Source organism: Podarcis muralis, chromosome 5 (genome assembly GCF_964188315.1).
Source record: "Podarcis muralis chromosome 5, rPodMur119.hap1.1, whole genome shotgun sequence".
Classification (NCBI taxonomy): Eukaryota; Metazoa; Chordata; class Lepidosauria; order Squamata; family Lacertidae; genus Podarcis; species Podarcis muralis.
This window is the reverse complement of record NC_135659.1, coordinates 100287597-100429878: the sequence shown is the minus strand read 5'-3', so window position 1 is coordinate 100429878 and position 142282 is coordinate 100287597. Positions and strand designations below refer to the sequence as shown.

The 142282-nt window shown below is 49.3% G+C and overlaps 1 protein-coding gene and 1 non-coding gene across 3 annotated transcripts; both read left to right on the top strand.

Annotated features, from left to right (window-relative positions):
- The first annotated feature begins 52979 nt into the window (after positions 1-52979).
- Positions 52980-139409, top strand: CTNNBL1 (catenin beta like 1). Of its 2 annotated transcripts, none has more exons than XM_077929481.1 (16): positions 52980-53136; positions 73446-73631; positions 74302-74405; positions 79002-79143; positions 83849-83944; positions 87402-87495; positions 88950-89041; positions 91014-91086; positions 91396-91454; positions 92703-92851; positions 100883-101064; positions 122673-122770; positions 125023-125103; positions 131677-131814; positions 132966-133038; positions 139170-139409. In XM_077929481.1, the coding sequence occupies exons 1-16, from the start codon at positions 53107-53109 to the stop codon at positions 139256-139258; spliced, it is 1686 nt and encodes a 561-aa protein (XP_077785607.1). In that variant the 5' UTR covers positions 52980-53106; the 3' UTR covers positions 139259-139409. The 2 variants fall into 2 exon arrangements, with proteins under 2 accessions (XP_077785607.1, XP_077785606.1); XM_077929480.1 differs by having other exon boundaries at positions 74299-74405.
- TRNAI-GAU (transfer RNA isoleucine (anticodon GAU)) lies at positions 72089-72161 on the top strand. The gene has a single exon. It is a non-coding gene; the product is annotated as a tRNA-Ile (tRNA).
- Positions 139410-142282: the final 2873 nt, after the last annotated feature.

Here is a 142282-nt window from a genome sequence, read left to right as displayed (position 1 = left end):
TTATTATTATTGCCCCTGTTACACTAAGGTAACGGGTGCTCTGCCTGCCTGGAGGGGGGTAATGAACCTACCAGCCCCTTGCTCCTTTTGTGCATCTATATTTATCTGTGATAGTTGGGCTCCCAGACACCAAGGAATGGCCTCCAGCTGTGCCACCCGCATGAAATGTGAATCTGTAGCAAGGCCTCCCCCAGCAGGAAGCCCACCCACCCACCCCTAGTGCAAGCCAGGCCCCTCGCCACAACACATGCCCCCTTGGCAGACGGTGGCAGCTTCTTCCGTGGAGGCACCAGGTGGGCAGCGAAGGGGCTGGGCTAAGTCTGCACATATATGCCTCTCAGGTAATTTTGAGCAAGAGGAGGAAGCCATAGAATCATGGACTCGCAGAGTTGGAAGGGACCCAAAAGGTCGTGTAATCTCAGGAGCCAACTTCTAAGGCAGGGGTCAGCAAACTTCTTCAGCAGAGAGCTGGTCCACTGTCCCTCAGACCTTGGGGGGGGGGGCAGACTATATTTTGAAGGGGGGGGAATGAACGAATTCCTGTTGCCCCACAAATAACCCAGAGATGCATTTTACATAAAAGTGCACATTCTGCTCATGTAGGAACACCAGACAGACCCCACAAATGTAATAATAATAATAATAATAATAATAATAATAATAATAATAATAATAATAATAATAATATATTTCTACCCCACCCATCTAGCTGGGCTTCCCCAGCCACTCTGGGCGGCTCCCAACAGACTATTAAAAACACAATAAAACATCAAACATTAAAAGCTTCCCTAAACAGGGCTGCCTTCAGATGTCTTCTAAAAGTCTGGTAGTTGTTTTTCTCTTTGACATCTGGTGGGAGGGCGTTCCACAAGGCGGGTGCCACTACTGAGAAGGCCCTCTGCCTGGTTCCCTGTAACTTGGCTTCTCGCAGCGAGGGAACCGCCAGAAGGCCCTCGGAGCTGGACCTCAGTGTCTGGGCAGAACGATGGGGGTAGAGATGCATTTTAAATAAAAGGGCACATTCTACTCATGTAAAAACACGCTGATTCCCAGACTGTCCATGGGCCGGATTGAGAAGGTGATTGGGCCGGATCCAGCCCCCGGGCCTTAGTTTCCTACCCATGTTCTAGGGCAGGGGTCAGCAAGGTTTTACCTTGCCTGGTCCGGTTCACTCCCACAGCGATCGCTCCGTGGGCCGGATGGCATCTGTGCAGATGTGATTTCCAGCACCGCGGAAGCGAGTCCCTGCTCCGGGCTGCGCCGGTTTAGCGCAGCACGTGGGCACTCACCAACTGGCAGCTTGGTTCGGGGGCGGCTCATGGGCCATTTAAACGACCCCCATGGGCTGCTTGTGGCCCACGGGCTGCAGGTTGCCAACCCCTGCTCTGGGGGCTGAGGTCCCTTTGGTGCCGGGTGGCGCTGGCATAGTCTTCGCCACTGGGTGCCCCTGCTGTTTATTCCTAAAAACTATTCCCACAATTCCTAATATCCAATCTGGCCCTGGGCTAAAGACACCCACTCAATCACTGCAGTCTCATTGTTATTTTTTACCACTTTATTTTGGGTAATAAACAATTCATTTAAAACAACAACAAATAAAACATGTACTTTTGAGATTGATGGTTCATCCCCTCTTTCTCCTAGATCTTGTTATTAGTAAAAATGTTCGGTGAGTGATTAGTTGTGGGCTGTTGTTTGTAAATGAAACATGTTTAATGCTATCAATTAGCTGGCTGCCAGTCAGCTACTGGGCTAAGTTCAAGGTGCTGGTTTTGCGGCACAAACCCTATGCATCTTGGGATATAGCCCTCGGCTCCTCCTCGAATTTGTCCAATCCTCTTTGAAAGCTTTCCAGCTTGGTGGCCGTCACTGCCTCCTGTGGCAGGGAGTTCCATAGTTTAACGCTGCCCTGCATTAAGATTCTCTCTGGAATCTTCCAATGTTTGGCTTCACTGGGTGTCCTTTTGCAGGTAACACTTAATCTCTGCACCGCATTTCTAAGAACTCGGATCGTTTCGTGTGGCAGCACCGACGCTTTGGAACTCCCTGCCTCTTGATTATCAGGCCGGCATCTTCGTTGTATTCTTTTCAGCGCCTGCTGAAGACATTTAGACAAGCCCGCCCAGATGTTCAGAAAGTTTGCATGAGTTGTACTTTGCTGCTGGTCTATTCTTTTGTGGCTTTAACTTTTCGTATGTTCTTACCTGACAGTAAGAGCTGCTGACAGTGGAATTTGCTGCCAAGGAGTGTGGTGGAGTCTCCGTCTTTGGAGGTCTTTAAGCAGAGGCTTGACAACCATATGTCAGGAGTGCTCTGATGGTGTTTCCTGCTTGGCAGGGGGTTGGACTCGATGGCCCTTGTGGTCTCTTCCAACTCTATGATTCTATATGATACATTATTACCGATGATTTTATTATTTTACCTTTTTTTGTTTGAGGTTTTTTCCTACAATCAAGTGGTATATAAATTTCATTAAATAAATAAACCAATACTGTCTACAAGCTCCAATGTCCACCTGCACTGATCAGGCACATTTTCACGGTTCTCTCTTGGTTTGCATAATTTGTTTGGGTTTTCCTGGTCTTAAGATGTAATGATAATTATTATTTTATTATTTATACCCTGCCCATCTGGCTGGATTTCCCCAGAAGGGGCATAGCAACCAAAGACCCATTATTATTATTATTATTATTATTATTATTATTATTCACACAAACAAACTTTATTCAGCCATCCCTCTGGCTCCTAAGTTTTCCACAGTCCTTGCCCACACACTTCTAAGAATACATTTTCCTTCATGAGGACTGGAAGCCTGTTCTGCTCTTAAAGCTGAGCTTCTCCAGAATCTGGGCTCTCTCTGCCCAGAGTCACCTCCTGCGCCTTGCCAGCCCTTCTGCCACACCAGAGTGGGCACACGCAGCCCTGCCCGCGACTGCCCCCTCCCCTCCATACCACCCGAGGGCTCTTGGCCCTGCCCGGTTGCCGCTCTCCGCCCCTCCGACCAGGCAGGCAGGCAGGCAGCTGAAAATGGGCTTTTTATTACAGCCATACATCAAAGTGGCTGCCTGATGCGGGCAGACGGTGGCGATTTTTCTTCATGGTTTACAGACAAATGAGGGGAAGGAAAATGGATGCGAACTTTGCTCCATCGTGAGGTCAGCAAGCATGTGAAGAGGGGCCTCGTTATGGATTATCAGAGCATTAACGAGGCAAGGCTGGGGAGCCGGGGATGCAGCGGGGGGGGGGGGTTAAGCAGCACCAGGAAGAGGAGGTGGGCTTTGCGCGGGTGGATTTCATGAGCCCCTGCTGGAAACACAGAGCTGTAGAGGGGGAAGGGACCCCCAAAGGCCATCTAGCCCAACCACAGCTGCAGAATCCCTGGCCACCCAACCTCTGAAGGACAGACAACCGCCTTCCATGGGAAGAAGAAGAGTTTGGATTTGATATCCCGCTTTATCACTACCCTAAGGAGTCTCAAAGCGGCTAACATTCTCCTTTCCCTTCCTCCCCCCCAACAAACACTCTGTGAGGTGAGTGGGGCTGAGAGACTTCAGAGAAGTGGGACTGGCCCAAGGTCACCCAGCAGCTGCATGTGGAGGAGCGGGGAATCGAACCCGGTTCACCAGATTACGAGTCTACCGCTCTTAACCACTACACCACACTGGCTCTCTTCCATGGGACAATGGGCGCAGCCAGGATTTATGTTGGGATCGGGGGCAGGAAGGACACGCCCCTGTCGTCATCCTCTGTCTGGCTCTGCCCAGCTAGCAGCTTCGGAACGAAACGCTTCAACAACAGTTGTTTAAATCACTTTCCTTTGACCCCCAAGTGCTCAGAAAATTACCTGTCCTTTCAATTTCAATATTCTGATTATTTCTAATTTTAGTTGTTGTTGTTGTTGTTTAGTCATGTCCGACTCTTTGTGACCCCCTGGACCAGAGCACGCCAGGCCCTCCTGTCTTCCACTGCCTCCCGCAGTTTGGTCAGACTCATGCTGGTAGCTTCGAGAACACTGTCCCACCATCTCGTCCTCTGTCGTCCCCTTCTCCTTGTGCCCTCCATCTTTCCCAACATCAGGGTCTTTTCCAGGGAGTCTTCTCTTCTCCTGAGGTGGCCAAAGTCTTGGAGCCTCAGCTTCAGGATCTGTCCTTCCAGTGAGCACTCAGGGCTGATTTCCTTCAGAATGGAGAGGTTTGATCTTCTTGCAGTCCATGGGACTCTCAAGAGTCTCCTCCAGCACCAGAATTCTAAAGCATCCATTCTTTGGCGATCAGCCTTCCTGATGGTCCAGCTCTCACTTCCATACATCACTATTGGGAAATTATTCACTTGATTTGAGGAGGTTTATGGGCAGACCTGGGGGTTGACTTCGGGGGAACCTGGGGCGCTGCTTTGTGCCGAGTCTGACCCCTGAGCCCACCAGCCCCAGGACTCCTCCTCTGACCGGCAGGCTCTCCAAAAGAGGGTCCCTTCCAGCACCCGGGACCCCCGCTTCCACTTCGAGCCCTCCCACGCCTGGGGCCTGAAGTGCAGACGGCAGGCAGGTCACTAAGCGTGGGTGCAAGGGGGACCTTCTGGGTCCTCCCCAAAGCTTATGGGCCTGTCGGAGGGGTTGCGAAGACCACCCCTGCCGCCCGCTGGCGGGTGATCCGGCTAATTAATTCCCAAAGACGCCTGATGAGTCTGCCGTAAAACCCATTTGGCCAGCTGATCCCCCTGCGCTGGCTGCCGGTGGCTTTGTGCTGGAGTTATCAGGGTCCGCCCCCACCCCTCACCCTCGCGGAACAATTAAATTTGCCTCCCGTTACCCCGCGAACTCCTGGCCAAGGCGATAAGGCTTAATACCTCCCAATAGCGACTATCGGCATTCGCATAAGGCCCCATAAATATTAATAGCATTCTAATTAGCCCCTTCCAAATGCATCACCCAAATGAAGCGTCTCGGCAGACATCATTCAGCGCCTTTCATTGGCATCCTCTTTGGCGCCACCGGGGGGGGGGGATGTGCCTCTCCTGCAATCCCAGCGCCGCCCCCCCAGGCGCTCCCCTTTGCTCGCATCCTTCCTGGTCCACAGCAAACCAGTTGAGAGCATCTGCTTCTGCCAAAAAAGCTGATCAAATATTTAATTATTTTGTTGAAATTAATTGTATTGCCCTTCCCAGCCTCCAAGGAGCTCAAGGCAGCGCACATGGTTTTCTCCCTTCCTCGTTTAATCCCCACAACAATCTTGTGAGGTAGGCCAGGCGGAGAGGAAAGCGACTGCCCCAAGGTGACCCAGTGAGCTTCATGGCTGAGTGGGGATTTGAACCCAGGTCTCTAGTTCGACATTGTGACCACCAGGCAATGCGGTCGAGCCCCTCTGGAAAGCCCATCGGCTAAGTGGAAGAAGCTGGCCAGAATGGAGCCATAGTTCTGGCAGGATTAGGCCCTCTGCTCTTTTTCCTGGGCAATCTGTGTGTTTTCCTTAAGAAAGATATACAGTGGTACCTTGGGTTACAGACGCTTCAGGTTACATACGCTTCAGGTTACAGACTCCGCTAACCCAGAATTAGTGCTTCAGGTTAAGAACTTTGCTTCAGGATGAGAACAGAAAGGGAGGCCCCATTAGCTAAAGTGGTGCTTCAGGTTAAGAACAGTTTCAGGTTAAGAACGGACCTCCGGAACGAATTAAGTTCTTAACCTGAGGTACCATTGTACTGCTATTCTTGCTTTGTGCCATATTCTGCGTACAGTTCCTCAGGCATGCGAAGCAAAGTCCCCCCTTCATCCTTTGCCCGATGAGATGCTGACGCTGGTGCTGTGGCTGCTCTGACAAGGCCAAGCTGGGGACATCACCCCCACACCTGCCAGGGCAGGGCAGCCGTGGGCTTGGCGCAAGCAGCCCCTTCTCCCGCTGCCAGCCCTGCGGTCGGTCGATGTGGTGGAGACGGCCGGTGAGTGAGGCGAAGAGAGGTCAGGATGCCTCATTATGGGCACAATCACCATCAATGCAAATCTCCAGGTGTATCTGGGAAGAAGGAGGCATTAATAGCATTCTCCCTGATTGGGGTCACGGAGCTCTTCCTTCTCCTGTTCCTCCTCTGCTTATCCACCGTGCAGCTGGCCTCTCTCTCTGAGGAGGAGGCAAGCATCAGTTCCTTTTCTCTCTCCGGAACATTTTGGCAGGTGCCTCATCGAGGGCTCCTTCAATCACTGGAAGAAGGGCTGCCAGCAGGTATGATCTGCCTCACTTTAAGGGAGATAGAGAGATGGGGGGGGGAGGGAGAGAGAGACAGAGAGCTGACCCCCAGCTGGGTGCTCTCTACACGCAGACAGATTTCAGGCTGATTCACACATGGTTTTCTTTATTTGTTTGTTTATGAAAACATATTTGTACACCAGTACTCATAAACATATACAGTATATTATATCAGGGTGGTTTGCAACAGCTGCGAAAGCAATAGAATAATAAAAAGCACATCGTCAAACTCAGAAACCAGCTAACTATTTTTGGAAGGGTGTCTTCTGAATTGCCTGTCTGGGCCTGAAGGAATAGAAGAGTTTTCAGCAGGCATTTGAAAGTGGGCGCAGAAGGCTCTGGCTGAATCTCTAGTGGCAGAGGGTTCCACAGGACTGGGCTGATGCACTGGGAATGCAGGGAACGACCGGAGGTGCTCATGCAGATGATCCCAGTGACTGAGCTGGGACAGAAGGGTTCAGGCGCAGCCTTTCTCAACCTGTGGGTCCCCAGATGTTGTTGAACTACAACTCCCATCATCCCTAGCTAGCAAGGCCAGAGCTCAGGGATGATGGGAGTTGTAGTCCAACAGCATCTGGGAACCCAAAGGTTGAGAACCGCTGGTTCAGGGGTCCCTGAGGTACCCTGGCTCAGCAGTAAGTGGACAGCCAGGACAGCTGTTTCAACAAGGGTACCACATATTCTCCGCCAGATGCCCCCATCAGCAATGGGGCAGCCTCCTTCTGCGTCAGCTGGCACTGCTGAACCAGGCCCAAAGGCAACCCTTAAAGATGCAGACCTTGCCACTCAGAAACGGGCATGCAAACTCCTCCAGCTCACAGACCCCATTTCTTGTTTTGGGTGGCCAGAGCTGGGCCCAGGGCAAGCAAGTGGCCCTGTCCCTTGATGGAGGAGAGGAGGTGGTGGGGTTTTGCCTAGTGCTGCTTGCACATAAGGACAGATGTTTCCCCAGGGGGGTGCCCAGCACCAGCATCTCAGGACTGCAGGGAAGAACCAGGTGAGGAGCAGGATGAGTGCCAGGCAGTGAGGAGATGTCAGCATGACTGGATGAGCAGGGAAGTGCAGGAGGCGCAGACTGCAATCAGCGCTGACCTCAATTAGCCCGTGGCAGGCAAAGACCAATTACAGTGTCAATCAAGGAGAAGACGGAGAAGAGCAAAGAAGGAAGCAGAACCTTCTTATTTTTGCTCCTCAGCTTCTGTGTGCACTGAAAGGCAGCCTGGCATTAAGTTCTGTGGCTTTCATATATTCTTAGGATTGTCGCACTGGAAAGGGAGCCAAGGGTCATCTAGTCCAACCCCCTGCAATTCAGGTATCTCAGCTAAAGCATCCATGACAGGTGGCCATTCAGCCTCTGCTTAAAAGCTTCCAATGAAGGAGAGTCCACCACTCTGCCCAGAGAGACTTTTCCACGGCTGAACAGCTCTTACAATCAAAAAGTTCTTCCTGATGTTTAGTCCAAATCTCCTTTATTGTAACTTGAAGCCATGGGTTCAGGTCCTCCCCTCCAGAGCAGGAGACAACAAGCTTGCTCCATCTTCCATGGGACAGCCCTTGAGATATTTGAAGGCGGCCATCCCATCAGCTCTTTGCCACTGCTGCTCCCCAAGCTTGCATCTCGCACCCGCTGGGCAAATGGAGTAGACAGCCCTGGCGAAAGCTTGTGGCTCTGCCTGGTGATGGAGGGAGAGGTATTCTGCATCCTGACGCCCTAGTAAATTCCAGCTCTCCAGATAAAGTTCAAGAGCTCACCTGGGCTGGTTGCCTGGCAACAGGAGACGGTGAAGGATATTGCTCCTCAGAAACATGAGCTGCTAACCCACTCAAAGTTGAGAGATAATGGAGGCGAAGACGAGCCATGGGGAGGCTGCCCCATTGGCACTCACAGCCACTGCCCTGCTCTCAGCAAGGAAGGAACAGCTCCAGCACAAGAATTGCAGGGGGGGTTGGGGCCTCACTTTCAGGCACAGCACCCCAACACTCTTCACTTGCATTTGTCTCCCCAACTCCACCACCTAAGGGTGGGGGGGTGGGATATCTGAGTCTCCCATTCCTGCAGAGGAGCCCCTGTTGTTGTTGCTGCTGCTGTTTCTCCTCCTCCTTTGGGGACATAGAATCAAAGAACTGCATTTTGGAAGGGACCATGAGGGTCATCTAGTCCAAACCCCTGTGATGCAGCGATGACAGCTAAAGAATCCCTGAGAGATGGCCGCCCAACTTCTGTTTAAAAACTTCCAATGAATGGGATTCCACCACCTTCCACTCTTGAATGGCTCTTGCCTACAGAAATTCCTTTTTAGGTTTAGTTGAAATCTCCTTCCTTGCCTTTGCTTTGGGTCCCACCCTCTGGACCAGCAGAAAACAAGCTGGGTCCATCTTCCAAGTGTCAGCCCTTGAAATATTTGAAGATGGCTATCGTGTCTCCTCTCAGTCTCCTCTTTTCCAGGCTAAACATTCCCAGCTCCTCCAACTGTTCCTCATAAGGCTTAGTTTCCAGACCCTTTGATCATCTTGGTCACCCTCCTCTGCACACCTTCCAGCTTGCCAGTTGCCTTCTTTGTCAGCCTCCATCACTTCCCATTCCACATCCAGGTCTGTGTCAGGAGCTCAGCCTAGTAGGGCCCTGGTAGAGACACATGCCCAACTGGCATGTTCTTTCCCTCCTGGTCAATCGTTCGGGAGCTTCAAAAGCTTTCTTCAGCCCGAACATCACAGCGACTGATGCCAACCGACACCGGCACACTTAGGGATCTGCAGAGTCTTCACAACTTGTACATGACAGACCTCAGCAACTCAGCATTTTGGCTAATCTACTTTAGTTACATCTGAACACACATGGAGCACTGCAACATGGCTCCCTCTCTCTCTAGCATCAGACAGCAAAGAGAAAAGGAACAAAGGACAATAGTCCCACTTCACGGAACACAGGAACACAAACATCCTGTTTCCGTCACATCCCACTCTGTGGAGTCAAAACATATACCGTCATGTGAAAGACAAAAATCCCATGACTGCAGTCATGGAGCAGGAATTCTGACAGTCTGACCAGCCCCCTCCAAGACATTTCAGTGGGACTCATGATGGAAGGATCTAAGATCTCAAGGAATGACAGATCCCGGACTGCTGACCCAAGAGATCCTTTTAGCTGGAAAAGCCAGGGCTTGAACCTGGACTGGGTATCTTGTATGTACAAGCAACATGCTCAGCTGTGCCTTGTTGAAAACCACATGAGCACACCATCACTTTGAAAGGCACATGCTCCAGCCCCCCTTGGTCAGGGAAGTGTCCACCCAGAGACAATGACCATAGCTAGCATGCCAGAGTTTCACCCACTGCAGTGCCCTGAGCATGGCTTTCATCTGTGGCCTCTCCAGTGAAGGGATCTCAGAGTAGTAAAGCAGGGAAATGGCCACAGGCTGGGCAGAGTGGACCATCCTCCGAAATAACTCCTCGGACACAAGCCCTGCGTAGACAACCCTTTCCCCAAAATGGTGCTGAGCGATCCTCAGTCCCCAACGCTGGATGATGGGGAGGTGAAAATAGACACTCTCCCTTCCCTGTCTCTAGGAGTATGGAAATAAGTCCCTTTTGCTTGAAGAGAAATTAATACGGTGTAAAATCGGGAGCAGATGATTTAAGAAAACTTAATTTTAAATCCCAGTGCAAATAAGCTTTTGATAAGGTCAAATGGAAGATTAAACATCTCAAACCAGCGAACCATTTGCTGATTGAAGCATCGTTTTCAACCATCGATTTCTCTGGAAGGTATGTGACCACTGTCCAGATGCCTCTGCCGGCTCCCCTTCTCTCCACCCCTCACCTAGAGATGTCTGGGTGCTCTGTAGGGTGAGGGGCTTGAAGCATGACCCTTCTGAAAGGGAGCCCCATTCCACCACATCCCTGAGTTGTGAGGATCTTGGAAATTCTTCACAAGGCAGCTCCATCCAGTGAGAGGGGCAGCTGTGGGAGAAAATTCCCTTTGGGAGTTCAGTACGGAGACTCAAACCGAATTCCCAATTAGTCAGACTTCATTCAATAATGCATTACTGCCCCAAGAGCATTGCTATTAGCATGCCTGCCATATAGGCAGAATATGTCATCTTGGCTGTTTCATTATCTAGCCACCCCTCTTCTGACACCTTCTGACACCCCAGCACCTCACCATCTCATCGTCCAGCCACAGTCCTTGAAAAGACCTCAAGGCCTTTCTTCTGAGCGTTAGAATTGGCGCCTGGTTTGCCAGCCCCTCCTGACCCACTCGACAGACGACCACCACTTGACAGACGATAGAACATTCCCTAACCCCTTAAATATATTTCAGGTAAAAAGTGTTGGTGCAAGGAGAGAGACAGTATCAAAGCATGATTCTTAGATGCCAAGATCCAGGTTTGGGGAAATAGCGGGGTAGGAGTGCAGAAAATAATGCCCATGGATTTCACATCTGGCAACCAATGCACCCCTTTGGTCTCAGGTTCTACATGGGGAGACGAGTCAAAAAAAAAGCCTGGGACACAAATTTCCATAGCCCTCTAGTGGCTCTGGAAGTAATGTATTTAGCGTTAACTCTAGAAGTGGCAGGTGGTGCTGTGGGTTAAACCACAGAGCCTAGGACTTGCCAATCAGAAGGTCGGCGGTTTGAATCCCTGTGATGGGGTGAGTTTCCATTGCTCGGTCCCTGCTCCTGCCAACCTAGCAGTTCAAAAGCACCTCAAAGTGCAAGTAGATAAATAGGTACCGCTCCAGCGGGAAGGTAAACAGCATTTCCGTGCACTGCTCTGGTTCGCCAGAAGCGGCTTAGTCCTGCTGGCCACATGACCCGGAAGCTGTACGCTGGCTCCCTCGGCCAATAAAGCGAGATGAGCGCCGCAACCCCAGAGTCAGCCATGGCTGGACCTAATGGTCAGGGGTCCCTTTACCTTTACCTTTACCTAGAAGTGTAGACTCCATTCTGACCTATGTATATTTTGCTCTAGGCGGCTTAGTTTGGTCAGCCGTGCGTTGGTGGCCAGATGCAAAATTTGTTGTTGTTCAGTCATTTAGTCATGTCCGCCTCTTCGTGACCCCCTGGACCAGAGCACGCCAGGCACTCCTGTCTTCCACTGCCTCCCGCAGTTTGGTCAAACTCATGTTCATAGCTTCAAGAACACTGTCCAACCATCTCATCCTCTGTTGTGGCGAAGGGGCTTGAATAACTCAGAGAAGCTATGAGCTCTGCCGTGCAGGGCCACCCAAGACGGACAGGTCATAGTGGAAAGTTTTGACTAAACGTGATCCACCTGGAGCAGGAGCCGGCAAGCCACTCTAGCATCCCTGACAAGAAAACTCCATGGACAAAGACAACGGGTCTCCTACACTTCCAGGTCTCCTACCCTGCCATGGGTATTAGAGGACAGGAGCATTGTGGCCAGACAGGGGTTGTCCCTCCGAATGTGTCCCTCCAGACCTCTCTCTGTCTGGCTCTCGGGGTTCTTCCCAGACCACAACCCTGATTGCATCCTGCACTGTTCCTGCCCCACAAGTCAGGTGTTCTTTTTTTTAAAAAAAAAATAATATTTATTATTTTTCCAACAATTTAAACACCACAAAAAAGAAGGGGGAAAAACAAAAAAACAATACAATATAATACCAGAACACTACATAACACTAAACACATTAAATTAACAAAACAAAGCGAAAAACACATCGAACAACATCAAATCAACATCAAACAATTTCAATATCTTATCTTTCATTCACTTATTTCAATGACCTCCTCACACCTCCCTTTTTGTATTCCACTTCTGTTAATTGTTTCAGCAATTCCTTTCCACCTTCCTCTGTTTTCTATCCTATAATTATCTTAACACATTCTAACCTTATTTTTCCCTTTAATACTCTATTAATTTTAGGAAATTTTTGCTTTAGCAACTTGTTTAGGTAAACTGAAAATTAAGACAAGAAAAAAGAGGTGGTAATATGAATCAACTTTATTATGTTAATTTTAAATGAACAAAGTTGGGATACGAGATTGTGAATTTGGGAACATAATAACTGAAAGATGCAGTAAGTTAAGAAACAAGGTAACAATTTGCTGAAACTTTTATTGCAAAGAACGCAGAGTCTGGAGGATGTGGGGAAGTCCATTTGGAATATTGAAAAAATTATTGAAAGTTGGATTGAAATAACCTTTTTTTTTTATTACTTTTCTTTGTATTTGTTTCTTGTACTTTCTTATGTCTATCTTGTGTATATGAACCTAAGAAAAGAAACTCAATAAAAATATTTTTTTTAAAAAAAAATACTCTATTAATTTTATCCCTAGTTCCTTATAACATTTCTACTAAAGCCATATAACTTCATTCCAACATTTTTCTAACATTCCTTAATTTTACAATATTTGCAGGTCAGGTGTTCTGGTCTGCTTAGAATGGGTCCTTGAATGCTGACCATGACGCTTGCTTGCCTGGATGGAAAATAATGAGTTGCATTTCTTTGTGTGTTGGAAGCAACCTGCTGCAGCAAGGTAAAAAACTGCATTCATTTCTCCTCTTTCTTTTGCTTCCAGCCCCGCCCACCATTGAAATGCAGCGAGTTTGCTTAGAAAAGGAATGTGGCTCCGAAAAAGCCCTCCCCTGGCCTAGATCCAAACCCCACCAACCAAAGCCTCACAAGTAAAAGTGCAAAGAAACACGTGTGTGTGTGTGTGTGTGTGTGTGTGTGTGTGTGTGTGTGTGTGTGTTGCTGATCCTTCCTAAAAGTTTGGATTTTCTGTGTTGGGAGGGATCAAAAACAGGGAGAAGAGGCTCAGGAGAATTGCAAAAGGTTGATATCTTGTGGTTGCCCTGTTCTTAATATTGTGATTTTTTAAAAGACATCTGTAGGCAGCCCTGTTCAAGGAAGCTGAGTAGTGTATGATGTTGTATTGTGCTTTGACTATTTTTTGTTGGGAGCCGCCCAGAGTGGCTGGGGAAATCCAGTCAGATGTGTTGCATATAGGGTAAATACATTATTGTTGTAAAGGTAAAGTTAAAGGGACCCCTGACCATTAGGTCCAGTCATGTCCGACTCTGGGGTTGTGGCGCTCATCTCGCTTTATTGACCGAGGGAGCCAGCGTACAGCTTCTGGGTCATGTGGCCAGCAGGACTAAGCCGCTTCTGGCAAACCAGAGCAGCACACGGAAACGCCGTTTACCTTCCCGCCGGAGCGGTACCTATTTATCTACTTGCACTTTGACGTGCTTTCATAGAATCATAGAATCATAGAATCATAGAGTTGGAAGAGACCACAAGGGCCATCGAGTCCAACCCCCTGCCAAGCAGGAAACACCATCAGAGCACTCCTGACATATGGTTGTCAAGCCTCTGCTTAAAGACCTCCAAAGAAGGAGACTCCACCACACTCCTTGGCAGCAAATTCCACTGTCGAACAGCTCTTACTGTCAGGAAGTTCTTCCTAATGTTTAGGTGGAATCTTCTTTCTTGTAGTTTGGATCCATTGCTCCGTGTCCGCTTCTCTGGAGCAGCAGAAAACAACCTTTCTCCCTCCTCTATGTGACATCCTTTTATATATTTGAACATGGCTATCATATCACCCCTTAACCTCCTCTTCTCCAGGCTAAACATGCCCAGCTCCCTTAGCCGTTCCTCATAAGGCATCATTTCCAGGCCTTTGACCATTTTGGTTGCCCTCCTCTGGACACGTTCCAGTTTGTCAGTGTCCTTCTTGAACTGTGGTGCCCAGAACTGGACACAGTACTCCAGGTGAGGTCTGACCAGAGCAGAATACAGTGGCACTATTACTTCCCTTGATCTAGATGCTATACTCCTATTGATGAGGCCCAGAATTGCATTGGCTTTTTTAGCTGCCGCGTCACACTGTTGGCTCATGTCAAGTTTGTGGTCAACCAAGACTCCTAGATCCTTTTCACATGTACTGCTCTCAAGCCAGGTGTCACCCATCTTGTATTTGTGCCTCTCATTTTTTTTGCCCAAGTGCAATACTTTACATTTCTCCCTGTTAAAATTCATCTTGTTTGTTTTGGCCCAGTTCTCTAATCTGTCAAGGTCGTTTTGAAGTGTGATCCTGTCCTCTGGGGTGTTAGCCACCCCTCCCAGTTTGGTGTCATCTGCAAATTTGATCAGGATGCCCTTGAGTCCATCATCCAAGTCGTTGATAAAGATGTTGAATAAGACCGGGCCCAAGACAGAACCCTGTGGCACCCCACTAGTCACTCTTCTCCAGGATGAAGAGGAACCATTGATGAGCACCCTTTGGGTTCGGTCAGTCAGCCAGTTACAAATCCACTGTGTGGTAGCATAGTCAAGACCGCATTTTACCAGCTTCTTTACAAGAATATCATGGGGCACCTTGTCAAATGCCTTGCTGAAATCAAGGTAGACTACATCCACTGCGTTCCCTTCATCTACCAGGCTTGTAATTCTGTCAAAAAACGAGATCAGGTTAGTCTGACATGACTTATTTTTCAGAAATCCATGCTGACTATTGGTGATCACAGCATTCCTTTCTAGGTGCTCACAGACTGTTTGCTTAATGATCTGCTCCAGAATCTTCCCTGGTATTGATGTCAGACTGACTGGGCGGTAATTATTTGGGTCCTCTCTTTTCCCCTTTTTGAAAATAGGGACAACATTTGCCCTCCTCCAGTCTGCCGGGACTTCGCCTGTTCTCCAGGAATTCTCAAAGATGACTGCCAGTGGTTCTGAAATCACATCTGCCAGTTCTTTTAATACTCTTGGATGCAGTTCATCTGGCCCTGGAGACTTGAATACATCTAGACTAGCCAAGTAATCTTGTACTATCTCCTTAGTTATTCTGGGCTGTGTTTCCTCTGCTGAATCATTTGCTCCAAATTCTTCAGGTCGGGCATTGTTTTCTTTATCGGAGAAGACTGAGGCAAAGAAGGCATTGAGGAGTTCAGCCCTTTCTGTGTCCCCTGTTTGCATTTCACCATCTTCTCCTCTGAGTGACCCCACGGTTTCTTTGTTCTTCCTTTTGCTACGAACATACCCATAAAAGCCTTTTTTGTTGCTTTTAACCTCTCTAGCAAGCCTGAGTTCATTTTGTGCTTTAGCTTTTCTGACTTTGTGTCTACACGTGCTGGCTATTTGTTTGAATTCCTCTTTGGTGGTTTCCCCCCTTTTCCATTTTTTGTACACATCCTTTTTTAATCTTAACTCAGTTAAAAGTTCTTTAGATAGCCACCCTGGCTTCTTTAGGCACCTTCCATGTTTCCGTCTCATTGGTATTGCCTGAAGTTGTGCTTTTACTATCTCCCTCTTAACAAACTCCCAGCCATCTTGAACTCCCTTTCCTTTTAGTATTACTGTCCATGGGATCTCACCCAGCACTTCCCTAAGCTTTATGAAGTCGGCTTTCTTAAAGTCGAGAAATTGAGTCCTAGTATGCTTGGCTGCTCCTTTCCGCTGTATAGTAAACTTCAGAAGAGCATGATCACTCGCGCCTAATGATCCTTCCACTTCTACCCCACTAACCAGGTCATCAACATTGGTTAGGACCAGATCTAAAATGGCTGTTCCTCTTGTTGCTTCTCCCACTTTCTGGACAATGAAGTTGTCTGCAAGGGCAGTGAGGAATCTGTTTGACCTTATGCTCTTGGCTGAGTTTGACATCCAACAAATATCCGGGTAATTGAAGTCCCCCATTACTACTATCTCCCTTCCTTTTGCATGCTTGGCCATCTGTTCCAGGAAGGCATCATCTATGTCCTCCGTTTGGCTTGGGGATCTATAGTAAACTCCCACAATGAGGTCACTGTTATTCTTCTCTCCCTTAATTTTGACCCAAATGCTCTCACTTTGGCTTTGAGGTTCTAAATCTTGGATCTCTTCACAGGTATACACATCCCTGACATATAACGCCACTCCTCCTCCTTTCTTGTCTGGTCTGTTTCTTTGAAATAGATTGTATCCCTCCATTATTACATTCCAATCGTGGGATTTATCCCACCAGGTTTCAGTGATTCCTATTATGTCATATTTAGTTTGCTGTACCAGGAGCTCAAGCTCATCTTGTTTATTTCCCATGCTTTGCGCATTAGTGTACAGACATTGAAGTCCATTAATCATTCCCCCGTGTCTCTTATTTAAGGATTTTCTCCTCCCACCACTAGGTCTGCATGCTCTTTGCTCCATTCGGTCTATGACATTTGGATGATCATCTTCATCAATTGATAGACTCCTACCTTCAGGAGCACTGTCTCCCTCCCCCACATTAGTCAGTTTAAAGCCCTCCTGATGAGGTTTCTGAGATTTTTTGCAAAAACATTCCTCCCAACCGTTGTGAGGTGCAGCCCATCACTTGCCAGAAGTCCATCTTCAAGAAACTGCATTCCGTGATCTAAGAATCCAAACCGTTCCTGTTTGCACCATTTGCGAAGCCAGTTGTTCACTTCCACTATTTTTCCCTCTCTCCCTGGGCCACGTCGTTCAACTGGGAGGACAGATGAGATGACAATTTGTGCATTTAATTGCTTCAATTTCCTGCCCAGAGCCTCGTAATCTCTTTTGATCTTCTGGAGGCTATTGCTTGCAGTGTCATTGGTTCCCACATGAACCAAGAGGAAGGGGTATTTGTCAGTGGGTTTTATGATTCCTTGCAGTCGTTCAGTTACATCTTGGATCTTAGCCCCGGGGAGACAGCACACTTCCCGAGACATCTTGTCAGGCCCACAGATCACTGCTTCTGTTCCCCTCAGTAGGGAATCCCCTATCACCACTACACGCCTCCTCTTAGGTCTGGTCGGGGTTCTTCTGTGAGCTGTCGGTTCCAAGGTCGCCTGGACATTCCCAGAGGACTGCCTTTGCTCCTCGTCTTCATATACCTGATCGACTGTAATGAGGGAGAGATCCTCAAATGGAGTCTGCTCTTCGTCTTCCATGCTAGGGGAAAGGACCTCAAAGCGATTGCGTATTTCTAAACAATCAGAGCGAACCCTGGGCCTCCTACTTCTTTGAGTCACGTTTCTCCATATATCTGGCTCCTGTGTTGGTGAACTAGCCACCTTCTCAGGGGAGTCCCCTGTCTCTTCCTTGGTGGAGACGGTGTGCTCTGTTGCTTCCAAGAAGAGTTTCGAACCGCTAGGTTGGCAGGAGCTGGGACCAAGCAACGGGACCTCACCCCATCGCAGGGATTCGAATCGCCGACCTTCTGATCTGCAAGCCAAGAGGCCCTGTGGTTTAACCCACAGCGCCACCTGCATAGTTACTGTTATTTTGAGCATAAGGATATGTGGGGGAAATGGTCTAAATGGTTTGTCTGGAAGCTCCCTGCACCTCCAGTTCTGGGGCTTTAAATGTTGCAGCATTCTTGTTCTCCTGTAAATATGTCAGTGTTGCAACTTCACCCATAAGGCATTGGTGGTGGGGCCACTGGGAGCTCACATTGATTCCTCACCAGACCCTTATTTGTGGCGCAGCCAGTTAACCCACTCAGAGCCCATAGTGTGTCTTGGTCCAGAGTGCTGCGAAGGGAAACCTGCTTCCCTGGACACCTAAGGAGCCCCTCGGAGCTGCACCCTTGGCCAGTCCCTTGCTCTCTGGGTGACAGCTGCCCACCTGAGGGTCCCAGGAGCTGGCAGTGACGGATAAGGGACGGAGGCGGGCAGCAGAGCATTCTGGTGACAGATGGGGGCTGCCAGCGGCCGACACAAACCCATTTGGTGCAGGGAAATGATAGATGCTAACACTAATTTTAAACACGGGCAAGTGAATTCCTCCAGACAAGTGCCATGCTCAGAATTTAGGGCACAGCTGCTGGGTTCAGATAAGGTGCGAAATCTGTCCCTGTGTACAGAATGTTTCTTAATAATGAAAATTTGGTGATGGATGCGGCTGTCGCCGGGATATAACCTCCACAGTTGGAGCCTTTCAGCTCCACAGCCATCTATTCCGGTCTCTGGGTGGCTGAGGAGGAGGAGGAGGAAAGAGATGAAGGAGGTAAGGGGCTTGTTTTGTTCTTTCTGGCTGTTGGTGGGACAGGCAGCAGAATTTTACAGAAATAGCCTTCTCTCTCTCTCTCTCTCTCTCTCTCTCTCTCTCATATCTTGCTTATGGAAGAAGATGAAAGGAGATAGTGCTGAAACTCTGGCCATCCAGGGCTCAGCACTGGCAAATCATTGAATGGTAGGGTTGGCAGGGACCCCCAAGGGTCATCCAGTCTGACCCCTTGCGATGCAGGAATCAAGGCTAGAGAATCCCTGAGAGAGGGCCATCCATTCTCCAACAAAGGAGAGCCACTGCCTTCCGAGGGAGTCCATTCTACTGCCAACTGGCTCTTACCACCAGAAAGTTCTTCTCAATGTTCACTCAGAATCTCCTTTCTTGGAATTTGAATCCAACAGTTTGGATCTTCCATTCCAGAGTGGCAGTAAACAAGCTTGCTCCTTCTTCTATGTGGTGGTCCTTCTGATAGCTGGAGATCCCTCAGAAGGAGAGAGGCATCAGAGCCCGGAGAAAATAAGGGGAGCGCCCTGTTTAAGGGGTGTTTGTAATAGATAGACGTAGCTGTCAATTTGGCTCCTTAGAGGTCCAAGGACTCTCTCTGTAGGTCCAATGTAGAGGAGAGGCAGACTGTCTGGCAAAAGTCTCTCATGGTTCCTTCATTGATGTCCTACTTATATATTTGGAAAAAAGGGTATGGAAGTGAGATCTGGACCATCAAGAAGGCTGATCACTGAAGAATTGGTGCTTTTGAATTCTGGTGCTGGAGGAGACTCATGAGAGTCCCATGGACTGCAAGAAGATCAAACTGATCCATTCCAAAGGAAATCAGCCCTGAGTGCTCACTGGAAGGACAGATCCTGAAGCTGAGGCTCCACCTCATGAGAAGAGAAGACTCCCTGGAAAAGACCCTGATGTTGGGAAAGATGGAGGGCACAAGGAGAAGGGGACGACAGAGGACGAGATGGTTGGACAGCGTTCTCAAAGCTACCAGCATGAGTTTGACCAAACTGCGGGAGGCAGTGGAAGACAGGAGTGCCTGGTATGCTCGGGTCCAGGGGGGCACAAAGAGGCGGACACGACTAAACAACTACAAATTTTGCATCTGGCAACCAACACACTGTTGACCAAACTAAGTTGCCTAGAGCAAAATATACATAGGTCAGAATGGAGTCTACACTTCTAGAGTTATCGCTAAATACATTACTTCCAGTACATGAGCCACCAGAGCCACTAGAGGGCCATGGATGAGATGGTGGGACAGTGTTCTCAAAGCTACCAACATGAGTTTGACCAAACTGCGGGAGGCAGTGGAAGACAGGAGGGCCTGGCGTGCTCTGGTCCAGGGGGTCACGAAGAGTCGGACACAACTAAATGACTAAACAACAACAACAAATACAGAAACACCTGATTCCCCTCACAACCTCTCCTCCGCAGGAGCCCAAAGGTGACCAACACTATATCCGTAACTGTTCACCACTGGTAGGGAAGTGGGGAAAGCACAATGCCATGAATGAACGACCTTCAGAGCCCCTCAAGCTTAGGATTGCCCTGGTTCTTCACTGCGCACCTATGTGGTGATGGCTGGGGCCATGAAATTCAGGAGATGAGGTCTGCAGGGTGGCTGCCTGGGAAAGGGTGGGCTCAAGTGAAGACAAGGAAGAGTGAGCTGGCCTGAATTCTGTGCCCAAGAAGAGGCAGGCCGTTCCTGGTGCATAGGCAATCACAGAATCACAGAATGGTAGAGGTGGAAGGGACCCCTAGGGGCCATCTATTCCAACCCCCTCCAATGCAGGAATCGCAGTTAAAGAATCCCAGGCAGATGGCCACCCAACTTCTGTTGAAAAACCTCCAAGGAAGGAGAGTCCACCATGATTTGAGGGAGCCTGTTCCACTGTCAAACAGTGGTCTTGGCATCACACGCAGTAGAGAACCTCATCCCCACCTGAACCCCCCCTGCCTGTTGAGCCCTGAACTCACTCTACGTGGGGCTGCCCTTGAGACTGACCCAGAAACTCCAGCGGGTGCAGAATGCCGTGGCAAAACTCCTTACGGGGTCCTTGCCACAGGATCACATTCACCCGGTGCTATATCAGTTGCACTGGCTCCCGGTGGAGTACAGGATCAGGTTTAAGGTGCTGGTTTTAACCTTTAAAGCCCTATATGGCTTAGGACCCTTGTACCTACGGGACCTCCTCTCCTGGTATGTCCCACGGAGGACCTTACAGTCTTCAAACAAAAACATCTTTGGGATCCTGGGCCACAGGGAGGTTAGGCTGGCCTCAACCAGAGCCAGGGCCTTTTCGGCTGTGGCCCTGATCTGGTGGAACGTTCTGTCACCAGGGCCCTGCGGGACTTGCCATCTTTCCGCAGGGCCTGCAAGACGGAGCTGTTCCACCAGGCCTTTGGCCAAGGCACAGCCTGACCCCCTCCTTTGGTAATCCTCACAGAACTCTAGCCCAATGGTTGCCATGAATTTGATTTGAATTGACTTTAGAATGAATTGATTTTAGAATGCATTTCAATTAATTGATTGTGATTTTATGTAAACTGTGTTACTTTTATTGTTGTTAGCCACTCTGAGCCTGGCTTCGGCTGGGGAGGGCAGGATATAAATAATTTTATTTATTTATTATTATTATTGTTATTCCCAAGATGGGAAGGTGTTTGTGTGTCCGCATGTGCAGCTGAGCCTCCTTCACGGTGACATTGGCACACTGTCAGACGGGTGTCTTGCTCCGCAGCCGCTCCTGCGTGGCACCCAGAAGGGATGGCTGTAAATAACCTCCCATTACAGGGCTGGAGACGCTTCGCTGAGCGACTTGTTTGGCCGGTCACATTATGGGCTCCATAAACAGACTCATTTGTTTCCCGTCCCTTCCTGCAGCTGCCTGCGGGCATGCAAACCAAGAGCTTCCCATCAAGGCTGCGCAAGACATGGATGCTTCGCTATGCGGTGGCAGGGAGGGTCAGGCTGCATCAGGAAGGATCTACCAGAGGATGGAGAAGGGTCCTAGTTTTGGCCTCTGTGTCTGGACTCCTTGTAGCGGAGATGGGAAGATGTGGCTCAGTGGTAGAAGCATAGAACCGTAGAGTTGGAAAGGAACCCAGGGGTCATCTAGTCCAACCCCCTTGCAAGGCAGGAATCTCAACCAAAGCACCCATGACAAATGACCACCAAATCTCTGCTTAAAAACCTCCAAGGAAGGAGGTCCACCACCTCTTGCGGAAGTGAGGTCCCTTCCAACTCTGCAATTCTAGGATTCTGTGAGTCTGTTCCACTGCTGAATAGCTTTTACTGCCAGAAAGTTCTTCCTAATGTTCAGTCAGAATCTTCTTTCTTATAAATTGAATCCGTTGGTTCTGTTGGGATGCGTCCAAGGGAACGGGGGCAATTTGCAGGCCCCCAGCTGGCTCCAGCCCACCGGTCGGCAGCTGGGCGATCTCCAGTTCTTCGCACAGCATCAAAATGCGACTCACAGCTTCAGAAGCCTTCAGAAGCTTGAGCACGCTCTAATCAGCAGAGTGAATAATACGCAACAGAAGTGGCAGATAGAGGCTGTGTAAAGCATATAGCCTCTATCTGCGGGTGGCGCTGTGGGTAAAACCTCAGCGCCTAGGACTTGCCAATCGTATGGTTGGTGGTTCGAATCCCCGCGGTGGGGTGCGCTCCCGCTGCTCAGTCCCAGCGCCTGCCAACCTAGCAGTTCGAAAGCACCCCCGGGTGCAAGTAGATAAATAGGGACCGCTTACCAGCGGGAAGGTAAACGGCGTTTCTGTGTGCGGCTCTGGCTTGCCAGAGTAGCTTCGTCACGCTGGCCACATGACCCGGAAGTGTCTGCGGATAGCGCTGGCTCCCGGCCTCTAGAGTGAGATGAGCGCACAACCCTAGAGTCTGTCAAGACTGGCCCGTACGGGCAGGGGTACCTTTACCTTTACCTTAAAGCATATTTACAGGCATTTTATTCAGCATCAGGACAAAGGGAAAAACATGTCTTCTCCCCTTCGTTTCCAAGCAAACAGAAAACAAGTAAGCAAAAGCTATACACAAACCAAAGTTCCCAGCAAGCTGTGCTGGAGAGTAAACAGACATGTGACATACAACAATCATGTCTGTTCCTTTTAAGGTGGAACGGAACATCAATATCCTAACAGGTTCAAGACTATTCTCCCACCACCACCACCAAAAGTTCCAGCATACTGAATTTTGAGATTCAGCAGAATTAGATGTTTAAAAACCCCACCTGTTTGGCATCATAGAATCATAAAACTATAGAGTTGGAAGGGACCCCAAAGGTCTTCTATTCCCACAGCTTGCAATGCAGGAATCGCAGCTAAATAACCCCTGGCAAACGGCCATCCAACCTCTGGGCAAAAACTTCAAGGTCACCCCACCACCTTCTGAAGTTGTCCGTCCCATTGTCAAACAACCCTTACCTTTAGATAGTTCTCCCTACTGGATCAGGCCAGTAGCCCATCTGCCCCCCCCCCAGATACCTATGGGAAGCCCCCAAGCAAGGCCTGCCTGCAAAAGCCCCCTCCCCTCCTGCGGTTTCCAGCAACCCGTATTCTGAAGCTTGGAGGCAGAGCAGCGCAATCACCCTTGCTAGAGTAGCCAGGTTGCAGGTTCAAGCCTTGGCACCTCCAGGTCGGACTGAAGATGCCCCCAACTGAAATCTCCCCAGTCAGTCGAGACAATCCTGAAGCAGATGGACCAATGGTTTGACTTAGGATAAAGATGAGAGCTTCTTAAGAAATAAGCAGGTGTAGTGAGTGCCTCTTCTGCACCGGAAACCCTTCTCCCCTCTTCCAAATAGGAAGAAGAGTAGAAGAGGAGTTTGGATTTGATATCCTGCTTTATCACTACCCTAGATCATGGTCACTGGGCCCATCACCTCCTGGCAAATAGAAGGGGAAGAAATGGAGGCAGTGAGAGATTTTACTTTCTTGGGCTCCATGATCACTGCAGATGGTGACAGTAGTCAGGAAATTAAAAGACGCCTGCTTCTTGGGAGGAAAGCAATGACAAACCTAGACAGCATCTTAAAAAGCAGAGACATCACCTTACCAACAAAGATCCATATAGTTAAAGCTTTGGTTTTCCCAGTAGTGATGTATGGAAGTGAGAGCTGGACCATCAAGAAGGCTGATCGCCGAAGAATGGACGCTTTTGAATTCTGGTGCTGGAGGAGACTCTTGAGAGTCCCATGGACTGCAAGAAGATCAAACCGATCCATTCTGAAGGAAATCAGCCCTGAGTGCTCACTGGAAGGACAGATCCTAGAGCTGAGGCTCCAAGACTTTGGCCACCTCATGAGAAGAGAAGACTCCCTGGAAAAGACCCTGATGTTGGGAAAGATTGTGTGATGGTTGGACAGTGTTCTCAAAGCTACCAGCATGAGTTTGACTAAACTGTGGGAGGCAGTGGAAGACAGGAGTGCCTGGCGTGCTCTGGTCCATGGAGTCAATAAGAGTCGGACACAACTAAACGGCTAAACAACAACAACAAGGAGTTTCAAAGCGGCTAACAATTTCCTTTCCCTTCCTCCCCCACAACAAACACTCTGTGAGGTGAGTGAGGCTGAGAGATTTCAGAGAAGTGTGACTGGCCCAAGGTCACCCAGCAGCTGCATGTGGAAGAGAAGGGAAGTGAACCTGGTTCACCAGATTACAAGTCCACCACTCTTAACCACTACACCACACTGGCTCTCTTCACACTAGGAGGCTTGTGAAGGGGGCGCATTCAGAGCACGCACTGAGACCATCTCCTGCCTGCACAGGTTCTTCATCTAGAGAAAGAACACCTCAGAGGAAAGTGCCTATATTTTCCACACACACCCATCCCCAGATCTCATGCAGTGGGAGGCAAACACATCACTGAACCTGATCCTGAAAGCAACAGATGGCAGTTGACATCCAGACTAAAGCTCTGGGACACAGCTTGTGCTTGTGCTTCAGTTTAGAGGAATGCACCTGAAAGGGGCTGCATCTGTTGCTATTTGCCGATTCGTTTCTTCTTTTGGAGATGAGAAGCAATAATTTTTTTTAGTACGGTGCTCCCTACACCTGCCCCCTCCCTCCCCTTCCGCCAAGCCCTTGAGAACCATTTCCATGGTGACTGCAATGTGAGGAAGTTGAGTGCCTGCCGGGGAGGGGGGGGCTCCAGTTTCTGAGGGAGCTGTTGCTGCACCAGAAATAACAGTTTGATCGATTCAAGTTGTGCACTCTGCAGAGACTGGAGACAGACACTCATTTTTAAAGAGGGTGTCAGGAGTGGTTTGGCAGGCAGTGGATTTGTTTCCCAGGGAGATGTGCACACAGATTCTTCTATGCCTCTTTGGGCTTGTCCACATTGGAATGCAATTTCACTGTGAATCCACATTTGAGCACTGCTTAGCTCTTAATCCATTTCTGCCTCCCCGTTCGAATCAGACTGGAATAGTCCAGGCCTGTGCGTATTAGAATTTGCATATGAGGAATCTGCAACTTTAGTCTTCTCCATCAATACCAATAGGAGTTGCCTTTTGTGTTCCTCCCTGCCTTCTAATTTGTTGGTTCTGTTATGCCAAATAAGCACTGGCAGTTTCTTTTAAAAAAGGGGAAAAAACACCTGTCCAAGAAGTGTGCAAAAGCACAGTCGGGTGACTAGAAATTTGCTCGTGCAGATTCCTGGTTTTGTGCAAATTTGAGAGATCAAATCAAATACTGTATGTATGTATGTATGCATGTATGTATGTATGTATGTATGTATGTATGTATTCACTGCCTGAAAAGGAGCAAAAGAGCTCAGGAAGAAGCAGTGAGCATTGAAAGTGAATTAGCCATTGATCCACCCATTCAAAAATAGCCAAACAAATTGCATGTGACCCTGAGTGGAGGGGTTGAGAGCTTATCAGATTATTCCCACATCAGGCGAACCTAAATTCCTAGGGGGTAAATGTGGAGATTTGTGTCATTTCCCTCATTGCAAGAAGTGAAGTTACAAGGAACCAGGCAGAGGGCCTTCTCAGTAGTGGAGCACCTTCTTGTCAGATGTCTCTAAGAGATAAATAACTATAGGACTTTCTGTAGACACCTGAAGGCAGCCCTGTATCAGCGTTCTTTTAATCTGTTCTGTTGTCGTTGTGTTTTTCTATACCTTGTGAGAAGCTGCTCAGAATAGCTGTGGCAGCCCAGTCAGATGGGTGGGGTACAAAATATTATTATTAATATATATAATAATTGTAATAATATCATATGGAAATTAAATGGGAACTCTAATTAAATGGGAACCCAAACAGATGCAAGCACACAACAAGCTCCAGTGTGGACAAGCCCTTTGGTCACCTCTAGGAATATGGGATACGGGAGACTTCCAATACAGCGAAGGCCAGTTTGATGACCAAAGGCAAGGGTGGGATTGCATGCAAACTGCAAGCCATGGTCCTTCTTACAAACTTCACTCTGCCTTTTCGGTGGCAGAAATGACTACCTCTTTCCAGCCAAAGCAGATGCAGGAATCTCTGAAGAAAGAAACGGAATCCTTCCTGGTTGTCACGTTGCTCTCTTGACAGCACCCACCTGAGGGGGTACCTGTCGTCTAAGGTGTGTTTGAAGGAGAGTCCACCGCCTTATGAGCTCATCCATCCCACTGTCACAAGCTCTTACCCTCAGGAAGTTATTCCTAATGTTTAGTTGGAATCTCCCTTCTTGTCATTTCAATCCATTATTTTGGGTCCTGCCCTCTGGAGCAGCAGAAAACAAGCCCTCTCCATCTTCTGTGTGACAGCCTTTTAGATATTTCATAGTGGCTCTCATATCACCTCACCATCTTCTCTTCTCCAGGCTAAACATACTCAGCTCCCTCAACCATTCCTCACAAGGCATTGCTTCCAGATACTTGATCGTCTTGGTCACCCTCCTCTGCACGCCTTCCAGCTTCTCAAGATCATTCCTGAACTGTGGTGCCCAGAACTGGACACAGGACTCCAGGTGAGGTCTGACCAACTTTTGATGGTAACAGGAGAACTGACTCCCTCAGAAGGTGGTGGCCTCTCCTTCCTTGGAGGTTTTTAAGCAGAGCTTGGACGGCCACTCGTAAGGGATTCTTTAGCTGTGATTCCTGCATTGGACCAGATGAGCCTACAATTCTATGCTTCTGTGAAATTAGAACAGCTTAAAGGCTTCAACCAATCTTAATCTGGCCTGGTTATTGCATTCTTTACAACCTTAAGTTCCAGTAAAAAGAAGACAGCAAACATCCTCCTACTTTCCAATGTTTTGCGCTGGGAATAAGAACGCCTAACCAAAGAAAATGTAAAGCTCACACTTAGTAATGAGTTTCATTGGGGATTTTGTGGACCTTCTAAGACCATGGTAGAACTCTCTCAGGGACGCGGGTGGCACTGTGGGTTAACCCACAGCTCCAGCCAACCTAGCAGTTTGAAAGCACGTCAAAGTGCAAGTAGATAAATACTTCCGGCGGGAAGGTAAACGGCATTTCCGTGCGCTGCTCTGGGTCGCCAGAAGCGGCTTAGTCATGCTGGCCACATGACCTGGAAGCTGTACGCCGGCTCCCTCGGCCAATAAAGTGAGATGAGCGCCGCAACCCCAGAGTCAGCCGCGACTGGACCTAATGGTCAGGGGTCCCTTGACCTTTTTAGAACTCTCTCCCAACTTCTACACTCTGTACTTTAACATAGGACTGGACAAATTCACAGCAGATGTGGCTATCAGTGGCCACCAGCCACAGTGACTGTTCTCTGCCCTCCACTTTTGGGGACAGCAGTGCTTATGAATGCCAGTCCTGGAGACCACAGGAGGGCGAGAGGGCTCTTGTGCTCAGATCCTCCTTGAGGGATCTTGTCAGCCACTGTGAGAACAGAATGCTGGACTAGATGGGCCATTGACCTGATCCCTTAGGCCCCTCTGATGTTCCTAGGAACGAAAAGAAGGGAAAATGAACCCAGCTGGGAATCGAAATGGTCCACACTGTGAGAGGACTGCACTGGCTGCGTGAAGCGCAGCTCGGAGAGAGCTTGCTTTCTGGAAGAGCCAGGCTGTCTGTTTTCCTGGAGCGAGAACTGAACCTCCCGGGCGCCTTGAGCCGCTTGGAAGTGGCAAGTTTATTTTGCCAGCCTGAGAGGTTGCTCTCCAGTGGAGCCGTGAGCCCAGGGTGGCTGCCTCCTTCCCCTTTGCCCGCTTCTGGTTCAGCGTTGCCATCCGGGAAACAGCAAATGTGATAAAAACTCATGCATTTTAACAGGCTCTCGCCCTGCTCCCCGCTCTGTGGAATAAAAGCTGACAGGTGCAGTTGAGTTAATCAGGGCGGATAATAGAGGGAAAGAAAGAAATCTCAGGCCAAATTGATGGAGGCAAAGAAAGAGAGAGAAAATCATGCGACTGAAGATCAGAAAGATCCAGCTAAATTGTGACGGAACTTAAAGGGACAGGCCTCTCCTGCCAGGGGGAAAGAAATCAGCCGGGGCTGTGTGCTTCGCGAAGGAAAAGGAAGCCTGTCCCTGAAGCTTGGATCCTCTGAGAATATTGTCAGAGGGTCGTTGCAGCTGTGTATGTGTGACCTTAGCCGCAGTTCTGTAGCTTCTTGAAAAATACTCCTGTTTGATGCATTTCCCGTCAAACCACCTTCTGTCAGATTTGGAGAGGGAAGCCGTGGTCAAGCTGAACTGTGCACAGTTCAGAAAGCCATTGCACATGTGCAGATTGCAGCTTCCCTGAGGAGGCGTTTAGGGGACTGGGGGTGTAGCAGGCGCTGGGAAACAAATCCAGTAATGTGCCTGGGGTGAAGACACCCCCTCCCCATCTCTGGGGTGCACAGCACTGCGCAAATGCAACGGAAATGTTTGTGCAGGGCTGGACAGGTGACCTTGCTGCTTTTCAAGCTGCTAATGTGTACATGGCCTCTGTCTCACTCCTGCTATCAGCTGCTCCTATCAACCAGACCCCTCCACTGAATGAAATGCCTCACAGAAGACCAGGACATCAGATATGCTAAAAAAAATAAATTAAATAAAAAAATGTGCATTTAATGCAGTCAAGGTCCATTACAGCGGCCGGTGGAAAAATCTGCCGGCATTATTGCGGTTTTATCACGGATAAATCGAGTCAGTTAGCATTCAGGTCTCTCCACGCCGACAGATTCATAACTCCAGCCTTCTATCTAATTGCACCCTGAAGTGTGGAAATTACTGAAGAGTAAAATGCAAATCAGTGGTAACCTTTGCGGAGTTCACTACTGGAACTGCCGTCTGGGAGGGGGGAGAAGGGGGCTCATCCACAGGCCGGCACTGGGAGTTTTCGTCTCCCCCCCCCCACCCTCATTATTTTAATTGCTAATAGAGCTGAGAAGTGATCCCTTTCCAAGGTCTTCATTACAGGAGAGTTAAAAAGTGCCTCTGTTATTGCAGATTAACACTATTATATAGAAAAAGAGGGGGAAGGGAGGGGAAAGAGGAAGAAACACAGCGGCATTTTTATTGGGCAAACTGGTGGTGAAAATATTGGAAAAGAGCTGTAGAACTGTAGCAAAAAAAAAGGAAAAGAAAACTTTGGGTTTAGCAGGTCCGTCTGAAGGACACCCTGAGTTGCTTCCAATTATTGGGCTCCTGTGCCTGGGGAGGGTTAGAATCAAAGAAAAGAGGTCACCGAACAAGTCAGGCAAATTTAAGTGACGTGACCCTGCAGACTCATCTGTGAGCCTTTCTTCCACCCCACGGCCTAATCCCCCCTCTGCTAGGTAGGAGAACCATGACCTGGGTAGATGTGTGGGCTGAGCTGGGAGCTGGAGATACAGGGAGCTGCTTGCTCTGTGCCCAATCCAAAGCTTGGACTAAATGGAGAAGCAAGATCGGTTGGGGTGTTAGAGATGTGTAAATGAAACCTAAGGACACCACGGACTCCGTTGACCTTCATTCCAAGGAAACCAAACTTGGGGAGACGTGTAACAGTTGGAAGAAGAAGGATTGTCTTCCAGGCAGACGGAAATTGGCGGACCTGGTTATGGACAACAGGTTGAAGTTAATTCAGTAGAACTGAGGGTTCTTAAAACAACGGGCTGGGAGAATTTCAAGAGAGGGCTCTGCTGATGGGATTGCAGTAAAATAGCCTGGCTTTTTGTGGAGTGTGGCATGCAAGTCCCCAGAGAAAAAGAAAGGGCAAGAGTCTGGTGGCATTTTCATTATATTGGGGAGATGTTTTGTTTCTGGTTTAGTTGCTCTCAAGAGTCTATATATGTCTGGTAAAAGCTCCATAAAACAATGGGGTCTGTTGTTATAATTATTTACCCTCCACCTTTTTCCCTGATGGGACTCGAGGCAGCATACAGATAAAAAGAAGAATCACGAAAAACAGAGGGGAGAAACAATCATTTTTAACAAAATGATTGTTAACAATGTGTTTAAACATTGATAAAATTTAAACTAAATAAAGGTATACGATCTGCTTAAAATATACAAATAATTACGATGAAAAGAAGCATAGCACCAGCAGTTTCATTAAAAGCAGTCGGTTTCCAAAAGCCAGTTGGAGAAAATAGGTCTCTGTTTGCCAGTGGAGGGACAAGGAAGGAGCCAAGTCAAAATTTCAGATTCCTCAGAATTAGTGATGGCTTTTTTTACTGAATATAATCCGTGTATGGTTATTGTGCTTATGGTTATGCGCTGGTTGCACATATGTTTATGATAAACGAACATCAACAACAATAATAACAGAAATAGCAATGGTTCCCACCTCCCCCTAATATCCCCAGTGGAATGCGCTGCCAAAAGAGATCCTGCAGCCGCCTTCTGTTTTCAATCTTTAAATGCCTGCTGAAAACTTTTCTCTTCTGCCAAGCCTGCGCAGGGAATGAAGAACACGTTTCTCCACAATAGTGACCTGGTTTCTGATTTTAACTCTTTGAATGTTCCATGGCTTCCTGCACCGCTCTGCCCTCGCCCTCACGAATTAGTGGCCTTGAAATATTTCTATAAATGAAATAAGTGCTTTAAAAGTCAACGGTTGCTTCTCTATGAACTCCGCAGTGCCAGGCCCCGGCAAAGGTCTCTGCGCCCATCCTGAGCCTGCGCCCATCCGTGGAGCGAGACCTGTGGCTTTCTGCTGCTGCAGCAGCTGCGCACCTCGGCGGCTGCCGTTCTGTTTTTCTGCTTCCTGAGCTGGCGGTTTTTATTTATGGCTCCGCTCCCTTTGATTTAAAACTCCGCAAAGTGTGACAATCAAAATTAAAGATTTCTCCAGAAAGCCAGCCTGGGGGGAAATCATCGCCGAAGCCACGGGAGATTTCCCAGCGGTGGCTTTCAAATTAAACGGGAAAAAGAATTTCTTTAATTTGGTGGCGACGCCGTTGCGATGCAGCTCAGTGGGCACGTCATTACCAGCTCAGCAAAGGCGCCCGCCATCCGCTGCCTTTCGGAAATTACCATTTTAACTGCCGGCCGTCGCCCCTCTGGCCGGCGGCATGGCGTGGGATTTCTGGTGGGGAGGCCCTGGGAGTGGGGAGACCGTCTCTCAGCAGCCCTGCTCTCGTAGGCTGCCCTCGCCATGCCAAAACCCTTTAGCTCTTTAGCCTTTGCCAACCTGGTGCTCTCGAAAACTTTGGGACCACAACGCCCGTGAGCTCCAGGTAACTGATTCTGCAAAGCTGGGTTATATTCTATTGTATTCTTTTTTAACGTGTATTTATTGGTCATCATAGAATAACACAATTGTAGGGTTGGAAGGGACCCCAGGGATCATGTAGTCCAGCCCCCTCCAGTGTAGAATCACAGATGAAGAATCCCTGACAGTTGGCCACCAAATCTCTGCTTGAAAAACTTCTACAAAGGAGAGTCCACCACCTTCTGAGGGAGTCGTTTCCACTGTCAAAGAGCTCTTACTGTCAGAAAGTTCCTCCTCCCCCCTTTTTATTTTATTAAATAATACAAGAATGTAAAAAAACACAAATTTCAGTCATAAGAATATATACATAATTATTTACATATTTCAAGCAATGTGTAGAAAAGAAGAAAAAAAAGAAAGAAAAAAGAAAGATTAGACAATAGAAAAATATTTACCATAAACAATAGTTTTATATCTGTACTTGCACACAAATATATATTTCCATGTTACAAAGTACGAATCTTGATTAAAATATTTTAAAAGACTTTTAAAAGTCTTTTCAGGAAGTTCCTCCTAATCTTCAGTCAGAATCTCCCTTCTTGTAACTTGAATCCATTATTTCAGGTCCTCCTCTCTGGAGCAGTAGAAATCAAGCTTGCTCCATCTTCCATGTGGCAGCCCTCCAGATATTTGAAGAAAACTATAATATCGCCTCTCATTCTCTCTTCTCCAGCTCCTTCAACCGTTCCTCACAAGGCTTGGTCTCCAGACCATTGATCATCTTGGTTGCCCTCCTCTGCACACCTTCCAGCTTGCCAATATCCTCTTTAAACTGTGGTGCCCTGAACTGGACACAGGACTCCAGATGGGGTCCAAACAAGGCAGAATAGAATGATATTATTACTCTCCTTGATCTGGACACTAGACTTCTGCTGATGTGGCCACATCCGATATAGCCTACAGTACCTATGGGACCGCCTCTCCTGGTATGTCCCATGGAGGACCTTACAGTCTTCAAATAATAACATCTTGCAGGTCCCAGGCCACAGGGAGGTTAGGCTGGCCTCAACCAGAGCCAGGGCTTTTTCGGCCGTGGCCCCGATCTGGTGGAACGCTCTGTCACAAGAGACTAGGGCCCTGGGGGACTTGACATCTTTCTGCAGGGCCTGCAAGACGGAGCTGTTCCACCAGGCCTTTGGCTAAGGCACAGTCTGACCCCCTCCTTTGGTAATCCTCACACCCCAGTGGTTGCCATGAATTTGACTCTGAACTGATTTTAGAATGAAATGATTTTAGGATGCTCTGTTACTTTTATTGTTGTTAGCCGCTCTGAGCCCGGCTTCGGCTGGGGAGGGCGGCATATAAATAAAAAAATTATTTTTATTTTTATTATTAGCCAAGCCTCTTACCCCAGAAGAGCCTCTTACCCATAGCTAGGGGTGGGACAGAGCTGGATGACAGACTTCTTGAGCATGAAGGATCTGAGCCAGGGCAGCTGCAACACACAAACATTCTCCAGATCTTAGGTCTATGATCAAGGGGCAAAGGGGAACCCTGATTCTATTCTGCCCCCTTCCTCTTCTTCCTCCTTCTGCCAAATTCTGGGCCTCGTGCTGCTGCATGGCTATTCTCAAGATCTCCCTGGCCTCCCTTCAGCTGCCACCTGCCCCAAAGCACCGCCTGTCCCCGCAGGCCTTTTGCCTCCTCCTCCTGGGCATGGCAGGATGAGGCCGCTGGGCTGTGGGACGCTGCTGCTTGGCTGTGGTCTCTGCTTCTTCTCTGAGTGAGCCCAGAGCTGACACATGTCTCCCCCTTCACCTGCCCCCATCTATTCCCCCCCCCCCACCTTCCTTTTAAGATGAAGCAATGAAATTATTTTTCTACTTGAGCAGTTTTCAATTTAGATTAAGAAAAATCTGTGCTCCGTTAGCGGCGCTGCAGTAAATCACGGGCAAGCGACACTCGGCGCCTGACAGGCCGATCGCTTATCGGATGCAAACCTTTTTTCAAGTTGACAGACTCCGAGTGTGACATTGAGCGAGGGCAAAGGCAGGCAGCAGGCGGGGAGGGAGGGCAGGGGCATTTGGGGGAGATCAAGCGGGGGCCATGCAGGCTTCCTGCACGAAACCCGGGGAAATGTGGTGCGGATGAAGAACGCCAGAAGAGCGCAAGACTCGCTGGCTGAGGCCAAAGGAGGCTCAACGTGGCCTCTGGCCATTAACTAATCTATGGCGATTTGTAATTATCATTTCATCATTATGCTATCTATTATTATGCTATCTATTACTATTTTATTATGTTTATATTATTTGTTGTTGTTTAGTCATTTAGTCGTGTCCGCCTCTTCGTGACCCCCTGGACCAGAGCACGCCAGGCACTCCTGTCTTCTACTGCCTCCCGCAGTTTGGTCAAACTCAGGCTGGTAGCTTCAAGAACACTGTCCCACCATCTCGTCCTCTGTCGTCCCCTTCTCCTTGTGCCCTCCATCTTTCCCAACAACAGGGTCATTTCCAGGGAGTCTTCTCTTCTCATGAGGTGGCCAAAGTCTTGGAGCCTCAGCTTCAGGATCTGTCCTTCCAGTGAGCACTCAGGGCTGATTTCCTTCAGAATGGAGAGGTTGGATCTTCTTGCAGTCCATGGGACTCTCAAGAGTCTCCTCCAGCACCAGAATTCAAAAGCATCAATTCTTCAGCGATCAGCCTTCTTTATATTATTATGCTCAGTAAAATATGTTCCTCCACCCTGGGATCTTTTGATAAAGGGCAGTATATAAATCATCATCATCATCATCATCATCATCATCATCATCATCATCATCATAACTTCAGAAGAGACCTGCTGGTTTAGGCCAATGTGTTAGGATTCTTGCTCCATGTTTGCAGTCATGGGATTGTTGTCTATCACATGACAGTGTATGTTTTCATTCCACAGTGTGGAAAGTGACTTAGACGGGATGTTTTGTGTTACTGTGTTCCGTGATGTGGGATTATTGTCTTTTGTTTCTTTCTCTTTCCTGTCGGATGAGAAAGAGGAAGGAGCTAAAACAGAATGCTCCGAGCGTATTATATGTAAATAAAGTAGATTAGCCAAGACGCTGAGCTATTGAGTCTGTTACGTGAACTGCCAATACGCCGCAGGATCTAAATGTGCTGATGCTTCTTGGCATCAGTCGCTGTGATGTTCAGGGTGAAGAAAGCTTCCCAAATGACCGACCAGGAGGTAAAGAACAAGCCAGTCGGGCATGTGTCTCTATCAAGGTCCTACACGAGAGTAGGGTGATCCTAACACAATGGCCCACCTAGTCCAGTATCCTGCTCTGACAGTGACGGACCATTTGCCCCCATGGGAATCTCATAAGCAGACTGGATTACTGCAATGCTCTCTAGGTTGGGCTTCCCTTGCACTTGATTTGGAAACTGCAGTTAATGCAGAATGCTGCAGCACGATTGCTGACAGCAGGGAGACCTTGTCATCCTTCAACACCTGTGCTCAGAACTCTGCCCTGGTTGCTGATTTGCCACTGGGCCAAGTTCAAGGTGTTGCTATTAAAGCCCTTAACAACTTGGGACCAGTTGACCTGCGAGGCTGCCTTGATGCCATGTGTGCCCACTCAACCGACTGGTAGAATTTTACAAGTGCCACATAATACCTGCTCCACATTTGTAAGAACTTGGCGCCTAAACTTTGGAGCTCCATGCCAACTGAGATGAAGCAGGTGCCTTTACTGTACTCTGTTCAGTGCCTGCTGAAAACAAGGCAAGCCCAATCAGATGCTTAGGAAGTTGAGGCAATTTTTAGTATTTCAACTTTTTGTATGTTTTTAAGTACGGTCGTGAATCCCTCCCCCCTCCCCCCCAGTTTTATTGTTTGATCTTCTTGCAAACCGCTTTGAGGCTGTTTACAATCAAGCGGCGTATAATTTTTGCAAAATAAGTAAATAAAATAAATAGTGGCACCCAAACACAAGAGCACCCTCCCCTCTTGTGCTTCCCAGAAAATACTCCCCCCCCCCCCCCGCTTAAATCGTTGGTGCAATTAACCTTCTGCATTTGGATGGGTTAGGCCAAGGGGGATAGTGCCAAGGAAATGAATGGATTTGCCTGCTATCAAAAGCTACCAGATGGTGGGAGCAATGAACCTCATCTCCCCCCCCCCTCACCCTCCTCTCTCCCCGTCTCTCGCACACGGATCTCCTCCCTTCTTGACCCCCTTGCAATCTCATCCACACCAATTAAGCAATGAACCCTAACAGGCTGTACCTTTTGGCAAGTTGAAGGCAGAAATGTTGCAGAAACAGAGACACCTCCCAGAGCATAGCTGTCAACGTTTCCCTTTTTTTTAAGGGAAATTCCCTTATTCCGAATAGGATTCCTCGCAAGAAAAGGGAAAAGTTGACAGCTATGCACCTCCCTCCACCATGTGGGGGGGGGGGCGGGGGGGGCATAGCAGGGATCCCAACAGAACAGCCAGAACCTAAGTAAACACTGCAGGCCTAATACTGTATGTGTAAAAGGATTTCACAGCGTTAAATCTGGAATGCTTGTTCCCTTATAGGTCCGCAAGCAAAATGGCGAGAGGCTGGTTTTTAATTTTATTTGTCTTAAGAACAAAAGGTGTCAATCCAGGGAACTGATGCAGCCCTGGGGGAATCTGGCATGCAAAAAAAGAGAGCCTACCGGTACTTCAAACTCAGAGTTTGCCAACACTACTGAGCAGGCAAGTGTAGGAACAGCCTTCCAGCAGCTATTAGAGGCAACGTTGCAGGTAGCAGAGCAGAAGAGGGACTGCTGCCTGCGATGCAAAGCGCTCTTTTCTTCATTTCCCCATCCAAACGCAATTCAAAGTGCTGGTTATTGTGGCTTTGTTTTCAGCTATTTCAGCTGCAAACCGCCTTGAGTCCTCGTCAGAGAAAAGAATAGATTCTGTGTGTTTGCCCAAAGGTCTGAAATGTGTCTCTTCTGGAGCTCGGTCCAAACAGATGGATATTGGGAGAGTGGCAGCTGGAATACAGAATCGTAGGATTGTATAGTTGGAAGGGACCATGGGGGTCATCTAGTCCAACCCCCTGCAATGCAGGAATTTTTTTTGCGCGACGTGGGGCTCGAACCCACGACCGAGATTAAGAGTCTCATGCTCTGCTTAAGCAGGCCAGCACTGACGGGTTGGGAGGCAAGAGCATGGAAAAACCATGAATGTGGTTGCTTGAATACCAGCTGCGGGGAAGCACAGAAAGGGAGATTGCTGCTCTTTCTTGTTCTGCTTGGCGGTTTCCGAACGAGTCATCTGATCGGTCACTGTGAGAACAAGATGCTGGAATAGATGGGCCTTTGGCCTCATCCAGCAGGCTCTCCTTATGTTCTTATGTTCTCCTGAGAACCGTGTTGTAAACAAAAATTGCCCTTTTTCCCTTATGGGGTATCCAAGAGCCCATATAGAGTCCTTACATAGGTTCCCTATCGGTAGGAGAAAATAACAGAGGCCAACCAGAGAATATTGAGAAGCAAAGCAGCTAGTAAGCTTGATCTTTATTGATCTGTTGCAACAGGGTCCTCACTCACCACATGAAGGAGGGAGAAGGAACCCAGAACAATGGCACACAAGGCCTTATATACACATTTTAAATTCCCTGCCCTGGAGCTCTAGACCACCCCCAGAAACATCATACATACATCACAGAAGGGGTGTAACCTAAGACCACCCCTCAGATACATCACACCTACATCACAGAAAAGGCGGTCTAAAACAGAAATTTGAATGTTGTTTTTCTCCTGTCCTTGTTTATCTCCTATCTGGCAGGTTACTTGATTGGATTGCCTGGGGAGCCTGGCCAGTCTTTTGTAATGATAAATACTTATTTCCTGGACCAGGTCACAGCTCACACCCTATTCATATCTTAAATGTGCCCTTAAGACAGGATTTGTGAGGAAAGAGACAATGGGGAGGTTTCTCACTTTGACCTTGCAGAGAAAACATTTGCTCAGTTTAGGAATCAAAATGGTTTCAGGTCGGTCTTCCTGTGCTGATCTATGTATGCGCTTGGTTGGTACACTTATGAACATTTAACATATAACTAAGACCTCAAAATTCCTATCACAACCTCTGTACAAAAGACTTGCATCCTTGCAGGACGGAGAGGCTACCAAGGAGAAGCCAAATTTGTTTTCTTTTGCTTTTGAAAGCCAAATGCCTGTGTCCAATGCTGCGCACTGCTGATTCCTGGCCAGCGCTGAGCGCCTCTCTAAAGAGGCCAAGCCCTAGGCTCTCTACACATAGGCACATGGACTCTTCGCCCCAAAGGCGATTTGCTGAGATCCTCCTTTGTGCGGCCCTTATCTGCTGCAAACCAGACTGGGTCATCAGCGCCATGTGCTTAGATGCAGAGCAAACTCAGTGGCTGGCCTGCCTTGCTGCCTGGCGCTTGCCCTCATTAATCCTGCCGGGGCTTAGAGAGATCCCATTACTGCCACGGCTGAGGCTCGCAGGCTCTGGAGAGATGTCCCCGAGAAGCCTTCCCTTGCCCAAGGCTTGCCAGGGATGAGGGCCCTCTGGGACAAAAGGAGGCTTATGCTGGGGGGGGGGCGCTTCTTAGCTTAGAAGAACGAGGGGCTGCCTGATAGCAAGGCTTGTGAAACTTAGAGTGGCGCGGAGAGAGGAAATTGGACCAAGTGATGCTCTTGCTTGCTTTCCTTCCACCCGCCTCCCCCTCCCCGGATTTCTGGGAAGCTCTTGGACTCTTGGCATTGCTGCTGAATGATCAGGCGATGGCCAAAGTTTCCCTTTCCCTTTCTTAGGCTGGTGGACCATCAGCTCCATCTTTTTTCTGGATAAGCCTGGTCTAGTCATGATGGTTATTATTTATTAAATTTCATCCGAATATCATTGGGTGGTTTACTCAGCTTCGTGCCTGTGTAGCTTTGAAACTGACTACTGTAATATGCTTTAGGTGGGGCTGCCTCTGGAAATTCCTGCAGAGCTGTAGCAGTAATAATAATAATAATAATAATAATAACGATATTTTATTTATACCCCGCCCTCCCCAGCCAAGGCTGAGCTCAGGGCAGCTAACAAACAATAATAAAAATGAGTTGAATGAATACAACTTAAAAACAAGATTAAAATACAACAATTAAAATGCAGCCTCATCACAGGAGGAGAAAGGATAAAGAAAGAGGGGGAGGGAATCAAATTGACTCCAAGCCAAAGGCCAGGCGGAACAACTCTGTCTTACAGGCCCTGCGGAAAGAAATCAGATCCTGTAGGTAGTAGAAGGAGAACTCTTGGCTACAAGGGGTTGAAGTTCAACAGGTGAAGTACTGACAGGCATACGGATGTAAGACTGCGGAAAGATACGGCTATTGTGTTTATGACTCTCAGGCACAGATGAAAAGCTGTCAGTCTTGACTAACCTCCCTGGGCCTGCTCTATCATCTATCAATCTATATCTTAAAATAAGAGGAGCCTTCTGAATGAGGCCACTGGCCCACCCAGTCCAGCATCCTCTTCTCACAGTGGCCAGCCTGATGCCTATTGTTGGAAACCAGCAAGCAGGATTTGAACACAAGAGCAGCCCTCTCCCCTCCTGCGGTTTCCAGCTATTTGTATTCAGAAGCATCACTTCCTCCAAATGTGGAGGCAAAGCATAGCCAACCTGGCTTGTAGCTATAGACGCACCTCTCCTTCTCCATGAATTAGTCCAATCCATTTTTAAAGTCTTCCACCTTGGTGGCCCTCTCTGCCTCCTGTGGGAGGGAGTTCCGCAGTTCTACTACGTACTTCGTTAAGAAGTGCTTTATCTATCCTGAATCTTCCAGCATTCTACTTCTTTTTTTTTTTTTTTTTAAATTATTTTCAACGCAAAATCACAACAAAAATTACAAACATTGAATCCAAAATAAAACAGTACAAATAAGAAAAAAAACAGAACACAAAACAAAAAACAAAAACACACATCTACAAATAAAACCATATCATCATTCTAATCTAGTCATTACATACATATACACATACTGACTTCCTTCCTTTGTTCTAAGACCTCAAAAATTTTACTCTTTCTAAGTTGTTGTGTCTAATGTAGATTACTTCTATCTTTATACTTTTAACACCGTTTTTCTCTTTCTTTAACCCTGCAAAGCATCATTCATCCAGCATTTAGCTTCATGGATGGCCAACCAACCAACCAACCAACTTGGCTGTCTGTCTGTCCTGAAGATTCCTGCCCTGCCCTTCAACTAAACTCTCAGGGCAGCCATATTCATTTGCTCCAAGGGGTCTGGCTGCGAATCCTGCCTCTGGAGCCACCAGCCTTTCTGCCTTGGAAGTGCCACCTCTGCCTTCGGCCGACCAAACCGCGGTGGCAGCGCGAGGCGGGTGGGTGGGACCACGCAGCCCCGGCAACCTGGCAAAGCACAGCAGGTGGGAAGCGCCGGCGATGAAGGACCATTCCCCCTCCTCCCTCTTTCAGGCCTCCTTCGCTCATTTATTGTCGCAGCTCGGAAGCGGAGCTGTCACCGCCTAAACCTCACTCATCCATTTAACCTTGGAGGAAGAAACACATTTGTGCCGGATAACGCGCATCAGATGGTGGCAAAGGGAGAGGTGCACAGAGCCACCCCCGTGCCTAATGGATGGGTTACAGGGGCCTCGGCTGACCTGAGCTTGTACGTTGTTATCTGCGTTCTCCCAGGAAGCTTTTCATCATGCCCAAAGGGAGAGGCAGCGCAGCTGCCAGAAGCAGCTTTGTGGGGCTGCGGCTGCGAACTCAAGGTGTGTGTGCCCGTGTGCATGTACGCACATGCGCTGGGCAGGGCAGCATTAGCCAGAAAGAGCCAGGGAGACCAAGAGTGTGAATAGGAGGAAAAGTCCTCTGTAGGACTATTCATAGACTCCATTTTGCCCTGGAAGCTAAGTCCTGATAAAAAGGTCTGGAAACCAAGCCTAACCAAGTGCAGGATAGTGCGCACCCCGGAAACGATCTTTTTCAGCTTCTGCCTTCTGGAAGAAGGTACAGGGTTATAAAGGCTAGGTCTAGCCGCCTGAGAAACAGTTTCTATCCAAATGCAATTTTGGTTTTAAACGCAGAGTAAGGTAGTCTCTATGGGAGTTGTTGTTGTTTAGTCCTTTGGTCGTGTCCGACTCTTTGTGACCCCCTGGACCAGAGCATGCCAGGCACTCCTGTCTTCCACTGCCTCCTGCAGTTTGGTTAAACTCATGCTGGTAGCTTCGAGAACACTGTCCAACCATCTCTTCTTCCATCGTCCCCTTCTCCTGGTGCCCTCCATCTTTCCCAACATCAGGGTCTTTTCCAGGGAGTCTTCTCTTCTCATGAGGTGACCAAAGTATTGGAGCCTCAGCTTCAGGATCTGTCCTTCCAGTGAGCACTCAGGGCTGATTTCCTTCAGAATGGAGAGGTTTGATCTTCTTGCAGTCCATGGGACTCTCAAGAGTCTCCTCCAGCACCAGAATTCAAAAGCATCTATGGGAGTATATTGTATTTAATTATGGGGTATCAGAGTTTTTAGGGGTCTAACCAGGCTGGGATAGCTGGGATAGCAGGCTTGTTGGTTTTTGAATGTCTGATGTAGATTTTTTGAATTTCGTTGTTCTGTATGAGACAATGACAATAAAGATTATCGTATCGTAATGAGGAACAATTGGGGGAGCTGGGTCTGTTTAGCCTGGAGAGGAGGAGGCTAAACATTGGGAAGAACTTTCTGAAGGTTGAGACCTGCTGGACTGCTGAACGGACTACCTTGGAAAATGGTGGGCTCTCCTTCACTGGAAGTTTTAAAGCAGAGATTGGATGGCCATCTGTCAGGGGTTCTTTGATGTGACTTCTGCATTGCAGGGGGTTGGACTAGATGACATTTTGGTGTACCTCCTAACTCTACAGTTCTATGATTCTATATTCATAACAGATGCACTCCCTCGGACTGCTGTGTTCTCCTCTGACCAGCTGAAGGAAAATCAGTGTTGAATGTTGACTAGTCTTTTTCATGGCTGTCTGCTGTGGCCTCATTGAGACAGTACGGAAGGTCCTGTTTAGAGCAGAATGGGACTATTCTGGTCCTCCTGTAGCACAAAGTGCCCTTTTCCAGAGTTGGCCTTCTTCATGCTCCCTTTCTCAAAATAGTTGCTCAGAGTGCTCTTTTCCAAAGTTAGCATTCTCCGTACTCCTTTACTCAGAATATCTGGCCTGGGTGCTTTTTTCCAATTATAATGTTATGAGTTTGTGGGGTACCTGGACTCCTCTTCCAATGCCTGGGTGCCAGACACTAGATTTAGCATGTTCAAATCAAGCCTGCCTGGCTTAGCTTGCTTAGGAGAATGCCTGGGGTGGATCATTCAGAAGAACCTTGCAAGGGGTTGGACTTGATGACCCTCAAGGCCCCTTCCAACTCTACAATTATTATGATTTTAACAAAAGGAAAGTGATGAGCCATTAGGAATCTCATCAGAGAGGAGGGGAGGCTCCTTCAGCTCAGGGGTAGTGAGAAGACAAAAGGCCAAAGTTTCAGAGAGAGTTAAGGATTGAGTTTTTGCAGAAAGGTTGCAGTCTGTGAAAGTCAGCAAGCTGGAGAGAAGGTCAGAGCCACATTTGATTTCCGTTTGAATCTTAGGCTGTGTCTATGGGGAAAGTGAGACCCTTGTGGGGTGTCAATGCTGTGAGCCCCTCTACTGGAGGCTCAGATTGCATATATGTGTAAATAAACAATATGAAGTGGTACCTTGGTTCTCAAACTTAATCCGTTCTGGAAGTCCGTTCCAAAACCAAAGCGTTCCAAAACCAAAGCACACTTTCCCATAGAAAGTAATGCAAAACAGATTAATCCGTTCCAGACTTTTAAAAACAACCCCTAAAACAGCAATTTAAGATGAATTTTACTATCTAACGAGACCATTGATCCATCAAATGAAAGCAATAATCAATGTACTGTACTATGAAATAAGTAAGATAGTATTGTAGATGATAAAAATTAAAATTAAAAAAAATTCTTACCTGCACTGATTATAGTCATTGTTTGGATGGGGGGCTTTTATCCATTTCCACAGTCACACAATCAATCAATCAATCAATCAATCAGTCAATCAAAAAACAAGCCACAGACACAAAAATGAAAAAGCCACACAAACAAAAATGCAAAAAATAGCAAAAACAAAAGCACCAAATATCACCTCAGAACACTGCAATCAGAAACGGAAGGCTTTAATTACCATGGGGAGGACTTAAATTTGCTGCTTCAGGGTTAAACGGGAGGGGGAAAGCCTTAATTACTATGTGGGGGACTCAAATTAACTGCACAACAGTGAAAACGGAAGCTCAGGAGCACGTTCGGCTTCCGGGGCAAAGTTCGAAAACCGACTTCCAGGTTTGCAGCGTTTGGGTTCCAAGTTGTTTGGGAACTAAGCTGTTCAAAAACCGAGGTACCACTGTTTCATAAAGATACACAGTCTCTGCTGTGCCTCACTTCTTAAAGGAAACACAGACCCTGAGTAAGTGCCTGGAACCCCAGGGATTTCACACCACTCAGAAATCAGGACTGCATGTAACAATGGTTTCCTTTCTTCCAGTGCAAGAAAACAGGAGGCAGTTGTGGTTATTTTCCTCTTCCTGTCGTGTGGCTGAAACAAAGAAGCTTTGCAGTCATCCAGTCCAGCTACTACTCAGAGCGGTGGCCCACAGACCTGTGCCAGTCCACCAAGGACTGACTGCTGGCCCACAAGAACCCCACCACAACCCAGGTTGGGTGGGATGTTTCAAAGACCAAATATGGTACCAGTTGCTGGCGAAAATAATTTTTGGTTCTTCACATCAGATAGTACAATGAGAAACAATGATCTAGTCTACCTTGAGGGAGGGGATGCACTGATAGGGGGCGAAACCTCCACATGCGGTGGGCCTGCAAATCTGTACATAAATTCCTGGAGAGGAGTTTTATAGGGAATGTCTATGTCTGAGATTGAAGGCAGAGCAATGAATATCCATGCCAGGCTATGTTTGTCATCAACATTCAAAGATGATGATGATGATGATGATGATAAATTTTATTTATACCCCATCCTCCCCAGCCAAGACCGGGCTCAGGGGGGCTAACACCTGATATAAAAACAATTGATTGAAATACAACTTAAAAGCAAGATTGAAATACAACATTAAAACATTAAAATACAGCCTCATTTCAGTGGAAACTCAAATCAAAAACTTTTTGGGGATGAAAACGACAAATCTTCACCAAGGCCAACTATCCAGACTGGTCCTACGTGGGCCAGAAAAAAGCCAGGGAAGTCCCCAAATAGGAGTTCCATCATTTTATAGAACATTTCGATTACTTAATAAAGTTCAAAAGAGAGAGGACAGCTCACGGAGGGATCTGTGCAAACAGCGATCGAGTGGGGGTTGTTCCAGCCGGCGAGCAAAGCGCTGCCACGATTTGCTAAGGCGCCTGCCTGCCTCTCCGCTCCGCCGCGCGTCTTTGCGCATAGGAGGAAATCCCTGCCGAGGGACTTTTCCCTCGAAGCGCAAAACCCGCCCGGCTTGCGCGCGCCCGGCCGGCGATGTCCAAGCGCAAGGCGCGCCCGTGGCCTCTCCAAACATCGCTTCTGCTGCTGCTGCTTGCTGCTGTTGCAGATTTTCTGCCTTTGCTCATGCTAATTTCACTCTTCAATTATAAGCGGCTCGCATTTTCTCGTTTTAATAAAAACGAAAGCATCCGGAAACGCCGCGGTGCCCGGGAAAACGGCAGATCTGACATAATTAAAAAGTGGCTTCGATCAGGCTGTTTTCCTAATGGTTTGTCATATCAAGCTGCAGCTCCCAGAGAGAGAGAGAGCGCCCCCCCCGCCCCACTCCGACTCCCAGCCCCCTGAGGCATCATTTACATTTCTTAATAACCCCTCATTAATATTCATGACGTGGGGAGGGCCACGACGGCTGAGTGCACACCACTAATTCAATTTCGCCGAGCCTCCGTGTGTTTAGTTAATCACCGGGGGACCTGGGTGACTCAGTACAATTATTTATTCGGAATGAGATCTGGAGGCATCGGCATTGCGAAAGGACCCGAGGAATAGAATGCAGGAAAAAGGGGGATTCTCCACCTCATCCCTGCAGGCACCTCGTCTGGTCCCCAGGAAGGGCTGGGGAGAAAAGCCCCCGTTTCACTGCCGGCAGTCTTGTGGTAAGAAGTGGGGAGTCATCTCCGTCCCTACAGCCCTTTGGACGCAACGTGCAGCTGCAAGCAAACGTCCAGGTAACCAGCAACTATAGGGGGTGGCTAGGTGGCTTAGGTGCAGAGTCCTCCCCTTGAGGTTGGGAACAGGAAAAGAAAAGGAGAGCCTTCTTGGGTCAGGCCGATGGCTCGTCCAGTCCAGCATCCTGTTCTCACAGTGGCCAACAATGTTTAGGCAACACGATGACCATGTTGTTGTTGTTTAGTTGTTTAGTGGTGTCCGACTCTTCGTGACCCCATGGACCAGAGCACGCCAGGCACTCCTGTCTTCCACTGCCTCCCACAGTTTGGTCAAACTCATGCTGGTAGCTTCAAGAACACTGTCCAACCATCTCGTCCTCCGTCGTCCCCTTCTCCTTGTGCCCTCCATCTTTCCCAACATCAGGGTCTTTCCCAGGGAGTCTTCTCTTCTCATGAGGTGGCCAAAGTCTTGGAGCCTCAGCTTCAGGATCTGTCCTTCCAGTGAGCACTCAGGGCTGATTTCCTTAAGAATGGAGAGGTTTGATCTTCTTGCAGTCCATGGGACTCTCAAGAGTCTCCTCCAGCACCAGAATTCAAAAGCATCAATTCTTCGGCGATCAGCCTTCTTTATGGTCCAGCTCTCACTTCCATACATCACTACTGGGAAAACCATAGCTTTAACTATACGGACCTTGGTCGCCAAGGTGATGTCTCTGCTTTTTAAGATGCTGTCTAGGTTTGTCATTGCTTTTCTCCCAAGAAGCAGGCGTCTTTTAATTTTGTGACTGCTGTCACCATCTGCAGTAATCATGGAGCCCAAGAAAGTAAAATCTCTCACTGCAAACATAACAAGTTCAAAATGAAATCTTAGTCTCAAAGTCTCTGAAAATCTTTAAATGAAGTGAGGTACCAAACTTTGAATTATGAAAGATAAGCTGTAGAGCTTTGTGTATTCAGCAAATATAATGTCCAACACTGAACAGAGATTCCGGATATTGACTGCTGTTTCGTAGATCTTCATCAGCATGGTGGGAAAATATAGAATTGTTTCATGAACCCATCATATTTTGAATGAATATATGTGAATGGAAATATCAAATGCTGTGGAGCAGGGCTCATGTAATAAGATTGTCTATTACGTATGTATATGGTCATCGTGTTGCCTAAACATTGTCGACGTTCTCTTTTGCAATACAGGGGTTTCTTTGGATACTCACAGTGGCCAGACTGACGCCTGTGGGAAACCAGCAAGCACAAGAGCAACTCTCTCTCCCCCTGTGGTTTCCAGCAACCAGAGATGTCTGCAAACATGACATGAAGGCCTTGCAACATCAACTTTGCCCTGTGGGAATGCCTTGCAAAGGACCACAGTGCCTGGAGACAGGTCCTGCTTCCATTGCAGTGACCAGAGGAGGAATGACCGCTGGGAGGAGTGCAAAGAGAAGAAGTGCCCTGGTGCATCTACAGCAGCAACTAAACATGTCTCTCCCATATCAGTCTCTACAGCCACAGCAGGCGATGCAGCCTTTCACCAATGTGACTTCTCCCTTGAAGGAGCACTCCTCCGTTGTCTCCCGGGACAGATGGATGCCAACTGTTCAAGTCATAATCATCATTTTATTTGTATGCTGCCTTTCCATAGTGAAAACAATGCTCAAGGCGGCTTACAGCATGACAAGATTTACATAATTACCAACGTAACAAAAGTCATCAGCAATAAGTAAAACACATCAAAAAGCACACAACCAAATGGAAAACAATTTCCACATAAATCATGAAATCTAAAACTAAGAATACAGTGGATGCTCGGGTTGCGAACATGATCTGTGCGGGAAGCACGTTCGCAACCCGCAGCATTCGCAACCCGCAGCGCCACATCTGCACATGCACAGGTTGTGATTCGATGCTTCTGCGCATGCGCAAGCAGCAAAACCCGGAAGTAACCCGTTCTGGTACTTCTGGGTTCGGCGCAGTGCGCAACCTGAAATCACTCAACCTGAAGCGTCTGTAACCCAAGGTATGACTGTACAGCATTAATATCAATCAAAATTTAAAATGACATAGATAAAAAATAAAAGCAATTTGAAAACAAGGAGAAAACAAAAACTCAGTCCTCTCTGCCCAGCAGCAGCAGCAGCAGCAGCAGCACTCCTTTATGGAGCCTGTCAGGCCTTGCCTCAAGCCAGGGGGAGAGAAGCAGGGCAGGGCCCTTCAGGCTGTGGGGGCAGAGCAGAGCTATCCTGGCCAGTTGCCATCGATAGCCATCTCCTCCTCCATGAATTCGTCCAATTCTCTTTGAAAGCCTTCCAAGTTGGTGGTCATCACTGCCTCTTGTGGGAGGGAGTTCCATAGTTTAACTGCGTGAAGGAGGACTTCCTCTGATCTGTTCTGGATCTCCCAGGCCCTAGTCCAGCACTCTAACCACTGCACCACACTGCCTCCCTCTCAAGCTCCAGAATATGGGTGATCCCAGAATATAGAAGCAGGATAAGCACCCCAGAAAATCGGGGTGGGGGAGTGAAGACTGCTATAGGGAGGGAAAATGCCTTTTGAGTTGCAAGGGCAGCTTTTGAATGATGTTCTGCTTCCAGGCCAGCTAATTTTGGGCTTCATTGGAAGCTGTTTCCAGGCAGCCGTGTCTGGGCCTCTCTTTCCTGGCATGCATTACATGGGGGGAGCCTCTCAGTACCGAGCCCCCCCCCCCGCTAATTCCAGCACCATGGCTGCCCCCGCACTGCTTCCAGTCGCTCACTGGGGATTGTCAGAGGCCCTGACAAACAGCTCGGCGGCTGCTTCATAATGCCGCCAATGATGGAGTTGTGGAGGCAACGGCAGGGAGAGGAGCTAGGGGTTGGGGGCTCTTGTCATAACTTTATTTGTGGGAGACGAGCGCTTTGTCGGGGGTTTGATGGATGGGCCAGAAGCAGCCTGTGAGGCGCATCCCCTGCGTGGCTCGTCATCGGCACAGCGGAGCAACCTTGCAGCTGAAAAATGAGCTGGGGGGGGGGGTGAGAGAGAAAGAGAAGACAATGGCTGCAGTTGCTGTTGCAGTTGCTGGTTTGTTTGCACAAAGGAAAGCAGTGTTCATAGGATATGCGATAACATGATCCTATCTATATCTATCATCTGTATCTATATCTATATCTATATCTATATCTATATCTATATCTATATCTATATCTATATCTATATCTAAAAAGCAAATATCTATATCTAATCTATATCTATAGATATAAATATCTATAGCAAATATCTATATCTAATCTATCTATCATCTAAGGTAAAGGTAAAGGGACCCCTGACCATTAGGTCCAGTCATGGCCGACTCTGGGGTTGCGGCGCTCATCTCACTTCATTGGCCGAGGGAGCCGGCGTACAGCTTCCGGGTCATGTGGCCAGCATGACTAAGCCGCTTCTGGCAAACCAGAGCAGCCCACGGAAACGCCGTTTACCTTCCCACCAGAGCGGTACCTCTTTATCTACTTGCACTTTGACGTGCTTTCAAACTGCTAGGTGGGCAGGAGCAGGGACCGAGCAACGGGAGCTCACCCCGTCACAGGGATTCGAACCTCCAACCTTCCGATCGGCAAGCCCTAGGCTCTGTGGTTTAACCCACAGCGCTACCCATGTCCCATTCATCTATCATCTATCTATACCAGTGGTTACCAAACTTTTTCAGGTCAATGCCCTCTCAGTTGCATAGACTCCCCCTTAGTGAGTCTCACCCCACCCTATAAAACGAATAGTTAGCAACCCACTGAGGAATAAAATTCAAAATAGCAACAATTGCACATTTATTTGAAATCCAATCAAAATCAGCAGTCTGATTGGTCCTAGAACAATAGGATTCAGAATGCAGCAGTCTGATTGGTCCACAGAAACCACCCAATCTAGCTCCAGGTGGAAGTGAATCCACAACCTGATTGGCCTACAGGTGAATCCCGAAATTAGCCAATCACGTGGGGCCCATTGTGTAAATAATGTATATAAAGCAGACATTCTGGGGGAACTTCCATTCCTCCTCACCACTATGAGCTGAATAAAGAGCAGGAAATCCACTCTCGACTCTTGAGTATATTTCAGCCTTAGAAAGAGATTTGTCTGACCAGTTCAGCAAAGTCCTCCATTAGAATCCCACCCCCACTGGGTACAGAACCCTAAGAAATGGAAGGAGCTCAGGGCACCATTCAGACTGACCCCTCCCAAACCCCAAGCACCTGGAAAACTTGTGCAAGATAATTTAATTTGTGTTTTCTTCTTACATGTACACTTCCCTCTGTGCTGTATCAGGCTCTATGTGTTTAAAAAATGATTTAATGAGAGCGGACATGTGGTTGCTTGGTGCCCTCCCTCCCATCGCTTCCTTTTTACCTGAGGCTACAGTTCCACCCTAGCAGTCAGTCAGCCTGCAACCTGCTCCCAGCTGCCCCTCCTGTTTTCTCCAGCTTCTCCTCGTCTTCGTTTGCTTTCTGTATTTGCCTTTAATTCAATATTTTGTCCCCATGCTCCATCTCCCTTTATTGGATAACACTGCTCTGTTATTGAATCCTCCCTCGCAATCGTGGGGGAGAAAATTTAGTTTCCCAGGCAGCAATAAAGCCGGATTGGAGTCTTCGGAGGCCAGGAACGGCGCCACGGTTCGGAGGTGTGCGAGAGAGGAGCCCCAGGGGCTTCTGGGAAAGCCAGACCTCTGCAAGGTCTTGTCTGTTTTTCTCAAGTTAGCAAATTGAGAAAGCAGCAAAGAGCCATCGGAGACAGCCTTCTCCAACCTCAGTGATAACTTATTTGAGAATTCCAACCCACACCCAATTTATTCATTGTAAGTAAAGGTAAAGGTACCCCTGCCCGTACGGGCCAGTCTTGACAGACTCTAGGGTTGTGCGCCCATCTCACTCAAGAGGCCGGGGGCCAGTGCTGTCCGGAGACACTTCCGGGTCACGTGGCCAGCGTGACAAAGCTGCATCTGGCGAGCCAGCGCAGCACACGGAAACGCCGTTTACCTTCCCGCCAGTAAGCGGTCCCTATTTATCTACTTGCACCCGGGGGTGCTTTCGAACTGCTAGGTTGGCAGGCGCTGGGACCGAACAACGGGAGCGCACCCCGCCACGGGGATTCGAACCGCCGACCTTTCGATCGACAAGCCCTAGGCGCTGAGGCTTTTACCCACAGCGCCACCCGCGTCCCCTTATTCATTGTAGCCATCATCAAAAAATATTTATATACCGCTTAATATGCAAAATCCCTAAGCGGTTTGCATAAAACACAGCAAGATGATTTTTTAAAAGAAAATTACATAAGCAACAATTAAAACCGAAAAGGCTAAGAAACGCATCAGTAAAGACAGAGATGCTGTCAATAAAAAAAAATCATTTAAATATCAATAAATAAAGCAGAACAATGCGGTGATCAGTGTATATCCAGGAGGTGTGGCGCTGTGGGTTAAACCACAGAGCCTAGGACTTGCCAATCAGAAGTGCAGCGGTTCAAATCCCCGCAACGGGGTGAGGTCCCGTTGCTCGGTCCCTGCTCCTGCCAACCTAGCAGTTCAAAAGCACGTCAAAGTGCAAGTAGATAAATAGGTACCGCTCCGGCGGGAAGGTAAACGGTGTTTCCGTGCGCTGCTCTGGTTCGCCAGAAGCGGCTTAGTCCTGCTGGCTGCATGACCCGGAAGCTGTACGCTGCCTCCCTCGGCCAGTAAAGCGAGATGAGCGCCGCAACCCCAGAGTCAGCCACGACTGGACCTAATGGTCAGGGGTCCCTTTACCTTTACCTTAGGAGGTGTCAGAGTTCCTCTCATTCCTTCCATGTGCTCATCACACACAAATACACCCCCCTCTCTGTGTCTGAAGACATCTGCAAATGCCTCTCAGAAGCCTGGCTCGTGCAAAGCCTCCACCCAAAGGTCCCACTACAAATCCACCCCCAGGCTGTGCACAAATTTCAACTTGGCAGCTGCAGGAGAAACCTGAATTGTTTTTCCAAAGAGGAATGCCAGCCAGCAGACCTGCAAGGGCCCAGGTGGGTTCCTGGTGATGAGTTGCTGGGCAATGCTGGTCCAGGCGGCAGATTCGAGGCTAGATTCTGTGGACGACACAGGAGGCTGCTATCTGGCGCTGCCAATGGTTGCATACAAATTTAACAGATATAATACTAGAGTGATAATAACGATAAAGGACTTCAGCCTTGATGGATCCATAGTGATGGTCTCCCTCGGGAGGTGGTGCACTCTCCTTCCTTGGAGGTTTTCAAGCAGAGGTTGGATGGCCATCTGTCATGGATGCTTTTGCTGAGATTCCTGCATTGCAGGGGGTTGGACTAGATGACCCTCGGGTCCCTTCCAGCTCTAAGTTTCTATGAACTAGAGGAGCTATTGCAGAAACATCCACTCAGATGGGTCAATAGATTCTTTTGCTTGTGGTGTTACATCTGCTGGGCTTTCAGTTCTGTTTTGCAGTACAGACCTTGGTTCTCAAACACCTTGGTACTCAAACAACTTGGAACCCAAGCAGTGCAAACCCAGAACTAAGTGTTCTGGTTTGAGAACTTTTTTCGGAAGCTGAACGTGCTCCGTTTTGAGTGCCACACTTCTGTTTCGAGTGTTAAGCTGATGTCTGTCTCTTTTTGCTATTTATTTTGTGTTTTTCGTGGCTCTTTTTTGTTTTGTTTTTGTGACTGTGTGGAACCCAGTTCAGTTCAGCTAGTGATGACCGTAATTGATTGTGTGAGTGCAGTACATTGCTTATTGCTTTCATTTTATGGAGCAAGGGCCTTGTTAGATAGGGAAAAAATCATGTTAAAATGCTGTTTTAGGGGTTGTTTTTAAAAGTCTGGAACGGATTAATCCGTTTTGCATTACTTTCTATGGGAAAGCGCGCTTTGGTTTTGGAATGGACTTCCGGAAAGGATTAGGTTTGAGAACCAAGGTACCACCGTAACTCTTTTGCTTTTTACTTTTGTGCAATGCCTCTTTTACATTTCTTAGACGGCCATTCTAAGAAAACAAGAAGATAAGAAGAGTCTGCTGGATCCGGGCCAATGGCCCCTCAAGTCCAGCATTCTGTTCTCAAAAGTGGACAACCAGATAGAGCCCATTGTGGGAAACCCGCCGGCAGGATCCGGGCGCAAGAGCCCTCTTCCTTCCCGTGGTTTCAGCAACTGGGACTTGGAAGCCATAGCAGGGTCCACTTACCTTAACTGAACAGGACATGGGTCTGAGCACATCATGCGTAGGCATGTGCTGTCAAGTGTTTATTCTCTATTTATTTATGCACAAATTATTGTACCTTCTTGCTCAGGGCGAGTCATCAAGCTTCCCAGTGACTCTTCAACATTCCCAAGGATACACTGATTTCCGCAGCGTAACTGCACTCGTGTCCCTTGGTCACAGCTGGCTCTATCTGGATGCTCAATAAAAAGGATGATGCAATAATTATGTGCCATTTATCTCTTCCTTAGAGCAGAGATTTGTGGAGTTAATTTCATCCTGACTGGTTCGTCGTCAGCTACACTGAAACGACTGGGGCGCTGGCTGAAGGCGTCTGTCAAAAAATTATATATGTTTTTAATTTCAGGCCTATCTTTCAAGAAAACTCCCACAGAGATAACTGTGCGTACTCTGCTGTTAATGATACAGGAGTTTGTTTGTTTGCTCGTTTTCCTAAAGGGGGTGGGAGAAAAAGACATACTACACAATGTTTTGCAGGATTCTGTGCAATTAGCTTTCCTTTCCAATTTGCCCTGGCAGTTTTTGCTTTTCACTACTTCAGATCTCCTGCAAATGAAACACATGGATCATGTCTTTGGTTTAACCGAGGAGTTTTTCTCCACTTTCCTTGAGCAATGAGGGGGCTCTCAGGGTAGTGGTTTGCAGAATCATTTTCCAGCAGAGAACACATAGCACACTTTTGCAAGAAATAGTAGTGGGGTTTATTTGCAAATCTGGAAAAGGTGGACAGGAAAAAGTTTTTCTCCCTCTGTCATAACATTAGAACTTGTGGACATTCAGTGAAGCTGAATGTGGGAAGAGTCAGGTTGGATAAAACGACTTTCTTCACGCAGCGTGTAGTTAAAACGGTGGAAATCACTACGACGACACCTTTCTTTTTGAAAATTCAGGTAGGTAGCCATGTTGGAGCAATGTCAAACGTAGACAGCTTCTTAAAAAGCAGAGACATCACCTTGCCCACAAAGGTCCGTATAGTTAAAGTTCTGGTTTTCCCAGTAGTGATGTATGGAAGTGAGAGCTGGACCAAAGTGTGCTCTGATACGAATCTAGACACAACATCTGCATATACAGAAGCTCCCCCACCTATCAAGGGAGGTATCGCCCCCACCCTATCTTTGCAGAATTTTAATGTGTTTCTTTATTATTTATAAAGCGGGTGTGTGGTTTTTATTTTTTCATAAGTGTTATGAAATATTAATGCATCATATGACCCCCCCCTCTTTCCCCTTTATCTCCTTCTGTTTTTGTTTCTCCCCTTTGGGTGACAAGCAGCCAACAAATATAATACATGCACACATCATTTATTTGGATGCTGCCCTTCCATAGTTTAAAACCACGCTGGAGGCAGCTTACAACATGAATAAACGCGCATAATTACGCACATAACAGAAGTAGCCATAAACAATAAATAAAACACCAACAGGCACACAACAGATTTCCATATACATCATAAGAAGATCTAAAACAATGATAGAAAAGATTAAAATCAACGGCGGCAGCCTCCTGCCACCCAACAAAACCACCTAAACAAGACGCAGGATAAGAAAATAATCATAATTATTAAGATGGGGACGAAAAAAAAGCTTGGGAGCCGCCGCTCTAACCGCTGGGCCACACTGCCTCCCCTGAAAGGAGGGCGGGGGGAAGGAATGCCGCGAGCAAGCGCGCCTGTTCACAGCCCGGCCGCCAGGGGCGCCAGACGCAATAGCCGCCGCAGCTCCTCTTTCGGCCGAGCGGCGCCTCCACGTGCGGCGCGCGCGCTTTACGGCGGGGGCGGCCCCTCTTCTCCCTCCCCCGCCCCTTCCGCGCGCTTTGCGGCAGCTTCGCGGCCTTTTGCGACAGTCCGGAAGAAGAAGGCGGCGAGAGAAGCGCCGGTTCGCGGCGGGGAAGGGGCGCCGCCGGCATGGACGTCGGGGAGCTGCTCAGCTACCAGGTCAGCGGGGGCGGAGAGGGGGGCGAGCCGGGGAGGGATCCCCATCACCTTCCCCCCCCCCCCACCGGGGCGAGGAGGCGCCTGAGGTGTCGCCATGGTTACTGGGGGGGCTGCATCATGTGTTGTTGTCTCGGGGTGGGGGAGGGGCCCGGGGGAGCCCTGCCCCTCCCCCCCCCCTTGTTAAATGTGTGCATGTAAGACCGCCTTTCGCCCGAAGATCGCACAGGGCGGCTCACGACATGGAAGTCACCACCACCACCATCATCATCACTTTTAATTTGTGTACCTTCCAGTAGCGCCTTAGAGACCAGCTCAGTTTGTTCTTGGTATGAGCTTTCGTGTGCACACACACTTCTTCAGATGTTGTTGTTGTTGTCGTTTAGTCGTGTCCGCCTCTTCGTGACCCCCTGGACCAGAGCACGCCAGGCACCTCTGTCCTCCACTGCCTCCTGCAGTTTGGTCAAACTCATGCTGGTAGCTTCAAGAACACTGTCCCACCATCTCGTCCTCTGTCGTCCCCTTCTCCTTGTGCCCTCCATCTTTCCCAGGATCAGGGTCTTTTCCAGGGAGTCTTCTCTTCTCATCAGTTGGCCAAAGTCTTGGAGCCTCAGCTTCAGGATCTGTCCTTCCAGTGAGCACTCAGGGCTGATTTCCTTCAGAATGGAGAGGTTGGATCTTCTTGCAGTCCATGGGACTCTCAAGAGTCTCCTCCAGCACCAGAATTCAAAAGCATCCATTCTTCGGCGATCAGCCTTCCTGATGGTCCAGCTCTCACTTCCATACATCACTATTGGGAAAACCATGGCTTTAACTATACGGACCTTTGTTGGCAAGGTGATGTCTCTACTTCTCAAGATGCTGTCTAGGCCTGTCATTGCCCTTCTCCCAAGAAGCAGGCGTCTTTTAATTTCGTGGCTGCTGTCACCATCTGCAGTGATCATGGAGCCCAAGAAAGTAAAATCTCTCACTGCCTCCATTTCTTCCCCTTCTATTTGCCAGGAGGTGATGGGACCAGTGGCCATGATCTTCGTTTTTTGATGTTGAGCTTCAGACCATATTTTGCGCTCTCCTCTTTCACCCTTATTAAAAGGTTCTTTAATTCCTCCTCACTTTCTGCCATCAAGGTTGTGTCATCTGCATATCTGAGGTTGTTGATATTTCTTCTTCAGATACAGTGAGACAAAAGTCACCAGACCTTTATATATAGTGGGGGGGTGGGGGTGGGTTAGGATTAGAATAGAGACATTGGATTCTTATCTCATTATACAGGATAAAGCTATTTTTAGCCATCCCACGCCTTGCTTTTTCCTGTAAGACCAATTGCAGTCGTCAACAGGTTTACCATACCCATCGAGTCAATCACCCATTCCCACCCCCCTTCTGAGTAATACCCCTCCCCACCCTCTCACTATATACAGTGGTACCTCGGGTTACAGACGCTTCAGGATACAGACGCTTCAGGTTACAGACTCCGCTGACCCAGAAATAGTACCTCAGGTTAAGAACTTTGCTTCAGGATGAGAACAGAAATTGTGGCAGCGGGAGGCCCCATTAGCTAAAGTGGTGCTTCAGGTTAAGAACAGTTTCAGGTTAAGAACGGACCTCCGTAACGAATTAAGTACTTAACCCAAGGTACCACTGCATAAAGTTCTGGTGACTTCTGCTTCAGTGTACAGTGGTACCTCGCAAGACGAATGCCTCGCAAGACAAAAAACTCGCTAGACGAAAGGGTTTTTTGTTTTTTGAGCTGCTTCGCAAGACGATTTTCCCTATGGGCTTGCTTCGCAAAACGGAAACGTCTTGCAAGTTTGTTTCCTTTTTCTTAACACCGTTAATACAGTTGCGACTTGACTTCGAGGAGCAACTCATAGAACGCGGTGTGGTAGCCTTTTTTGAGGTTTTTGAAGACTTTGGTGATTTTTGAAGCTTTTCCAAAACTTTTCCGAAACCGTGCTACGCAAGATGAAAAAATCGCAAGACAAAAAACTCGTGGAATGAATTAATTTCGTCTTGCGAGGCACCACTGTATCTGAAGAAGTGTGCATGCACACGAAAGCTCATACCAATAACAAACTTAGTTGGAAGGAATTTTTTTATTTTGTTTTGACTATGGCAGACCAACACGGCTTCCTACCTGTAATTTGTATACCGTCTTTCTATCTTACAATACCCAAGCTGAAGAAACAAAGAATGCACACCTTATAACAACCTAGGTAAAGAGACCCCAGACCGTTAGGTCCAGTAGTGGCCGACTCTGGGGTTGCGGCGCTCATCTTGCTTTACTGGCCGAGGGAGCCGACGTTTGTCCGCAGTTTTTCCTGGTCATGTGGCCAGCATGACTTAAGCCGCTTCTGGCGAACCAGAGCAGCGCACGGAAATGCCGTTTACCTTCCCGCCAGAGTGGTACCTATTTTTCTGCTTGCACTTTGATGTGCTTTTGAACTGCTAGGTTGGCAGGAGCAGGGACCGAGCAATGGGAGCTCACCCCGTCACGGGGATTCGAACTGCCTACCTTCTGATCGGCAAGCCCCAGGCTCAGTGGTTTAGACCACAGCGCCACCAAAAAAACCTAATGCAATACAAAAATGTGATAATAAAGCATAACTTTAAAATAAGCAACCTACATCAAATAAAGTTACATTCATCAATCACTAGAATACTATAGAATAATAATATTTTGATATTAAATATATAAAACGTTTTTATTCCCATAAGCATTTACTGGCCATTGGTGTTTATTTCATAAAATTTATACACTGCTTGATTGTAAAAAAACAAACAAACTCAAAGTGGTTTTAAAATGTTGACCATAAGTCGCACCTAGTTTTTAGAGGGGGAATTCAAGAAAAAAAATTAATTAAAGGAAGTGCTGAGCAGAACCTGTATGCATCCCAGGCTCTGCTCAGCGCTCCCTTTCACGAGCTGCACGGAATGTGTGTGCGGCGCTTGCAGGCTTTTCCCTGAGGAGGGAGAAGGGCAGCCCGTCTCCCTCCTCGGGAAAAAGCCCCCAAGAGCCACACACACACTCCGTGCGGCTCTTTAAAGGGAGCGCTGCTCTTGGGGGCCACCTCCTGCAAAAGCCAGGGATAGCCGCGCGAAGCCTTCGCAGGGCAGCAGGATGAAGGTTCCCCGCTGCCCTGTGAAGGCTTTGCGCCGCTAAGGCAGAAGCTAAAACAGCTAGAGGGAGCGCTGCACAGCACTCTCTCTAGCTGTTCTGGCTTCTGGGGTAGCCCGCGAAACCTCTGCAGGGCAGCGGGGAGCCTTCATCCTGCTGCCCTGCGGAGGCTTCGCGGGCTACCCCAGAGCTGCTCAGGAGCGTGGGGCATCTGCGCGCAGCCTGCCCGCTGCTCCCAGGGCTGACGGGGGAAGCCCGGGTTCCGCCCCCCCCCCCAGCCCCAGGGACCACACATTCGCTCCATAAGACGCACAGACATTTCCCCTTAGTTTTTAAGAGGAAAAAAGTGTGTCTTATGGAGCGAAAAATACAGTAACTCTGGAGAAAGGGATCCATGGGTGGCTGAAGATGGCTGGAGAAACAAAGTCTCTCTTGGGGAGCAGCCAGGTGTGTCTCTCGCACCTGGATTGTACATGTGCTGATTGCAGGTACTTGGCTCTGCCCCCTTTCCAGAGAGTGGCTTCACCATCACACAGGTGTGCTCTCGAATTCATATCTTGCACCAAGCTAAGCTACCTTCAGAATTGATTTCTCTATTTTCTGAAAATTCTATTTTTGAGTTTGTTGTTTGATTTTTAATAGTTACAGTATTAATATTTTTATCACTTGGGGGGCGGGGGGAGGAAGCCGTTAGGGCTGCTGTAGCTAAGAATGATGATGCCTCTTGCTAACGTTTTTGGATTCTTTCTTGCACTTTGTCACTTTTGTGTTCTTAAAATGCGGTTGGTGGAAGGTGTGGCCTTTGTCTCGTGGTAGGCACGTAGCCTTTGGCATTCATTCTAATGCCCACCTCATAAATATCAATCACTTAAGGTGCCATGGAGCAGTGATGGGAGACCTGTGCTGCTGTGTGGTTCCCAGCATTCCTCACCAGGCTGGCTGGGGCTGGTGGGAGTTGGGGGTCCAGCACCCATCTGGAAGGCCTCAGGTTCCCCTGTTGAAGCTCAGTGCTCAAATGAAGCAGAACATGCAAAAGAGAGAAGGTTGTAGCAATAGCAGGAAAACTGTAGGAGGCAGACCTGGGAGGTGCATTTGAAATAAATAGCTCCGCGACAGTTTCTAGTCATGCTTGGAGATGCAATTCTATCCATGGAAAGCTAAGAGGAGATGCAGCTTTGCTTCTATTTAACAGTTGAATAATTTCTCAAGACTGAAGGTATTTGAAATGGGTTAAATTAAAGTTGCACCTCATTTGCTTTTCCAGTTTCCATGTAACAAAAATAGGTGATTTTGAGAACCAATTTGATGCTCCGTCTCGCCCCTTTCCATTTTTTTTAATGTTGTTCTCCCCCCACACCCTGGCCCCTTCCTTTCCAGGCTTCTGGGTCCCTGCTAGGTGAGTTTTAGGGACTCTCCCTTCCTCTTCTCACAAGGACCACCTGCAGATCCCCTGCTGTGAAGCAGGTACACCTGAAGGGCCAGAGGTTCCCTATCCTTGTTTTTGTGCTGCTGCAAGGCAATAATATTTGGGAATACAATGACGACGACAACAACAACAATAATTTATTTATACACCGCCCATCTGGCTGGGTTTCCCCAGCCACTCTGGGCGGCTTCCAACAAAATATTAAAATACAGTGGTCTGTTAAACATTAAAAGCTTCCCTAAACAGGGCTGCCTTCAGATGTCTTCTAAAAGTCTGGTAGTTGTTTTTCTCTTTGAGATCTGGTGGGAGGGTGTTCCACAGGGTGGGTGCCACTAACCTCAATCTGTTAGCCGCCATCCATCCTCCAACCGCTTTCAGACACTCGCAGGACTTTCCAACTGCCTTCACTGGTTCTGATTTGAAAGAGAGGTAGAGCTGGGTATCATACTGATGAACACCCAGCCCAAACCCCCTGATGATCTCTCCCAGTGGCTGCATGTAGATGTTGAAAAGCATGGGGGAGAGGACAGAACCCTGAAGCACCCCACAAGTGAGGGCCCAGGGGTCTGAACACTCATCCCCCACCACCACTTTCTGAACACGAGCCACTGTATAACAGTGCCTCATCTCCCAGCTCCTATAGACGGTGCAGAAGGATGTTATGGTCGATGGTGTCAAAAGCCGCTGAGAGATCCAGCAGAACTAGGAAACAGCTCTCACCTTTGTCCCTAGCCCGCCGGAGATCATTGACCCATCATTCAGTCCCATGATGAGGCCTGAATCCCAACTGGAAGGGATCCAAATGGTCCTGCTTCTTCCTGGCGTGCCTGAAGTTGTTCAGCAACCACTCGCTCAATCACCTTGCCCAAGAGTGGAAGATTTGAGACTGGGCGATAGTTGGCCAAGTTGGCTGGGTTTAGAGATATCTTTTTTTATGAAGCGGTTTAATGACCGCCTCTTTCAGCAGGTCTGGGAAGGCTCCCTCACAGAGAGAAGCATTCACCACCCCGCAAAGCCCATCGCCCAGCCCTTCTCGGCTAGCTTTTATAAGCCAGGATGGGCAAGGATCAAGGAGACTGGTGGTTGGTTTCACTCATCCAAGCAGCCTGTCCACATCCTCGGAGGTAACAGATTGGAGTTGAACAGCTGAGCCTGCAGCATTTTGTCTTTCTTGGGATCCAAGGAGTGCAGCACTATCCAGAACAGGTTGGCTCCCATCCACCCACTAACAGTGCCTCAGCCTGGCTTGGATTGAGCTCCAGTTTATTGGCTCTTGCCAGACCTGCAGAGGTACAAAGCAGAAATAGTTCTGCATGTCATCAGCATATTGATGACATTGCAAAACAAATATTCAGGTGACCCCACTTAGCCGTTTCGTATAGATGTTAAGCGGCATGGGGAGTATGATCAGCTGCTGTAGAATTCCATATTGGAACATCCCCCACAAGCACCACTTTCATCCAAAAGTAATTAGAACCACTACAAAGTGGCCCCCCCACCCACAACCAAGGCAGCTGAGTTGATTCAGGAGTCCCAAGGCAACTTATATAAAAGAATGAAATCCATCTAATCTCTTCTAACAGAGCAATTAAATCCAGAGCAGCTGTCTGCCCTCTTTATTGTACTGGGCCCAACACTTTTCAGGCTGTGGGGAGCAGCTGCTTGTGCTGGGAAAGAGGAAGGTTTGTTACTGAATCTTAAGTTGCCTCCAGCCCCCCCTTCTAAAAAATCTCTTTGCTACAGTGCCCAGGGGACCTGTCATTTCTGCTCTGCTGGCTGGAGCAGCCCCTTGAGGAAAAGCTCTTTTGGAGGTGCCCAGAAAGCGACGTCTGATCCCAGTCGTTGCACCTTTGGATTCCTTGCAGTTCTGCAGAGGGTGCTGAGGAATAGCTCTTGGGGCGCCTGTAGTTGCAAGGGACTCTATCTTGCGACTCTTAGAGCACATGCTGTTTTGCTGAAAAGTTGCTGACCCCCCTATTGTGCAGCCTCGAGCAATCCGATCATCTCAGTGTCCAGTCTGAAATGGGAATAGCACTTATGAGGTCAAACAAGTTAGGTTCATAGAATTCTTCCCTTCCTTCCCCAGTTCTAAAAATGCCGCACTGCTATACAGTGGTACCTCGGGTTACAGACGCTTCAGGTTACAGACTCCGCTAACCCAGAAAAAGTACCTCAGGTGAAGAACTTTGCTTTAGGATGAGAGCAGAAATCAGGTGGTGGCAGCAGGAGGCCCCATTAGCTAAAGTGGTACCTCGGGTTAAGAACAGTTTCAGGTTAAGAACGGACCTCCAGAACGAATTAAGTTCTTAACCCGAGGTACCACTGTGTCTGGGATGGGGAACCTGGAGCCCTCTAGATGTTTTTGGCTTCCAAGTCCCAGCATGGCCAGCAGTCCAGGATGTTGGGAGTCCTAGTTCAGCGGCATCTGGACATCTCCCCCCCCCCCCCCGCAAGTGTCCCACACCCCTTTTCATTATAGCCATGCCTTTATAATGATATCCTCCGTGCGTCACTTCACTACCACCCGTGACATGGCATTTGTGAAACTGAAATCTGTATCTTAAGCACATTCCACTGAGCTCTCTTCATGTGGCAAATGGAATTTATTTCCAAGCCGCCTGCATGGGTGTTTGAAATGTGAAAACAGTTATCAGAAAGGTTGGCTGTGCATGTGATATCCCCTAGAAATGTGGCAGTGGGTTGGTGCTTTCTGTTCCCGTTAATCGATAGGGTCTTCATGACGCCCTTTCTTCTGTGGCAATCCGTACTCTGCCTTCTGCAGTAGCGTTTTCAACTCTGGAGCTGATGGCATTAAGAGTGTGCAAATAGAAGCAGTGCTTATCATTCTAATACCCACAAAAATGTGAAAAGCATTTTTAAGAGCCTTTTGGGGAAATGGCTCCATTGACGGGCAGCAGGCCAACAACTGCCCCATGGTGTGATTTTTTTTTTTTTTTGCTGGCTGGCTGGCATCCTTGGCAACCTGTTCGAGTGCTCAGGGATAGTTTTCCAGGAATCTGTGGCCAACTGTTGATTTTCCCTCCCCTTGCCAGAATAACCCTGCAAGGGCAGCCGAATGCAGACTCGCTAAATTTGACTGATGTTTTTATAACAGTGTTCTGATCCATTTATTTGCGCAGGGCCCGGAGTTTCATGCTCCAACAAGCTTATTCTTCATCTGACAATTCAGTGGGAAGCCAAAAAGCAGTTAAAGCATTAGCCGGAGTCATTACAGAGGGACATTCTCATTTAAGGGAGGTTCAGCTAGATTGATTTCCTCAGAGTCTAGCAGTTGGAGATGTCTTGGGAGCAGCTTCTGTTGGTAACCTTGCTGTTCCTTCGGCTGCAATCACACTCGTGAAGATGCTTTATCTTCTTCACAGCAGTGGCAGCGGCTGGGAGTAGATGGGTGCGAGTCTGCTGCTTTTAGAGTATAATGGGAAGCGCTCACCCTGTGTGGTTCCTTTTGCATAGGCTTGTTGGGGCGATATCTTCTTTGCGTCAGAATCATAGAGTTGTACAGTTGGAGGAGACCCCAAAGGATTGTCTAGTCCAGGGGTCTGCAATGCAGGAATCACAGCTAAAGATTCCCTGACAGATGGCCACCCAACCTCTCTTTAAAAACCTTCAATGAAGGAGAGTCCACCACCTCCCAAGGGAGTCCATTCCACTGTCTAACACAGTGTTTCTCAACCTTGGGTCCCCAGATGTTTTTGGACTATGACTCCCATCATCCCTGAGCTCTGCTCTTGCTAGCTAGGGATGATGGGAGTTGTAGGCCAAAAACATCTGGGGACCCAAAGTTGAGAAAGGCTGGTCTAACAGCTCTTAACTATCATTAAATTCTTCCTAATGTTTAGTCCAGTTTCCTTTCTTGTACAGCTTGAATCCCATGGTTTGAGCCCTACCCTCCAAAGCAGGAGAAAACAAACTTACTCTATCTTTCATGCGACAGCCCTTGAGATATTTGAAGATGGATATATCATGCCACCTCTCAGTCTTCTCCTCTCCAGGCTAAACATGCCCAACTACCTCAGCCGAAAAACCCTTGCACCTTCCTTTTTTAAAAAAAAAATATATATATATTTATTAAAGTTTAACAATTACAAAAAAGAGAAAAACAAACAAAAAAAGTTACAATATTTCAAAAATAAAAAATACAATAAAAAAACAAAAAACCCAACAATACAACAATACAACAATTCAATGAAAAAGAAAAAAACAAGAACATTAAACAACAGAAACATTTAAAAAGAGGGGGGGGGGAATCCAGTATTTTCATATCTTTATCTTCCCTTTACTTATTTCATTGACTTCCTCACACCTCCCTTTTTTGTATTCTAGTTCAATTAGTTGTTTCAGCAAGTCCTTTCCCTCTTTCTCAAATTTAGTTCCATAATTTATCTTAACGCAATTTACCCTTAGATTTTACACCTTGACCCATTATCAATCTATTCTTACTTAATTCTTTATACCGTTTCTACTAAAGTCATATAATTTCTTAACAGCATCCTTCTAACATTCATTAATTTTACAATATTTCTGTAGATATACTTTAAATTTTTTCCAATCTTCTTCCACCGACTCTTCTCCCTGGTCTCGGACTCTGCCAGTCATTTCCGCCAACTCCATGTAGTCCATCAGCTTCATCTGCCACTCTTCCCGGGTGGGTAGATCTTGTGTCTTCCAGTACTTTGCAATAAGTATTCTTGCTGCTGTTGTGGCATACATAAAGAAAGTTCTGTCCTTCTTTGGCACCAATTGGCCGACCATGCCCAGGAGAAAGGCCTCTGGTTTCTTCAGGAAGGTATATTTAAATACCTTTTTCATTTCATTATAGAACATCTCCCAGAATACCTTAGTCCTTGGGCATGTCCACCAAAGGTGAAAGAAAGTACCTTCAGTCTCCTTACATTTCCAACATTTATTATCAGGCAAGTGGTAGATTTTTGCAAGCTTGACTGGTGTTATGTACCACCTATAGATCATTTTCATTAAATTCTCCTTTAAGGCATTACATGCCGTGAATTTCATACCAGTGGTCCATAACTGTTCCCAGTCAGCCATCATAATATTATGTCCAACATCCTGTGCCCATTTAATCATAGCGGATTTCACCGTTTCATCTTGAGTATTCCATTTCAACAGCAAGTTATACATTCTTGACAGATTCTTAACTTTGGAGTCTAACAATTCTATTTCCAATTTTGATTTTTCCACTTGGAAGCCTATTTTTTTGTCCAAATTATATGCCTCCATTATTTGATAATAATGGAGCCAGTCTCGCACACTATTTTTTAGTTTTTCAACTAAAGCAATTTTAGTCTGTCTCCCTCTTGTTCCAAAAATTTCACAATACTTTGGCCATTTGGCCTCCATATTGAGTTTTTTCTGAGCCTTTGCTTCCATTGGTGACAACCATCTTGGGGTTTTGTTTTCTAACAAATCCTTATATCTTACCCATACATTAAACAGTGCTTTTCTAAAAATATGGTTTTTGAACGCTTTATGTGCTTTAACCTTATCATACCACAAATATGCATGCCAACCAAATACATTATTGAAACCTTCCAAATCCAACACATCCGTGTTTTCAAGAAGCATCCATTCTTGAAACCCTTGCACCTTCCTGATGTTCTGGACTGCAGCTCCCACCAGCTGCAGCATGATGTGGCCACACTGGCTGGGACTGATGGGAGTGTTAGTTCAAAACATCTGGGTGGCGCCAGGTAGGCAAAGGATGCTTTAGGGCAGGGGTCAGCATACTTTTTCAGCAGGGGGCCGGTCCACTGTCCCTCAGACCTTGTGGGGGGCCAGACTATATTTTGAAGGGGGGGGGGGAATGAATGAATTCCTATGCCCCACAAATAACCCGGAGATGCATTTTAAATAAAAGCACACATTCCACTCATGTAAAAACACCAGGCAGGCCCCACAAATAACACAGAGGTGCATTTTAAATAAAATCACACATTCTACTCATGTAAAAACACGCTGATTCCCAGACCATCCACGGGCCGGATTTAGAAGGCTATTGGGCTGGATTCGGCCCCTGGGCCTTAGTTTGCCTACCCATGCTTTAGAGTTTCCCTCTAGGAACTGCAAGGACACTTCTCAATTCCCGACAGCTTCACCTCTGAGTATACTTTGGATTTCCTGGAAACATTTCTGAATTGCCTTTCTCTGGCTGATCTTTGCCACAATCCCTTTTCCCTCTGTGCAGTGCTTGGATCTTCACAGGTTCCTGATATAATTCCCTCTCCCCACCGTCTCCGCGCCCCCAACCTGACTCCTGTACATTCCACACATTGTACAAATTCTTCATCTTGCTTCTAATCCCAAGTGAAAACATTCATTTTTCTCCTGTCGTTGTCTCTCCAGTTTTCATGGGTTTCGTTATTATTTATTACCCTCTTATTTAATTCTAAGTATTTTTGATGCAATTTGCATGTGGCACAGAAGACATTAGAAAATGTAATGCTGCGCTGTATTTCATCGAGCTCCGCTTGTTTCAACAGCTCGTCTGGAAAAGAAGATTGATTTTGCTCATATTTTTTCTTCCCGGTTTTAGAAATGAAAGGCTCCCGCAGTGAAAGGAAAGGGGGGCCTGCATCTATTCAGGCATATTTCAAATCCCTGCAACATTCCCCCCCCTTCTTCTTTCCCCCCACCCAAGCTCCACATTTCCCAGTGAGATGAGGCTTCTGCAAGCAGGGTTGGGGAAAATAAACATTCATTTCCTTATTTGTTTGCCTGTTTTCAAAGCATAGTCTGGGTATTACTTAGGAGTCAGCCTCTGTCCATTTTTCCTCTCCCTTCCGCTTCTCAGACCCCCCTCAGGCGTTGGCCTGCGCTGCGCTTGGGTGACCAGCCTGCCGCTTTCAATGAAATGGCCCCATCACATCAGAACACTGTCATTCATTCATCCCCGGGGAGTTGTGTGAGGCTTGGTTTACTTGCCTGTTGTCTGGTGATATCCCTTCTGGGGATGCATCCTGTTCACTCCCACTTGGTGCTGGTGCCACGCATGACCTGTGGGGATTACGGAGGCTGAGTCTGTGAGCAGGGAGGCTTGCGGCCACCTTCTTCCTACCAGACTCGCAATATATTTGATGATTATAGAGAGATGTGAAAACATCCCTGAAGGAAGATGGTCTAAGGCAGAGGTGGTTCTCAAAAGGGTGTGGCATCAGAGGATGGTAAGGGTGGCAGGAAGATTCAAGGACAATCAAATAAACATTTACACAGCTCTGTGTAGTATAGTGCAGTATAGTATTAAAATATCATTGTTATTATTTTGTAGAGTATAGATAGGTGCCTTTTCAAAATGAGAGCAAGAGCATCAGGTGATACCAAGCACAATCCTAGTTGTGTTTTCCAATGCATTTCTTACCAATAAAAAATTCGGTGTGGCGCGAGCAAATTTATGTTCTGAAAGTGTGGCCCAGAGGAAAAAAGTTTGAGGACGACTGGTCTAAGGTTTGGATTCTCCCCCTTCTTGTAAGATCCGCACTTATTTACTTATTTAGAGGAACAAATGTTTTTGAAGTGGGGTGCAATAGAAAACAGGGTTTTTATGTGCGCATGCCCTTCGGATGCTGCTGCCACCGCTTGTCTTGCATTTGGATGGCAAGGCCCCCTGGAGGGCTGAGTCACATGGATCAGCTTGCGCCCAGGCCTCCACGTGGGGAAGCTTCAGCACCGCCTCCATGGACTTCCTTCGGCCTTGCATTCATTCCTCCTCCGATGCCATTGAAAGAGTTATTTGAAAACAAAGACTCTGGGCTATCTGTGTTGAGGCAATTGTTGAACACATTATCTTAAAGCGGCAGTTAATGGCGTGCATGCCCTTGTTTCCTCTGTTTTTCCGCGCTTGAGGCAATGTTGGGCTGCGTTGAGTGTGCTTATGATCTTTATTCCACGGAGTCAAGGGAAAAGATGGTGATTTGTTTGCACCCTCCGGACCGGAGGACAGAATGCTGTGTCTGCAGCGCTGTCAGCAGCTGGCGGTGAGCTATTTGTTGGCACCAGGTGTGGGTCAGGGGAGGAGCCATGCGTGGTTTTGCTGACATTGCCAGCAGCCCGATTAAAGGGAAGCCAGCTTTGTATTGTTGTGTTCCCAGTCTGAGGCCAGTTAATTCTGTTGCAGAGGCTTGGAGAGTTTGCTTCCAGGTGTAATGTGTTTGCTCCAGGCAAGGCTTTTGGTCCCGACATGGAAATGGATTGGTGGTTGTGCAGAAGTGCCATTTGGACGGCTCCCTTGGCCCTTCGTGATTGGGTTGCCGAGGTCCTTAGGAACACGGCTCCCCCCTTTTCTGAGCCAGCTTGACTAATTGCTTTCCCATTTTGATTGTCCTGGATTTCTCTTCTCTAAACATTTAATCTATGCTGTGCTCCATCAAATAGCGGCTCTGCCTTCGTGCCAGGTTTGGCTTGGGCGACGCTGGGCACCGTGCCTCTTAATTCGGCACCAAACATTTGGTCAGGGGAGGGAGGGAAGGAGGGCCCCGCCTGCAACAATTGCACTGAGTACAGCACCTGTCAGTTTGCAAAGAGCTCAGGAACCCATAAACTTTTACACAGCGCAGCAAAACAGTTGCAGATGGCCTAAACTGATGATTAAATATTGCTGCTGTTTTGCCCAGAAAGGCTGTGCCCATACCCCATGTGTCTGGTTTCTGATTACTTCGGGTAATTAAGGGGTCGCAGCCAAGTCCGGCTATTTCCAAGTGTTCCTCTTCCAATCCATCTCGGGAGAGCAGAGGGGAAAGCAATTGTCACGATTGCCAAAAGCTGATTTGTGCTGCTGCAGTCAGTCAATTCCCAGTTGCCACTTTTGGGCCTCGGAACAGAATGCCTGCGTGATGCTTGAGGACAGCTGAGAGAGGCAAGACAAGGATGGATCGTGGGCTCTGCCTGCTGCCGGCGGCGGTGCAAAAGCGATTGAGATTGCTCTGGTAGGCAACAGGCTATAAATCTGCCTGTAGCGAGCCCACCAGATGCCAGGGGCAGCCAGTTTGACAAGACGCAGCCTTCTTGCAAGCCCCTTCCCGTGTTCCCCACAGCCTTCCTGTGTTCCCCACAGTTGAGAGGCCATTTTCTAGTGGGATTCCGTGGGAGAGTCTTGCCCTGGCTCACTCCTCAAAGAGCCACCCAGGAGATGAGGAGAGGGGCCTGGGCAGTGGAAAGCTCAGCCACTTGCTTTGCCTGAACTTGCAAAGTTCTAAAACATGCCAGAACTGATTTTTTAAATTCAGTTTTCATTCCCTCGAATAGCAGACTCTTTGTTCATGTGTTGATGGACTTGGAGGCCCAGTGGAACCACAAGAAAAAAATAGGGAGATTTCAGAATGGTAGGGTGAACCCCAGGGGATGCAGAGATATAAAAAGGGCACCCCCACAAAGAACAAAATGTTGACCTATAAATCCTTAACGGACTGCAGTAACTCAAGGACCCCCCCCCCACTTACCCCAACTCTTTGATCCTCATCTGGGGCCCTTCCTTGTGTTCTTCCTCCATGAGAGGTCTGGACGACGGTGACATGAGGATGGGCCTTGTCTGTAGTGGCTCCCCACTGGTGGGATGCTCTCCCCAGGGAGGCTTACCTGGAGCCTTCACTGCATATTGTTAGGTGCCTGGAAAAAACGTTCCTCTTCTAGACCTTTGACCAATGAAATAATCTCTAGCCTTTTAAATGTATCCGTGGGAGGCGGGTTGTTGTTACGTTATGCATTTTATGTTTTGTACTGTAAACTGGCCACCTTGCGATCTTTGGATGATGAAAGGGGTGTGTGTGTGTAACTGTATACATTTAATTAATAGGAATCATAAATAAAAAATCCCATGGAGGGCTGAGCATGCTCAGTGGCCTCCAGAAGCCACAGAACATTGAGTGCTGGCTAGGAGATAAAAATGGACGACTAGGGACAGGTGTGAACTAACCAGCTTGAGACCCTGACAGAGTTACAGCCGGGAGTGTCCTGCAGGATTATTAGCCGCAATATTTTGTTGCGGTTCCTGCTTTAGTATGCCAGGAATCCATAGATCTGCTCTGTATTTTAATTTCCTATTGTCTGTGTTCATCCTGGCAGCAGTGGTCTAGATCTTTTCCTGAACACCAATGTTTTTTTTAAAAACATTTCCATCAGCTGTGGGCTTTCATGAACGGTTCTAGTCTGTGGGTTATATAGCGACTCTGAGAAACGTTCAGCTTAGTTGAGGCTCACCCTCCTAACCTGTAAAAGGGCCAACTTGCAATTGTGTGTTTTTCCCCACTGGAAATGAGCGGTGCTGGAATAGGATCCGGTGGCTCTTGCAGCCGAAGGCATTTCTTGAGAGGGCTGCTGTCAAAAGCTCTCTTTTTGCTGTCTTGGCAAATAAAACAAGAATGGCGCACACATACTCTCACACACCCCTTCAGCAAAATGCCACGCAGGGAAATCTTGAGAGTCGCCTGGTTCTTTAATCTGTTTCACATTCCGCAAAGTGGATGCTTGTCTGCTTTCTCATGTCTCCGGAGGCAACAGGAAAAGCGGTCTTGACAGGCTTTGATGTGGAGCGTCTGATCTGTAGGAATTCTGGTGCTGCTCCTCTCCAACTCTGCCAGTCTGCTTATTGCCTCCATTATGGCCCAGATGGCCAAAGCAGAACTTCCAAGCAGTGCTGGGTGTACCAAAAGCGGCTGCTCCTGCATCTCCGTGGCTTGGGGGGGGCAGTTTGCTCCTTCTGCATCGGCACTTGCTCCCTTGTTATGCCTCCTTGCGTTGCTTTCCAAAATGGAACAAATGGGAAGATGGTGTAAGGAGGGACCACTTTTTTCAGCTGACAGTCTCACCTTCTCCTGTAGCTCCAAGGTTTGTCGGAAAGTTTGGGGTTGCTGTGCTTGCCAGAAGACAATGGAACAGTTACGCGGTAAACGCAGTATGCCAAAGTGGAGAACCCTCATTGCGAAATGCCCTGGCCAGCATCCTGGCGGAGGGGCTCCTAGCTGCTTATACCATCTCAGCATCTAAGGTTAATCCTGGATCCAGGAGTAGCCTCGAGCCCTTCCAAATAGTTTGTGTCTCTTTACCAGATTAGTAGAATTTGCAACCGGCAGCATCCATCTGGTTTGGTCAGGATTATGCAATTTATACTCATATTACACTGCCTACCAGCAAAGCAATAATAAAAAAAAATAAAGTCAATAAAACCCTTGTTGGCAATTACAAAATACCTCCTGAGATGTGTGCAAACCTGGCGGCCACCTACAAGAAACGTCCGACCTCTGTAATCGCCGACAAGGGTTTTGCCACCAAGTACTAAGTCATCTTTTGCAAAGGGATCAAATACTTATTTCACTCATTATAATGCACATCGATCTCTGACTTTTGTCTTCTGGGTTTCCGGGGTTTTTCCTGTTGTTATTCTGTCTCTCGCAGCTACAATAAACCTACCATTAAAATTATGGACTGGTCATTTCTTTGTCAGAGGGCAAACAAGCAAATTTAGCAGGGAATCAAATACTCCCCCCCCCTCACTGTATTATCTTGAATTGTGCTTATGGGGCAGTGGGGAGCCATTGCAGGCCCCAGGGCACCTTGAGGCTTTTGGCCCACTCTTTTTGCGCCAGCCTGCCCTCATTATGGAGAATGGGCAGGTTCATCCCTTTGGAGTTTATGGCGGTGAGAATCCTAGTCTCTCCACGCAGAGCTGTATGCATGCAGTTTCTTTTCTCTGTGCTCACTTGTTAGCTAGTATGAAATGTACCCTTTAGAAATGCCCATGAATTTTCCTCTGCAAGGCAGCTTAATTTCCTAAAACGAAAGGGGGGGGGGGAGTGTTTAGCTCTTGCTCTGCCTGACACTGCTTATTGCTTTTGAGATGCACTAGAGAAAAGCAGGATTGAAAGCAGGCTGGCTTAACACAGGTGTTAGAAAAAAGATTAAGAGGTTGGAAAGATATCGCTGGAGATTTGAGGCTCGCTTCCTGAAGTCTCTCTAAATTGACAGCTAATAGGTAGTTCTTCTTGATGGCTCTTTCCAGCTATATTCAACCGGCGGAGATCCACGCACAAAGGGAGCCCTTTCACTTCCAAAGATTCATTTCACATTTCTTTTAACAAATGATTTCTGAGCTCCACGGTAACAAGGTTATTTTGCTTTTGCACCATGCAAAGCAGGCACTTTGCTTTTATTAAGCAGGCTTTATTAATTCATTTCCAGATTCTTCTCCCCCTCCCCTTCTCTCTCCCCCCCCCCCCCCCCCGGCTTCCTATTCTCCATTTCCAATCACACCAAGTTGCTGATGAAGGCCTGCCAGTCGCTAGAGCTTAGCTCCTCAATTCACTCTTCTACTGGAAGGAGCTAGGGAAGGAGGCCTTCTCCGGAAAGAACTGACTCGGGAAGCCAGTGCTGCTGTCAACAGGCCCTTGTCTGGTCACCTGCGCCAAGTTGCAGCTGCAGCAGATCAGCCAGAGAAGCATTTGCGAGGCTTCCAAAAAGCTTGCTTTTTTTCAAAAAGCCATTGAAATGCCACAATATGTATGGATATGTTCTGTGTGGATGCTGTGGCTAGGAGAGCACAACCCTTTCCTGGACATCCGCTCCCAACTAAAAAATTGGGTGGATGTCCCAGGCCCTCACAAAATTGCCCGTCACTAATAGCATGCGGGGTGCTTTAAAAGTTTTATTAATTAGAAATGTATGGAACTTCTTGCGGGGGGCGAGGAACAATCTGTGAAATGGGTTTCCAGAAGAACCTCAGCCTGATGGTCAGGATGAAAGCGCTCTTCCTTCTCTTTTTGAGGCTATGAAAAGGAGGATCCCAAAGTCTGCCCCCCCCCCAATGATCTCTCATAGCAACCAGCTGGGTGCTTTTGGGAGGCCAGACAGAGAAATAGCATCTTTCCCCTCTTGTTCCTCCCCAACGTTCCCTGGCATTCAGAGGTGTATTGCCCTTGAATATGGAAGGTTTGTTCTTTGAGACAGTTTTGGTGACCTGATCACTCATCTCCCTGTTGCAGTATTGATGGCTGTTTTACTTTGACATGGTTTGGCTTCCTGTTGGTGATCATTTGATACTTCCTTGACCTGGTCCCATCCAGAAGTTTCAGATTGCAACTTCCATCACTGCCGCCCACATCACTCCCAACCGGCACGGCTGTATGTTGCTGAGTCTGATGGTAGTTGTAGGTCAAAACATCTGGAGGGCACTAGGTTGGGGAAGGTTGTCGTAGAGAGACTCCTCCCATGCGCCTTGGGATCTGCGCATCATAGTTTTTGTCTAGGGATCCAGTGACGTTCGGGAGCCAGAGGGTTGGCAGCATTAATAATTACACTCGAGGCACTTTCATAATTTATCCTAATGACTCCGTTACTGCATATTAGAGGAGATTTCTCCCCCCGCCTTCCCCAATTGAGGTCGAAGCAGATCATAACTGCCGATAACGACATCGATTGCAGGCTCGGAGGAAATGGAGTTGGCTTTGTAGTGGAGTTTTAATTTAGCAATTGTTCTGGTGATGTAGCCCTCTTCTATGGTACATTACTTTGCGTCCAACCAAACGGTGTGCTCCCCTAGCCCCTCATTACGGCTGCAGTCTCATTGCTTTTTAATTAAAAAAAAATGGAGGGAGAAAAACAAGAACCGGCAGCCTTAGATTGCACGCTGCCTTGATGGGCAGAGTCGAAAGCAGACGCTTGTAGCCATTTCAGAACTTTCAACTTGCAATTTCAAGCTGGGTGCGAGAGCGGTTCCTTCTCAAGGAAACGGAGCTTAGCGGGGCATCTTTCCTGCCAGAATGCTTTTTCGCCCCTTAAGTGGAGCTGAGTGAGGGCGGAATTACATGTTGCTTCCATTAAGTGCTTATTTCCAGACTTCTGTTTGCCCAAGTAAAGTGCATGCAGGGAAAGAGGGGCATTTAACTGGCAGCAGGAGGTGCTTGCTTGACCTTTCCTACACCTTCCTATTTTTGCTGCTAAGCCCCTCCTCCCGCCCACAAAGACCTTTTGCTCTCCAGCTGGACCCTTCCCCTCTTTTCTCATTCCAAGGCAAATGCCAGGTTTGCTTTGTAACGCTAGACTAATGTGCACCTCCAGTCTTGGCACACCTCCTTTTTGGGCACCGTAAGCTGAACCGCGTCTGTTTTCCTTGTGGGCCGATAGCGTCTCTAATCACGAAGGCAGTGCTGGGTTGCAAACAGTGCTTCTCCACAGCACTTCCAAACAGCTGTGGTTTCTGGGACTGAATGTGGGGTGTTTCCCCCCCTTCAGCTGCAGTGTAATGTGCCTTGATCAGCTCTGCTTCATGCCAATCCCTGCCACTGAAAGGGTCTGGTGCAGGGGTCAGCAAATTTTTTCAACACGGGGCCCGGTCCGCTGTTCCTCAGACCTTGACTATATTTTGAAGGAAGAAAATATATTTATTTCCTGCATAGCTCAGTTGGTTAGAGCCTGGTGCTGATAACGCCAAGGTTGCAGGTTCGATCCCTGCATGGGGCAGCTGCATATTCCTGCATTGCAGGGGGTTGGACTAGATGATCCCCAGGGTCCCTTCCAACTCTACAGCTCTATGATTCTATCAGAATTCCTATGCCCCACAAATAACCCAGAGATGCATTTTAAATAAAAGCACACATTCTACTCATGTAAAAACACGCTGATTCCCGGACCATCCATGGGCCGGATTTAGAAGGTGATTGGGCCAGATCCATGGTCTAGTGCAAGGGCAGCTCATGTGAGAGTGGAGGAGAGAGTGGGATCAGCATTTCATCATCATCATCATCATCCTTGTTTGTTTGTGCACTGCCTTTCCATACAAAATTAAAAAATTCCTTCCAGTAGCACTTTAGAGACCAACTAAGTTTGCTATTGGTATTAACATTCGTGTGCATGCACGCGAAAGCTCATACCAATAACAAACTTAGTTGCTCTCCAAGGTGCTACTGGAAGGAATTTTTAAATTTTGTTTAGACTACGGCAGACCAACAGGGCTACCTACCTGTAACTGCCTTTCCATAGTTAAACCACACTCGATGTGAAAAAATACATAATTACAAAAATTTAACGAAAGTAATCATAAGCAGTAAATAAAATGTCTCAATAAGCGCTCAGTAAAAAGTCACATTCTCCATATGTCATGTTAAGGCCTAACAATAGAGATGCAAGAAATCAGTACCAATAGCAGCAAAAGGTGAGCACCTCCAAAATTAATTCTTGACTCCAGCCAAAAACCCCTGAATGAAACCCCACCCCAAGAGTCTCTGGGCACCGTGAGCCAGGAGGTCCTGTGAGACGCACAGCAAAGATGGTCTCTGGCCTGTTCAGCAGCTTCATCCTTTGTAGCTGGATTGCCCAGGCAACTCGACTTGCCCTACATCCCGATGGAAGATTCTGAACAAGTGGGGGGAGAGCTTTGTGTCTCAGTTCCACTTGATTCCCCATCCCAGCAATTCCCACCTCTACCTGTATGGTAGCATTGGAGCTGCAGCTGGTGCTTTTGTCGGTTACTTTTTAAATGACTGCTACAAATGTTCCCATACATTTGATTGTAATGACATTGCAGCAATATATAAATACATTTAAACGTGAAGTAAACATTAAGAAATCTGGGTGCCTGCTTACTAGAGGGAGGATCTCTTGTATGTATCTGGACTTTATAAAGCGTGCCAATGTGTCACGAGCAACCCTTAAAAGAAATAACCATTTGTTTTTATTATTTTTGCCTGTGTGAGGGAAAGGGATGGAAGTGGGTTCTCTTAGATTATTATTTTTTCCCCCTGTCCGCAGCCGAACAGAGGGACAAAACGGCCTCGTGAAGATGAGGAAGATGATCTCAAAGTGCGGCACAAGCAGGGCGGTGCACGGGAGCGTGGCCGTCACCGGGAAGAGGAGGCACCTGTGACGGAGGAGACGGAGGACGAGAGGAAGAAGGTCCTTCATATCATTGAGAAGGGCGAGGAGGAAGAGGAAGAGGTATTTTTCTCATGAGGAGGCTGTGCTGCCCCTCTGCCCCTCTTTCTCTGGAAAGCAAAGGCATGTGAATTCAGTGTACAATGGTTTGTGGTCTGCAGCAGCATGGGATGAATTTCCATGAAAGCTGGACGGGATCATTTTGTAGAATCAGAGAACTGTAGAGTTGCAAGGAACCCCAATGCAGGAATTTGTGCCCTTCAGTTTTCAGCTTAGTAAATACCCACTTTTTCCGCAGATGTTGAATTTCCTCTTTGGTTGAACAGCGTTTTGTGCATATGTGGAGGAGATAAGATTTGAGTTGCACCCCTTCCTTCTGGACCCACAAGTGTACTTCTTCCTCTCCTCTTCTCCCCCCCACCACCCCCGCAGCAGGAGCAAGATATTCCATGGGGCTTGGGAGCTGATCCCACTCTATTTGTGTAGCAGTTAATAGGCTTGGGTGATCCAAACACTCATGGAGGCCTGCCCTTTCTGTTGAAGGTTTGGCAGGGGACAGAATGAGGCTTGGGGGTTGAGGAGAGACATTTAGCAAGCTTGCTTCTGTGTAAGGGTTGTAAAGGGAGGTGGGGAGACTGCACAACTTAGAACCAATTCACAGCTGTTGGATTGTGAGAGCTGAGGAAATCATGCAGTCTCGTACGATGAGTTAATTTGTGTGTTTGGCCAGGAGGAACCTCTGGACGAAAGCTCCGTGAAGAAGATGATCCTCACTTTTGAGAAGAGGTCTTACAAGAACCAGGAACTTCGGATCAAGTTCCCTGATAACCCAGAGAAGTAAGTCTTGTAATGATTTGGCTTTTTTCCCCTTTTCTTTTTTTTGCTTCGTCCAACATACTCAGGTTACTAACTCGAGTTCCCTGTTAACAAAAGGTCTGGCCAAGAGAGACTTCAGCTGGTGGATAAATCTTTGTTGCTTTTTAATGCAGAGAAACCTATTTTGCAGAATGAGAGCTGGGCACTCACAGGCTTTTAACTGAGACCTCTTTATAGTTTGGAAATAAGCCTTCAAAGTCAGGCGGCTCCTTGGTTCAGAAACAAAGCTCTCAGCAATTTCTCGCGGATCCAGTGGCTTGTGAATTCGATAGGTCAGCTTCTGTTCTTGCACATGATCTGGCAAGCTGTTATTCAGTGCAAATCTGTACAGCGAGGCTCTGCCCTGCTGTCGCTTGGTGTCAAGAAAACAGACCTGACCAGAGGGATGTGCTTTGCTTTACATTCTCATCATGCCAGATATAGCTCAGAAACAGCATTTGAAAGTAGCAGGAGGGGCTTCACTGAAGCTCAAGTAGCAGTTAAGAAAGCTATATAAGGCAGAAAGTGGCATGAGCTAGTACAGAAACCGGCTGAGCATTGGGGCAAAACACTATGGCTTCATTTTGAAGTATTGGTAGTTAGACAGATGGCTATACAACCTCTGCTTAAAAACCTCCAAGGAAGGAGAGCCCACCACCTTCCCAGGGAGTCCGTTCCACTGTTGGAACAGCTCTTACCATCAGGAATTTCTTCCTAAGGTTTAGTCAGAATCTCCTTTCCTGTATGTAATTTGAATCCAGTGGATTGGGTACCGAAAACCAGCTTGCTCCTTCTTCCTCCTTGAACGCTTTTGAGCTCATGCTTGCTTACAGCTCAGTTTTCTCTCTGTCCACCTCCTCTCAGTCAATTATTCTTTTATTTCCCCTTTAAAGAATTCATGTAGTGTTTCTGAGCTTTCAAAGATCTCTGCCTACTCAATATCTTCTTGTAATCCTAAAACAACCTTAAATGGCAAGTCAGTTATTATCACCCCCATATTACAGATGGGGAAACTGAGGCTGCAAGAGCTGTTTCCCCAAGGCCACCTACCTAGTGACATAGCAGAGGTGAGATTTGAATCTGGGATTTCCTGATTTGCAGCCCAGTCTCTTGCCCCTTAGACGCCCCAACATCTCCTGGGCTCCAGGGTCCATGTCTTTTTGCATCCCGCATCTCCACTCTAGCCTCTGACAAGCCTGCTACACTCCTCGTAAGCTCAGCCTGGGGTGACTTTTGTTGCCTGCCAGGTGCTGGCCTGCCTGCTCACCTGTACCAGGTTCCCATCATTTTTTTAGAATGTACTCAGGACTTGCCAGGTTGCCGGAATGGCACTTCCAGCTGCAGCTGACTGTTGGTTCATGAAAGCCATTGGACGCTGCACTCAGGGAGGAAGGGAGGAGGAGCTCTCCATTCAGTGGCAGGAATCACACTTCAAAACGACCTTGACAGATTAGAGAACTGGGCCAAAACAAACAAGATGAACTTTAACAGGGAGAAATGTAAAGTATTGCACTTGGGCAAAAAAAATGAGAGGCACAAATACAAGATGGGTGACACCTGGCTTGAGAGCAGTACATGTGAAAAGGATCTAGGAGTCTTGGTTGACCACAAACTTGACATGAGCCAACAGTGTGACGCGGCAGCTAAAAAAGCCAATGCAATTCTGGGCTGCATCAATAGGAGTATAGCATCTAGATCAAGGGAAGTAATAGTGCCACTGTATTCTGCTCTGGTCAGACCTCACCTGGGGGTTGGACTCGATGGCCCTTGTGGTCTATTCCAACTCTATGATTCTATGATTCTAATGGGTTTTGCCACTCTGCTGCAGACCTTTTTGAGTGGCAGTTTCTTACGGACCAGGAACCGTTTCCCCTTCTTTGGGGCTCTTGCATTGATAGCTCTTCCTTCCCGCAGCTGCTGTCACCGTTCATCAGCCCTGCCGTCTGCTACCCTGCTTAGCCTCTGCTGGCACTTGCTCTTTCTCAGTTCAAGAGCCCAGTGAAAATCCAGATCTCTCGCGGCCCATCAGGCCGTGTTTGTGTCCCCTGAGAGCATCAGGCGGGTGTGCTGAGGCTGAGCTGCAGCTCCCTGCTTCGGCTGTTCCTCCCAGCTGGTGAATTGCAAGCAGTCGATCCATGCCGGATCCCCCAGGGCACCCTGAGCCTTTCTGGAGGGCAGAGTTTCCTTCAAGTGTGGAGAAAAAGCTGCTTAGCAGAACGCCTTGGACGGAATTGATAGGGTCCCAGTGGGCGAGTTAAAGGCAGTGTGGAAAAACAAAACGAAACCCCCCTTTGCTCCGTGGGCAGAATCACAATATTGTATCTGGTTCAAATTTAGTCTCTGCCAGCGGTGTGTTTGCAAGCCTTACTTTCTGAATTTCAAACAGGACTTTTTGTTTGGCAAGTATAATGGCACCAAAGCACACGGGGAAGATGGATGGTGTTTTTTTAAAAAAATGTTGTTAAAATACTGCATGGAAAAATAATCACATTTTAACTGGACGCTCTCCAAGTCAGTCAGTGTCCCCAAAATAGCAGGCTTGGACTTCGCAGTCCTGTTTGTGGTAGAAGGCAGTTCTGAAAACATGCAGTGAGAGGAGGGTCCTTCCTTTTGTTTGTGCACAAACATCTCCTGTGGATCAATATCATAATAGCCCAAAGCGTTGGACCTGCCGGCATCCACACAAAAGAGCTGGGCTGAGCTGTTCGGATTTCCAGTTCGCAACCCCATGGTATAAACTGGATGCATTTGGAATTTGTATGATTAATTTACATCTGAAGCCACTCTCTTAGGAATGCCCAGGATGAGCTGAATATGTGCCATCATTTTCGGTGGGTGTTTTTACAGCTCTAAGTATGCAGTCTTGTGAAAGAACAACATAACGTTTTTTCTGGGTCCTGGCAAAATGAAAACCCAGCAAAATCTTCCTCCAAACTCTGCTTTGCTTTTTGCAATATTGAAATGGCCTTTGAGAAGTTCTGCGCCCTGTCTCCTTTACTTTCCAATTGAAGTTAATAGAACATGCACTGCATGTAACTTACTGATCAGTCGTCGTCAGCAGCAGCAGCAGCAGCAGCAGCAGCAGCAGTGTTCTCTATTCAGCGCCTTGGCACTTGGTGCCCTGATATGGGCAGTTATGCTGATGTGCGCAGTTTTGGCTGATCAGGTTTTCGCCACAGTCCTGTAGCTTTCAATTTCACAAAATGCCTGGATCCTTCTTGCATGCTTTCTCTTCTAAATGACAGAGTTAGAAATTAATTTTTGGGGATTGCTGGAACACAGAAGAGCCCGCAAGGTAGTCTGGTGGCTGTGTGGGTGGATGGGGGTGGAGTGGGGGGAGGTTTCCAGGGTCTGCATAAACAGGATGAAGAAGAGAAGAAGAAGAGTTTGGATTTGATATCCCGCCTTTCACTCCCCTTCAGGAGTCTCAAAGCGGCCAACAATCTCCTTTCCCTTCCTCCCCCACAACAAACACTCTGTGAGGTGAGTGGGGCTGAGAGACTTCAAAGAAGTGTGACTGGCCCAAGGTCACCCAGCAGCTGCATGTGGAGGAGCGGAGACGCGAACCTGGTTCACCAGATTACGAGACTACCGCTCTTAACCACTACACCACACTGGCTCTCTGGGATCTGCTGGGTTTGGGATTTGGGGAGTGTCTTTGGCCTTGATAGGAAGGGAAGTCCTGCAGGCGAGATGGTGGCAGTGTGGGCACCTGACATACATCTGGCTCCACTTGTCACTGCTTACAGTCTAGAATGTAAGTCTGAGCAGGGTTAGGTCTAGAGAAATGAGGGAAGGCAAGGGTCAGGAAAATGGGTGAAAGAAAGCAAAGAAGCCTCGGAAGGGGAAAGATGGAACATGGATGGAACATGGAAGAGAAAAGCACCAGCAAAACCCATTATCAGTGAGGCCCAGTTCTAATGTGCAAGAGTATGGTCTGACCACAAAACCAGTAAGAGCCAGTTAAGGAGTAACCCAACAGCTAAATGCTAGAGTGAAAAAACAATTCCAAATAAGGGTTCTGATATGTACAGTAAGGGGAAAAAGGGTTGAGTAAGTGTTTCTAAGGATTGTGGTTGGACAAGCGATGGGCCTGGCAGAAGGTGTTTGAGAAGAAGATGAAACAGCCAAGGGGACACACATCTTGCCTCTATAGTTTGCATTCTAATGGAGACTAGCCATGGAGAGCTCTCTTTGGATTCTGCCCCGTAATGCATTCCTGAAGAAAGTCTGAGCAGTTGAGAACTTGGTGTGCATCTCTGTACATGAGCCCCCAAAGGGAATTCGCACCACGTTGGCTAGTCCAGGGCTGCAGAATGCTGCCTATTTATTAAGCATGGATAAAGCCTTAGGGGAAGAGGTGCATCGAAGGAAGCTCTCATCCCCTGTGAGAACATGGTGCTATATGCACAACAGGCTGGCCTTCCCTCAGCCCCTTCCTGCTTCCTTCTTTGCTTCGGGGTTTCCTATGGCCAGTGAGATGGCAGCAGCCATATCTGCCCCAGGGGGCACTTAGCTGGCCAGTGGGCCATGGACCTTTGCTGGCCCTGCTGAACTTTGCCCTGCTTCCTCCTGCAGGTTCATGGAGTCCGAGCTGGATCTCAACGACATCATCCAGGAGATGCACGTCATCGCGACCATGCCGGACCTGTACCACCTGCTGGTGGAGCTCAACGCTGTGCACTCCCTCCTCGGGCTGCTTGGCCACGACAACACCGATATCCTTTCTGGGGTGGAGGAGCCAGGCTCTGCTGTCAGTGCCCCCCCCCCCCGCAGTTCTGGTTTCCTGCTGCTGCCCTTCTCTGCGTATTACCACTCACAGCGCAATTGGGATTCTCGTGAGAGTCTGAAGCCAGGCATGCATGCTCAGAGCAGCATGCTGTGGCATTGTCACTCGGCCTCAAAGCCAGCGGGGGGACCTTGGGCTAGAGGGGGCGTGAGCTGTGCTGATAGGATTGATGTTGCAGAGGTCAGTCTTGGCAGGGGAGGAACCCAGTCTGGGAAAAGCAGCAGAAGAAAAAGTAGACCACGTCTTGGGAGCAGGTGAGACTGGGAATAGTAATTCAAGGCTGCAGAGAGCACAGTGTTTCTCAGAAGGTGAAGACACATGCTGACAGCTGCTGGGAGCCACAGGTGAGAGTTGTGTGCAGGATGGGGACCAAAGGTGGACCAGGACCCCAGAAGGAGCACGGCATGTCCCTCCCCAGAAGTATTATCCCCTTTCCCCCCCCACATCCCACACCAAATGAAACTATACCTGTCTTAGAGCTTGGTCTGCTAGGCACAGAAGTGCCATGGCAAAAGGACTGCAAATGAGCAGGCAGGCTAAACACACACACACACACACACACACACACACACACACACACACACAACTTGTTTATAAGGATTTTCCAAAGTCCTGAGTCATTTAAGGATGACCCTTTTGCAGTGGGAATGTTTAATCACAAGTAGGGCAGTGTGTGTCCAAAAGGTGAAAAGTCCTCCATGAAAATGTACATGGCTTTTGTGGAAAGCATTTTCCGTGAGCTGCAGCTCTCCAACCTGTGACTGTTTCTCACCTGGCATTCAGAGCAAGACAAACTCTTTGCTCCTGGGTTTAGTGGGATTCTGTATTAGGCTTTTTGCTGCTTGCTCGCCTCTGCAGAGAACAACGTTCTGCAGATCAAACCCCACTGCTCATCATCTCCCTGGTCGGAGTGGAAAAATTGCGAAGTCAATTGTCTTTGGTCCCGCTGGCTGGAGTGTAGAGTAGGCCAGTCACAGGAGACAGGGCATTCTTGGTGGTGGTGCCTGTGCTCACAGAACTCTCCCCCTCCCCCAGTTGCTTAACAATAACATCAAATAACCCTGCAGGAGAAACCTGTAGATAAAGGCTAAATACATCTGTATTTGTCCAGATATACGGTTTGGAGAAAAATGCTTTTTCAGTGGTGCTGGAGATGATTGTGTCAGTTGCACTCTGTTAAGACTTGTGGGTTTGTGGTTTTAATTGTGTCTTACTGTTCTGCTGCTTCACTTGATTCAATTTACGTTAGCCCCCCTGTGCTCCAGTTGCAGGAAGAGCAGGTTACCAGAACAATGAACGAGTATTAAAGCCCAGTGAGTGCAGCAAAGCAGGAAGCGCCCGCTGTGCCTCGCCATCTCTGTCACCTTAGTTCGTGGCAGTGCAAAGCTTTGGCCGGAGGCGAGGTTTGCAGGCAGCTTGAGCGTGGCATTTTGTACCCAAAGGTCAGCATGGATTTGTCATTCTCGGGGGAAAACACAAACAGTGGGGGGTTTGGCTGGGACTTGGTGGTCTTGCTTGCGGTGACCTTTAAGAGGAAGGAATGCAGAGTGTTGTGTCTCTCCAGCCCTGAGAAGCTAATGCCTGGGAGTGACGGCCACTGCTGACGACTTGTCAGAATATCCATCGCTCAGCCCTGCATTGAGCAAAGCGGGGTCATCCTGTATCTGTCATTTAGATTGGGGGCAGAGGCTCGGCTGGTGACCTGCAGGCCCCCTGGGGAGGGCGCGGTTGCCAAGAGCTGCTGGAACTCCTCTGAAATGTTGGAAGGCAAAGCAGTAGACTTGAAACGCTGCGTTTTAGCAGAAGTGAGAATGCAAGGATCATTTGAAGTGAAGTACCTGGGCAAATGCGGCTTTGTGGAAAGGGAGACCAGAGAGATGTTTTGAAGGCTCGCCCCCCCGAAAGGAGTGCTAAACTGAGCTGGCTCTTCACACTTGATTTAAGGTTGGTGCTTTGGCAGGAGGAGGACGGAGAGGCGAGGTGGATAAAATCCCCAGCGATAAAATTAATTTGTGGACAAGGCAGCTCCTCTGCTGAACCAGAGCCAAGGATGTGAGGAAGCGGTAATGCTCAGGTGGTGGCTTAAATTAGCAAAGGCTGAAAGCCTCCTGGGAAGAGAAGCTGCTTCCTTCTCCAGACCTCTTCAGCCCAGCTGGCAACATCTGCAGCAAGTTGATTCTGAAAAAAGCTGCCTCTTAATGGAGAGGGATTGCAGACTTGAAACAGGCCTTGTGTGAGCTTGAAATTTTATTTTGCAGCGATGGCAACTGGAACGCAGAAGAGAGCGCGCTCTCTCTCTCTCTCTCTCTCTGTGTGTGTGTGTGTGTGTGTAGCCAAGCTGAGGCTTGAGGGCATGGCTGACAGAGACAAATCCTGCTTTCCTTATCCCCTCCTTTTCTCCCCCTTTGGCCTTTCCAAGATGAATTAATGGCACAGGGACTTCAGCATCTTCTTGATTCCCTACCTGCAGAGCTGTGCACAAAGATATTTATCCTGCTGCATCCCTCAAGGGCCGCAGTTTACAATGATAAGTTAAGCCCCCACCCTGATAAATCTTGACACTAAGCCGCACTCTCTGATCCACCCAGATAAAGACTGCAAGCTAAATATCCCTTCTCCCATTGTACTTGCCCCCATTCACTAGAAAGCCAGTTTTCAGATGCTTGTCTTAACAAAAGTGAGGGAAGAGTGGAAGAGAGTTCGTTACATGATGGAGCAAGTTTCAGGATACACATGAGCCCATGACTTGCCTGTTTGGTATGCTGTTTATTTCATCGATAGAACCCTCCTGGTGATCCCAGTGGGACCTTTGAGTGGGCTGGGAGGCTGCTGGCGGAGCCATCACTCCAGCATATAATATATTTTATTTGTTTATTGCATTTCTATCACACCTTTTGTCTTGGAGTTTCTACCTCCCCCTGCCCCAGAAAGCACAGCCAGGGTGTTCTCTGTGGCAGCCTCTAAACTGTGGAGCCCTCTCCTCACAGATTTGCTTCTGACACCTAATTGATTTAACTGATTTACACTGTACTTTTAAATAGTTGTAGTCCTCTCTGGGGGACCCCATTGTAGAGGGCCAACAACAACATATCTAATGAATAACAGCTACAACTCCTCTTTCCTGGTGGGCCAGAGAAAGTTTACAAGATTTATGAAGTAGGCTTTGTGGGCTCGACATTCAGCAGGGCCTTTTCTTTCTGCTGCAAGCAGCTTCAATCTTCTGTGGAGAAGCAACCATTCTGATGCTGCGCTATGTTGGGGAGCCTGGCCTTGGAGTCCAACTATGCATTCCAGAGGGAGGGAAAGGAGGAGCATGAGATGAAGGCAGTGAGCTTTCTCTGCTGCCCTAGGAAGTTACTTCAGGAGGCCTCTATGTAGGACACCTCGAAATGTGGGTTGCTTTTTGTGATGTGCAGAGAATAGGTCAGGATTGATCATCGCGTATTGGAGAATAGTCAAGTAGGCCTAACGAGCGGGAATGTTTCTGACGGAACTGCACTGCGGTTTAAAGGATCTATCTGTTACATAAGCCCCGAGGTTTGGGAACAAGAAACCAGAAGTTTGGAAACCAGAAGTTTTTGTGGGCAGCAGCAGCATCCTGGCCCAGTTGAGCATGGCAGCCTCATTAGGAGTCTGTTTGCTTTCAGGTTCGCAATGGCAGCATGACATCCACAGATTGGATTTTTGCAGTCTTTGAAATTATTCCCAAGTCAGATAGCGAAAAACAGGGAAACAGGAATGGGTTGACCCCAGAAGCCTTGAATTTTGCAGGATGCCTTGGCTGTCAGATCACCTCCCTTCCTTGTCAATAAAATTAGGGCTGCTGTCCATACTAAATTCTATGATTCTCCTCTGCCTGTGTGACATGCCCTGCAGCCATACCCAAATGGTCTAGCTTGCTGTCAGCTAATTCAAACATGGGTCCTGGTACCTCAGTCCCCTGCTGCTCCTTGGACTGGTGTTGAAGATAAATGGGGCTATCAAGTCTAGGGCAGGTCGTAGCCCCAGGAGCAGCCGAGTGGTGTTGGGTAGAGCCATAGATGTCATGGTCCTTGCAAAGACTCTGGGCTGTCTCCTGAGAAAAGGGGGAGTCAAAGAAATTAGAGGGCCAGGTGGGATTGCAGATAAACTCTAGCCACAAACAAAATATTCAGCCACTGCTCCAAGCCACAACAAAAAAGATTAATCTAAATTGGCTAACGATCACTTTCAGATGCAATTACTGCAGGCAGCACCTGGCACTCCCAGGCTCCCCAGCACCACTTCCTAGCCGGGTGTCACCCTTGACATTACTTCTTTCATTATCTCCAGAACCTTTGATTTGTATGCCGCTTTTCCATCATTGAAACTCTGTTTGAGGCAGCTTACAACATGAAGAGATTTGCCTAATTACAAAAATATAACAAAAGCAATCACAGGCAATGAAGAAAAAGCATGTCAAAACATATACCACCAAATAAAGCAATTGCCATGTTGGTTACTGACTAACTTAAGTACTGGAATCTCGTTTTGCAAGGGATCCTGTTGTTGTGGTTGCAGTGTCTGTGTGTGCACAGCGGAAAAGGGGTGTCTTCATTGCTGCTGCAAGCAGCCTTGCCTACTTGGAAAACCTGGCGTTCCTTAACGTTCTGTACATGTGTCTATAGCTGTGGTGGATCTTCTGCAGGAGCTTACAGACATCGACACCCTTCATGAAAGTGAGGAAGGAGCTGAGGTCCTCATAGATGCGCTGGTGAGTAGCCCCTTCTGGCCAGACCACCTGGCTTGCATTTCCTTGTAACACCAAGCCGGGATTTTCTTCCCACGGCCATACACAGCCATCTGTTTGGTTGCGACTATTGAGAGATGAACAGTGCTTTCAAAGGCAAGCACTCAGCTTGAAAGAAGAGGGTCAGGGCCATTTGCTGTTCTCGTGAGAGCATGCAAAAAGCATCACAGGGTGAGGCCAAGAACCCACCTAGTCCAGCATCCTGGTCTCTCAGCCAACAGCTGGACCTGGTGGGCCCTGAGTGCAACACTCCTCTCCTCCCTCGTGATCCCAAGCAACCTGGAAGGGAGCACAGCGTCTGAATATGCTCCGAACAACAGGTGGAGAAGCTCAACCATTGTGTCTAGCAGCCACGGATACGCTTCCCCTTTTGAAAAATGGTTTCTCCACGGGAAATCTGGGGACAGAAAGGACTAAATGGGAATAAGAACAAGAGGAGAGAATATCCTTGGCCATTCTTCTGAATACCACTTACTGGAAACCACAGAAAGGGAGAGGGCTGCTCTTGTGCTCAATTCCTGCTTGTGGGTTTCCCTTTGGGGCATCAGGCTGGCTAGGTGGCCCATTGGCCTCATCCAGAAGGCGCTTCTGACGTTCCCTTCTTCCTCCTAAACTTCCGTTTCTTCCCTGCTGAGCTCCCCTTCCACCTCTCTCTTACAGCCCCTCTCGTTTCGCAGCAAGCGAAGGTAGGCAAAGCGGCTGACAGAGTTGAAGGGCGCTCCTCCTCCTTCACTGTGGGAAATGCATCCATGCCCTAATCAGAAGCTCGCTTTTCCTGGGGAGAATTCTTGAGTTTTAGCTGGCCAGAACTGCCGAGCTGAGTGGGCTCTATGGGGCTGTGCTGGAAGGGAGGCCAGGCCAGCTGTCAGCGCTAGTGCGGACATCTCAATGTGAGCCTTTCCACCCTCCGTTTCGAGGGGAAGGGGTTGCTGCGCTCATGAAACACCTGGGCTGCTCTGCGGCCTTTTGGCTGCTCTGCGGGGGTGGAGAGGGCAGGGAGCTGTCAGTTTGGAGGAGCAGAGCAGCGGCTGCAACCTTCTCCCCGACAATCTCTCCTGCCTCTCCATTTGTGATGTTACCTTCCAGAGGTTAATTACCGTTGCCCCAAATGAGTTCTTCTGGCTGGCCTCTGAGCTTTTTTAATTACCGGCTCTTCGTTACAAGAGCCGGCTGAATGAATGAGATGGCGAGGCTGGGTGGGGAGGGGGGGTGGGAGAACAGAAGTAGGTGCCGAGGCTGTGTTCTGAATCTGTTGCGCAGAGAAGCAATAAACCCTGGACAAAAGCTCCTTTTGTGCCTGCTCCTTTCTTCCAAGCCTGCTGACAATAGCCAGGTTTCGAGAGTGCTTTATTGTCTACCTTGAGCGAAATGGGTCATGGTTGACTTCTGAATGACTCCCCTTTATTTTACGGGAATAATTACTTTCTGGACATTTGAGCCAAGGTCACTGGATTGCCCGCTAACATGATTTCACACCCCACGAGTGTTGTGGTGTTCAGACATCAAATTGTGAGGGTGCTCTGGTCCGTGGAACTGGATAGGGTATCTTAACGGACCATCTAGTCAGATCTGCTGGAAGGGCAGGAGTTGGTCATGCTCAGCTCTGTCCACATGGTTAGTTTCCAGGGGATGCTTTCTTGAACGATTCTTGTGCCAGCAAATCTTCAGGATGGAGCACCAGGGAAACTTATGACTTACTGTATTTATTTATTACATTTATACCCCACCTGTTCCTCTAAGGAGCTCAAGGGGGTGTACATGGTTCTCCTACCCTTCATTTAATCCCCACAACAACCCTGTGAGGTAGGTTAGACTGAGAGGCAGCGACTGGGCCAAGGTCACACCCAGGGAGCTTCATGGCTGAGTGGGGATTTGAACCCTGGTCTCTGTCAGGAGTGCGTGCAGGAGCCAGGCCCTGGGACCAGTAGGGCTTTGCAGGACTGGGGCCTTCCTAAGTTTGTTTTGGAGAGGCAAGGCGCAGCCACACAGGGGAGCCCGCTTGGTAACTCACAGCACCTGGTGGCAAGAGCCGGGAAGGGATATAAGGTCAGCATTTCCCTTCGGCTCTTTGCCACAGCAACTCGTTTCCTGCCTTGCTGCGTTTGGCTTCTTGATCCTCAGACCTCGGCTTCTTGACTCCTTGCTTCTCAACCCTCAGACCCTTGACTTTGTGACTCCCTGCTTTCTGACCCCTGGCTTCTGGACTCTTGTTCCTGCTCCCACCCCACCATCTTGTCCCTGGTCCCGACATCCTCAGCTGGGACTTTGATTGCCCGTAGACCGGACCGTGACAGTCTCCCAGGTCTTAGTCCGCCACGAACCCCCACATCATTACTGACTCTCCTTGCTTCAGGTCCATCCTGTGGACTCCTACCCACCCAAGAACTCAGGGTCCTATGGATCGTCCTTGCGGAGCCTAAAGACATTGTGTTTAGGTTTTCCCACCCTAATGTTTGCCCGCAGGGCTGTCAGTGGCTCCTAGCCACAGTTGGAGGCAGCAGAGCTTCTCAGTACCAATTGTTGGAACTGCATGAGGGGAGAGGGCTCTTGTTATTGAATCCCACTTGTGGGCTTCCCACTGGGGCATCTGGTTGGCCCCTGTGAGAACAGGATGCTGGGTAGATGGGCCCCCTTTGGTCTACCCCAGCCGGCTCTTCTTACATTCTTAAATCCAGTAAATAATAGAAATAAACAATGAGAACCAGCTCAGTGAAATCGGTTGCAGCATAATAGCAGATGTCTTGGCTTGCTAAATTGTGCTCAGAGTGAATGTTGTTCGTGTCCAAAGATAATTTTAATCAGATAAAGTTGCCGTCAGCTGCATTCGTTGTGTAGGCTACATCATAAAAGGCAGGGAGTGATTGCTTGGTGTGTGTTCCCCCTCCCTCCCCCTTTTGAAAAGGCGGCATTTCTTCCCTGAGGCTTTCATTATGCGTAATTGCTGGCCCTCGGATTCTGTCCTTAGCAGGCGAGCAGGACTGGAATCCTGCTCCATCCGCAACTGGCAATTGCTTTCAAGGCTGACAGGCAGCTGATGCCCAGTTGGGTTGTTCCGCTTGGCACTTTGGAATTCGGGGAGATTATAAGTCAATCAAGGCGTGATTTAGGGAATAGCAGACATGTGACAAGGTTCACATTCTTCAGGTGTTTTTCTGTTGTGTCTGACGTAGGAAAGTTGTCCAATTAATTACGGGGGAAACACTGCAGTGGAGTTTAAGGGGGGGGGGAGCTTTGAGAGCCAGCTTGTTCCCTTATCAGAGCGCATCTCACTGCAGTGTTGGTTGTAGTTATAATTATTATTATTATTATGTTTTGACTTCTGACTTTCCGCCAACTCCTCTGCTTTCCACTGATTTCTGCCACCCCCACTCCCCTAGGAACCCCTCTCCTAACCTTTATGTCTCCCTCTTTTGTGGCTCAGGTTGATGGGCAGGTGGTCGCCTTGCTGGTCCAGAATCTGGAGCGCTTGGATGAAAGTGTCAAGGAGGAGGCAGACGGTGTCCATAACACTCTGGGTAAGGAGGACTTGAAAGACAACCTCTCATCGTGGACCCAGTCGGCAAGGACGCAGATGTGTGTCACTGTTTTATAATGTTCATAGAGCTCCACGTGGTGGATCTCATTTGAGAGCAGGTGTACCTGCTGGTGTCGGGGTCTGGGAGCACGTTTTAGAGTGTAGCCAGGCCTTTAAAATGTCAGCTGTGCTATCTCTTAGCAGTATATTTGAAGGCAATCAGCTGAATAATAACTCCATCGCTCACCTTGTTCCATAGCGAGGGCTTCCACGTAACATTAGGAATGTAGGGACATACCTTCAGCCATCCATTATTGAATGGAAATAATGAGTTGAGGTGTATCTGCGACTACCCTGCTTTCATTCACACTGATGTTTCCCTCGCAGCCGGGTGCTGGAATCAGATGACAATCCACTTAACCGTCCTGTTTCCTTGGAGCAATCTCTTAAATCGGCTCCACCACAATATAATGGCCAGCAGCCCCTCTGAATCTGTCATCTTCCGCTCAGTTTTAAAAAAAAGGTTGATATTTTGCTGACTAGATATACCCGTAGAGGAGATAAGAGGGAAGGAAAATGTCTGAAGACTTGGTGCTGGAGTCTGGGAATCTGAAATTCCTTCTGGGTGCAATAGCTATTGAGGTGTAGATGTGGATAGATGAAAATGGAGTTTTGCAGCTGGGAGAGTGGCAGGGGATGCAGGAACTTGAGGTTCTCTCTCTGTGTGTGTATGGAGAGTTCTTCACTTTATTTGATTGCTGGAAAAGGAAGTTGCTTCTCCCCATAAACAGAGCAAGCAGCAGCCAAGAAATGCCTTTTCCAGACACAGAATTGCGCTTTCTGGGTGACATTGCAAAGAATGACCCCAAAGTAATGGCATTTGTGTCAGAGCTGATTGGTTTGTCAACAGAGAAAAAAACGCCACAGAAACAATAGACCCTCTGCTATGTAAGGCTTTTTACCAATTCAAGAAGAGCAGCTGGTGGTTTTTGGGGTAGGGTGTGTGCGTTCATAATTATGAATTCTGGTTTAAGCCTGGATATTTATTTTCTTTTTAATTTTTGTTGATTTATTAACTACCCCAAAAGTGCAATCTTAATGAGATGAAACCCCTCCCCACACCGAGAATCAAAAGTTTAAACCATAATGTGTCCCAGCTCCGGAGGCAAATAGTTCAAACATAAAGAGCAACTCCAAAGAGGGATGGTAAAGTATTAGTTCATACAAAGATTTCCTTTACAAATAATAAAGATTTATAAAATATGAAAGTGTTCTTCATCTGTAAGTTCCATCCTAATCGAGAATAAAGTTTCTATATGGTATTAATTGAGCCAGAAATTTGCATGTACTGTGACAGCACTGAGTCACCATGTGCCTTAATATCTGTAAAAGAAATAAAACCGTGCCGTAACTTTCTTTTTCTTGCCTGTCCCTTCCCCGCCCTTCCTTCCAAAGCTATCATTGAGAACATGGCAGAGTTCCGGCCAGAGATGTGCTCAGACGCTGCCCAGCAGGGCCTCATGCAGTGGCTCCTCAAGAGGTTGAAGGCAAGTCACCCAGGCCTCTCCTGGTTCATGCGCCAGACACTGATTTTAGCACCTCTTGTCCTCCCTTTTTATTCCTCTCCCTGGTTAGCTCTCAGCCTGTGGTGCAAGGAGGGAGCTGCAGCCCAAGACAGGTGTTTCCTTGCCAGCTCTTCTCCCACCTCCTTTAAATGACTTCGGATCTCCAGGGCCTGATGAGCTGCACCCAAGGGTACTAAAGGAGCTTGCAGATTTATTCTCACAGTCGATAATCTTTGAGAATTCTTGGAGAACAGGCGGAGTCCCTGCAGAACTGGAGGCAGGCAAATGTTGTCCCCGTCTTTAAAAAGGGGGGAAGACTTAGGTACTACCGACTTACCGGTCAACTTCATATCGATACCAGGAGAGGTCCTAGAACTTAGATGTGTTCTAAAGCAGTGCTGCCTCCAGCTGTGGAGAGCAGAGCAGAGCCATCTTGGCTAGGAGCCATCGGCAGCTCTCTCTGATTCCATGAACTTGTCCAATCCTCTTTGAAAGCCACCCGAGTTGGTGGCCATCCCTGCCTCCAGTGGCAAGGAGTTCCATAGTTTAACTCTGCGCTGTATGAGGAAGTGCTTTCTTTTAGGATGAGGAGGCAAATGAAGGCAGTGTGCCCCCAGTCTGCGCTATCCTTGTCCTTCATGCCTTTCCTTTCAGATAAGCTGGCTGAACCAGGAATGCCCAAGGGCCCAGTTTTTCGTTTGAGTAGAGCCATTGTCCTTCCATCTTCTCCTGCTCTCTGGCTGCCACAAGTCCCCTTGCGCGCTCCTGTAAGGAATATGCCGCCTGCTGCAGAAACCCATAAATGTTCCTCTGTGACCCCTATGCACTTGTTAGCAGAAGCAATTTGTAATTTGCTGGTTGCAGGTGATAACAGAACTTACGTTTTCTGGTCTCTCCCCCCCCCCCCAACCCACTATTCTAATTTTATTCTAGGCAAGTCTGTCTTGAGCATAAAACTGGTCTCTGCTTTGTAATTATCCTGCTAACTCAATGTCTTAGAAACTGGGGCATCTAGAAATAGCAATGCAGCTCCTCCATTTCGAGGCACCACCGTCGCCTCGCCACCTTTAAAATTCCCAGTCCTCGGTGCAGGATCCACACCTTTCCCCTCTTACTTCCCACACTGGAGGGTTCCGCTGGGTTTGATGAAATGTGACCAGGTGGCAGAGACATCCCAGTATAGAGGAGGGTCATTAATGGGGAGCTTGCCTGTCCATGGGGCAGTGATCTGGTGACCTCCCCAGGGTTCTCCTCCCTGTTTGGAGAAAGGGAGAGTAAGAGGCACCATGATAGAATTGGATAAAATCATGCATGGCATGGAGAAAGTGGCTCGGGAAAGGTTTCCCTCCCTCTCCCATGACACAAGAACTCATGGACGTCCAGCGAAGCTGAATTTTGGAAGGTTCAGGACAGAAAAAAGAAAGTCCTCCTTCACACAGCCCATAGTTAAGCGGTGGAACTCCCCGCCACAGGAGGCAGCCATGGCCACCAACCTGGAAGGATTTAAAAGAGGAGGAGGAGTTTGGATTTGATATCCCGCTTTCTCACTACCCGAAGGAGTCTCAAAGCGGCTAACAATCTCCTTTCCCTTCCTCCCCCACAACAAAGACTCTGTGAGGTGAGTGGGGCTGAGAGACTTCAGAGAAGTGTGACTGGCCCAAGGTCACCCAGCAGCTGCATGTGGAGGAGCGGAGACACGAACCCGGTTCACCAGATTACAAGTCCACCGCTCTGAACCACTACACCACACTGGCTCCCCTGAAAGAGGATTAGACAAATTCACAGAGGAAATTCCTGGAAGCCACAGGAAGGCTGAGTGCTCTCGTGCCCGGATCCTGCTCTCTGGTTTCTCACAGTTGGCCTCCGTGAGAGAGCAGGATGCTGGGCCTGATCTAGCAGATGCTCTCCTGACGCTCTCACCTGATCGGCTTCTCTGCTCTGACTCTTCCAACAGGCAAAGATGCCCTTTGACGCCAACAAGCTCTACTGCAGCGAGGTCCTGGCCATCCTCCTCCAGAATAAGGACGGTGAGAGAGCTGACCTGGGCGGATTGGTATTCTGCTGGGCTGTGCCTCTGGCTTGTTTCAGATCATGACAGCTTCCGCACTCGCTCCCTCTCCCTCTCTCTTTCCCTCCCCATCATTGCCTCGCCCCTCCTGCCGTTGGCTTCCCCTTCCTTCGGCTCACTCTCTGTCTCCTTCCCTCCTCTTTCTCTCCGCAGCTTCTGTACTCTGTCAAGCCATATTGATTTTGTTTGCTGATATATCGGTGTTAGATGGCTGTAAAATCTGACAGTTGGCTTCATTCTCCCCCCCCCCCTCCTTCTCTTCCTGTAGACAACAGGGAATTGCTCGGGGAACTGGATGGAATCGATGTGCTGCTTCAGCAGTTATCTGTGAGTAATTCGCTGCCATCTTCCCTGCCATTGGGAGCCCCAGAGCCAGGCCTTTAGAACCGGGGAGGAAGGGCAGGAGCAGAGAGCAGCTCCCAGCAGTGGCAACGGCAGGTGCTTCACAGCATCTATGCGCTTCCAGGCGCATGCCTGCCATCCTGAGAGGGGCACAGCCCCATTTGCTTGCTGCCAGCTTGGATGACTTTAAAAGAACCATAGAATTGTAGAGTTGGAAGGGGTGTGGCCCAATCTCCTGGGGCATTCATGGAGAATTTGGTCACCAGGGGCTCCTTGGCATTACTTGCTTTATTTATTTCATTGCATTTATAAAGGTAAAGGGACCCCTGACCATTAGGTCCAGTCGTGGCCGACTCTGGGGTTGCGGTGCTCTTCTCGCTTTACTGGCCGAGGGAGCCGGTGTACAGCTTCTGGGTCATGTGGCTAGCAGGACTAAGCCGCTTCTGGCAAAACAGAGCAGCGCACGGAAACGCTGTTTACCTTCCCGCCGGAGCGGTACCTATTTATCTACTTGCACTTTGCACTTTGACGTGCTTTCGAACTGCTAGGTTGGCAGGAGCAGGGACCGAGCAATGGGAGCTCACCCCGTCGCGGGGATTCGAACCGCCGAACTTCTGATCGGCAAGTCCTAGGCTCTGTGGTTTAACCCACAGCGCCACCCAAATCCCCTTTTCTCCGAGGAGTTCAAGGTGGTGCACACATGGTCCTCCCCCTCTTCATTTAATCCCCACAATGACCCTGGGAGGTAGGCTAGGCTGAGAGAGGCAGTGAGTAGCCCCCAAGGTCACATCTAGGGAGCTTTATGGCCGAGTGGTGGGGATTTTAACCCTTGGCCTTCCAGGTCCTAGTCTGATACTATTACACCACCCTCACTGCCACCCACCCACCCACGGCTTCTCCCGGAAGCCTCCATGATCCCTTGTTTCGGCCATCGTGTCAGCGCAGAATGCCTTTTTAAAAAAGCTTCTTGCATGCAGGTTGTTAAGGAACCTCCTTGTGGTGCTGGCGATGAGCAGACCAGCCCCACCTCCCAGTGAGAGCTGGATATGACCTTGTGGGTCCCCTGCCTATGTCTTCCTGTGCTGCCCTAGTTTATTTTCCTCACTGCACTTGGATGTCAGTAATTAGGAGGCGCACACATGCAGCTGATATTTATGAGATTTTTTGGGGGGTGTTGCTTTTCGGGGAGGGACGAGACAGACAGTAAAGCCTTCTGGCTTCCTCCCCACGCAGGTGTTCAAGCGCCACAACCCCGGTGCGGCAGAAGAGCAGGAGATGATGGAGAACCTCTTTGACTCCCTTTGCTCCTCGCTGATGCTGAGCTCCAACCGGGACCGTTTCCTGAAGGGAGAGGGGCTGCAGCTGATGAACCTCATGCTCAGGTGAAAACTGGCGGACATGAGACATGGTGCCTGGCCCCTTGTGGCAGCGAGACCTTCCTCCCCACAACTCCTCCCCCCCCAATATATCTAGGGGTTGGGTATTAGTACTAGTATTAGATTCATTTCAATCCCTTCTTTTTCCCTGACCAGGGACTCAAGGCTGCTCACAGCTAAAACAGAAACATAAAAACATAGTGGGCAGAAAACAATCATTTAAAAACAATTAAACATTAACAGTATGTGCCTGTGTATGTATGCCCTGTTAGAATATACAGACCATTACAATAAAAACAGCAAAGGACCAGGCCTTTTGTTAAAAACAGTCAGTTCCCAAAGCAAAAGGACTATCTTCTCTAGGCAGGGAGTTCCAAAGTTTCCTGATAGCAGCCACCACCGAGAAGGCCCCCTTCCGCATCCCCACCAAGTGTGCCTGTGTAGGTGGCAGGGCTGAGAAAAGGGCCTTTGCCAAAGATCTCAAAACCTGAGCAGGTTCATACGGAATATTACGGTTCTTCAGATGGACCTAAGCCATATAGGGCTTTATAGGTCAGAACCAGCACATTTAATTGTGCTGGAAACTGACCAATAGCTGGTGGAGCTCTTGTGACAAGGAGGATATCTTGAAAAGAGGATTAGATAGCTGCATGGAGGAGAGGGCGATGGAGAGGCCGACTAGCCAAGATGGGATGCTGGATGCTTTTGAATACCAGCTGCCAGAAGCCACAGGAAGGGAGAGTTGCTTTGGAGCTCCAATCCTACTTGTGCATTTTGCATTGGGGCATCTGGTTGTCCACTGTGAGGACAGGATGCTGGACTAGGTGGGCCATTGGCCTCATCCAGCAGATGCTCTTCTTAAGTACTAGACGGAAGACCTGTATGGCACCCTGAGATGTTGATGGTGGTCACTGAAGGCTGCAGGCCCATTTGGAGACGCCTCCCTCTGCCGCCAGCTCCCAGAGATGTTTCCATATACAGCAGCAAAGGCATCTGTGCAAACGGCTTGTGCTTTGGGGTGGGGGGCGTGTGTACTGGACTGAAGGCACCCCACATGTGCCTGTATTCGGAGCCTTACGGTGTCTGTGAGGGAGGTGGGTCTGAATGGCAGCCCACTTCCTCTCGGCGTACACAAGACACGCACTTCTCACGTTAGACTTCTTTGTCTTTTGCATGTCCAAAATTCACAGCTGGAATCAAAGTGCTGCCAACCAGGCTTTGTGCTGGAGGCTTTTGCTGGCCGCTCAATCATTGTTTCTTGCGAGTCCCACGAGTGGCTATGGACAGACATTCTGTGGAGGCAGATAAAAAGCTCTGCCTCCCTTTTTCTCCCCGCTCCCCCCTTCTGTTAACCCTGCTAAGAGTGAGCTTTTTTAATGAAACAAGCTTCTGGACCCTCCTCCCATTTTTTTGTTCCCCCTTGCGTGCCCAAGTCCCAGCCTCGATTCCTTCCTTGCCCCCTCTGGCTTCCAGCTCTCCTTGCCCGTCCCCAAACCGCGCCCTGCCCAGGGCTTCCTGCCTGCCCGCCCGCCCGCTCGCTCGCTTTCCCTGGGTGGGCTGAGCGGCGCAGAGAGGCGGCTGGCAAGTGCTGGCTGGCAAGAAATGATCTATTCCTGCAGACTAAGGCTGGTAATGTGCAATGGCAGCAGCAGCAGGGAACTGAATAAATAACCAGGAACGTGGATTATTATTCAGACCGGAGTGCTGAGTTTTCTTAAGGCTAATTAAAGCAAAGCTGCAAAGCTCTGAAACCCTGAACAAGAGGGAGGCTTCTCTCTTCTCTCACTCTCTCTCTCTCTCTCTCCCCCTCCCCCCCCCCGCCGCCTCCTGGGTTTCCCGTCCTTTTCTCCTCTGAACGCTAAGCTTGCACGGCTAGCCTTGCAGAACTAATCACCTGGAGTCCTTGAGCCATATGGGTGGGACCTTGCATTTTAATTTTTAATTTTTTTTTAATGGCTTCCCTTCCTTTTTGGGTGGAGTGGGGAGGGGGCTGTGCTGTTCACCACCCTTCTCTTCCCTGGTACTAGCTGGCAAATAACAACAAGGAGAAAATGTCTCCCTGGACGCAGCTGCATTTAAAAGGAGCTCTGAAGGGCAAAGCGTAAATAAACCAGCAGCCCCATCTGTTGCTGCTGCTGCTGCTGCTGCTGTAACACCTCTACCTCCACCATAGAATGGAGTGGGACGTCTTTTCCCCTGATAGGGATGGCTTAGGCATGGCGGTGGCAGTGTGTGTGTGTGTCATGCATAACCCAGAATGTGCAGCCATTTCCCATTGCTGTATTCGTGAGTCTTCAGATGGCACAGCGTCGAGGCCTCCAAATACGAAAGGCCAGGGCACAGCCAACATGGTGCCTCCATATGCTATAGATTGCAGCTGCATCATACTTGGCCGTTGGTTGGGACTGACTGCAGTTGTAGCCCACAGAATCTGGACCAAATTATTGCAGTGTGGCGTACTTGGGGTTGCCCTTGAAGACGACTCTTGAAACTTCCAGCTGGTCCAAGATGCAGCGGTCCGATTGCTGACTGGGTTGCCTTCAGAACCCCTGCATTTCCTGTTCTAAGACAGCGGCATTGGCTGCCAGTTGGTTGCCCCGTTCAATTCAAGGCACTCGCTCTAGTGTTCAAAGCCCTAAAGGGCTAGGCCCCAGGGGCCCTAGAGACTGCCTCCTTCCCTGCAAACCCTCTTGGGTTTTGAGATCAGCAGGGAGAGCCCCCCATTGTTAGTTCCAGCTCCCTCAGAAGTTTGGGGAAGAGTTAGTCTTGGAGAGGCATTCTCTGCAGCAGTCCCTAAGTTGTGGCGTTCCCTTTCCACAGAGGTGCATCTGGCTTCTTCACCCTACAGCTTTGGGTGACTGCTGAAAGTGCACCTCTACCCCTACCTTGGACACCTGAGAGATGTGTTTTCAGGACCTACCCTTTTCCTGTAATCTGTTTCATTTTAAATCTGAATTTTAAATGGTTGTGACCTGTCCTGGACCTGGTGATGAAGGGCAGATCATCATCATGGTATAACTTGACCCAACCTCACCTCCTCCTCAAACTCAACTAGCTTCAATGAGAGACTTTGCCACTGGCTAGAGCTGGACCTGGTGCAGCAAGTTGTGAGAATCTGGACTCTAAATCTTCCATCTTCTAGAGGGGAAGGAATTAAACTCCAGCATATATCCTTCCCTTCATGCCGGAGGAATGGTCCATAAGTTAGTGGTGAAATGCATGCTTTGCACACAGAAGGGCTCAGGTTAAATCGCTGGCGTCTCCAGCGGAAAGCATCTTGGGCCGCTGGTCATGGGCAGGAACCATTTCTAGATGGCCTAGGAGAGCTCCTCTCGCTTGGAGAAGACAGCTTGATGAGTCTGACTCTGCACAAGAACATAAGAGCCCTGCTGGACCAGGCTGGGGCATCCTGTTCCTACAGTGGCTAATTCACAGGCAGGATTTGAGCACAAGGACACCCCCCTCAAAGTGGTTCCCACAACTGGTATTGCTGGAATACCAGTTCCGCTGGTTTTACTTACACCTAGAGTGCACTGAGGTTGCTTGTTTCAGTGGCAAGAAAGCAATGTTTTCTGGAGTGAATGTGGATCCTGTGACCTGAAGGGGGCCGGGGCAGTTAGGAGTGCCTCATCCGTATGGAGATGGGGCACGTTCTCTCCGTGAAAGGCAAGGGGAGGCCGCTGGAAGGAGCCACATCATTTTTGGTCCAAATGTGAAGAGTCTGCATGGGTGGGATTCCTGTTTGCTTATTCAGCAAGGGACGTGGGGAGGGCCTTTGCCCTCGGACCACCTTCCTGTAAATTGGATGCGCCCCACGTGAGGAGGAGGAGAGAAGGCCAGGCCAGGGAGGAGGCGAGATTGCTTGCTTGCATGTGTGCACTCCATTCCATCAGTGGGGAGCGTATTTGCCTTGGCTGCAAATGAGCAAATGCAGTTTGCAAGTTGGTGGCCTCCAACTGGAGGTTTAGAAATGTCACATCCAATTAAGGTCTCTCCCCAAGCACAATTCAATTTCTTTCTCCAGATTGGGAGCTGCCTGAGGCTTCCAGGAGAGAAAGTGAGGTGTCCTTCTGAGACTTGCAGAGAGAGAGAGAGAGAGAGAGAGAGAGAGAGAGAGAGAGAGAGAGAGAGAATCGCATTGTCAAGTGCCTTGGGAGCATTGGCACGAGACTTATTACACCCCTTCTTGTGTGGAGGAGAAACCCTCCTTCTCTCAAGCAGCTGCCGGGGAAGGCCTCACCCTGTATTTATAGCAAGCAGGGAATGAGCTTGTCTTGACTTTTAAGTGCCAGGAAGCACATAGGGGAAATGGGGACACATACTGAGTGTGGGGGAGAAGGTTCATAAAGCTTTTCTCGGCGGGGCGGGGTGGGGAGGCTCTCTTGCAAAGCCATTTGTGGTGGCTTCCCTTGACCACCTTTGCTGGCTGCAAGAGGGCTGTGGGCCCAGTTAGGAATAATGCATGAAAGTCAGGAGTGCGTTTGCATGCAGAAGGCACTGCAGCAGCCCCTGCAAAAATATTTCATTACGTCTCTTGTTTTCATGTCACATCAGCTCCTTGGAAACCCGAAAATTAATGTGTATCTACTGAAATTTCCTTTCAGCACAGCCTCACGCTGTGTTTATCTAGCAGAATCAGAGCCTCGCGCCACTGTTTCCTAATGCGCACCCTTCTGCAAACATCCTGCGATAACAGTCCTTCGGTGAAGTGACTTTGGCTTCTGGTACCCTGCTTTGGGGGGAGTTTCTTGGGGCCTTTTGTCTTCCTTCCTGACAGGGACAAGGAAGGGAGTTGCCTGATGGGCAAGGTTTGACAGCAGTGCTTCTGAAGACCAGTTGCTGGAGGCCACAGGAGGGGAGAGGGCTGCTCTTGCGGTCGAATCCTGCTTGCGGGTTTCCCATAATGGGCATCTGGTTGGCCACTTGGAGGCTGGATGAGAGAGGCCACTGGCTTGACTTAGTAAGCTCTTCATATGTTCTTGGTCATTTGGCACCAATGCCCTGTGGGTGCTTCTGAAGTCATTCTTCCATAGCTTGCCAGGATTTCAAGGTATCTGGGGAGGGAAGGAGGGGTTGGACCCAGCAGCTGCCGTTCTCACCTCTCTAATTCTGAAGGTTAGACTGCCACACAGGGGCTGCCCTTGATTCCTAACAGCTTCAGAGCATGTAGCATACAGTCCGCCAAGAGTGGTTTCTGGATGCTTTTTGAAGCGCTCTTTGGACGGCCTCCTTCCTGGAACCCTCCGTCACCATTGCCACCCCTTTGGCTGTCCTCTTCTCCATCTTGGAGGCTGATCCACCTTCACTCTCCTGTCTTCTTGCACAACTTGTGACTCACCAAGCCAAAGGCAGCCCACTAGCTGTGCTTGGTGACCTGCTGGGTGCTTATTATATCACCACCCCCATTTCTTTCAGTTTTGGACATGTAGCAAAGCCAGGAGGTTTTCTGAGCCTTCGCATGAGTTGTGCTTGGCCTGGTGGGCTTCCAGGGCCAGGAAGTTGTCAGTGCAATGAGTTTGTCCCTGGTCTTTTTGGTGAGGCTCACAGGCTGTGGTGTCTGAATTAGTTCTCACCCAAGAGAGATTTCAATAAGCCCAAGATGAGACTAAGATAAACTGCTTGCCCTCTAGTAGAATAAATATTTCAAATAAAATCAACCTGAGACAGTCCAGTCAAACAGCTATTGATCTCTACAAGCCTGAACTTAAACCCAATGAATATTCCAGAGATCAGCTCCCTGCAACCTGCCTAAATGCTGATCAATATGCAATTACTTCCCCCGAAAAAGGAGTCCTGAAGTTCTCCAGCCAAACCTGAACTTTATTTTTTAGCCTTTTATTATTGCCGCTTGCAAGGTGAAGGAGAGCTGGAAGTGGCAAGGGCAGGAGAGGGAGGAGGAGGTGAGTGGATTCCTTTCCACAGCAGGCTCCTTCCTGCAAACGTTCTGTGCTGCCCTGCTGAGCACTCAAAAGGGTAGCCTGTGAAATGGGTTCATCTTACAGTGACGTTCTATCCAAGCATCAACTCACTTGGCCTGCTCCACCGTACAAGGTTCGGATTTCTTGGGTAGCTTTCTTTATCGCTTTACATTGTGCTCCCCTTTGAGACATCTTGTGAAAAGGGGTGTAGAAATTTTCTCAGTAGATGAATCAGGGCAGGCTTCTAGTAAAGCAGCTGGCAATATGGTTGCACATTTAAGTTGCAATAATTTACCTCTCGGTTTACCTCTTGGTGTTAAGATCTCAGAAGTGGCTTCACCTACATCAGAGAATTTTTGTCGGGATAAAATGGAGTCATGGAGTGTGACATGCGTGTGCTGCCTTGAGCTCCTTCTCTAGGGTGCAATTGTGGTTGGTTACTTGGATGGATGGCCGTCTGCCAGGGATTCTTTAGCTGTGATTTCTGTGTTGCAGGGGGGTTGGACTAGATGACCCTTGGGTCCCTTCCAACTCTACAGTCAGTCATATGATTCTACAGACCTGCAGTCTAACGCATACTCCATGTGCCATCGTGTTTTGCATTTCCCAGCCCCTGTTTTGCATCATTTGCTTACTGGCTGTGAAACACACAGCAGAAAGGCACTCTGGGCATGGGCAAGTTGGAGGGCGCATTATGGAAGGGCAGTGGTGGTGGAATTAATCCTAAAGATGCTGCTCTTTGCCGCTGCCATGTGTGCAATCTTAATCCTGCTCCTCTTCCTCTTTATGCCTTCTTGGCTTCCCTGAACAGCATAGGGCAAACTGGATGTCTGGCGTCTGCCTCTGCCTTTGGCAACGCAGCCCTGTGTTCTGGGTTCAAGGAGGCAAGGAATTGACCCTCCTTGGCTGTGCCCAGCGTGAGGCTGTGCTGGCCTTTTTAGCGTCGTGTTGGAAGGAATTGGCTTTGACTTACAAGAAGCTGCCAAGATTTGTTCATCCCCTTTCTTCCCTTCCTCTCATCTGCTCATGTTCCAATTCAAGCATATTGGTGGCTGTTCTTCCCTTTTGGTTTTGCTTTAGGATTTTTGTTTCTCCAAATCGGACGCCCGCCCCCAAACAAATTGGGAGTTATGCTTTGCTGAATGGAGCTGTGTCGGCAATCAAACGCCCGCTTCCTTGCATTCTCTTTGTTGGCATGGATTTCAAACATACGTCCGCAGTGGCATTTTGCAGCAGCATTTTGCGAAGTGCCTGTTTCATTCCCTGCTGCTGGCAACAGCCATGGAAAAAGGCAGAAAATCCTGGCTGATTTGCTTACTGGTGTTCTGCATTCACAGGCCAAAGTGAGGGCTGAGTTCCAGCTTTGCTCTTGAACACAGGGAAGAAAAACACACATACACCTAAAATAATTAAGTTGGTTGCTGGTAAACCATTGTGGATTGCTGGGTTCTGTGGGTGTGGGTGAGAGGATGGCATCCTATACAGGGCCACTCCACATATTGCATGCTTTAAGCGTACATTTGAAATGAAAATGTGAAACGGAATTGAGCAGGTGTAAGAGCCTGAATGCGGCTTCTTCCTTTCCTCTATTCCCCGTTTCTGCTTCCTTGCACACACATGTAGCTGCCATACAAGAAATATGAAACATTATTAGCGGATCAATATGGCTATGAGTAGGGAGTGCTTTCCCCCCGCTTGACATATCCATTGCGCCTCATCCCTCTTGCTAGTTACAGCTGTAGGAGGGGAGACCCAGTCCCCATGTACGAAAGGTCAATAAAACAACAAGAACACCTTGTGCGAAATAAATTTGCACTCTTGTTTCAAGTTTGAGAATTAGACTGTAGTCGTGGCTGACTTCCATCCTCCCCTGTACTGGGGATACAGCTTACAGGAATTTCTCTTGGCTTCAGAAAGGGAGGTTGTGTGTAGTTGACAATCCAGGTTCTCTCGAAAGGTTAGCCTAGCCTTCCCTGACCTTGCACCTTGACTAAGACTGAACTTTGCTGCTTGTTCATCATTGTGTGCAGCCTCATCCTACTGGCGGAGGAAAACCTTCCGTATCTTGTGGCAAAGTGCATTGCCCAGTTCACTGACAAAAGTCCTTCTACTTCTACAGAGAGAAGAAAATCTCCCGGAGCAGTGCCCTGAAGGTTTTGGACCACGCCATGATTGGGCCCGAGGGAGCAGACAACTGCCACAAGTTTGTTGACATCCTCGGCCTTCGGACCATCTTTCCGCTCTTCATGAAGTCCCCCAAGAAAATAAAGAAGGTTGGGACCTCCGAGAAGGAGCACGAAGGTAGGACTTAATCCCACACAGCCTGCCTTGCTGACCACGAACCCTTCGCCAGCCTCATAGTTCGAAGTGCAGCCTCAGTAGACTTGCGCCGCCAGGAAGCGCTTGTAAGGCTGAGTCGCTTGCCAGCGCCTCCTCCTCTCTGGCTGCTACCAGCATGGCGGTTAATTAGCTCCCGCATATGTGCATGTGAGCCTGCCGTTTGAAGCTGTCTCTTTGATGCCAGGCTCTTTTGAAAAGAGTAATGAGCCAACTGCAAATGTCACCTCCAAAGCCGTGTTTTTTCCTGGCTCCGCGCACTGAAGTGTGACGTGAACATCAGGCGTCGCAGGCACAAACTGCTTGTGACTCTCCTGTGTTCCCCCTCCATCCCCTTTCTCGGTTTCCTTCCACCACCCAGCCGCCCGCTCCCTGGAGGAGATCCAGAAGCCCCACCAACCTGATCTGCCACTGGTCTCGGCGGCGGTGCTGCCGCTACTGCCAAGGGGTGGAGATGCTGGCAGGAAAGGCCGACCCTCCTGTGGCAGGCAGTGGTGAATGAAAATGAGTCACCACTGACTAGTGAGGATTATCCATTAAACACACACACACACAAACCAGGTAGACAGTATTGTTTGTTACACTGAAAAAACGAGTGCTGCGAAAACCGCAGCGGAATGCACACTCCAAAGGGAGAGGTGGGATGTCTTGTCCCCACCCTCCTTACTTCTCCAGAGCAGAACATAAGCTGAGAGTTGTGTGTTTTTTCTGCCTGCTGGAAAAGGAGAGGGCAGGAGCCTGCGCTGTGCTGTTGGCAAGATTGCACTTGGGGGCGAGGGGCGGCGGGTGTGTGTGTGTGACTGGTTCAGCGAGCAGCTGTTTCCCTGCTGAAAAATGTGCCAGTGGGTGAGCTGGTAACAGAACATTTGCTTTAGAGCACCAGCATTAGGAACGCGATAACGTTATATTAATGAAGGCAATGGGTTGGCAAGACACGTTTTCACAGAGCTTGTAATAGCTGCCCAGTTGAGCTTCTGTGCCTTGGATTCTCCGCTGGGAACGGGTGCAGAGAGGACTCCAGGCAGAGCACCAGGAGGCTTTGGAAAGCTGCCATCATGGATGGTAGCTTTTGAGGTGGGAAGGGGAGGCCTGCTTGCCACACAGAGGGAGCCAATTCTGTATGGCAAAGTGGAGTTTTCACTTCCTTCTGAGATGGGGTGGGATAGATCCACGGGAAGCTTGGCAGGGGTGTAGCTTTCCTTGCACCCAGCATGCAGTTCACCACCCTGGTTGGTGAAAGAGGGCATCCAATGGGTGAAGGTTGTTACAAGGGAGAATGGGCCCTGCCTGTCTCTTAAGGTTCCCAGGAAATAAGCAGGGCAGGATTCACAGAATCCAGGAGTGGACTTGATAGACTTAAAATGGTGGATTTTTATTTTTTTTAAGTGGGTTCAATTTTCTTTGTTTTGCATCGCTGGGCAGGTGAGTTGTTGAGATTGTAGCAATTCCAGTTAATAGAGATGTTTAACTGGCCTCCCTAGAGCTTGGCTGGCCATTATACTGATGAAGGAGTGTGTGTCTTTGTGTGTTTGTGTGTGGTGCAGCAGTTTCACATCCTTCCCAAGCCATGCTAGATTTCTCCTTGTGCTCAGACAACCCAGCAGGGCTATAGGCATAGATGGCTTGAGAGGGTCTCTAGGTCTAGCCGTTTCTGAATCTGAATCCTGTGCCCCACACGAGCCACTGCTGGGCCATCCTTTTCACCTGGGCCCTATATTTACAGCTGGACCATCTTCAACTCAGTTGATGTAAGCAATGGATGCAGAGCTTGCCCCCTGCTTTGTATGTGATCCTGTAGTGTCCACAAAATATTTTAGTCTTTAAAAGTTACAGCGGAACCTCGGGTTACGTACCGTCCTCCTTACAAACGCTTCGGGTAACGAGCTCCGCTAACCCGGAAGTAGATGCTCCTGGTTGCGAACTTTGCCCCGGGATGCGAGTGGAATTTGCGCGGTGGCAGCAGCGGGAGGCCCCATTAGCGCAAGCGCACCTCATGTTAAGAACAGCTTCGGGTTAAGTACGGACCTCCGGAACGAATTGAGTTTGTAACCGGAGGTACCACTGTATAGAACTAACGCTGGATGTTTGGGGCTCAGCCCAGCTTAGTGGTTGAGAAAGAGCAATCTATCAGAACAATGCCCATTTTGGGAAGGCAAAACTCTGAATTCTCTGGAGCTGTTAACCCCGGTTGACCTGGTTTGGGAGTTGCTTTCTCTCCAGTGCTCAGATGTGACCCCCTTGTACACTGGAACAGTGAATAGAACGGCCCTAGTGAAATCTGGGCGGGGGCATGAAAAGGAAGGCTAATTGTGCTACAGTACAAGCATATTTACAAGCTCAAACCAGCTGGCCATCAAGCCCAATGTTCTCCTGCCTCCAGCAGATGTCACTCAGAGAGCCCTCCGTGCTGATTAGAGACCTCTGGGCTCAGTTTGTCCCTTGGCGTGTCCATCAACTTAACCGCTTTGGTCTGCTCTCATCTGTCCTCATCAGAATTACTGTACAGCGCAGCCCACAAAATCTCCCTCCCTCACAGACCCCCATACCCTCCCAGACAGCATCTTCAAAAGACCAGCTGCAGGATTCTTGCATGCAAGATCTCATGTCACTGTCTCCTCCACTCCCAAAGATCCACCAGGACCTTCCTTTTGCATTCTTGACGGTATTTGCTTGCAAAGGCAGATGTCCTGGTTTACCCAGGGATTCCTGCTGGGTTGCATGCTATAATGAACCTCAGTCTCATTGCGCCTAGTAGATGTTCATTGCTGACCTCATGGGTGTCAGGAAACACCCAAAATTCAGAGGATGTTGCTAAAGAACAGAATGCAGCACCTTTTCCCTCTTCTAGCAGCGGCCTCTTCATTGCCTCCTTCCTCCTATGTCGTCTTTCTGTTGTTCTTGTACGGAATTTAAGATCTTAAGTCACCCTGAGTCATGCTCAAACTGTGCTTTTGGCACCACCTTTGTCTGAAAAGTTGGTAAACAGGTGTTTACTGAGAAAAGACATGGTTCAGATATGGTAAAGGGTACTCAGAGTCAGTACTTGCTCTTATTGTTGAAGCCTTAGTCTTGGAAAGGAATTGGTCTGCGTTAGTGGTCCTTGATGAATGAATGGCAGCTCGATAGGACTTTGTGTCTATAAAATCAGCTAGCAACACCGCCCACTTGTAAGGCCATTATTATGAAGATTTCTCACCTGCCCTTCACCCTAAGGCCCTAGAGCAGATAGCAGCAATATTTTAAAAATGCTGTATTAGAAACACTTCAAAACTAATTACAGTCACAAGAATAGGGCGGCCCCTAAAAACACAAATCCTCGGGTATCAGAGGTCATTGTAAAGAGGTGCATCCTCAGGGAATTTATATGATGTGGGGAGGGTGCTCTCGTCTTTCAGGTATTTGGAGCCTGAGATGTTTAGGGCTTTAAACCCCAACGTGGGCATCTTGAATCTGGCATCGCGCCTTATCGCTGTTCCTCTTCGGAGTCAGTTTTTCCTGCTTAATCGGAGCCTTTGGGATAGTACCTGCATGCGACACCTAGCTGGACCCCGAGAGGTGCAAAACCCTTCATGTGTTAGGCACCTGTTTGTGCATATACATGCCACCTAGTCTTCTGAGCCAGAAATCTCCAAAGAGGATTTTTTTTCCTGCCAGACTATAAAGCCTTAAACACTCAATGCCATTTAAATTAAAGAATGGCATTAAGCTGTTCACTAACAGGCACTTTGTGTTAAACAAGGATTAAAATGTGTGTCTTGATGGTTTTTGGTGGTGTTTACAAAATCTCACCACTGAGCTTGGATCTACTTTGCTTCGAAATTCCTCCAGCATCCCTGCCGGCTCTAAGCACTTCTCCCCACCCCTCCACGGGCCCAGTGTTCATCCTCCCCCTGTGCCCACATCCTCCACGCTTAGGGACCTGCGTGGTGTGATTCTGCAAAATGCAGAATTTGAAAGCGGACCCAGAAATCGGCACCCGAAAGAAAACTCTGCTTCAGAACAGCCGCTTGATGTTTTTGAAAGCCTGTTCCCAGGAGCTGCGGCAAATTGCAGGCGGAGAATACCTTGCAGAAATCGGAGCGTGATGGGGAAGAGGGGGCAGGTGAGGAAAGGAAAAGAGAAGAAATGAGCTGGGTCAGCTGAGCAGCAAGATCTGGCATGAGCGGGGGGAGGGATGTCTCTTCCAAGCTGCTCAGAGCTATTCCCCCTTCCCTTGGACCAGTAAGAAGCAGAAACTATTCTTTCAAACGAACAAAAAATATACACCTGCTTTTGCTTCAAGGCGCGTGCTTTCTGCAGGTTACAGAAAGCCGGCTTTTCTCGGTGCATAATTTGAGTACTGCAAGGGATGTTGACCAGGCCAGGCCCTTAGTCCATCTAAGCCTATTAGTGTCTGTTCTCACCATCAGCAGCTCTCCAGGATCTCAGGCTCAGCAGGGCTTGTCTATCCCTGCTCACTGAAGATGCTTGAGATTGTGGACTGAAGACAATAAGGCAAGACCTTCAGCCATCGACCTCTGGCCCTTGCATACTTCCTTCAAAGACATTTCAGTGTGGAGTAAGAACAAGACTCAAGCCAATGGCCCATCTAGTCCAGCATCTTGTTCTCACTGTGGCTGACCAGATGCCTCAATGGGAAACCAGCAAGCAAGAACCTCCTGCAGTTTCTATCAACTAGGATTCAGAAGCATTGCTGGCCCCAGCTGGGGAGGCAGAGCAGAGCCATCAGGGTTAGGAGCCACCCATAGCCCTCTCTTCCTCTGTGAACTTGTCTCATCCTCTTTTAAAGCCATCCATCGTTTTAGCTGTGCAATGTGTGAAGAAGGACCTTCATTTCTCAGTCCTGAGTCTTCCAACATTCAGATTCATTGGATGCTCATGAGTTAGGAAAGGGAGAGAAAATATTTTCCCTACCCAGTTTCTCCATGCTATGCAATAATGTCACCTTTCCTCTAAACTGAAAAGTCACAAACATCGCAGCCTTTCTCCATCCCCTTGATCATTTTGGTTTCTCTTTTCTGAACCTTTCCCAAACTCGGCCTCTCCTTTCTACTGCTTTCTGCATCTGACTTTGCTTCAGAGGTTGCTTCTGGTTCTTTCCCTCCTTTTTAACCTTCTGCTCAGGTTTGGGTCTCACTTCCTCAAGGGCCGGGATTTGGAGTTTGGGAAGTACCTGAAATGCCAGACCCTAGCAGAGGTGCGTGTGTCTCAAATAGCATTGCCTCAAGCTTGCCTTGGATAGCAGCGATGCACCTTGAGTCTTGTTCAGGTTCAGTGTCCGGCTGAGCCCAAGCACTGGAGGGAAAGAGCGGCCAATTATTGAAGGTGGCCCACCAGCTCCAGCCTTTTTCAGTGCACTAACTGTCGCCTGCATGAGTTGGATTGGAAGCAGGTCCAAGAGCCCGTAGTGGAAAGAAATGGATTGTGCAAGGTCGGTGGAAGAAGGGCAGCAGTTCTGGGGTTGAACACTTGCAGAGAATGATGAACTAATGGAGAACAGTGTGTGTGTGTGTGTGTGTGTATGTGTGTGTGTGAGAGAGAGGGGGGGGGGAAGCGGTTGCAATTCTATACCCTGGTGGGATTTCACAAAGTCATCATCAACCATGGTGATTTCCATTAGGCTCTTGGAAACTGTAATATTTGCTGCTGCAAACTTCATAAAAATAGCGCCACTGGGAACTGAAGTCTGGAACTAGCTTTACTTTCTTATTAGCAGTGTTTGTGTTTGTTTCTGAGGTAATAAGTGCAGCACCGAGATCAGCCTCTGTCGGTCTCCCTATAGCTTGGTTCAAAATGTTGCTACCCTAGAGCTGAGTTTTGTTGCCAGTGTTTATATATATCCATACATTAAAATCAGCATCTGGGAGACAGAGGTTCAAATCCCCACTCACCCACTGGGGTGCCTTGGACCAGTCACTGCTGCTCAGCATAATCTACCTCGCAGGATTGTTGTGGGGATTAAGTAAAGAGGGGAACCATTGTGCGCCACGCTGAGCCTAGGTGGAAAGGTGGGGTGTCAGGGCAATACATAATTTGAGTGTGCAAATGTGTCTGTTTGGGGCAGTTCATGGTGTTCTTTCTGTGTGAGTTAGTGCTTTGGAATTTGCATTTGGGTCTGTACAGAATATTGAACTTCGAAAGTTCATGTCCTTGGGAGAAGGGCTACAAAACACAGCGGGCAGACTCCATTGGGTGTTTGTGTGTATGTGTGGAGAGCGCTAGTTGCAGTTCCTGGCCCCTCCAGCTGAAAGGATCCAATTCAGCTAGGGCGGAACAAGACCATGTAGAACCACTTCCATTTAGAAGAGGCAGGAGAGGAATAGACGGGAAGAGTCGTCTGGTTCCTGTAGTAGCTCCTTCAGCTTCACCTCCATTGTTTTCTGGGCCTAGTAAGGTAAAGGTACCCCTGCCCGTACGGGCCAGTCTTGCCAGACTCTGGGGTTGTGCGCCCATCTCACTCAAGAGGCCGGGGGCCAGCGCTGTCCGGAGACACTTCCGGGTCACATGGCCAGCGTGACAAAGCTGCATCTGGCGAGCCAGAGCCGCACACGGGAACACCGTTTACCTTCCCGCTAGTAAGCGGTCCCTATTTATCTACTTGCACCCGGGAGTGCTTTCGAACTGCTAGGTTGGCAGGCGCTGGGACCGAACAACGGGAGCGCACCCCACTGCGGGGATTCGAACCGCCGACCTTTTGATCGGCAAGCCCTAGGCGCTGAGGCTTTTACCCACAGCGCCACCCGCGTCCCTTCTTTCTGGGCCTAGGGAGGTGATTATCACCTCTCATGAGCGTCTCTTTCCCCCCAGATGAAAAACAGTAGCCTCCCTTTGCAGAGATGTGAGGTTGCAAACATCTGACTATGCAGCATCCTGAAGGTCTAAAGGCAGAGCCTCATGAAAGGCTAGTGCAGAAGCAAACTTGGAACTTCTTTTGTCAATGGTCTTGAGATCCTGAAACAGCCACTTCTTATCTCTGCTTAGGAAAATAGGTAGCTGCCGTGTTGCAGGTCAGACTATTTCTCCATCCATTCCTGTCTTGTCTACTCTGGCCAGCAGCAGCGGCTCTTGCCGGTGGTCTCTCTGCCTCTCTTTCGCATCACCTGTTTTCCAATCCTTTTAACTGTAGACACTGCTGGGGAACGAACCTGGAACTTCCTGCATGCAAAGCTCTGTCACTAGGCTGTGGCTCCTCCCTTGCAAAATTCTTGATCTTTGCACTCCACATTCTTATCCTAGGAGGAAATGCTTCAGCGCCATCCCCCCAACTCTTTGCCTGCCCTTCCCTTGTGCAGGAGACCTTCCTGGCAGCTGGTGCCCAGAGCGGATACCTGGGCGGGGCGGGGCTTGCCTGGGGCGGGAAGGAGGACACGTCCTTGGGCCGAAGCGGCAGCCAGCCAGACGTTTTGCAAGCCCTGCGTGTGGCACACGTCTCCTTGTCCGCCTTTATGGCCCATTAACTCAGAAGTCTAATTACGCCAGCTGAGATGACAACCTTCCTGAAACGCTTTGCCAGTGAAAAATGTGTTGGTTGCATCTGCTTGTGACGCACACGCTCCCAGGGCAAATTTCCCCGGAAGGGAGGGGGCACCTTAAGCGCTAAGCGGAGAACGATGTCTTACAAAAGCAGGTCTGCTGGCAGCGGCTCACAAGGGGGCGCTTTCCTGGCTGTTGCTGCAGATAATTAGCTGTTCCTGTGATGACCCCTTGGTTCTTTCTCTGAGTCAGATGCAATGCGCGCAGAGGAGCTCACCTGTCCAGCAGGTGGATCAAATCCAAACATGCTTTGCCTGTCAAGGTAATAGAACTGTAGAGCTGGAAGGAACCCCAAGGGCCATCTAGTCCAACCCCCTGAAACACAGGAACCACCGCGAAAGACTCCGTGACAGATGGCCACCCGACCTCTGCTTAAAAAAAAACCCATGAAGAAGAGCCTTCCAACTTCTCCGTTCCACAGTCAAAGGCTCTTACTGTCACAAAGTTCTCCTTGACGTTTAGTCGGAATCTCCTTTCTTGTAACTTGAAGCCGTTGGGCCAGATCCCACCCCGTGGAGCAGCAGAAGACACCCTTGCTCCACAGATGACCCCTGGAGCCCCTAACAACCCTACCACTCTGTGACAGCCCAAGGGCAGAGAGATGGTGTTGCCCTTAAGGGATGGGGCGTCTTTTTCACCTGCCCTGAGTTTTATGAAGGCAACGCAGCTCCCCTGGCAGGTGGCTCCATGGGCAGAGAGGAGCCCCACTTGGAAGGCGGGGTGGCAGTGCCTTTTCCTCCCTATCCTGGAGCTCCCACAAGGGGTGCCCACCCTGGCATCACACTCGACGAGATGGAAGGCAACTGAGCCCTCCTGCATTTCATGTCGGATTATGTGTAGAATAACATTGATCCTCTTAGCCAAAGCTCTTCCCCCAACTGCCGGCATGTATTATTTCATCAAGGTGGCTTGGGCAGCTTTCCTTTGTTACAGAATTCCATGGGCCCTCATTAAAGTATATTACATGGGAGAAATTTTAAAGCTATTTATCTCTGGGAAGTTTATGGTGCGGTATCAATGCCTCACAATGGAACAATTTCTGCGGGACTCTTAATTCTCCTATTTGCCACCATACCACTTAGATTTTTAATACTTTAATGAGAAATACTTTTCTGTAAGTAGCAGTGCATAGTTAAAACCGTGGAACTCCCTCCCACAGGAAGCAGTGAGGGCCACCAACCTAGAAGGCTTTTAAAGAGGATTAGACAAATTCTTTCAGGAGAGGGCTATTAATGTCTCCCAGCTACAATGGCTATGCTGTGACTCCACTGTCAGAGGCAGTGATGCTAAAACCCTACTTGAGGGTTTCCCATATCTGGTTGGCCACTGTAAGAACATGATGCTGGCCTAGAAGAGCCATTGGCCTGATCCAGCAGATGATCTTTGCATGTTCTTATGCAAGTCCTTCTGGAGAGGTTTTGTGAAGAAAGGGGATGACTGACACCTCGAGACTCCTAGTCCCCTCAGGCCGTTCTGGGATAGTGTTCAAGTGTTCAAGGTTTTCACCAAGTCCTGTTTCTTCTATAGATTTTTTCAAAATAATTCCACGATACGTTATCAAAGGCCTTCTCCGCATCTATTATGACCTAGTTGAGATTCCTGCATTGCAGGGGGTTGGGCTAGATGACCCTCGGGGTCCCTTGTTCTCTGATTCAGGAGGTCTGAGTTAGGGCTTTTGACACCCAGAACCGACTCGACTGCCTCTTTTCCAGCCTCCGGGTTACAAGTGAGCACACTGGCATGGGAAGGATCTCTGCTAGGACCCCCCCCCCACCTGCTCCATCCAGACAAAGCAGCCAATTTTTCCTCCTATAAATTTTTAATTATTGCTCTTATCTGCTCCTGCGATAACGCTGCAGCCTGGAGAGCCTGCCTGTTGTTTATGCCCCCTTCTGATCTTGTATGTACAAACAAAACTTCTTTTGATAGGAGAGATTATTTGCTTGGCTTTGCTGCCTCAGCCCGGAGGCCGCAGCATGCGCCCTAATCTCCTGGCTGCGCGGCAGAGATAGGGAGTATAAATTTAATCGAGGTGAACTTGGGAGTGTTTGAAGATTGCAACAAAGCCTCATGAATCCTGCCACCTTTTGCACTCCCGATGAGCTGGATTTCTGTACCCAGAACCTCCGAGGTTATGGAGGGCAGCAAAGATTGGCAGCCGACAAAATCTAGAATTTAATTGCTATTCATGAGGTCCGCAGGTGGCACTAAAATCTTGATAACGAAGTGGCTTGGAGCTGCAGCTGCCCGAGCCTTTTCAAATGTCAAAAAGGGAGAGCTGCTTTTCCCCTTTGCCTGTCCCTGTAGAGACTGCCGTATAGTTTTGAGGGTAGTCATGTATCTGGAAACACATCCAGGAGAACCAGTGATGCCTTCCAGTGTCTCCTTGTGTCGTGACAGCCTTCATGTTGGCAGAAAATGTGCTTGATTCTGTTAACTTTGCTCAGTTGAGGGCAGCAGGGGGAATCTGCCTACCGGGTGCAGGTGAGCTATGGGATCAAATCAAACTTTGGTCAAGAGAGGCTGGGTCATGGTTTTAGCAGGCCTGAAATACCTTCGTTTCCCTGGAAATACCATCCTTTCTAGGCGAGAAGATGCTGCAAGCAGTGGACAATCTGGCAGATGTTTTCACAGGAGTGGGCAGATTGCAGATGCCTGCTAAAGTTACTATTTTGTCTAGTGTTCTCCCCAAAACAGGTTGCTCTAAAACACTGCGTTTGTACATGCGCCTTCCAGTAGGTGTAGACCTAGGCTGCGACCCTAAACGGTCAGCCTCATTTTTGTGTTCTTTGCCAAGGCTGTTGCAAACTGCTTCTGATCTCTACTGACCTTGCCCTCAGTGCGAAACACGCCTTGCCCTGTTTCAAGTGCTCTTCTTAGCGCCATTTTCCTCTACTTCCTCTGCCTCAGGTGAGGCTCTCACTGCCATTCAACCCAGTCGGTGTCACTGCTTTTGGTGATTTTTCTGGCAACGCCACCTGCCCTGAGCACAGTCACTTGTTGACAAAATCACACATGGGCAGCCAAGGCAAGCTGGGCCAAGAGGAGGAGGAGGAGGAGGAGGAGGAGGAGGAGGAGGAGGAGGAGGAGGAGGCAGAGTTTGGATTTGATATCCCGCTTTATCACTATCCGAAGGAGTCTCAAAGCGGCTAACAATCTCCTTTCCCTTCCTCCTGCACAACAAACACTCTGTGAGGTGAGTGGGGCTGAGAGACTTCAGAGAAGTGTGACTGGCCCAAGGTCACCCAGCAGCTGCATGTGGAGGAGCGGAGAATTTAACCCGGTTCACCAGATTACGAGTCTATCGCTCTTAACCACTACACCACACTGGCTCTCAAGAGGGAGGAAGAGGAGGAGGAAAATCACACCAAGGCGAAACAGACGCTGCCGCCAGAACAGAATCCCAACCAATAGCCTCAGCTCAATGTGATCATTTAGTGATGAAGATATCTCATGGCTCCATATACTTTTGAAGTGCCCATCACAATCGGGGAGCCTCTGTCGCGGCTCTGCAGCCTGTATCACACGATACAGGTATGCTCACCTGGGAGCCAAGATCTACTGGCACAGCAGCAAATCCAGGTTTGCCCTGTATCATACATTAAAAGCAGCCTTTAGCGTTAATGAAACCCGTTAGCCACCCCCCACAACACGTTACCCAGAGGGAGGAGGGGGCCGCACAGGGAATTTCTTCCAGTGATGTCACATTAATGACTGAAATTAGCGTCGACCAAAAAGTTTAATTCTGCCCGGCGCTGGGGCTGTTTGTTTTGGGATTAGCTGCTTGTTGTAATCTTCTTGATTAAGGATTATGATCCCTTTAGAAGCATAAGCCAGGCAAGCCTCCCAGGAGCCGGCGGAGCGCTGCGCACAATGTGCATTGCGGCGCCGCGCTTGGAGGGAGTGACCTTTCCCAGGCAGGCAGCTAATCCAGACAGCTCAGCAGAAGTTTTGTGGCTGAGGGGAGCAGAACCTTGCTCTTGGCTCCGTTGGCACAGGGCACAGCTGGCCTCTGACAGGAAGCGTGCCACCTGGAGGCATTGGTGGGGACTTCCTCCTCAGCAGTGGGAGAGGCAAACTGTGCCCAGAGGGCCAACCAAAGCCTGCTTCTTCAGCATCTGAAACTTTTCCCTCTTCTAGGAGGGACTAGAAAAATGCTTGACAAACCACTGGCTGCGGGAGGCTCTCCTGAAGCCAAATGATGCGCTGTATGGAGATGTCTTCATGCCTTTGATGGGCATTTGCTTGGACCAGCCGAGAGAGAGAGAGCTCTTTGTTGCTGCTAAGAGCCAAGGCCAATGCTGGGAGCAGAGACTCTTGCTCCTTCTCTTTCCCATTGATGGGAGACGTCTGCCCCTGCAAAGAGCACACCTGTGCTCAGATCTTAGGCACGGCATCTTGCGTGAACTTCCGCCTTCATCTTCTGGCTCTGAGGAAATAGTTGCACCTGAGATTATTATTATTTTAAAAAATTATTAAAGATTTTCTTGTTTTACAGAAGTATGTGTAATGTCTCTCGTATTTTTTCCATGTAACATTTTTACAAATCAGTTTCATTTGTTGAGACATTAGAGGGGGGAAGGGGTGGGGGGGGAAGATGTGGGGGTCGGGTGGCGATGATTCTATTTTGCTTAAGGTATGTAGGGTTTGGTGTCAGCGTTGCTCGTGCAGGTTCTCTGCTGTTCATTTGTGTTTCTTTGGTGGTGAGAGAGGTTGGGGTTGGCCGAGGGTGTGGTTGTCCATTTGTGGTTGGCTGTGGTGATCTTTGTTTTCGTGTGTGAGTGGGGTGGGTGGGTGTTTTGGATCAGGTTAGCCATATTGATTTGTATGCTGTTGGTGGATTATTGTCATTGCCTTGTTGGGCTGTGTATGTGATAAAGGTGAAGGCGCCTTCTTCTATTTGTCCCTGTGTCAGTTTCAGTTTATTGATTAATTTTTCTAGTAGGGCTGTTTCCCATACTATTTGGTACCATTGGTCCATGCTGACTCCTGACAGGTCTCTCCAGTGTCTGGTTATGGTGTTTCTGATTGATGAAAGTAGGCGGGTTATGAGTTCTTTGTGGTGTAAATGGGCATTGTTGTCTTAGAAGATGTTTAGTAGGGCCAGTTCTGAGGTGATTCCTAATACTTGCTTGGTTATTTTACATATTTCTCGTATGGCTGTTGTCCAGAATAGTTGGATTTTGGGGCACTCCAACCACATGTGGAGGTATGGTTGCACCTGAGATTTGTGGATCTGCAACAGATACACAAGAATGATCAGAGTCATGCATGTGGCAAGAGGAAACCCCATCCTGAGTTGAGGCCTCCTTCTTGGACCAAGTGACTTCCATCACCTGTCAAAAAGAAGCCTTTGGCTCTTGATGGGGATGAGACTCTCTTTTCTTGGAGGTTTTTTCTGCAGAGGTTGGATGGCCACCTAGCTGAGATTCCTGCATTGCAGGGGATTGAACCTCGGCGTCCTTTCCAACTCTACAGTTCTATGATTCTATGAAAAAGCACTTTCATTCTCGCAGGTGGTGGGGTTTGAAGGCTGGTTCACTCAGAATTTGCAATCACAGGTAAAATGAAGAGTTGACAAGCACTCCAGTGCATGCAAAAAGATATTTCAGGCACCCACCTGGGCCATTCATAGAGCTCTTTGTGTGGTATCTGTAGAACAGATGAAAGAGGAGCTAGTGAAAAAAACCCTTTTTGAGCTTTCCAGTGGCCATGGATGGCTTTTCATCTCACCTCATGCCCGGATATGCTTGGGGGACGTGGAAACACATTCGAAGTCGATATGCCTCCAGTTCTGGGCGCTACAATTTTAGAAGGATGTTGACAAGCTGGAACTATGTGCAGAGGAGGGCAACCAGGATGATCAGGGGTCTGGAAACCAAGCCTTATGAGAAACAGCTGAGGGAATTGGGTATGTTTAACCTGGAGAACAGAAGACTGAGAGGTGATAGCCATCTTCAAATATCTGAAGGGCTGTTCCCTGGAAGAGCGAGCAGACTTGTTTTCTGCTGCTCCAGAGAACAAGAAAGGAGATTCCAATTAAACAGTAGGATGCTCTTTCTGGCAGTAGGAGCTATTTGAAAGTGGAATGGACCACCTTAGAAGATGGTGGGCTCTCCTTCCTTAGAGGTTTTTAAAAAGGTTGGGTGGCTAGATGTCATGGATTTGTTGGTTGTAATGCCTGCGTTGCCAGGGCTGGTGGACTAGATGGCCCTCGTAGTCCCTTACAACTCTACAGTTCATTGGTTCTCTGCGTGTGGAGGGATTTGCCCCAGGATAATTGGTGGCACAAACCAGTCCTGCTCCCGAATCCTCCTTTCTCAGCTAGCTCCAGAGCCCGGCTGTGCCAGATGTCCTTGGGCCACAGAGCTGCGGTGCTTCTGAGCTTCAATCAGCTGCCTGTTTAACTTTCCCCGTGACAAGCTAAGCTGACATCCAGCGTCAAATGTGTAAATCGCCTCGCCACCAAAACATGCATCTCACTTGCAGCATCACGAAAGTAATGAATCAAAGTGTCAAGTAGCTTGAAGAAAATGAATTTGTTAATTGCCTGCATACTCAAACTCGGGGGTAATATAAAAGGGAAGACTTGGAAACGCTCAAGTAGGAGGCAAACTGTGACCTCATTGCTGTTACTGAGCCCTGGCAGGAGGCGGGAAGTGGAGGCGGCTGTGTGATCAGAATAATGAAATCACCACCTCGGAAGAGGCTTGGGTGCCCCTCCAAGCAGCCAGCGCAAGATTGCAGGTTATGGAATTGTTCTGGGTCTGAGCAGCGCCCATAACAAGCCAGCAGCTGCGCATAAACAAAGCTGACCATTCTGGTGCTAGTTTTTCATGCATCACAAAGTTAGACTGTGGAACTCGCTGCCACAGGAGGCAGTGGTGTCCATCAACCTAGACTACTTTAAAAGTGGATTACACAAATTCATGGAAGAGAGGGCTATTGGTGGCTCCTAGCCAGGATGCCTCTACTCTGCCTCCACAGTTGGAGACAGCAGAGCTTCTGAATCCCAGTTCCTGAAAACCACAGGAGCGGGAGAGTTGCTCTTGTGCTTGGATCCTGGTTATGGGTTTCCCATAATGGGCGTCTGGGCGGCTATTGTGAGAAAAGGATGCTGCACTGGGTGGGCCACTGGCCTGATCCAGAAGTGAGAAAGCATGGAAAGGCAGGATATAAATGTAGCAAATACATTTCTCAGCAAGCAAGCTGTGTGGTGGAATGCCTCGATATCCGCTTCTTTCACCCCACGGATATTGGGTGTGTCTCCTGTCTTCGCAGGTGTGGGAGTCAGATCCATGGGTGAACGGTTTGTGCTCTGGGAGTTGGCACCATGTTGGAGTTGCCGACAGGCTTTCTCAAATGCACATTTCCAAGCTAGGCTGAAGAGCTCACTAGTCCATCAGTGGGTCAGACCCCCTTTCTGCATCTGCCTCCTTCTCTGTATCCCACCAAGATGTCTTCGGACAATTGAAGGGGATCCCTTCCATGCACAAAATTTGCAAAGTCACACAGCAAGGCCTTCCTGGTGGCTGCTCCCTAGTTTCCACATTCCTTGCCTGCACAGCCTGAAATGGTTCCCTAAGCAGATGCAAAATATTGCTTATTTGGGCCAGTATTTTGGGGCTGGAGACAAGCCTGTTTGGGGCAGACGCTGCATTTATTACATGAGGTGTTGCCTGCCCTGAGCCTTTGGGGAAATATGGAAGGATCTCTTTCAAATAAGTGCACCAGCTGAATCCCAAAGACTCCCTGGCAGGTTTTCAGACAGGGGTGGATTTTATCAGGGAGCCAGATCCTAAATCCACAGTTGCGTTTCATGTGGTCCTTTGGAAACAGTCTTGCTTGTGCCTCAGCTGGAGCTTCTGTGCTAGCCTGGGGGCGGAAAGCACAGCTGAGCTCTGCTGCAGCCCCTGTTTGTTTCAGCGAGTCTTACATGGAAGCTCTTTCCCCTCCCACACTGCACCATGGTTAATTGACAGTGCAAATATTTTCAGTCTCTTCAGCTTCATAATACCTTAACAAGATCCCTTTAGCACATCTACGGCTGTTGACAATGCTCTGAGAACCAAGAGAGGGGCTTTGTTTTGTTTTGGGTTTTTTGCACACGGAGGCAATGTGCAACGTGTCTCAATGCTGCCATCACACCAGCTCCCTCTCAGTCCAGCACGGCTCCACATTCTAGGCTGTTGCCAGGATGCTGTGTTTCCTTACAGTCACAAGAGTCTCTGTCTGTGTACACACACACACACATGCCTGCCTGTGGTTTTTGAGTCTTGCAGTGTCATTATCCTCTTGGAATCTGGTAACTTCTTCAGAGAGAGAAGCACTCCTGAAGTCCACCCCAGTAGTGAAAACCGCAATCAGGGCCTTGAAATGCTTTTAAGGCGTTATCATCCGAGGAAGATATTCCAGACAGGACCTTATCTGGAAGCCTGTCTGTTTTCAGCTGCTTGAAGCATTCTTCGCTATAATAATAATTTTTGTGCTGTGTGGTTCTTTGTGAACCTTGCTGAAATGCGCACTTTGCAGTTGTAATGATACTTTTATTGAAAACTACGGGCTCATTATCAATATATTGCTGCAGCCACGTGCGCCTTGCAGCACTTTTATAGACCTGTGCCCTTGTTTGTGATCTTGCAAAAGAGTCAGCCTGCCAGGGTTCTGTGGCCAAGCCCAAGGAGCAGCCACACCGGAGGGCGGGACACTTGACAGCCTCAAATTCAGTTAGGACCACCATGACTTTGCTTGCCCCAGAGATCATCCTCACCTGTAGGCGATGAGTGGCGACTTTGCCTGTTTTTCATTGTAAGTCATCCCATACTTCCTTTGCGCCTGTGTCGCAGGGGGTTGGACTAGATGACCGTTGGGTTCCCTTCCAACTTCACAATTCTGTGATTCCTGCAGCACCTCACAAAGGCATCTGTTGAGAGTGTTGATATATTGTGCAAATGCATTTTAAAAGTAGCTGATTGTTTGAAACGGTGCGAAATGCAGTGGTTTGAGTGCCCACTGGGGTAGGATACCCCCAACATGCCACCCCACTGTGGAAAGAATTGCCCTGGCTTCCAGTTAGCTACTGGGCCAAGTTCAAGGTAGCAACGTTGGTGTACAAAGTCCTATACATCTTGGGACCAGGATACCTGGTCTCATACCCCTTGTGTACCCAATAGAATAGATCACTGTGTTCTGCAGATATCTTTTCAGGAGGTTCATTCCCCACGAAATAGGGACCAGGTCTTCAATTCTGTGGCACCTCCTGCCTTTGGAATGCCCTCCCCTTAAATATCAGGCAGACACTGCCACTGTTGCCTTTATAGCTAAATATAAAGAAGGCAGACGTTCTTGCTGGCCTGGCTTTGATTTCCAACACCTGGGGTGAAGTGCGGGCTGCAGTGAGCTTTTCCTTTAAGGGAGCATTCCATGCCCTTGTCAAAAGCTGCTCTCATCTCTGTCTCTACATGGTAAAGCCAGTGATCTGACCATCGCTTTTCAAGACAGACTCGTGCCTGTGGCACGGAGGGAGCCTCTGCCTGTTGTGGAGATGGGGATGGGGGGTGGGTTGGGGCGACAGTCTCTGGCAAATGCAAAGCACCCTTGTGGGGGGCTCCTTCTGTTCTAGCAGCTCAGCTGTGGATCCGGGAATCACTTTGTCCGAAAGAGGCAGCCTGACCCTCTTTTTTTGGGGGGGGGGGGACAACGACAGGCAGTGAGGAGCAGCTGTCCGGAGCCTCTTGCGAACACTTGTTCCATCCTGGCAAACGCAGCAAACGGACAAAGCCGATTGGCATGGAGGGCACGAAGCCCAGCTCCTCTCCTCCCTTTCTGCTCCTCATCAGAAATCAAGCCAGGATCTGGAGAGGGTCTTCAGGCGGCTCCTGTGGCTTCGCTCCACTCCCTTTCCTGAGCTTGTTAGCGAGGAAACTGTCCTCCCAGCTCCCTCCACCCTCTGTCTTGCCGCGTTTTATCTTGGATCTGCTCTAAGAAGTCCACAACACCCTCCCTTTGCGAGGATCCGCAGCGCTTTGTGTGTTGCCGTGTGGGTTTTTCCGAGGGGGCTGTGTGTTTTCTTCCGAGCCGGCATCAGTATTCTGCCCGAGTGTGCACAGGCTTCCACTCGGCCTGCTGCCTTTCGCCTCCCCTGCTGGGCAGATGTCCATTATAACACAGTGCAAAAAAAGGGGGTGGGAAGGAGGGGGAAAACGACAACAACAACAAAGGCAGAACAACGCTGCCGGGTTGAGGCACGGTTTGACGGGACCTCCTGCAGCTGCCAGCATGCCAGCCACGGAATAGACTCATCTGCATTCCGCCGCTCAGCCGCCCAAGTCAAGATCAATCTCATAAGGATGTTTTCGACACTCCCTGCATCCCAAAGTCTCTCCCCAGCCCAGCCCCATCCGCTTGCCCAGGGGTGGACGGCTGGGAACTGGCCTGAACACAATCTCCACGGGGTAGAGCGGGGCAAGACATCAGCACCCTGGTTCAAATGGCAGAGCAGGGCAGCCGGCTTCCTGGCGCCTGGTCCGCAGTTGCAGAACATCCCTCTTATCTGCGGAGAACAGTGGTCGTTGGGGAGATAGTGCCTGCGTTGTGCTTCACATTTTGCTCATGGGGCTGTGGATCTGCGTGGGGTTTGGTTTCGTTCTTTAATTGGGGGAAGGGGCAGAGCACGTGCTTGGAGTGCAGAAGGTCCCGGGTTCAATCCCAGGCAGCATCTCCAGGTAGGGCTGCAAAACACTGCCTGCCTGGAAACCCTCGAGATCAGCTGCCAGTCAGAGTAGAAGCCGCACAGAGCTAGGTGGAGCCCAGTGGTCTGGCACAGGTGGACCCAGCCAAAAGGGCGGACCCAGGCTGAAGACAGAGATCAGGGCTCCACGGGGAATTATCGACTGCCTTTCTGTTAAGTGGAGGCCTATGGCAGCCCACTTAGCTGGCTCAGAACTCTTGTCTCCTCCATCCCGCCCTGGGACCTTTGAGGCTGGGAAAGTTAACTTTGTTGTTTGTGTTGCTTCCTCTGTCTGGGAGCTTCCTTTGCAAAACTGCAGGCTCTCAATTGCGATGCCTGGAGTGTCGCCCCAAGGCCTGTCAGCAGTCTGCGGAATGCTGAAACTGGCCCCGCAGCAGGGGGGGGGGGGGATCAAATGCGATCTGCTGCAGGCGCCTCGCTTTGTACTGAGCTCAAAGGGTGCGCTGGCGCCTTCAGCCCCACTCGGATCCGGCTGAGAGCTGAGCCTGGTGCTGGGTGCGTTTGTTTTGAGTGTGCTTGAGTGTGCTTAGTTTGGTGACGGTACGAAAACAGCAGGTACCAAAACGGCAGGAGCACCCCTCTGGTTGTGCCCCTTTCCCCTGCGGCTGGCGCTGCTAACACAAACCAAACCAAATGCGCAGCAGATTGGCCAGGCATGGAGCAAGGAGAGAGAGCTGTGGCTCCGTCTCCCCCTTTCTCCCTCCCCACAGATGCTGCAAAAACAGCAGGGTCTCAGGTTTGGCTAGGAGGGAACCTTGCTTAGGGAAGGTGGGCCAATTCTTGAGCCACGTCAACACCCAGCATTTGGTCCGGCCTCAGCATTTCCTAGGCTGTTGGTGTCTGTGCTTTAAAAAGGAAGTGCAAAATCCCCTTTTGCTGTTGTCTTTCATGGGGAAAGGGGATTATCTTCAGTTTTTTGGCATGGACCAAAGTCACGTTGGCAATGCACCCTTGCATCTCTCCGCATAAAGGCAAGAACTCCCGGGACTGGTAGTCTTTGCAAATAGCCTTGCCTGGGGTTCTGAATTTCTCTCCCCACACTCCTTTAGATCAGAAGGTTCTGCTTTGATAGAGAGACTGTGTGTGCGCGCGCATGTGTTACAGTGTGGTTGCTTGCCACTGTACGCTTTGCTCAAACAGGTTGTGCGTTGGTGTCTCTCCAGCTCACCTCCATCTTGCTCCGCCGGAGTAATGGAGCCACTGAGCCGGGCTGCCCACCAGATAACAGGTTTATCGCCTCTCCTGTTCCTGCTGTCAGCTCCTCTCTCCCCTCCACCAATCTCCTTGGTGCATGAAAAATTGACACCCCCTCAAGTTGAAATCTGTTGCTGAAGGAGGAACATTTATTAGCGGCTTAGAAAACCTGTTCGCCCGGCAGGCTCTCCTTTTGCTTGTCGCCCTGCGCTGCCCAGGTGCAGAGTGTGGGGTCCCCAGGCACGAGAGAGGGGCTCCTCTCTCAATTGGGATCCCCCATGCCTGTTGCAGAGCCCTTCTCACGAAAGGCCGAGACACCGGTTTATTGAAAGCCCCTTGCAAAGAGGTGCCTGTCGCTCCTGTTCCATGAGCAATTGATCGCGGCTTCTCTCAGGCCCCCGGGCTAAGGCAGAGCTGTGGAAACTCATGTTAATCTGTCTTGACAGCAATGAGGAGATGATCCCTCTTCTCCGTACATTGCATTTTCCTCTCTGAAAAATAACAGATTCTGACACCCCTCTCCTCCGGCAAGCCAATAGAGGCAAATTTTATGGCCCCCCTTGCCTCATCAATCTTAATCGGCGGGATTAAAGCAAAGGTGGCGTGGAGAGGTTGGAATTGCATTTGCTCTGAAATGCCTGCAAGGCGAGGCCGGCTCTGAGCGCAGGAGGGAGCAGCCGCACCTGCCTTGGCAAGAGGATTTGCGCTTGGGCTCCCTCAGTGCAAAAGTGGACAGCTCTGCTTCTCTTTTACAGCAGAGACAGACACAAGGTGTTCACAGCAGTGAGCGTTCAGTGTTCCCTTTTAGGGTCTAGCAAACCAATCCGCAGGCGTGGAACAGTAGCCCACTGGGCCCTTGTCATGCAAAACCTGGAACAATTTTGCACCCTGGTGTTGCTTGTTATGTTGACTGTTCAGTGCCTGCTAAACCCAACCTGGTGCCTCTAGACCATGGCTGCCTGTCATTGCCAACAGCAGTGCTGTCTGGGGATGTGAGCTGGCACCCAAGGAGCGCACCAGGTTAGCAGAGGCCGCTGCTGGTTGTGCCATATAAGCAACTGCTAGCCGTAGCTGCTGGCCCCACTGCTTGCAGCTGAACCCAAGGAAGCAAAGTGCTGTTGGAAGATTCAGGGCAGATTAAAGAAAGGACTTCTTCACACAGCACATGGTTAACCTGTGGAACTCCGACCTGCAGGCTAGCAGCCCACCTGGCTTTAAAAGAGGATTAGGGAAATTCATGGAGGAGGAGAGGCGGCTATCGGGGACTGTGCTCTGCTTTCAGGGTCAGAGGCAGCAATGCTTCTGAATACCACTTGCAGGAGACCACAGGAGGGCAGGGGACTCGTGTGCTCGATTCCTGCTTGCTGGTTTCCTACAAGGGGCATCTGGTTGGCCACTGGGAGAGCAGGATGTCGGTCTGATCCAGCAGGGCTCTTCTTCCATTTCTAAATTCCTATTTCGCTGAAGGATGCCTTCGCCTTGGGCCCTTCAGGATCAGGCCTGTGAAGGTGCAGGATGGAGATTTGGAGTGGAGCTGTTGGTCTTGGTGCCAGCAAGAGCCCAGCGGAGGCAGAAGAATAGTAATAATAATAGTAGTTTCCTTTTGGGGCTTCTGCTCTCCCTCTTTTCCCAAGACTTGTGCTGCCTTGAACTTGACCCGTCAGCAAAATCTGAGAGGCTGCAAAGCAGGCAAGAGAAAGCTCATTATTTTGGGCAGCCTTTGTGCCTAACTCCATGTTTGGCACAATGGCCTTTCTGTGAATAGATGCAAGCCTAGTTGCAGAATCCGCTCCCGCTGCAGCTAAATCAGGCTCCGCGGTCAGGAGCCGTTTGTTCCTGTCATGTCCCAATTGCCATCCCTTCAATGGGAACTTGTTCAGGAGAAGGGGCAAGCCTCTCTCGAGTTGCTTCTCTTCGTACTGCACTGCAGGGTGTTGGACTAGATGACTTCTGGGGGGCCCTTTCAACTCTATGATTCCGTCACACTCAGCTGCGCAGGAAGCCGCTGACTCCTCTGCCCCTTGGCAAAGGGATTAGGGGGGGGGCAGCCTTAGCTACCCGACCTGAGTGTGCGCATCTCTTTCTCTTCCCCCAGAGCACATCTGCTCCATCTTGGCCTCCCTCCTGAGGAATCTGAGGGGACAGCAGAGAACTCGGCTGCTCAACAAGTTCACGGAGAACGACAGCGAGAAGGTGAGAGAGATGGTGGGGCAGTTTTGGGGAGCTGGGAACAGGAGACGGGGTTCAGAGCATGGGGGGCGGGAGAAATTGGGCACTGCCTCAGTGATACTGTCCAAATGATATCCAGGATGGTGAGAGGCAGTGTGGTGTAGTGGTTAGAGTGTTGGACTACCAGGACCTGGGGGACCTGGGTTCAAATCCCCCACTCAGCCATAAAAAGCTCACCAGGTGAGCGGGCAAACACTGCCTCTCAGGCTGGGGTTAAATGTGGGGAACCCCCTTGCATGGCACCTTTAGTTCAACCAGTTATCCTTTTCCCTGCCCCCACAAGTTCTGCTAACATTTGGCACAATGTTCCACCTGTCATGGATGCTTGAGTTGTGATTCCTGCATTGCAGGGGGGGTTGGACCAGATGACCCCTGAGGGTCCCTTCCAGCTGCTCAATTCTGTGATTCTATGACAATCCCCCAAAGGAGTTCCCTTGCACAAGACCCACCGTGCTGTTGCCATTTTCCTATTTCAGTGGGGCTTGTGCCCCGTGGTGCAACACTGCTGCCCACATCCTGCCAACCTCTCTGCCGGCTTCATGGCAGGGTCATGGCTTCATAGCTCTCCCTCACAGCCAGGTGTGTGCTGCGTGGGTGTCTTGTGGCATGAAATCAGTGGTACCTCTGGTTGCGAATGGGATCCGTTCCAGAGGCCCATTCGCAACATGAAAAGAGTGCAGCCCGCAGCGCCGCGTCCTTGCACACGCAGGTTGTGATTCGCCGCTTCTGCACATGACATCATTTTGCGCTTCTGCGCATGCGCGAGTGGTGAAACCCGGAAGTAACCCTTCCGGATCTCCGCAGGAGGTAACATGAAAGAACGTAACATGAAGCGGACGTAACGTGAGGTATGACTGTAGTGGCATAGGCTTCCTTCAGGGACCCTTCTTGAGACCACCAACCCCCTGGAGTGCAGCCCTGCCCCGGCTGCATGGATAGGGTGGGCCGGAGTCCTTAACCCTCGGCTTCTCCGGGGAAACCTGCAGTCTCAACCACCAGCATTTCAAGCTAAGGAAATGGTTAGTGCTCTCAGTGCTCCTGAAAATTAATATTGGCTCTGAGGACCTGTATCTTCTTTGGAAATCAATTAGAGGAGCGGAGAGGGAACCAGGGATGTCCCGCTGGAGGGGAGGGCCTGTGCAAGCCTGCACTTCTGGTGGGACTTGCAAAGTGGGTCCCCAGGGGCTGCTGTTGGTTTTCTTCTGCAAAGAGCAGCCGCTAATGCATCCTGAGAGCTTCAGACGTCTGCCGTTGGAATAAAATCTGCCCTCTCCGCACGCACCCGCCCTGAAATATATGTGGGAGAGCAGGTCTGGCAACGGCTGCTGGCCAAGATAGCTGTCAGTGAGGGGCAGAGGCAGGGAGGTTGCTCCCGTGCCCTCCTTGTGGGTTTCCTGGCAGCACCTGCCTGGGAGCCTAGTGCTGATTTCTCCCCTTTTGGCCTTGGAAATCTTGCCTCTCGGGAGACGCGGATGCAGCTGCTTTGGCAAGATGGAGAACGGTGTAAAGGGAGCCCCTAGGTCAGGCCAGCTTAGAGGAGCAATGATCAAGGGGGCGGGAAGGGAATTGGGTGCTGAGGTAAGCAGAATCAGTGCGATTTCAGAGCATCTGGGGCTGTTGGGTGCCGTGCAGTCTGTGAGCAGGACCTTGCAGGCTGTTTGCTTTCCGGTGTCCCATTCAGTACGGATGTGGCACCCCGGCTTTAAACGCCCAACTTGTTCAATGCAGAGGCGCCTCGCTATCCATGGGCCCTTCGTCTTGCTAGGGTACCTGAAGGAGCGTCTCCACCCCCATCGTTCTGCTCGGACGCTGAGGTCCAGCTCCGAGGGCCTTCTGGCGGTTCCCTCATTGCGAGAAGTGAGGCTACAGGGAACCAGGCAGAGGGCCTTCTCGGTGGTGGCACCTGCCCTGTGGAACACCGTCCCTTCAGATGTCAAAGAGATAAACAAGTACCTGACATTTAGAAGACATCTGAAGGCAGCCCTGTTCAGGGAAGTTTTTAATGTGTGACATTTTAATGTGTTTTTCATCTTTGTTGGAAGCCAACCAGAGTGGGTGGGGAAACCCAGCCAGATGGGCGGGGTATAAATAATTAACTGTTATTATTATTATTATTATTATTATTATTATTATTATTATTATTATTGTGGGATGGCTGTGTGATGAGTTCAAACCTTTTCCACTCTTCTTCTCTCCCCCCCCCCCGCCCCCGGCAGGTTGACAGACTGATGGAGTTATATTTCAAGTACCTGGATGCAATGCAAGCAGCTGATAAGAAGATTGAAGGAGAAAAGCATGTAGGTGTCATCACCCCCCACCCCACCCCCTCCTGTCAATTCATTATGAGATGGTGCCTGCAAGTTCCCTGAAATGCTAAAAGCTCCCCATATGAACCAACCCAGACCCTGCGGCCGTTATCCAAGGGCCTTCTTTGTGTGCCCCCTCTGTGAGAGATCCAGAGGACGAGAACAGGGCCTTTTCTGCATTGGCTCCCCCTTTGTGGAACGCTCTCCCAGGGAGGCTTGCTGGGCGCCATCATGACATTATCTTTAGGCACTAGCTTAAACTTTGCTCTGTAACCAGGCCTTCAGCCTTTAACTATCAGTGGCCTTTTAGAAGTGGGTGGGATGTTATTAATGTAACACCCCCCCAAATTTGATGCACATGTCAGGTTTTCCTTTTACCTCTTTGTGCTTTTAGTGCATTGAGTTGCCTCGGGCAAGATAAAGTGACTAACACATTTAATTAATATTATTAATAATAAACAATAGTATTAATAATTTTTCGGTTCTTAAAGAGACAGCTGCGGTTTGCTCAAGGGCTCGCTTGCTTCCTGCCCCACTGCCTGCGAGCTCACCAAAAGCGTCCTCCAGACACGAAGGCCTGCTGCCCAGCTTAAGCGAGGGGGCATGCATGTGTTGTTCTCCATTCAATTAAGCACTGGAGAATAATTTGCAAAAAACCTGCAGTTATAGGGTGGTTTATAAATTCAATTAATAATACAGTAGACCCCCGGGTTACGTTAAACTTCGGGGTGTGAATGCAGCAAACCTGGAAGTATTTTTCCGGGTTTCGTCGCTGCGCATGCACAGAAGCGGCGCCTCTGGGTATGAATTTTCCGGGGTGCGCACGGACCCCCGGAATGAATTTAATTCATATCCAGAGGGTCTACTGTATTATTATTATTATTATTATTATTAACCACAAGTTTGGTTTTTAAAGTTTTAAAAAAACATTTTATCGGACTCTATCAAATCCATTCAAAAATAATACCAAAAAAGCAACACAGTGTATCCAAGAGCGACTTTATATTTGGTTGGTAGAGGACTTAGGGAAGCCAGATTCCACATTGTCCCGTGGAGAAGGCATCCGTCCCTGTGCATTGGAGCCCTGAAACGCCGCAGAGTCACAGGTGAGGAAGCAGGTGTCCCTGCAGGCAGGACATGGCAAGAACCCCAAGGAATGCTGCCGCTCAGAAAATCTCAACGTGTCGGGTTGTGGCGAACAAGTCTCCCCTCTTCCCCCGTCCATTTCATGTTTTATTTGAGGGAAAAAGTGGCAAGCCACCACAGCTCTTTAACTCCCTCAGAGACGAGGCGCAATTATAGAGCCTCAGCGGTGATCTCTGCAGAAAGGGAGGCAAAGGCAGGTGATGACTTAATGCATTTCTTCTTAGTTCTGCGAGGAAATTATGCTCAGCAGGTTTATTCAATAAAAGCGCTCTCGCCGGATACTTTGCGCCATAACGACTTACAAATTAGATGCTAATTGTGCCACTGTTAAGTCATTCCATCCTTGAAAGGGAGAATCGGCTTCCGTGGGCTTTGATAGCCTAAATGGGGTTTTGGAATTAACCTGGCATTTGAGTGGGGCAGCAAATGGCTTGAATTGCACAGAAGTGCCTTGCGAGAGGGTGGTCATGAAAGGGGTTATTGCGGAGCGTGAGGAACAGCAGCGTTTGCCGGAGTCTCTGCAGCCCAGCTGAACTTCCTCAGCTGCTCAGACCTTCCTCACCTGGGCTCTGAGCTGAAACCCCTTACATCCGTTGCCGGCTGAGAGCACAGCTGCCGCCCCTAAAAGCCCCATGATGTCTCATCCCAAACAGAGTGAAAGAACTTGCAAGGCCTGCACCTGTTTTATATGGGACGGCTCAGCTCACAGGGAACGCTTTGCTAGATTGGCCACGGGCCTGAACCTGCAGGCGGCTCTCCTTATGTTCTTCTGCAAATGTGACTAGCAACAAGCAACATTGTCCCTCCCATTAGCCAACGCCGACTCCTCCTGCAGGGCTTCTACATTTGTGTGCGTTTTGCATTGCTTATCATTTTGCCCTGCAGGTGTCGGGTCTCACATCTGGTGCCAAACTTGCAGCTCTCCCTCACACTTGAGCCTCTAAAGGAAGTTTTGAGCCTTTCTTCTTGAGGCTGCAGCTGTTACATAAATGCCCCTTCAGTGCCAACTCTGAAAGCTGGAGAGAGAAATCTGGCCTTCAGTCCAGTGTTTTCTCCTCCCTTGGTTTGAGCGCCCCTTTATGGGGCCGGGGTGTGTGTGGGTGTTTGCTGGCCTTCAAGGATCAGTCCTCCTCCCTCCCCGCCTGGCATAGATTTGGGTTGGCCCCCTCGGCCTCTTCCCCAGCAGCCCCAGCTGGTGGAAGCAGGAAGATCTTGCCTCTGCCAGCCTCCTTCATCAGCCTTTGCTCAGCTTCGCCGCAGTTGCTCCTCACGCTCCAGCTGGCCTGACGGGCTGTCCCAACCTGTCTGTCGCCCTGACAGCTGATTTTAATTGGGAAGCGGGAAGAGATAATCTAGCCTGACACTCGTGCTTACCTTGCACAGAGCAGCCGGAGCGGTCTGCGCTGCTGTGCCCCCTGGCCGCGAAAAGGTGTGCCAACAGGGCATGTGCCACCAAGCCACGTCCTGCAGAAGTTGCTCCTCCAGGAGGCAGTGACAGCCCCCAACTTGAGCTTTAAAAGGGGACGAGACAAATTCGTGGAGGAGACTATGGAAAGTTGGAGGCAGCAATGCTTATGAATATCAGTTGCTGGGAACTGCAGAAGACGGGAAGGCTCTTGTGCTCGTATCCTGCTTGTGGGTTTCCCACAGACACCTGGTGGGCCACTGGGAGAGCAAGATGCTGGACTAGTTCCAGGCCTGATCCAGCAGGCTCCTCTTTCATTCTTAAGCACTGGAAGAAGCAGCAGAGTAGCCTTCCGAGGACGTTTCCGAGCACAATTCAAAGTGTTGGTGCTGACCTTTAAAGCCCTAAACGGCCTCGGTCCAGTATACCTGAAGGAGCGTCTCCACCCCCATCGTTCAGCCCGGACACTAAGGTCCAGTGCTGAGGGCCTTCTGGCGGTTCCCTCCCTCCCTGCGAGAAGCGAGGTTACAGGGAACCAGGCAGAGGGCCTTCTAGGTGGTGGCTCCTACCCTGTGGAACACCCTCCCACAATATATCAAAGAGAAAAACAACTACCAGACTTTTAGAAGTCATCTGAAGGCAGCCCTGTTCAGGGAAGCTTTTAATGTTTAATAGGTTATTGTAGTTTAGTGTTCTGTTGGAAGCCGCCCAGAGTGGCTGGGGAAACCCAGCCAGATGGGCGTGGTATAAATAATATATTATTATTATTATTATTATTATTATTATTATTATTATTATTATTATTACTACTACTACTACTACTACTCCTGGACCCCCTGGCAGAGGACTAGGAGGAAGCTCCTTCCTAAGCTCCAATAAAGCAGCCAGCCACTTCCTGTCCCCTTGCACACCCGCGGAGTCCCCAAGGGAAATGGCGTTGGTGCTTGATGTTCCAGCACCCAGAATCCTGCCACCCATTGTGGCAGGCCGGGGTGGCTGAGAGGAGAAGGGCAGGGGCAGAATCTCCGCTGGGATCAGGAAGCCTCCCTGCCTGAATCTGCAGCAGGCCCCGCTGGGCTCTGGCAATCGTCATTTGCCATTCCCCGACTGTCAGTCCAGCCTCATTACTGTGAGAGGAGCTTGCTTCAGTTTCACAGGAGCCCATCTTATTGCTGTCGTCTCCCATCAGCATGGGGCATCTCGCGGCAGATAAGGAATGGCACCTGAGCACTCATTTGGAGGTTAGCATCTTGACGGCTGGAGAGGGTTTTTTTTGGGGGGGGGGGAGAGAGAGGGAAAGATTAACAACAGTTTGAAGGGGGAGGAATGGTGGTTGTGAACGGGGCTTTTAAAAAACGGCATGGTGGTGCCGCAGCCACCCACGCACCAGCTCCCTGCACACTGGCAAGCAGCTTTGGCTAAGTTTCCCGGAGCTCGCCGTGTTTTTTGTCTTGCTGCCAGCCCCGCAGGGAGAGGCTCCCGCCTTGCGCGAGAGAAGAGCCGTCCCGGTTTCTGCCTGCGCAATCAGCGGATCCGGCCTCCAAATCACTTCGTTATCCTGGATTGCAGGTGTCGTGCGCCGTGCGCCTCAGATGTCAGCTTGAGCTGCCACGGCTGATGGCTTCGAAAACACTTGCCATTCGCATTTCTAAAAAATGAAAATCAAGAGCTGTCAAGGCGGAAGGGCAGAAATTAGGAGCTGGAGAGGCAAGGGGGGAGAGTCTCCTGCCATGGCTTGTAGATTGCTGGTGACATTCCTGCTAATCCTGAGCCAGGATTTTAAGGGTCTCTGAGGCTCCAGCGCATTCCCCGAGAGGCAGCCGCCACAAGCCAGGTCAGTGCCTGGTCACAAGAGGGCAGGTCCTGGTTGTAGCAAAGGGTCTGGGTCATAGAATCATAGAACTGTCGAGGTGCAAGGGGCACCAGGGATCACCTAGTCCAACCCCCTGCCATGCAGGAGCCACACCTAAAGAGTCCCTGACAGATGGTGACCCAACCTCTCCTTAAAACTATCAAACCAGAAAAGGGTGTGGTGGCTTGCTAAAAGGGTTTTGAGCATCCAAAACCCAAACTGCAAGGTGTGGTCCTGCAAAAGCTGGAGTAGGGAAGCGGAAGAAGTGAAAAGTCAGGAATGGAGTCTTTTAGAGTCTCAAACTCTCAGGGGAAGGGGAGCACACCTGTTTTTGTCACCTGCCTTGGCAAAGAGGAGGGGGTGTTTTCAAGGCCCCGACACACCACAAGATGAAGCTGAGCGAGTCCTACGCTGTGCTGCTTGGCTTTCAGTCTTGGTCAGGTGGGCAAAAGAAGCCCGTTGGGTGGAAGTCGGAGGACAGTATAGGAATACGAGAGCTCCAGAGGGCAGCAACATGAGAACGGGGCCTTTTCTGCGGTGGCTCCCCGTTTGTGGAATGCTCTCCCCAGGGAGGCTCACCTCGCACCTTCATTACATATCTTTAGGCTCCAGGCAAAAACGTTTCTCTGTCACCAGGCCTTTGACTGATTCACATTCTGTCCTTTTCAGTGTGTTTGGCTGGGGGGCGGTTATTGGTTTGTTTTTGTTTTTATTATGTGTTTTGTGTTCCCGTTTTGTATTTTTCTGTTGCGAACCACCCTGTGATCTTTGGGTGAAAGTTAATAAATAAATAGGTAAATAGAAACCATTCTCTCCTGATAATACCCTTTGTTAAACTATGGAACTCACTGCTACAGGATGGATGGCTTTAAAAGAGGTTTAGACAGTTTCACATAGGAAAGGGCTCTCAATGGCTCCTAGCCATCATGACGGGGCTCTGCCTGCAAGGTCAGAGGCAGCGAGGCTTCTGAATTCCCATTGCTGGAAAGCGCAGGAAGGCAGAAGGTTTTGTTTTGTTGTTTTGCATGGTTTCCCAAAGGCATCTAGTCGGCCATTGTGAGAGCAACCTGGATAGGCCATTGGCCGGATCCAGCAGGCTGTTCTTAGGGCCTTGAGTTCTTTGCATCGCTGCTGCCCCTGAACTCTTCCTGTGGGCTGCTGCTTTGCTCAGCAGTTTGCTTGCAGACCTTCCTCAGTCTGGGACCTCTGTTGCTTCATGTAGGATCTGGGGAAGGAAGGGCTGGGGCTGGGCAGCTGGCTGGCTGGGGGGGCAGAGGAGCTTGCCGCTGCCGCGCAGCCTTGCCTTTCCCCTGTTTTGCTTGCGACACACACACACAGGAGGGGGGTCCCTCCTTGCCAAGTCTTGCAGGTACAGCGGGTGCCCGCTCTAATGAGGAGACATAGCTCCGGCGGACTGCCACGCACCTGCTGGGCCGCCATATAATAAATCACAGAAGCAGCAGGGAGCTCGCGGGTTGGCAAAACAAAATTCCAGCGTGAGGATAGCAAAAGGTCACGTGTGGCATGCATTACTGCTGGCGCAGGGCCAGCGGGAAGCGGAGGGTGGGCTGGCAGGCTTGCGCCGGGGAGTGGGGGCCCCGCAGGGACGTGTTTCGCCCAGGAACAAATGGCTCTTTCACTGCGCAAGGGATTTCTGCGGACTTTGCAATCGGAGCTGCTCTTGGTGCTTCTCTTCCGGGTCTTGCGCGATGCTTTGGTTGAGACTCTTGAATTGTGGGGTGCTGGACTAGGGGACCCTAGGTAAAGGTAAAGGGACCCCTGACTATTAGGTCCAGTCGTGGCCGACTCTGGGGTTGTGGCGCTCATCTCGCTTTATTGGCCGAGGGAGCCGGCATACAGCTTCCGGGTCATGTGGCCAGCATGACTAAGCCTCTTCTGGCGAAACAGAGCAGCACACGGAAACACCGTTTACCTTCCCGCCAGAGTGGTAGCTATTTATCTACTTGCACTTTGACGTGCTTTCGAACTGCTAGGTTGGCAGGAGCAGGGACCGAGCAACGGGAGCTCACCCGCTCGCAGGGATTCGAACCGCCGACCTTCTGATCGGCAAGCCCTAGGCTCTGTGGTTTAACCCACAGCGCCACCCGCGTCCCAGGGGACCCTAGGGGACCTTCCCAACGCTATGATTCTGTGATTCCAGGACATGGTCCGCCGGGGAGAGATCATTGATGACGACATGGAGGATGAGTTCTACCTCCGCCGCCTGGACGCCGGCCTCTTCGTCCTCCAGCTCATCTGCTACATCATGGCGGAGATCTGCAATGCCAGCATTCCCCAGGTGAGGGCAGCACGGCTGCCACATTCCCCCCACCCCCAGTCTTCATGGTCTGGGGGCCCCCACTGGACTGTGTCTTTGCTTCTGTGACTCCCTACCAGGGAGGACCCAGAACTCAGCGCATCTGCATCAGGAGGTGCTTGGTGTACACATTTTATGTTGCAACCTCTTTTTTGAGTTTCCCCTTGGCTAGGGATGAAGGCAGTAGCCCTATATGGCTTAGGACCCTCGTACCTATGGGACCACCTCTCCTGGTGTGTCCCACGGAGGACCTTACGGTCTTCAAACAAAAACATCTTGGAGGTCCCGGGCCACAGGGAGGTTAGTCTGGCCTCAACCAGAGCCAGGGCTTTTTCGGCTGTGGCCCCGATCTGGTGGAACACTCTGTCCCAAGAGACTAGGGCCCTGTGGGACTTGACATCTTTCTGCAGGGCCTGCAAGACAGAGCTGTTCCACCAGGCCTTTGGCCAAGGCAGCAGCCTGACTCCCTCCCTCAGCAATCTTCGCGGAGCTCTGGCCCAGTGGTTGCTATGAATTTGATTTGAATTGATTTTAGAATGAATTGGTTTTAGAATGCTGTGTTACTTTTATTGTTGTTAGCCGCTCTGAGGCCGGCTTTGGCTGGGGAGGGCGGGATATAAATAAATTATTATTATTATTATTATTATTATTATTATTATTATTATTATTATTTTATTTATTAAGGTGGCAGCCTTTCTAGAAGGTGGGTGTCCCTGTTTCCCCTCCCCTCCTTGGGCTAACACACCTCACACCTGAGTGGAGGGAGGGAGGGATTCAGCAAGGTTTTCCTTTGCCCACATGGGCTGCTTCCTGCCACATGCAGAATCATGGAACTGGAAGGCCTCCAAAGGGTCGTCTACTCCAACCCCCGGCAATGCCCTGATCCCAAGGCCAGATATGCAGGGCTGCTCATTCCTGCTCGCACAGATAAAGACACTTTCCTTTCTGGCCATTTTGGGGCTGTGTGACTGTGCTGTGTCAAGATCCTGGCACAGTGCAACCAAGCTGCCTCCCTGGAAAAAAAACCCCAACTCTCCTGTGGGTTTTTTGTTCTCTGTTTCCATTACAATTACTGCAGCTTTCTCTCTCTCTCTTTCGCTCCTGCCCTCTCCTGTTTTTCATTCCCTGGCCAGATTCGTCAGCGAGTCCATCAGATCCTGAACATGAGGGGAAGCTCCATCAAAATAGTTCGGCACATCATCAAAGGTGAGTCCTTGAGCCCTGGAGGGGGGGGGGACGGCTTCCTCTGAGGTCCCACTCAGGCTCCTGTTTGGCCAGCAGCCCCAGCAAAATCAGGGAGCCAGCCTCTCAGCCTCAGGCACATGGAGCCGGGCAAGAGTCCGCCTCTCTGCCTATTCATCCGGCCGCCGTGACCCTTTGGGCAGACCCTGCCTTCCAGTCCCATTTTGCTGCCTGCGAGATTGTCGAAAGTAAGTGTTCGGTGCAAAGCCGTCACCAGCAGCAAGGTCTGGGCTGGCCTCTGTGGCTCCTGGCCTGTGGGCTTCTGCACATAGCTGTCAACGTTTCCCTTTTTTTAAAAGGGAAGTCCCCTTATTCCGAATAGGATTCCTCGCAAGAAAAGGGAAAAGTTGACAGCTATGCTTCTGCACTGAAGAGGAGCGGTGGCATTTAGGAGACCCCTAAATTTAGATGCAGGATGCTTTGATGGCAGGCCTGCTAGGCAAGGCTTGGGGAGAGAACCAGTGTGGTGTAGTGGTTAGAAGGTCCGACTCTTAATGCAATAAATAACTAAAAACAAAATTCATAATAATAATAATAATTATTATTATTATTATTATTATTATTATTTATTTATATCCCGCCCTCCCCAGCCGAAGCCAGGCTCAGGGCGGCTAACAACAATCAAATAATCAAACAATCAAATAATCCCAACATTCTAAAAACATTTCATTATAAAAATTAATTAAAGTCAAATTGATGGCAACTGTTAAGCAAATTCTGTGCAGGTTGTCAGAGGAGGGAGTCAGGCTGCGCCCTGGCCAAAGGCCTGGTGGAACAACTCTGTCTTGCAGGCCCTGCGGAAAGATGTCAGGTCCCGCAGGGCCCTAGTCTCTTGTGACAGAGCGTTCCACCAGATTGGAGCCGCAGCCGAGAAAGCCCTGGCTCCTCTTCCACCACCTCTAGCCTCCCAGCCCTAGATCTCCCACTGCAGGGTCCCGAGTCTCCCCGAGAAATTCACAGTTCACCTTCCGACCTGAACCGGCACACGTGAGGTTACAACAGCACCCAGGTGGTCTGACCCACCTTAGGAGGGTCCGGGGCAAGTGGGGCTTCCTCAAGTCCCCCATCAGGCTCCAGGTAGCCACCCCCCTCCCCCTGTGCAGGGGGGGCAGAACTGGATTCCTGCCTTTCTCCACCGGTGTGGGATTCTGCTCACCTTGAGCCTCGCACAGCTGGAGTCGTAAGCCTTTCTTGCTGCATGAAGAAGACAGGTTCTTCTTGAGGGAGGGGGTTTCTCTGGGGCTTGGAGCCAGATGGTGGTGGGGAGTGGCAGGAGCACCCAAGCAGCAGGAGAAGCCGCTCCCGTTCCTCCCCCCCAGCGGAGGCTCAGCTAATTCAGCATCTTCTGCCTCCTCCCTCCCTTTTTCCGCTTTGCATGCAGGGCTCTGGTCCCCTTCTCTCTCCTGCTTTTTTGCATGCTAATTGGAAGCCTGTTTCTTAGTTTGATTTTTATGGCCTACATATTTTCCCTGTTTCTCTGGCAGGCTGACAGCTGATGGGTCCCTGGGGAGGGCCAAGAATTGCTTCGGATGCAAAGGGAGAGAGAAATTGGGCTCTCCATTTATTTTAAGTGGGGATGGAGGCAAGCAGGGAGGGGCAACAGCCTCATTAAGGCTCCTCTCTGATGGCTGACCAGGCTGGGCTTTGGGGAGAAATTTTGGAGGTGGGGGTGCAGCTGCCTTGGTGTGGGCGTCTAGGAGAGACAGACCACCCCGGGTGCCCCACTGAGGCAGGGGACTTTGGGGTGTTGATTGGGGTGTGAGAGATCCAATAACTGTTGAAGCAAGTGTTGGTGATGGGCTTAGTTCCTTCTCCCTCTCTCTGAGTGCCATGTATGGGGTCATGTTTCTTGGGATTTGTTAAAGCTATATTGATGGGAGTGGAGACCACCAAGCTAGATAACATCATTGTTAGCATTAGCATTTCTATACCACTTTATATCAAAGCAGTCTGTTGTTGTTTAGTCGTTTAGTCGTGTCCGACTCTTCGTGACCCCCTGGACCAGAGCACGCCAGGCACTCCTGTCTTCCACTGCTTCCCGCAGTTTGGTCAAACTCATGTTTGTAGCTTCGAGAACACTGTCCCACCATCTCGCCCTCTGTCGTCCCCTTCTGCTTGTGCCCTCCATCTTTCCCAACATCAGGGTCTTTTCCAGGGAGTCTTCTCTTCTCATGAGGTGGCCAAAGTCTTGGAGCCTCAGCTTCAGGATCTGTCCTTCCAGTGAACACTCAGGGCTGATTTCTTTCAGAATGAAGAGGTTGGATCTTCTTGCAGTCCATGGGACTCTCAAGAGTCTCCTCCAGCACCAGAATTCAAAAGCATCAATTCTTCGGCGATCAGCCTTCTTTATGGTCCAGCTCTCACTTCCATACATCACTACTGGGAAAACCATGGCTTTAACTATACGGACCTTTGTTGGCAAAGCAGTCTATAACACATTAAAACAATCTACAACGAAACATTGCTGAATAAAGTACACATTCAGAGCAGGAATTAACAGGAAACTAAAATGCTATCTTAAAATTTTCAGAATAAAACATTGCAAAACAGGTCAACTACAAAATGCACATTTGAGTCAGCAGAGTTAACACAAAGAAAAAGTAGACATTTTAAAAGAATGAGAAAGAGATGAAATTGCCATTCCCATCTCTTTGACTGCTGTGAGAAGAGGATGCTGGACTAGATGGGCCCAGGGCCTGATCCAGGAGGCTTTTCTCTTGTTCTCATATATTGACCTCTGCTTATTTGCTTGAGCTTGAATGCGTTAAATTGTTCCTTGCCTGTAGATACTTCCTGCCTCTTCTGTGTCTCATTCACACCCTGGGACACATAGTCATTTGAACAGTGCAGATTAATCAGTTTGGCTGTGTGTGGATCCTGCCCTAAGATCAAAGTGTGGGAGCAGATTTCCTTTTGGGTGCCTTGGTGTGGGCTCACTTCCCAGGGGGAAGGGGAACATGGGAGAGGCACATCCCACCAGACAGAGCAATGAGTAGCCCTTCCCTTTCCACCTCCACCCTAACTTCCCTAGGCATCAGAAGCCCGCAGGCCTCCCCACCTTCTCCAGAAGAATACTTGACTTGCTGCTGCTGCAGAATTTGCCACCCCAAAAGAGTGGCCTCCTGGCGGTTGGTTGAGAAGAGTGTTGGCTGGCTTGTCTGCGTCTTCCAGTTTAGCCTCCTTAGGTGGCTAATGGCATCTCGACAGCCCAGCGCTGAAGATGCAGGGGAGAGCAGTGACCTTGAGGTGCCTTCGCAAGTGATGCGGAGAAGCCATTTCTCTCCCTAATGGAGCCTCATTGTGCTCAGGACTTGTGGATATGGTTCGTGGGGCGTGTAAGGCCAGAAACGGCTCTCCAGGAACTGAGTGATGGGCCTGCAGTTTGACACGTCTTGCCAGGTGTGCTCTCGGTCGCTGATGCTTTTGTTTGGCACAGAGCAGCACTGGGCGAAGGCTTTTCTCTGGGCGAACGGGAAGGGGGATGAGACTCACACCTTAGGAAATGGCGGCTGTAGCATTTCTTCTGAGCGTGATAGGAGAGCCTCCTGTCTGAGGTCCAAGCAGAGTAAGAGAAATGCCAGAATCGGCTCGTGCAAAAATAACATCTCTTGTACCGGTTGTCTGCAAAATGCTTTGAAATTCTTACTTATCCACGCAGCAGCCCTGTGTGGTAGGATAAGGCAGACAGAGAGGGAGAAAGAATTGCAAAGGAGCAGATTTCAGCCCGGACTTCTTCTGACCAAGCCCCTGCCCCACTTCCCATTGGCATCCCACAACCTGCATCAGCATGAAAAAAACACACAATTACAAACATAACCAAAAGCAGAAACAATAAATAAAATATCAAAAAGTATGCAACCAAACTGAACGATTTCCACATATGGCATAATAAAATCTAAAGATACAACAAATTAATTCTGATAGCAGCAACAGCAACCTGAAACAAAAAACCCCAAACAAGACCCCTTCGGAAGAGTCTGTTCGGCAGCTTCAGCTTCTGCTGCTGGAGTCAGTCCCGGTCCCACTTCTCATGCCAGATGGAAAAGGCCTGCAAGGCAGGGAGCAGGTCTCCCAGGACTCCCAGCCAAGAAGGGCTTTTCCGGCCTGGTGTCTTGCTGACCTTTTGGACTCCAGCCCTGCTGGTTGGGACTGACTGGAGTGGTAGTTCGAAACATCTGCAGGGTGTCAAGCTGGGGGAGGCTGTGGTGGAACAAGACCAGAGACGAGAAGGCACTGTTTGGAGAAGCAGGGATGTGCAAGCCTAGATTGCGGGGCTGGTTTGTAGAATCAATACACCACTTAATAGCCTGCTTGCGGTTCTTGCCCCTTTTGTGCTTCCAGTGCCCCAGTTACTGGGGGGTGGGGAGCGAGGTAAAGGGAAAAGGACCCCTGACCATTAGGTCCAGTCGTGGCCGACTGTGGTTGCAGCACTCATCTCACTTTATTGGCCGAGGGAGCCAGCGTACAGCTTCCGGGTCATGAGGCCAGCATGACTAAGCCGCTTCTGGTGAACCAGAGCAGTGCACGGACACGCTGTTTACCTTCCTGCCGGAGCAGTACCTACGGTATTTATCTACTTGCACGTTGACGTGCTTTCAAACTGCTAGGTGGGCAGGAGCAGGGACCGAGCAACGGGAGCTCACCACATCACGGGGATTCAAACCGTCGACCTTCTGATCGGCAAACCCTAGGCTCTGTGGTTTAACCCACAGCGCCACCCGCGTCCCTTTTGGGGGAGCGAGAGAGATGTGCAAATGGTCCAGGGATTTAAGCCTAGCTTTGAGGCCATCGCTCTGCCCCCCTCCACCCTGCAAATGTTGCAAGGGCTGGTGGGCAGGCAGGTCTCCCCTCTCTTTCACATAAGCCCAGAGGGGGCAGCTGCTGCTTGCTGCTGTGACTTCTCCCGCTCGGTTCCCCTCCTCCCCGCAATCTCTGGAAGTGAGGAGCAGAGCCTGCCCTGCCTGTTGGAGCAAGTCGAGCCACGGAGGGCACAGCCCCCATTGCAGCAGCTGCTGCCAGGCTTGGGCTTCATGCATATTCAAGGCTCTCCTCCCAGGAGCCCTGGCAGAGGCGGCGGCAGAGCAGCGTTGTTTGTGTGTGCTGCTTGAGCTGAGGGGGGAGCAGCGTCCCCATGCATTAGGGGGCTCACAGACCCCCCTCCCTGCCCTGTAGCAGGGCCCGCTACTCCTGTATTAATGGGAGCCCTTTGCTCTGCAAGCTCTTGTTTTGGAGACCGGGTGGCACCCTGCACAGGAACGGAGAAAGCTGCTCCTTTCCCCTCTGAGGCACCTCTGGAATTACTGGGAGAATTGCGGGTTTTCCACAGGTATCTGGGTGGCCGCTGTGAGAACAGGATGCTGGACTAGATGGGCCACTGGCCTGATCCAGCAGAATCTGCTTGAGTTCTTGCGTGGTCACAGAATGGGCCAGTTTGCCATGCCCTGCTCAGCTCCTGGCTCTGGGCCCTGCTGCCCCCCCCCCCCCACTTCCCCCCAGCTGCCCTCCTTCCCATAATCAATATCCCCACCCCACCCCCAAACATGGCACCAAGTATGTCTGCTGATTTCAAGGGGCCTGTCGGGCATTAAAAGGTAAAGGTACCCCTGCCCGTACGGGCCAGTCTTGACAGACTCTAGGGTTGTGCGCCCATCTCACTCTAGAGGCCGGGGGCCAGCGCTGTCCGAAGACACTTCCGGGTCACGTGGCCAGCGTGACAAACTGCATCTGGTGAGCCAGCGCAGCACACGGAAACGCCGTTTACCTTCCCGCTAGTAAGCGGTCCCTATTTATCTACTTGCACCCGGGAGTGCTTTCGAACTGCTAGGTTGGCAGGCGCTGGGACCGAACAACGGGAGTGCACCCCGCCGGGGGATTCGAACCGCCGACCTTTCGATCGGCAAGCCCTAGGCGCTGAGGCTTTTACCCACAGTGCCACCCGCGTCCCTCTGTCGGGCATTGCTTACCTCCTAATTGAAGCTCCGAAGACAAGGCTTCTCCCTTTCTGTTCCCATCTTACCTGGATTTCAGTTGCTGGGGGGGGGGGGGCTTACAGCCGCTGCTTCTTCTGCTGAGAGCCACCTCTTGTCTTCCTGCAGAGTATGCGGAGAACATTGGGGACGGGAAGAACCCCGAATTCCGGGAGAGCGAGCAGAAGCGGATTGTGGAACTGCTGGAGAATTTCTGAGGGTCCCCCACTCAGCGGCTGCAGCGCCACCCCTTTCAGGACCCCGTGACCTCGTGCTGCAACTCTGGAGCCACAGAAAGGACTTGCTGGAGGAAATAAGCCTCTGGGCAGCTTTTTGAGATATTAAAGGATATTTTGTTCTGGTTTTTTCCTTACGTTTCCCGGCTGATTCTCTGCTGTGGGAGCACAGGATGAGGCCCACCTCTTTGAAGTGGAATGGATTGCTTTGGGTCATAGTGAACCATGTCTGCATCTGTTATGTCCCACTTTATTTCCAGGTTTGGGGCAGGCTAAAAGTTTGATGGTCCTTTGCAGCATCCATTAGATCTTGTGATGGTGGCTGCTCTGCATTCCCAGCTTCCTTACCCCAGTATGGAGCCCCGGGTGCCTTTGGGTTGACTGATTCCATTTTTATACTCCCCTTTCTCCCATGGGAGCTCAGAGCTATGAACAGAGCCAGTGTGGTGTAGTGGTTAGAGCATTGGACTAGGGCCTGGGAGAGAGACGAGGGTTCAAAACTCTACTCAGCCATGATGTTCACTGGGGGTGGCCGTGGGGCCCAGCCACTGCCTCTCAGCTTAATTTACCTCCCAGGGTGGTTGTGGGGATTAAGTGGGGAGGAAGAGAGCCATGTGCTATGCCACTCTGAGCCCCCCCCCCCCGGGGGGGGGAGTGGAATATAAACGCAACAAATAAATAAACGATGCATTCCTAAAATCAAAACTGCACAAAGCAAAACCAGCTGCTAAACCACCTGTAAACAATATTTATTCATTTCATAAAATTTATTCACTGCTTGATTCTGAAAAAAATCTCCAAGTGGTTTACAAAAGAGAAAAAAGTAAAATTAAAAAAATGTACAACCCTACTTAAAATATGAAATACTAAAACATAAAAGAATTACCTTAACTTTCTTAGCATTTGGGTAGGCTTGTCTAAATGAGAATGTTTTTAGCAGGTGCCAAAATGAACACTTATTTCAATAGGCAGGGAGTTCCAAAGTGCAGGCGCTGCCACACTAAATGATCAAGTTTGTACAGAAGTGGAATACATGTTTTGTTGCCTCTGTAGCAGCACCAGTTCTGCTGCTTGGAGTGGCTGGTTGAGCACAGAAGAGCTGTTAAGATCTCTGCCCTCCTGGTGCGGGCATGGGCTGCCCTGGTATGCTGTCCGAGAAGTTGGATGGCCCTGGCAAGGTCCAGCGAAAGCATCACCTAGCCACCATGCGGAGCGAACCTTGCCCACCCCACTCCCTGGAAAGCAGAGAGCCTTAAAGCTCTTTGCGTGCTGGTTAACCCCGGCCAGAACTGGCAGAAAGAGCTTGCAAGACCTGCTTGGTATGTGGACTCCTGAAGTATGGAGGTTTCTCTCTCCCCACTGGCCACGGGGGCAGCTCCAAGGGTCTTGGCACACACACTTTTCATGCATATGCTGAACTCTTGGAACAGAGTCCCACATAAGATGTGTCTGTTGCTCCTTTGGTTATAGCTGCTTAGACTAGGATGTTCCTTGGGGTCCCTTCTGACTCTTATGATTCAAACTTCCTTAAGGATCAGAGCCCAAACCAACTTTTTCTCCTGCTGCGGTTGGTTTTTCTGGAGTCGCTTTCCATCCCCCAAGGCTTGTGCCATCCCCGTAGAGCAGGGGTCAGCAAACTTTTTCAGCAGGGGGCTGGTCCACCTTCCCTCAGACCTTGTGGGGGGCCAGACTATATTTTGAAAAAAAAAAATATGAATGAATTCCTATGCCCCACAAGTAAAGATGCATTTTAAATAAAGGCACACATTCTACTCATGTAAAAACACCAGGCATGTCCCACAAATAACCCAGAGATGCATTTTAAATAAAAGGACACATTCTACTCATGTAAAAACACGCTGATTCCCGGACCATCTGCGGGCCGGATTAAGAAGGCGATTGGGCCGGATCCAGCCCCTGGGCCTTAGTTTGCTTACACATGCCATAGAGCGTTCTCTTTCCCTCCCAGAGCTTTGACCTTCCTGTCCAGCCTGAGCTTCTGATCCTGCCCTGTTTCCTCCAGGGTAGGGAAAGAGCCCTGCTCCTGATGTGGGCCTCCTTCCTGGGTGTGGGTCCCCCTGTGCCTTTCCCTTCAAGGTGCCCCTGTGGGGCAGAGGGGATTTGCCGCGGCTGCTCTGCCTCCGCTCTCTCGGCGTTGTCCCTGTCCATCTCCCATGGACCTGGGCTGGGCCTCATTTGGAGAGATTTACATGCTGGCAGCATTTGTTCCTTATCTGCAAAAAAACGCCTTGTCAGGGAAGCTTAGAGGCGCCTGTTGGCATCGCAGGCCGGGAGGCTGTTATTTTGGTCACCAGCCTGGGATCTGCAGAGCCCACTGGCTGGAGAAAAGCAGTGGAAGCATTTCCAAGGGGGCTCTTGGGGGCCTTTGCCTCTCTCCTTCCGCTTTCTGTACAAAAAACCTCCCTCCATTTTTTGGAGCGCTGGAGGAAGTCCATAGGCGAGACCCCTGTGGCCTCCCCACGCAGCGCTGTTCACTGGCAGCTGCAAGCTGCTCCAAAAGAACCTGGGACCGTGTTGAATGAGGCCACAGGCAACTCGTTTCCTTCCAGAACCACGAGAAAACCAGAAGGTGGGGAGGTGTGGACCCGTATTGTGCATTTCTGCGTGGGTTGCGTCTCGCCCACTCGGAGATGTTGCAGACATGTCAAGCAACAGCGTCCAGAAAAGCAAAATGCTGATTAATATGGAATGAGTACCTGTGTGTGTGTGTGTGTGAGAGAGAGAGAGAGAGAGAGTATTGTTCAGAACAATTGCATCTTAAGTGCATTAAGCTCACTTGATTTCAACCATTAGCAGCAGGAATGCTTGAAATTCCACCAGCTAAATGCAAGCAAGGCAGGGAGCTTAAAAGCGCTTTTCCTGCCAGGAAAACCAGGCGCAAAAGGAGCTTTTGAGCTCTCTGGTCCAGGGATTGGGGGGGGGGGGGCAAGTCTTCTCTCCAAGCTAAGAGATATTTGGAGATCAAATAGTTGAAAATGCCCTAAT

Bases quoted from the DNA above. Each gene is read 5' to 3' on its own strand.
- CTNNBL1 (XM_077929480.1), top strand. From the start codon at position 53,107: ATGGACGTCGGGGAGCTGCTCAGCTACCAG. The intron at 87,496-88,949 runs GTAAGGAGGACT...TTCCTTCCAAAG, and splicing joins CGGTGTCCATAACACTCTGG to CTATCATTGAGAACATGGCA. The intron at 133,039-139,169 runs GTGAGTCCTTGA...GTCTTCCTGCAG, and splicing joins AGTTCGGCACATCATCAAAG to AGTATGCGGAGAACATTGGG.